General features: G+C 33.1%; 3 protein-coding genes and 1 long non-coding RNA gene across 9 annotated transcripts; 3 read left to right on the top strand and 1 right to left on the bottom strand.

The window, feature by feature from the left end:
• Nucleotides 1-23491: 23491 nt before the first annotated feature.
• On the top strand, nucleotides 23492-24247 carry LOC129921113 (uncharacterized). The gene has a single exon (XM_056002800.1). It carries the CDS (start codon nucleotides 23492-23494, stop codon nucleotides 24245-24247), a length of 756 nt encoding a protein of 251 aa, XP_055858775.1.
• Nucleotides 24248-36275: 12028 nt separating this feature from the next.
• LOC129916087 (integrin beta-nu) lies at nucleotides 36276-143909 on the top strand. 6 transcript variants are annotated; one of them, XM_055995912.1, is made up of 9 exons: nucleotides 36276-36364; nucleotides 36664-36699; nucleotides 36763-36842; nucleotides 36909-37098; nucleotides 115089-115839; nucleotides 116215-116410; nucleotides 116472-116644; nucleotides 142908-143461; nucleotides 143526-143909. In XM_055995912.1, exons 4-9 carry the CDS (start codon nucleotides 36918-36920, stop codon nucleotides 143876-143878), a joined length of 2208 nt encoding a protein of 735 aa, XP_055851887.1. In that variant the 5' UTR covers nucleotides 36276-36364; nucleotides 36664-36699; nucleotides 36763-36842; nucleotides 36909-36917; the 3' UTR covers nucleotides 143879-143909. The 6 variants fall into 6 exon arrangements, with proteins under 6 accessions (XP_055851887.1, XP_055851862.1, XP_055851847.1 ...); XM_055995887.1 differs by having other exon boundaries at nucleotides 36290-36364; nucleotides 36578-36699; XM_055995872.1 differs by lacking the exon at nucleotides 36276-36364 and adding an exon at nucleotides 36414-36520 and having other exon boundaries at nucleotides 36578-36699.
• Nucleotides 67967-69134, bottom strand: LOC129916151 (uncharacterized). The gene is made up of 2 exons (XR_008772413.1): nucleotides 68992-69134; nucleotides 67967-68083 (listed from the first exon to the last, which is right to left on the bottom strand). It is a non-coding gene; the product is annotated as an uncharacterized LOC129916151 (long non-coding RNA).
• LOC129916077 (uncharacterized) lies at nucleotides 109487-112287 on the top strand. The gene has a single exon (XM_055995860.1). The coding sequence runs from the start codon at nucleotides 109804-109806 to the stop codon at nucleotides 112213-112215; it is 2412 nt and encodes an 803-aa protein (XP_055851835.1). The 5' UTR covers nucleotides 109487-109803; the 3' UTR covers nucleotides 112216-112287.
• Nucleotides 143910-144179: the final 270 nt, after the last annotated feature.

The raw sequence follows: 144179 nt of genomic DNA, 5'->3' as shown, positions 1-144179 counted from the left end.
ATGTTCGAGAGCGTTTTCTTGAAGGTGAAATACAATTGGAACATATTCCAGGATCTGATCAACTAGCAGATTTGCTTACAAAACCTCTTGAGCGTGTTCGACTTCAGATGCTACGTAAGAAAATAGGTATTGACCAATAGTTTTTTATATTTTTTGTTTGGTGTTTTTGGAGGAAGTGTTAGAACGTTTTAAATCACCGAACAAATAAAACACTTTATCAATCTGTTAAATGATAAGGAATTTGTTTTTATCAAGCAAAATTTTATAAATTGTATTTATTATTATCAAATGAAAAACTGAACAATAAGGAACGTTTTGTTAAATAAATTTTTAAATTGCTTGATTAAAACGGTCTTTCATTTAAAGGACATTTGAACAAGGTAATCTTAACAATAACTTTCCCTACACTGCTTCAATTTTAATAATATAAATGGTTAATTTAACTATAAGAAATGGTTTTTAAATATAATGAAAGCATAAATAATTTAGTAATTCCTTAAAAATATCAAAATTAAAAATGTAATACCTTACCGGTTTTTTAGTTACCGACACCATTTTTTCAGTAGTGCACACCCGATTTTTTTAATAATGGACACCCATATCTAAGCTGCATTTACACTCTTGGTTTTATCGCCGGTGTGTAAGATGTCCGTTTTTGAATTGGAACCGAACAACAAGACGGTTTTACTACTGACATTCTCTCGTTGTACGGTGTTAGTTCAAGAAGGAACATCGTTCACCGGCGATAAAACTGAGAGTGTAAATGCAGCTAAGCATTCACCTACATTTAATGCACTTTGCAGATCTTCGTCTTTGTTTTGCTTATGTTTTGGCCTTTTTAAATAATAGCCTGAAATGTCGACGCCGACGAACACTCAAGTACTTGAAAATACTGTTTAAACCTAGCCTAAGTTCAAGGCATAACAAAACTCAATTTTCAATCAGTAAAAAAATTTAGGGACAGGTAGATTAAAAGCAAAAATGGAATTATAAAATAAAAGTCGAATGAAAACTCCGATGGTGAAAATTTTATCATTTCATTTTTTCGCAGAACCAGAATAAGGACCCAGACAAAATGTTACATGCCTTAAAATTAAAAAGAAAGATTTAGGAACACAAAGAAGATTTGACCTTAAACTTGAAGGTGGAAGTTTTCTTTGTAAATTAAAAGCTAGTATGTGTGAGCTTAAGGGAAATAAAAATAGGCAAACAAGGGCTAAGTTTTTAGCGTGTGCATGAAAATGATTGTCAAACAATACACACACCTTGCATAAATCGAATGAATCGTTTTCAGATTCCTTTCACACTTTTTTAAAGTAATTTTACACAGTCGAAAGGAAACCCACTTTATAAACATATTTAAAAGCGCTACGCGATGCTTTTAATCTTTTTTTTTTTACACGGTGAACTGTAAACTAGGCCTTAGGAGCAAACAAAAAGTGGTTTGAAAATAGTTGGGCCTATTCGGCGAGATCTTTTATACTGCTATTCTGCAGAAAAAGAACGGTGTCCATTACTAATATCATCAAAAGTGTCTAATTGCGCCAGTTATGGACACCAGTGTCGGTCACTGAATTTCGTTGAACATTATATTCTAGTTATGAACACCCCACGTAAAATTAAATTATGTTATTATTTTTGTAATAACTTAAATTGAAATAGATCTACAAAGCAATTCTCTAACAAAATATTCGATTTTAATTTTTGTACCATATACAGATATATTGTTTAAACAATGATTTGTACTTACGTCTTTCTTAAGAATTTCTCAAGTTTCATGCACTTCACAGAGGTTCGAAACTTGCCCCTTTTATTACAACAAAACCAATCACTACCAACTATGAAGTAAAGTGTTTTCTGATGGAATATACATGCCTGAACGCGTTAAAAATAGTTTTCGTACGCTACACCTTAACAAAACCTTAAGAAAACGGAAAAACTGTGCCAAGTGTCGGTAACTGGCAAGGGTGTCGGTCACTGGGTAGTTTACCCTAGATATCGATGTTACAACAATTTAAGTATCTTGGCATTACTCTTGTTGTAGAGACAAAAGGAAACTCCGGATAACACAGCCACACAAAAAAAAATAAAAGTTCTGACCTGGGGTTGCAACTAGGTTTTTCAAATAGTTTTTGGGTCACTGAAACCGAATCCGAGGTCCGTTTTGCTCCATAACGTCGGGTTTTCGAGATAACCTCAAAAAATGTCACAAAAAAAAAAATTTTGTTTCTTTCATCTGGATGTGCGAATATGTTAATCATATAGTTTTTGGATCGCTGAATCCAGATTCGAAGTCAATTTCGTCCTATCACGTCAGGTTTCTGAGGGGAGCGTATCGGAATCCCGCTTTTTAAAATCCCGTTTTTCGAAAGTCCCGAAAAAAAAAGTTTCAAAATCCCGTTTACTAAAATACCGCTTTTTTAAATCCCATTTTCTGAAATCCCGCATTTAAAAATCCCATCAAATCCCGAAAATCCCGATTATTTTACAAAATAGATGCTTAATTCACAAATAAAAAAATCATGAGAAATAGACAAAAAATTAGTAAAACTGATTTTTTGTGTTGTAAATCCCACACAATATGTACCTTCAACACATGAAAACGGTATTTCTATTATAAAAATATAAAATGACTAAAGCCTTAAATTGAGTTCACAAGTAAAAGAAATGTCATTTATTTAAATATCAAAATTGTTGAAATGCATCCAAATATAAGATGAAATATATTTAAATGAAATTTCTTTTGATTATGTAGTGTGTACTTAATTTAAGGTGTTGTGGTCATTTTATGTTATTATTAATCTATGGGATTATAACTATTTGATTGTTCTTCTTCTTCTGAAACTTTAAAGTAAATATTAGTTTTTTAATTGATTTCTTTTAAGTATCACATTCCTTACTTTTTCTTATTTTTTTTATATACCTATTATATTTTTTGTTAAAGGTTTTAATTAAATGCGTTTAGAACAATCTCTCATTTTTAATTGAATTAGTATCCCAATTTTGCAAGCAAAACTAGTTGTTTTATTTAAAAAAATCGCGCGATTTTTTAAAATAAAACAATTAGTTTTGCTTGCAAAATCGGGATGATAAAAATCGGGATTTTAAAAAGCCGGATTATAAAAAGCGGGATAATGAAAAACAGGATTTTAATAGCGGGATTAAAAAAAACGGGAATATAAAAAGCGGGATATCGAACCCAACCCGTTTCTGAGATATCCTCAAAAAAACAAAAGTTTTTATCTGGTTTTACTACTAGGCTTTTCATATAGTTTTTGGGTCGCTGAAACCGAATCTGAAGTCTATTTTGCAGTATCACGTCAGGGTTTTGAAATATCCTCAAAAAATTTCAAAACTAAAAAAAAAGTTTTTTTCTGACATTTTTTGAGGATATCTCAAAAACCTGACGTGATGGGGAAAAATGAACTTCAGATTCGGTTTAAGCGACCCAAAAATTATATGAAAAACTTAGTCGCAACCCCAGATAAGAACTTTTGTTTTTGACATTTTTTTGAGGATATCTCAGAAACCTGACGTGATAGGGTGAAATTGACTTCGAATCTGGATTCAGCGATCCAAAAACTATATGATTAACATATCGTTCGGAGAAATCGCTCGTGACATTTTTTGAGGTTATCTCAAAAACCTGACATGATGGAGCAAAACGCACTTTGGATTCGGTTTCAGCGACCCAAAAACTATTTAAAAAACCTAGTCGCCACCCCAGGTCAGAACTTTTATTTTTTTTTGTGTGGCTGTGTAATTGTTAGGATTTTTCAAAAATCTATACAGATAAAGTTGTTGTTATTTTAAATACGAACATTGATTAAATTTTAAATGTCTCGCTGTTGTTTTTTGTGCAAAATCTATTATAGAGAAAAACACACCTATTCTGCTAGAGGAGATAGAAAAGTGGAGTTATTGTACTAGATTTTTACTCACAAGTAAACTACCACCTCCAATGGAACGGGGAGGTGATAGTAAATATATACATGATATAAGTTTGAACGAAATTGATTTTATAATAAATGAAAAGCATAACAACAACTATAGCCCTGTTTCATTGGACGTGGTAGTCTACTAATAGTAGATGTTTTGGTTAATCTAGTACTATCATGTACTCATGCTCTTCTTACCCAGTAGGTAGATACGATTTTTATTGAATTCGTTGAAAGTGCGTTCCATTGAAAATCGCTAGTAAACTGCTAGAAGTAATTTGCCACCTTCCAAAGGAACAGGGCTATTAAGGGGGTGGGACCATCACATAAACGGCTAAACGTTTATAAATTAGTAGATAAATTTTGCATTTTAAAGATAATAATTGAATGAAATAAGTTTTATTATTTAGTTCATAAACAAGGCTTACAATATTCGCCCCCTCTTCTATTCAAGCACTCACACTCACACACTTGCAACTTTTAGAGATGGCGGTCATAAGCTTAAGCAGTCTAGCTTGATGATCCAATTAGCGCAGAATGCGCCGTTTTGATACCAAAACTTGTGAAACCTATGAGTTATAAATGGATTAATTGAAATAATGTGATTTCAATACAAACGAGTGTTTAGGCTGGCCTAAAACCACTTCGTTGCATTGAGGAATGAGATCAAGTCTTTGATCTTTAATTCTGAGATGTTATTTATATAGTTGACAAAATCACTGCCCAGAGAGAGCACTCTACTTCTAGCAAGGGCAGGACATTGGCATAGGAAGTGGAATACCGTTTCTTTTTCCTGCTGATTCAAACAACTGCGACAAAAGGTGTTGTAAGGAATACCTAGCTTTGCTGCGTGTTCTCCTATCGGCCAATGTCCCGTACATACCGCAACGATCCTGCTTTCTTTTCTGGGTCTAGAGATTAGATCATATGTTTTGGATTTATCATAGGTGGGAAAGATTTCACTTATTGTTAGCTTTTGTTAGGTATTTTAAGAAGATATCGCCCTTCATGACTCCCATAGGGATGCTAACTATTTTTGCTAGTGACTCATGAAGGGCCGATCCTTGCCTGGCCAGTTCATCTGCCTTTTCATTGCCTTCAAAACCACTGTGACCTGGGATCCAGATGAGAGTGATTGTGAGGCTTCCACTCAGCAATGAGAGCTCCTCACTGCACTGCTGAACTAATTTGGAGGATGTCGTGACCGAAGAAATTGCTTTTATAGCTGCCTGACTATCTGTTAGTATAGCTATGCTTTGGTTTTGATTTGGATATAGGCTAAGTAATTGGCAAGCTTCTTTAATTGCCAGCTGCTCCGCTTGGAATACACTGGCAAAGTTTGGTAGTCGAAAGGATTTTGAGATATTGAGGGATTCATAGACACCCGCACCGACCCCACACTCCATTTTTGAGCCATCAGTGAAAATGCAGGTGTCGAAGTCTCTCGTCACAATGCCCTCTTCCCAGTCTGATCTCGACGGGAAGCCGACCTTGCAATTCATTACAGTTTTCAAAATAGGAGTGCAGTAGTCCGTGGGTGTCAGAAGCATATCCGATGGTATTAAATTTGCTGTGTCACTGTGACCAAAAGGTTTTGCCTTCCAACAGCCTGTTTCTTTTAGCATTAAAACTCTACAAGAGACCTGGTATTTTATATGAAGGTCTATGGGTAAAAGGTGCAAGAGAACGTTTAGAGCCTTAGTAGGGCACGACCGGAGGGCTCCAGTCGTCCTACGCTTGCTGTTCTTTGGATTTTCTTAAGTTTGTTGATGTTATATGCTTTACTCAGTGCAGGCCACCAAACAATGGCGCCGTAAGTAAGAATGGTTCGTACCACCCGCTGTGTAAGTCCATAGAATCATTTTTGATTTAAGACCCCATTTTTACTTGCGATATAGGTACTATACAGGGTGTCCCAAAAGTTAACGTCGAAACGAAAACGGTAGATAGGGTAGGTGGTGACAGTTATCAGAAAAATAATTTAAAAAAATCGCAGCCATATATTTTGGGAGTTATGGGCATTTGAAAAAAAGTCGAAAAAATGCTCACCTTGTGACGGTTTTTCATGTGCCGTGACTACAAATCTTAATTTTTCTCATTTTTTTCTTATATTACGGAACCTTGAATAACCCTGCTATCAAATGCATTCAAAAATGCATCAGTTTTAAAAAAAAATATTACTTTTTTACCAAACTTAGTACTAAAAATTTTTACATGACTCTAACTCAATGAGCCGTAGTGTAAAAAAATGCACTACGATGTTTCGGCAAGTTGCCTTAAAAGTTGGTGAGTTCAATTCTCTTTTCAAAATGGTGTAACATTGTTGGGAATATTTCATAAATAAAACAGATAAAATTTTTTTTCTTAAGAAATCCGACTTTTTTTTAGGTAATTTTTCCATATTATTTAAGTTTTTGTATTCTGAAAGTTTCTGAAAGGGTACAAAACTTGAATGATATGGCAATGTAAGGGAGAATATAGAAGAAAAAGAAATTGTTATTGATAATTGTTGATGTTGGCGGTGCTCTTGTTGCTGGTGATGTTGTTGCTCCTAAAGATCGTATTGTTGCTGATGTTGATGTTGCTGCTAAGGATGTTGCTGTAGTTATTGATGTTGCTAATGTCGCTGCTTCGGCTACAAATACTACAGATGATGATGCTCTTGCTGCATTAAATAATAGAAATCAAATGCAAGATTCAAAACAACCTAAACTAGACCTAAAGGACTTAACGGCAGTAAGGGGCAATGCGAAAACCTCAAGGTAATACGCAAAGTAAAATGTTATCATCTATCTGGGTTTCATCCAAATACAACCGCCGCACAGTGTGAGAATTCGCTCATCTAGCGGAATTTAATTAAAAAAATGAGTAGCACAAATTGATGCGAAAACAGGTTTTACTTGCAGCTTAAACCTTCTAATAAGCGAATAAGAAAAATTTTTTATGTGGGAAGCATGTAAAATAAAAATAATTAGTCTTGAAGTTGCAGTTGGTGATAATTTCACTATCAATTGGCTTGCAAAAGTAGTTTTGGTATTTTTTTTCTTGTGAGTCCTGTGTATGTTTTTTATAAAAACTTTTGATTTGTGTTATTAAATACGATATCAGTGAACTGAAAAGTAAGTAAAATTTTTGTTTTATAGGGTGTTTACATTTTTATTTGGTGGTTGGGATAAAAAAAAATAGGCATTTTTAGTAAATTTTTGTATTCATGAGAGAAAAACTTTATGTATTTCGGGTTATTCGGTTTAGTTACTATATGTATTTGAAAGCCTGATATATTATCTATCATTTAAAGCTCTAAAGTGCTGCAGAAGAGGTGCGAAAATATTTTTTTTTCACATTTGAAGTGGTGTCAAAAAAAAAAAAAAATTTGGCTAAGTTGTGTTCTGACTTTAATATTAGTTTTGCTGTGTCCAATGTCTTCTTTTGTGGTACGTACAAGTCAATGTTTCACTTTTATGGTGCGTTTAGGCTTTTCACATATGGTTTTGTTTTTTGAAATTTTCAGAATGTCTATCGAAATCACAAAAACACAAATTTTTGGGGTTTGGATTTCCAAAATCAAAATAAAGCGTGTTGAAGCGGTGTTTTCATTTATTATGAGCTATTTTGATGGAATTCAATTTTCAGAGGATGCAATCAAAGCACTTAAGGCGACTGTTAGTCAGATTTCTTTTAAAATTAATGAGAGATGGGCCAAATGTGGTAGGAAACGGGACGTTTTCGAACGCATTAATTCTTCCTGGCTTAATGAAACCATAACTCTGCCACATAAATTTTTGGATGAAATTCCATCCACTTCAAATATTAAAAAAGTAGGAAGGCCAAAAAAAAATTTTGAAGAGTGCTGTGAAAAAATTAAAATGAAAAAAGTGCAAAGCCTCTTGGATTCATATAGCTTTGAAGAAATTGGAACGGCTTATGAAAAAAACTTGAGGAAAGTTGGAAAGAGAGATACTGCTGCTATAATTAAAAAATTGGCACTTAATTCCCCAAAAGAAGGTTTGTTTTCAATATTGTATCATAAACATTTATTTACTTTTGATTTAATTAAGGTACAAATTTAAAGAAATCCCTCAAAAAAGTGTCCTCTAACCGAATTTCTTTATCTGCTGATGAATCGCTAGCATTGATTGTGGATGCGCAGCTATCCACTCATCAATATGAGATTGTGCGTCAGAAACTCAACAAATTTGTTCCAAATTTAATACCCACATACGACAAAATTAAAGAATCCAAGAAGAAATGCTATCCTAATATGAACACTGTGTCAGAATCGGCTGCCACATGTGATCTTCAGAGCTGAAGAATGTTATGACGGAAACCTTTTCAGCGTGTCTATGGTTCCAATTCAAATGTTTTGTCAGGAAGATCGTGTCAAGACAATAATTTGGCAAAATCCTGCCCCCTCGTCAACAAGATACTGTCGCCCCATAAAACTTGTGTTTGCCAAGGAAACGACTGACTTGATAAAATTGGAAGTTGATCTGATAGCTGAGCAAATAAACGCATTAGCACCTATTGAAATCCATGAGGAAGAATTTCATGTTACAATTAAACCAGTATTTTTGTTAACAATGGTAGATGGCAAAGTATGCACTGCCTTATCACCTGTGACATCGTCATCACAAACATGTTACATATGCGGTGCAAAGCCATCAGAAATGAACAATGCCACTATTATTTCGAGAAAGTCTTTGGATGCGTTTTCAATGTCCTTTGGGTTAAGTCCACTCCATTCTTGGATTCGTTTTATGGAGTGTATCCTTCATATAGCATACAGGCTTGATGTTAAGGTTTGGCAAGTCAAAGAGAAGGAAAGCAAGGAAAAGGTTAAAGCCAGGAAATAACTCATACAAACAAGATTTAAAATGGAGACTGGCTTACGCATTGACATGCCAACTCAACAAGCTGGCAACTCGAACGATGGCAATACGGCAAGGCGATTCTTCCGAGACGAAAATAAAACGGCTGAAATAACAGGAATTGATATAGAGCTTCTAAAAGGGTTTCACATTATTTTAGAAGCCCTAGCTTCTGGATTTCCCATTAATTTGGATGCTTTTGAAGCATGTGCGACCAGGACTAGGACCTTATATCTTGAGAAGTATGGATGGTATTACATGCCAGTAAGCGTCCATAAAGTATTATTTCATGGCAGACAAGTGATTGCTTCTTGCATTCTTCCAATTTGCCAACTTTCGGAGGAAGCGCAAGAGGCAAGAAACAAAGAGAATAGGAAATATCGGGAACTATTAACCAGAAAAACATCGCGGTTGCACACGATGACAGATCTTTTCAATCGACTGTTGATAACTTCTGATCCTTTCATCGCAAGTCTCAGGTGCATTCCAAAAAGAAAGAAAAAAGTGATCGAGCATGAAGTCCTAGATCTTCTAAATGTCACAACTTAAGCTATCTTAAACTCTTTTAAAATATTTTTTTTCTTCTAAAGTGTGAATGATTGTGGTTTTAATTTATATTTTGTTTAAAGTCCCCTCAATAAAAAGTTAGTTGCTGTATAAATTATGTAGTCTAATTTCATTTTTGTGTATATTCATTACAAATTGGAATTAACAAATTGCTTTTTTGCGAAACTTAGAAAAGTCTACCAAAGTGCAAAAAACGTGCACCTTCACAACTCCGTAAATCACAAAATTTTCTTAATATGTAAGAAATAGTAGTTTTATTCTTTGTTGTATATATTCATCATGATTCTCGAACGAAAATATAACAAAAGACTTTTTTTTGTAACCGTAATTAATTTTTTTGAAATGGGTCTGAAAAAGGCAAGAAACTTGTACTTTTGGAGCTCTGTACATCAAAAATTTCATGAAATATAGTAATATAAAGTGATTTATCATAAGGGGACGACACACTGTGCGTCATAGTAAATGGGTCACTAAGCGCAATCCAGCAGCAACTATCAGCCAAGATACCAGGAATTGAAGAGGCTCAGGGGTTGTAGGAACGATGGCCTACTAAAAGCCAATGCTGGGAAGTAGAACAAATTTTAGGTTAGGTCAGCGCTAGTGTGAATATGCACCTACCTGAACATATATGTCTCGTATTTAACTCAGAATCATGTTACACACTCTATGAGAATGGAATGAGTAATCACCGACCCAACTTCTTTCCCTTTTACCTGCCTGGGCGGTGGATTTGACTCTTGGTCGGTCAGACCAAGCGCAGAAAAAAATCCGATTTTGTTCAGCTGCTTCTGGGGATAAGGGTTCTCAACAAAAAGAACAAACTCAACAAGGATGTGTATTTGTATGGTTTATAATAGATAACACGAAGAAAACGCACGAACTGAATCGAAATTGTAGAAAATAGATTTATACAACAAGCCCGCGAAAGAAAATCGAATTTATGATGAGAAAAAAAAAAAAAATTATGTTTGTCATAAACTTTGGCAGTTTTGAAAAGAGCCGCTGCAAAGAAAAGTTCTGTGTTATGCAATCTGATAAAAAAGGGGTTTGGATATTATTTAATATAAAATGCCTAAAAGTAGACTAGGGGGTAATAACACCTTGTAAACCATGAAATCAAGCGTCATATTCATCAGCGTATAAAACAAAGAAGAAATATTATTTTCTTTTGGTATTTGTTTAGTTTAATTGAGTATAATTGAGTATATTAATAGGTAACAGAATAGGCAAATGTTAAATTTTTTAATGATGTCAAATTTTTTAAATGGCGGTGTAGTTCAGCATGATAGTAAAATCCTGTGCTCCCATCGGGCGACCTACTAACTCCTACAGTTTTTAACCGATTGGGCTGAAATTTTGTGTGGAGCTTAAAAATACTATTCTCTAGTGAAGTACGTACGTATTTTTTTGAAATATTAATTTTTAAAGAAATGGCATTAGTTTGAAAAAATTATTTCATTCCAAAAACAAAGTTCATTGAAAAAAAGACCATAAAATCGTTAAATTTTAATATAAAAAAATCCTACGTACTTCACTAGAGAATAGTTATTGTAAGCTCCACACAAAATTTCAGCCCAATCGATTAAAAACTGTAGGAGTTAGTAGGTCGCCCGATGGGAGCACAGGATTTTACTATCATGCTGAACTACACCGCCATTTAAAAAATTTCACATCATTAAAAAATTTAACATTAGCCTATTCTGTTACCTATTAATATACTTAATTAAACTAAACAAACACCAAAAGAAAATAATATTTCTTCTTTGTTTTATACGCTGATGAATATGACGCTCGATTTCATGGTTTACAAGGTGTTATTACCCCTTAATAATTTTGATATCGAATTTGAATTTGAATTCAAATACAAATATGAATACCCCACTACCTACACATAGTACATAGGTACAACAACTACATCCGCAGTTAGAGAGCCGATTCTATTTGAAGGTAGGTGATATGGTATATGGTTAGTCGTGTAGGAGCAAGCAAAACGTGAACTTACTTTCAATAAGTGTATTAATAGTACAAAGAAAATGGGGCTTAGTACGGATGATCTATGCAGAGGCTGCGGCAATGAGTACAGGAAAAAAAAATTGTTACACTCATGAAACCTGGCAAAAAGTTTGCTTTTGGGATAAGAACCAAGTACAAAAAAAGCCTATAAAAAAAAGTTCGGTGGAAGGGTGTTTTTTCGCGGACAAGAGGGAGGGGGAAGGTCAAAAATATACTGAAAAAAATTATTTGTCGAAAATCATCATATGACACATGTTTTCAAGGTATTTTTTGATGTTGAATCTAATGACATAAAAATATTGTCAATACGATTGCTCTAAAAAAATTTATTGCCGACTAAAAACAAGGGTGCTTGTTTTTTGACGTCAACAAGTAAAATATAACCGAAACCCATGTGGAAAACATGCTACACTGATAAAATTCGGGATGAAGGTTTAAGATAAAGCAGGGACAAAGGATTCATTAAGTTCTTAAAATTATTTTTGGTGAAAGGGTGTTTTTTTTTTATGGGTTAAGTTGTGTGTGAGGAAGGTATCATAACAGCTGACTTAAATTTTATTAAATTTTAAAACTTAGTGTAAATGTTTTGGTTGATATAAGAATTAAGAATCTATAAAGTGTAAAAAATTATCTTGAGTGAAAGGGTGTTTTTTTTAAGAAATGATGAAATTCGGAATACTAATCCACAAAAACTATGAAAAATTTGTTACACCAATGAAAATGGGTAAAAATGTTTCATTTATTACAGAAACCAAGAACCCGAACAGTCTATACAAATATTTTAGGTTAGAGGGTGTTTTTTTGTGAAATAGGGAAAAATCCGCGATAAGTCCGATAAAATCAATGGTATAAATGGCACCCTTACGAGATTCATTTAATATGTTCTCTTTCCCATGGGAATTACGAAAAATGTAAGTCTATAAATTTTTTTTATGTGAAAGGGTGTTTTTTTTAGAAGTAAAGAAAATATGGTTATATTTGAAAAAGTGTGTAATACTTGAGTAATATTAGTGGTACCCTATTGAAATTTAGCAATTACACTGGTCAACAAGGTTTTTGTCACAAGAACCAAAATATACTTTTCTAGTAGTTGATGAATCAGAATCTGCAGTCAGAAAAAATTGATTGGCCTTCGTTTTAGAAATATTACCGTTAGAAAATGTCAAAAAACGTAATTTTGGCTGTTTTCGAGGTTATGTTTTTATGTGGAGTAATTAATTGTGAATACATTTGTAACGGTGCCTATAAGAGCTAGTTTTATTCTTTTAAAAAATGTTTAAATCTTTCCGATATCTCTTTTATTGCCCGAGATATTTAAAATTTAAGTAGCGGTCTTTGAATCAGAAACAACATTGGCCAACCAAATTACACTTTTTTTTGCCACAAGAATCAAAATATATTTTTCTGAAGGTTTTTGGGTTGCTGAACTTGAATCCACAATCAGAAAAATTCTATTAGTCTTCGTTCTTAAAATATTACCGTTATAAAATGCAAAAAAGGTTTTTTTTTATAACGGTTATATTTCAAGAACGGAGGCTAATAGAATTTTTCCGATTGCGGATTTGAGTTCAGCAACTCGAAAACCTTCAGAAAAGTATATTTTGGTTCTTGTGGCAAAAATTCTGTGACCAGTGACTTAAACTTTAGATTAAGTTTAGTTTCTCTTTGACTTATTAAATGAAACTTAAGATATCTCGAGCAATAAAAGAGATATCGGGAAAATTTAAAAAGTTTTTGAAAGAAGAATATTTGTTCTTAAAATAACCGTTACAAATTTGTTTACAATGAATTACCCAACATAAAAACAGAACCTCGAAAACAGCCAAAATTACGTTTTTTGACATTTTCTAACGGTAATATTTCAAAAACGAAGGCCAATCAAATTTTTCTGACTTCAGATTCGGATTCAGCACCCCAAAAACTATAAGAAAAGTATATTTTGGTTCTTGTGGCAAAAAAAAATTAAATTTTGTTGACCAGTGTTGTTACTTTTAAGATAAGAAACAAAGAATCTAAAGAGTCTATAAAAATATCATGGTGAAAAGGGTGTTTTTTTGAGTGAAAACAAAAAAGATGGGTCACCCTAATGAAATTTGGTAAAAACATTTATTTTGGGATAGAAAGCAAGAATAAAGAGTTTTCATAAGAAAAATTTTGGTGAAAGGGTGTTTTTTTCGAAGAGACAGTAAAATCTGTAATTGGTCACAAAAAGCCAATGATTCATTTTATTTATGGTTTTGATGACAAATTAAACATTTATAAATAAGTTCTTACACGTTTTAAACGAATCATTGGCTTTTTGGGACCAATTACAGATTTTACTGTCTCTTCGAAAAAAACACCCTTTCACCAAAATTTATAGACTTACATTATTCGTAATTCCCATGAGAAAGAGAACATATTTAATGAATTTCGTAAGGGTACTATTTATATCATTGATTTTATCGGACTTCCGATATTTGTGTAAGATCAACATGAATAAGGTGCATTACTTTCCAGGGATGATCAGATTGACTTGTTTGTGAGATTTGTTGGAATAAGTGTTAAAAAATATCTTAAATCATATCGTTTATGTTGGTATACCTTTAAAAATCTTAAGTTTTCTCATTAATTTTTTTAAATCTGCACCTAACTTAGTTTAACCTTGAAAATTAGGATTTGCGGACATGAGATTTTTTTTAGATTTTTGACATATGTTATAGAATATCCAAACAAAGATAGAAACCAAAAAAAAAATGGCCAACTAGCGACAATTCCCAGGCTGTACGAGGATGTTTTTTAGTGCATATTCTAAATTTTCCCCCTTAAAATACCATTTTTTCATAAATATATATCGTCCCGTTTCTGCTTGAACCTCGTAAGTACATTTTTTTAAAAGATTTTATTTTCTATCAAACATTGCTCTAAAACTTAGAGAATGAATAGGTTTAATTATAGAATCAATTGTAGAATCAACTCAATCAATATGTCTTAATCATAACCTGATTTCCTTTGTTCAATTCATACTTTAAATTTTGAGAAAAATGTATATTTATTTTAAGAACTGAACAAAATTTGCTTTGTAGATACGTGGTTCAGGCAGAAACGGGACGATATGTTTTTTTCATTGCATTGTTTTGATTCTTAATGATAATGGATATGAAAACCTTCATGCAAAATTTGGTTTCTCTACCATAACTTTTAAGGGTTTTTCGGGAGTAACTTTGCAACTGTTATAATAATATGGGTTGACAGATGAAAAACGGGTATAACTTTTTTGAGAGACGTCAGATTGCCTTAGTTTTAAATTTTTTGTGAATCAGCATTAAAAAATACCTTGAAATCATGTATCATATGTGCATACCATATGTGCATGTGACCTTGAAAATCGCGACTTGCGGACATTGATTTATCTAGACTTTTGAGGTAAGTTATAGAATGCGAAAACGAAGATATTGAGCAATTTCTATTAGCATTCATTCCGAGGTTAAACCATTGAATAATTTATATATAGAAGTGACACCGATAGTTTCTAGCGCCACTCGATTTTATTTTTTTCGGCAATTAGATGTACTAAAAAATCCCCAGAGAGAATGGAGCTTGTCCTAGAAAATTATGTTTCAAAAAATTTGCTTATAAAAAAGGAAATTTTACTAATACAAACATAAGGAAACAAATATCAAATAAAAATAAATCGTATCGACACGTCGAAAAAAAAAAATAAGCAAATTTTACTCATACATACAAAATTACACAAATATCAAACAAAAATATTAAAAAGTTAGTTGACATTATAAATTAATGTATCCATAGTAACTCGAAACTAAAAACAAGAAATTTATTTATTAACGACGAGAATTTGAACAAAATTAAATATTATTGTTGTATATCCGAGGCACGTTATAGCTTATAAGGCATGAAAGTTACCCTTATTTCAATAGCCCTATTAGCGTAGGTGACAAGGTGATTGCTTTTTAATTTTGCTCTTTGAGTTCTTATCCCCACAGAGATTGCTATTTTTTAATTTATGAATATTTTTTTTGCAATATATTATGAAATGCGTAACAATTTTAGAGCCGTTTTTTGCTGAATCGAAACTTAAGCATTTAATTACAACATAAATCCTAATGTGACAGTTTACGCCGAAGAAAATAGAGAATAAAAGTTTATGTTCAAAATAAATTATTAAATGTTCGTTTCAGCAAATGGCCCTTAAAGAGAAAAAAAAAGCGTTAAGAAAGAAAAACTCAACGTACCTAATATTGTAAATCAGGTAAGAGCTCAAACCAATAAGTCAATTTGGCTCAAACTTTTTGTTTATTTTTGATTCTACGGAGGGGAAATTGAAATTTTTAAACGGTACAAACTAGATATGCTGCGAATAATGATTCGACTAATTACCGATCATTCGACCACACTTATACATTTACTTACTATTAGGCTAACCTACACCTGATAACTTTACTTCATGATAAATACATTTGACAAAAATGGAAGTTATCGTTTGCACCAAAGAATTCTGATTAAGAAGTTTTATTCAGCAAAACTTATCATAAGTAAATTTTACTTTCTACGGGCCTTGCCAATAATCAAATCTAAGGCTCACTTAAATATTTAACTGAATTATACAATTTCACCCTACCAATAAACAATTTAATACTCAGTTACAAGGCTAACGCTCAATCAAATCAAATCTAAGGCTCACTTAAATATTTAACTGAATTATACAATTTCACCCTACCAATAAACAATTTAATACTCAGTTACAAGGCTAACGCTCGGTTAAATTTAATAGTTGAGTTTTATAACGAGCGTTAGCTTTTAACCTGAGTTGTTTTTATACACTAGCCCAAAAAGTTAATGAAACAAAGCAAAATTCGTGATAGCTCCAAAACAATCTTCTTGCCGTAAATAAAAACAGAAAAACAAAATCCTTTCAAATATACATAAGAATTAAACATTCAAAAATAAATGTTCAATTCATCATATTACAAAAATTAAAAATAAATTCAATTTGAATATTACAGAAACAAAAATAAACAAACACACTACTAACACAAAACAAAACTAATACAAATACACCAAATATAAATAATATTGTAGGTGTGGTTACTTAGTAACCAAAAGTCCTTTTCAGGAATTTTTCGGCCATCGAATACACAATCCTAAAACGATTGTGGCGCTACTCCTGTAACGATTGTGGCGCCCCCCCTAAAACAAAGCGGATGTTTTTTCCGGTGTCACTTCTATATATAATTATTCAATGGTTAAACCCTTATTTGACTGGATTAGTAGACAGTTTCCTAATTCACCTGAACTCGATACATAAAAAAGTTAAATTCACAATAGAAAAAGAAAATTGTTTGGCCTTTTTGGATGTAAAGTTGATAAAAAGATATGATGGTTCTATCGGACATACAGTATATAAAAAAAAACTCTTACAGACAGATATCTCCATGCTACGTCTCATCACCATCCTTCTAATTTCACCTCTGTAGTATCGGCACTAGTAAACCGTGCACACAAAATATGTGATCCTGATCACCTACAAGAGGAATTAGAGTATGTAGACATGACTTTAAAAAAGAATGGTTACAGTTCAAGACAAAGAGCAAGGAAGCCGAAATCAAATGTACCACAAAACACACCTTTCCAATTGGAAAAGCGAGCTTTTCTTCCCTACATTAAGGAGATTTCAGGTGGAACTGCAAGAATTTTAGGCAAATTTGGTATAAAAACCATATTTAAACCACCAGCCAAAGTTCGACAGTTCTTAAAAACACCAAAGGACACAATTCCCCTCCAAAATCCAGGAGTTTATTTGGTTCCTTGCAGCTGTGGTTCATCATATGTCAAATAAACAAAAAGAACGATCAAAACAAGATTAAATGAACACATAAAAGCTAATCAAAACAATGCAGTCACAAAATCTGCAATATGTGAACACATTGCTTATAACGATGAACATTTTATTAGGTTTGATAAAGCTAAATCGATTGCCGCAGAAAGGTTTTATGTACCCAGAATAGTAAGCTAAGCTATAGAAATAAAAAAACATAAGAATTTCACCCGCGATTCTAGCTTCAAACTACCGACAACATTGGACCCACTGATAAGCAAGCTTAAACCAACAAGAATGAACACAGAAGTAGCTGACGTCGGTCGTGAGCGTTGTGTGTACACAAGACTACATAAGTTCAATTCAAGAAGAACCAAACCCGTCATCACCCACTGCAATAGAAAATGCACCAACAACTACGCACAGGTACAACTTGCGTGTGCGATCGAGAACAAACAACAACATTTAACAATATCCATCAAACCCATTGTAATCCCGTGACCAGGGCTACCTTCGTAGATTTTCAAAAAGAGGCCAAAAAAGAGGATTTTGATAAAAAAAGAGGCCCCATTAAAAAAATATGAAAATAGAATAAGTTAAATACGATAGTCACACTGAATACCTCATTTGCGCCTTCCCCGAACAGCAAAATAAACCTTTTAACACAATTTTTCTTAAAATTAAAATTGTTTGATTATAATAAAAATAATACTTGTACCCAAACATTACTTGTTCATAATTTCTTCAAGAAACAACACAAAATTTATTAAAAATAACCTTATTAAAATCAAATCAGCGCCAAACAGAAGTAACGTATATTTTTTTTACACTTGAGTCGTTATAATTGAAAGTGGTATGAGCCAAATTTTTCATGATTTTCAAAAAAATTTCTATAATTAAAAAAAAAGAGGAAAAAGAGGAATCAATATATCAAAAAGAGGGATTTTTTGACAATTTTTAAAAAGTGGAGGGAAAGTGGATTGGGTGAAAAAAAGAGGAAAAACGTCTCTTTAGAGGCGCAAAGGTAGCCCTGCCCGTGACCACGAAGTTTGAAAGTTCTTCGAAACGTCGGGGCGAATAAATAATAAAATAAATATTTCCTATAAATACGCTGTGAATTTCGTAATACTTAATTAAACTTAAAAGCAATAAAATAGTAGATCAATACTCCTTAAATCACAAGAAAATAACATAATCAGCAAATCCAATATCCTGCGGGCGAAATCGAAGATTCGCCAGAAGAAGCAACTATATATATATATGTATATATTACTATTTTGGCGTGATAGTTTTTTTTTTGTTGTATTTCATATTTTCCCTGTTGTTTTTGTTTTTGTTATTAATATTTATTTTTGTTAATTTATTTTTCTATAATTTTACTTGTCTGAATTCGATACATACAAAAAAACGGTTGGCGTGCGTTTTTAAATTACAAGAGAGGTTTATCCTTAATTCGTTCCATCTGAGGTAGGGTTCCTCCACCGCTGTTTAAACCGAGTTTCCAAGGAAGTTTTACCATTTGGCGCTCCCCCCATACACAGAGCTCTATGTATAGGCAGGAAAACCCCGAAATTAGTTTAGTTTTTGCATTGGTGACAATTATAAACATTTTAAAGTGGTTTGGGGAATCCGTAAGGATTACAGGACGGACTTAGGAAGCCGCATCAAATTGACCGTTGCGCCAACGGTTTTCTACCTATAGTACTTATTTGTAAATCTTTTTTTTTTAAATCTTGTTCTTTTATCATATTTTAATTTTTACTGTTGAGGAAATACTACTTATTTATGAGCTTAAAACCGTTACTGAATTTTATTAGATTTGAGAATTAATAAGAAAACTAAATTGAAAACTAAAGAATAAAGCGAAATTTAAAACTAGATATTAAAGCTAAACTGAAATCTAAATATTAGAACCGTATTCAAAATTAAAGGCTAATTAAAAAATTGAACCTATAAAGTTAAAACTAAATAAAGTCAACGAAATATTAAAATTGAAAACAAAGCCATCTTTTTGCATGGCAGTGAGAGAGTCGTTGATGTATTACCTTTTTTTTGTTTAATAGAAATTATTTGTTGTGTTAGGTTTTAGATGTAAAAAAATAAAGATCTGTAAATCACGCCAAATTTAAAACGAAAAATGGTGTTTTTACTGGACTGTTACGGCAGCCCAATGGAATAATAATTTTCTGTTTCAGGGGGTGCAATTAGGTCGGCTGAAGGCCTTGGATGAAAAGTAAGTATGATCTGACAGCAACCATAGGTTCCAATTAGTGGGATTCCAAGAACCTGGTCAACGGAATCCCAGATGGTGAGGGACTAGACCCAGCTGCATTAACATCGGCAGCTCCTCAAAGTGTGTGTTTGTGTAATTTGTAGTGGTAGCTTTTCTATGAATTATGGCATGTTATTTTCTTTTTTTTAAACAGGTGAGGTACTGCTGCGGGGGCAAGACCCCCCCTATTCCGACGAGCTGAGCCGCGCATAGCAAGCATGCCACGGCCCTCGCAGCGTACATTCGAGTCATCCCCTTCTATTCCTTCTTCCTTTTTGCGTCATCTTGACCGTCATCGCCTGAAGGGACATCGATGTTTAAAGATACCGAATCCTTCCAAGGCACGAGTCGGTCGGATTCGTATCCTCTCTTCCTTCCCTCTGCCCTAAACCTCACCCCTATTGCCTCGTTTCATCATATTCCTCTGTTCCTAGCCAAGATATTGATCAACTAATTATTTGTGTTAATTTAGATGAATCTGAACTTTATGTTCTAGCAAGCTATATACTGTTGGAACTTGTATCAACCAGCGCTCTGGCAACACCCTGATTGTGACACCAACTATGAATCCAAATAATCTCATTTGGTAATACTGTAACTATTTGAATTCAACGACATTTTTTCTGTCAAACAATTTTGTTCACTTCTTACTTTTGATTTTCTGTGCTGCGCACAAATACTTTATATTATTCTTTGAACTGTTGTATTAAAATAATAAATTCTTTTATTAATATTTGTATTTGATTCTTCAGGTTATGGGCCCAGACCCAAACGTTTAGAATATTAATAAATAAAATTTAGAGTACAAAATGTCGATAAACATAAATTCAATCCGCCCGCTCGTAAGCAACAACTACGACACTTGGGTTATGCAGATCGAGGCTGTGATGGTGAGATCTGGAACGTGGAAGCACGTTAATGGTGGAGCACCAAAACCAACACTGGTGGAGGGTAACGAAGAGTCGAAGAAAAGTGTCCAGAAGTGGTTGGATGATGAAGCCAAGGCAAGGGCAGACCTGATCATTGCCATCGATCCGAGTTTTCTGCGTCTTGTTAAAGGACTGGACACGGCAACGTGTATCTGGGAGCGATTAATTTCTGAGTTCACTTCCACAGGACCAAACAAAAAGGCGACATTACACAAACGTGTGGCGACATATAAAATCCAGGAAGGTGACGATCTGCGAAAGAATTTAATGGAATTCTTCGATGCGGTGTCACAGCTCAAGTGTATGGATGTAGATATACACGAGGAGTTATTGTCGATACTTCTTTTGAATGGATTGCCACCAAGTTTCGAGCTCTTCAAGTATGCAATGGAGTCACACGACAGCCTTCCAAAACCCCATGTACTGAGGGAGAAAATTCTCGAAAACCATAAAGCAGCAAATCAACGTAAGGAGGACGACAGAACTGAAGCAATGTATGTTCGTCGTGGTGCTTATCAGAACAAGTCGAAATTCGAAAGAGAGGCGCAACACAAAAATTATGGCAATACGAGTGACGGTGACAAAGCATTTAAGTTCAGATGCTATAAATGTCATGAACTAGGTCACAAAGCGTCTGTGTGTACCAAAAACAAGAACCCGAAGAGCGCATCGAAATTTGAATCGTCAGTAAAAGCAGAATCTACATTCTACACGAAGGGGATGCAGAAGAGCGAGGTTGGAGGACGATGGTGTTTGGATAGTGGTTGCACGTCCCACATGTGCAATGATGAAAGTCCGCACTCTCATCGGCATCTGGAAAACTGATGTTGGCAAATGATTCGAGTACAAATGTTGATGCGAGGGGAACTGTTAGGATTGTCACCACAGACGGGATGTCTGTAAAGAATCTTAGAACTAACCTATTATCCGTTGCGAGGATAACTGACCACGACAACACCATCACGTTTGACAAAGAAAAGGCGGTCGTTCGAGGAAGTGACGGTGAGACAAAAGTTGTTGCGAGCCGAGTTGGACAACTGTACTATGTCCAGGGAAGTACAACACAAGCGTGCGCGGTTGAAGCAAGTGCAACCAAGCTTGACTTATGGCATCGCAGACTTGGTCACCTAAACGAACGAGACCTTTTTGATATGCACCGAAAGAATTTTTTAACTGGTCTTTCTTTGAACGACAAGCTTGGATCCTGTAGCGTATGTCTCAGTGCAAAAATGACGAGGTTGCCGTTTCCAAAAAGGTCAAACAGAAGCACAAACCTGTTGAATCTTGTGCACACTGATGTGTGAGGACCTTCTCGAGTTGATTCGATGGCAAAATCGAGATACTTTGTCACTTTCATTGACGATTGTAGCCGTTGGTGCGAAATAAGGTTTCTGAAGCAGAAGAACGATTTTTTCCGTGCCTTTAAAGTCTATATAGCTCAGGTTGGGACACAAACTGGTCGAAAAATAAAATGTTTGATGTCAGACAACGGAGGTGAGTTTTGTAATTATGAATTTGATGAGTTTCTGCGAATGAATGGGATAAGGCGACAACTTACAGCTCCACACACACCGCAGCAAAATGGTGTGGTGGATCGCAAAAATAGAACGCTTGCTGATATGGCAAGGTGCCTCCTGATACAATCTGATATTGGAAACGAGTTATGGGCAGAAGCGATAGCGGCGTCGAATTATTTGCGTAACAGGTGTCCCACATCCAGTTTAGACGGGCGCACACCCTTTGAAGCTTGGAACAAAAAGTTGCCAGACCTGAGACATCTAAAGGTGTTTGGCTCAAAGACTTTTGTTTTGGATAATTCACATGGCAAAGACAAGTTTGAAGCGCGTTCCTTTGAGGGCATCCTGGTGGGGTATCTGAAATATCCAAGGGCTACCGTGTATGGATTCCCGACAAGCAAAGGGTAGTCATAACGAGAGACGTCAAGGTCATAGAAGATGATTTAATTGCTGCGAAAAGTCAAGAAAAATATGTGTTGCTGCCAATTGGAGACACTGCAACTGAAACTGTACCAGCTTCATTGGAATTAGAAACACATGATGAGATTGATCCTGAACCACCGAAGGACAAGAAAAGTGTTCGAGTTGTCTATCAAATGAGGTCTGTTTCACGTTCAGCAAGGCAGAATCAAAAAGAACAAACTGCAGAGATCGAACAAACTGATGATGAAGGTGAAACAGATGATGACGTTTATACTGATGCTACAGATAAAGCTGAAATTGAGGTTGCGAACATTGGAGAGCTGTCCCTTGAAGATGCGATGGCTGGTTCAGAGGCACAAGATTGGCTGGTAGCAATCAAAGAAGAGATTCGAGCGCTTATCAAGAACAACACGTGGGACCTAATCGATCGTCCAGAGAACAGAGCTGTTGTGACAAGTAAGGTTGTTTTGCGAAATAAAATGAAAGCAGATGGCTCTTTGGATAGAAAGAAAGCTCGTGTTGTTGCTCGAGGTTTCACGCAGCGCAAAGGAATCGACTTTGAAGACACCTTCACTCCAGTAGCTCGCCTTGAATCGATCAGACTTTTGATGGCTCTGGCAGTCCGTGAAAACTTAAAAGTCTATCAAATGAACGTAGTGTCAGCCTATCTGAACGGTGAGTTGGAACAAGAAATCTTCATGGAAACTCCAAAATATCTCCAGCAGTCGTTAGAAATTCTTGTAAAAGAAGATGAAAGCATTGATGGCGTAAAAGATAAGGCCAAACAGATTTTGAAGAATTTCAAGAATAGCGATAAAGTTTGTCGACTGCGAAAGGCGTTGTATGGTCTGCGGCAGGCAGGGCGACAGTGGCACAAAAAGTTAGATGAAACACTTCGTAAACTTGACTTGAAACCGGCTGGTAATGATACATGCTTTTATTTTAAAGCAAGTAAAGAAGAATTTACTGTCGTTGCAGTATATGTAGACGATCAATAGACCAAAACACATTGAACCAGATTCGTGATGGGCTTACCTGTGCTTTTGAAGTAAACCACCTGTTTGGGCGTTGAAATAATTCAAAAAAGATGACTAAATAAAATTAAAGCAGAAAGCATACATCAAGGAAATACTAAAGAAATTTAATATGGACGAGTCGAGGCCAGTAAACACACCGAGCGACACTAACTCGAAATTACCTTCTGGTAAGGGTCACACTGAAGAACGTCAATTCGAAAAGCCCTATCGTCAACTCATAGGATCGCTTATGTATCTGGCGATTGCAACCCGGCTAGACTCATCATTCACCGTGAATCGTTTGGCGCAGTTCAACGAGAGTTATCAAGACGTACACTGGTCAGCTGCAAAGCGTGTTCTTCGTTACTTACGAGAAACAGAAAACTACGAACTCACCTACACCAAGGACAATTTGGGTCTTCGAGGGTACTCAGATGCAGATCATGCGAATGACGAGAGCGATAGAGTGTCATACACTGGGTACGTATTTATACTCAGCGGAGCTGCGATTACCTGGCGCTCGCAAAAACAAAGGTCGGTAGCTATTTCTAGTACCGAGGCGGAATATGTAGCTCTGTCTGAAACATCAAGAGAAGCTACATATCTTCTAAATCTAATGACGGAGATGAATTTGCCTGAACTAACCAAAATAAGTATAGGAACTGACAATCAAGGCGCAAAACATATAGCCGAGAATTCAGTGTGTCATTCGCGCACTAAACACATTGCGACTCGATACCATTTTGTGCGGCAGGTGTTGAAAGATGGAAAGGTAACTGTAATCTACACTCCAACAGATATGATGCCGGCGGATGTGTTCACCAAACCGCTTCCTGGACCAGCACACTACAGATGCATGAAGGACATCGGCGTAATAGTTTGCTAAGGCGCGCTGATTGAAGAAGGCGTGTTGGAACTTGTATCAACCAGCGCTCTGGCAACACCCTGATTGTGACACCAACTATGAATCCAAATAATCTCATATGCTAATACTGTAACTTTTTGATTTCAACGACATTTTTTCTGTCAAACAATTTTGTTCACTTCTTACTTTTGATTTTGCTGTGCTGTGCTGCGCACAAGTACTTTATATTATTCTTTGAACTGTTTTATTAAATTAATAAAGTCTTTTATTAATATTTGTATTTGATTCTTGATATACCGCCTAAGAGCTCATTAGAGTTTTATGATTTACATTTGCTCAATTCTAAAAAAAGCTTAGATAATTTAAATAACTCCCAGCATATTGTTTTCGCTGGTGATTTTAATATTGGAAATGTTAAATGGTTATTAGATTCCGAAGAAAAATATTTTATTCCTTTCGATGTTACAACCGAAATTGAATCATCTATTGTAGATTTCTTGAGTCAATACGATTTAATACAAATTAACTCTCTAGTCTCTACAAAATGATTTGAGTCGCATTCTTGATTAAATTTTTGTGCACAAAGAATTTAATTTTTGTATAGAAAAATCTGAATTTCCTGTAGTCAATAATTCGGTTCATCATTTTGCAATTGAAGGAGAGTTATTGTTTTATAAATATTTAAAAATCAAAAATACTAGTGATATAATTGTATACAATTATAAAAATGCTAACTTTGATGCAATGGTAGATTATTTGTCATGTATTTCATTGCAAAATGTTTTAATGTTAATGTTAAAATGATTACGCTATCTTTACATCAATTTTAAAAAACGCGATTGAAAAATATGTTCCAAAAAAAAACTTAAAGAAGAATTCTAATCCTATCTGGTTCAATAGAAGGTTAAGCAATTTGAAGAACCAAAAAAACAAAGCATATAAAGCTTACAAAAAAAAAAATAAAGAAAATCTAAGTCTAAGTCTTCGTGCAACTTATTTGAACTGCAAACGTAATTTTAATTACTTGAATAAATTTTTGTATCAAAACTATATACTTTGAGTTGAAACTGATCTTAAAAGTAACAGTAAGCGTTTCTGGAGTTTTTTAAATCTTAAACGAAAATCATATGGATTACCTAGTTGTATGAAGTACTTAAGCACTACATCTAGTGAAGTTTCAGATATTTGCATTTTATTTGCGAAAGATTTTCAATCAGTGTATTCTACAGAATCGCTGACAAATCAAGATTTGCCTAGGATTAGTCAATTTGCTGATATTGGATCACTTATATTTAGCAAAAATGAAGTAGAAGAAGCGTTATTAAGTCTAAATTTTAATAAAAGTGATGGGCTTGATGACATTCCTCCTATTCTTTTAAAATAATGTGCTTTAGCGATAGCTCAACCACTAGCATTGATATTTAATTTATCTTTGTCAAAAGGAATTTTTTTAGATGCTTGGAAAATGTCTTTCTTGTCTCCGATTTTTAAGTCTGGATCTAAGCAAAACATAACTAACTATAGACCAATTTATATATTTTATACCGAAAATATTTGAAAAAATTGTTTATAAAAGAATATTGGGAACAATTCAAGAAAAAATATCAGTTTACCAACATGGTTTTGTCGTGGGCAAATCAACTGCAACGAATTTAACGATTATGACGAATGCCATATTAACAAATATGGAAAAATGTTTTCAAACAGATAAAATTTTTACCGATTTTGCTAAAGCCTTTGACAGGGTAAATCATAAAATTCTTCTGTTTAAACTCAAATGCTTTGGCATTCACTCATCTTTGTTAATGTGGTTAGAGTCTTATCTCACTGAACGAGTGCAAGTTGTTAAAATTTTGAATTACCAATCCGATAATATATATGTTCCATCTGGTGTCCCACAAGGAAGTCACTTGGGACCATTGCTTTTCCTTATTTTCATTAATGACATCCCCAATTTTTTTCTTAATTAGCAGTGTCTGCTTTTTGCCGATGATCTGAAGCTTTATCGTAGAATTTTAAACAAAGATGATTGCAATCTTTTATTAGCTGACTTGGAATGTTTGGTCAATTGGTGCAAGACAAATTGCCTTGATCTCAATGTGGTCAAATGTCAAGTTTTATCGTGTTACAGAAACCGTAGTCCAATTACTTTTGAATATAATGTAAAAAACACTGAGCTAGAACACTGCAGAAAAAAAGATCTTGGAGTTATGTTTGATGTAAGTTTGTCATTTAACCCGCATTATGACTATATGGTCAATAAGGCAAACCAAATGCAAGGTTTTCTTAAAAGAAACACTAGGGAATTCAATGATACGTTTACATTGGTAACTTTATTCAATTCATTGGTGAAATCTGTGCTTGAGTACTGCTGTACAGTTTGGAATCCATATTATTCTAATACTTCGGTAAGAATCGAAAAAGTTCAAAGACATTTTACGAAACCAGATGCTTATTATTTGGAATCAAAACACTGGAAACAAGACGGAAATATTTTTCAGTCATGTTTGCTAGAGATATTTTAACCGGTCATATACAATGCCCTCCTTTAAAAAACCTATTTTTTGAAGGAAATGCACCATCAAGATTAACACGTGAACGTTTTCTAATATATGAACAGTATCATCGTAGGAATTATGGGCGCAATGAACCTATTCCCCGTTGCATCAGAGAGGCTAATACTATACGCTCGAGAGTAGATTTTTCTATGATTTGTACAAGAGATACTTTTAAATCAATTGTGTTATCTCCAATTTAATGTTATTTATATTAGCCTGTTTTATTTTTTTATTTTGTTATTTATATTCAATTTTAATTTGTATAAATTCCTATGTTTCTTTTTTGTTTAGATGCTTGTTACAAAAAATTGTTACATGTAGGGGAAGTGGGGGCAAGACCGCCCACTTAGTGTTTGACTGTCTTAAAAACCAATAAAAAACATCTTTTAAGTAGAATAAAGTTTTTATTCATTAAGTTAAATGTTTTTTGCAGAAACTCTCATTATTACAAAAAAAATAAAAAATACTGAACAAAAGATAATAAGTTTTGAAAAAACATCAAACAAAAAACCGTCTTGCCCCCACATAGGGGTAAGACCGCCCTATCAAATTTTGTTGGTAGAAAGACCGTTTCTATTGTTTTAAATGCAGCCTATTTGTAATAATAACACTATTATATTATATTTTCATTAGTTCTCACTCCAGCGCAAGCTTTTTGGTACCATTTGGTACACATTTTGCACTTAATCCAACAATAATTTGGATTGGATCAAGAAAACAGTTGCAGATATTTGGTACAAATACATCTTGCAAGGTCCTCTTCATCAGAATCATAAATTACAGTACATATTTTTTGGCGCATGTTACTTAGCTTTTTGGAAGATTTAACGGTGAACTTCTTTTTTCACTTTGTGCAAGCTACCAGAGCTTCCAATTTCGCCCATGCGCGATCTTTCCCTAGTCATATTTTATTCCGGGTTCACAATAAAACTTATTTAATTTACACTTATATTTCCGTTCAAATAAGAACACACTTTATTTCAACTCAATTTACTTTTATTATTCGCTCAAACAAACACACTTTTAAATCACTTTATTTACTACTAACAATTCACAACACTTAATTTCACTTTGTAATTTACTCTTTCACTTTCAAGATTAAACTGTATCCGGTCGGTGTCTACGCTGCCCTTTTATACCGGAATCTCGAGACTCGAGAACGTCCTCGAAGGCTCTCGTCCCTGTCTCTAGAAACTTCCTTTCCAGGAAGGGAAGGTAGTGTGTTCAGACTTTTATCTTAAAAGTAGTTCAGTAATTCATCGTTACATTGCCCCCCTCTTAGGATTGTTCGTCCCAAACAACTCCATTGCTTCTTTCACCATTATAACGATGTAAACGGTCACAATGAACTACCTTTAGTTTGCCTCTTACCCCTCTTTGTATACGGTAAACCACGTCGTTAATTCTGGTTATTACTGTGTAAGGGCCTTCCCAGTTTTGTTGTAGCTTCGGTGATAGTCCCTTTTGTCGGTGGGGATTGTAAAACCACACAAGTTCTCCTTCTTGAAACCCTGTTGCTGTCGCTCGTGCGTCATATCTTGTTTTCATCCTGTCACTAGACGCTTTTATATTTGTCCTTGTCCGTTGGTGAATGTCAGCCAGTGTTCCTTTCAGGTTATCTACGTACTCATCCATTTCATGTGGCTCGTTTGGAACACTTCCAAATTTTATCTCACTTGGCAGGCGTATTGTTTAGCCAAATAGGACTTCCGATGGTGTATGTCCAGTAGAACTATGTGTTGCACTTCTATAAGCCATCAAGAATAATGGAATATGTCGGTCCCAGTCTCGTTGATTATCATTGACTACTTTTGACAGGTGTTCCTTAAGTGTCCTGTTAAATCGCTCAACCATCCCATCAGGTTGTGGATGAAGCGGTGTTGTTCGCGTCTTCTTGATGCCAAGGAGTGAGCAAACCTCTTGAAAGATCTTAGATTCGAAGTTCCTTCCTTGGTCGGAATGAAGTTTCATGGGTACTCCGAACCTGCTCACCCAATGAAAGACAATCTTATCCACATCTGTTTTGGTTTCCTGGTTTGGAATGGAAAATGCCTCAGGCCATTTGCTGAAGTAGTCCATCACTACAAGGATGTATCGATTTCCGTTGTTGGTTTCGGGAAAAGGACCTGCTACGTCTATTGCAATTCTCTCAAAAGGTGAACCCACATTGTACTGCTGCATCTTGCTTTGGATTTTTCTAGCTGGTCCTTTGCTAGCGGCACAAGTATCACATTTTCGGCACCACTTTTCAACGTCTTCTCTCATACGTAACCAGTAGAATTGCTGTCGTAGCTTTTCCAGCGTCTTGTTGATGCCTAAATGGCCTCCAGAAATTCCACCGTGCATCTCTCGGAGAACATCATTTACCTTTGACTGAGGTACGACTAGCTGCATTACATAGGATTTACCATCTGCGGATTCCCACTTACGCCTGAGTAGCCCTTCTTGCACATGAAGTGAGTCCCATTGTGCCCAATATGCTTTTAGAGTGGGGCTTCGGTCGGAGATGTCGGCCCATTCTGGTTTCTCTTGATGTTCCTTCCATGCAAGGATGGGTTCGATGTCCGAATCTTCCTGTTGGGCCATTCTGAGTTCTTCATTACTCCAGCCGCAAATGGGATCAGCTCTCGTTCTTCTAAGAGCGACAACTTCCTTTTCTTCTAGTCGTGTGCAATGCTTGTAGTCTTGCTTGCACGGGCGCCGAGATAATGCGTCTGCATTTGAATGCAGCTTTCCTCTTCGATGTTGAATCTGACATTGATATATCTGAAGTATCTCGATCCATCTTGCTACTTGACCCTCTGGATTTTTGAAGTTCAAAAGCCAATTTAGCGCACCATGATCTGTGCGAAGAAGGAACTTCTGTCCATAGATGTACTTATGGAAGTGCTTTGTTGCCAATACTAGAGCTAGAAGTTCCCTTCTGGTCACGCAATAGTTTCTTTCTTGTTTCGAGAGTACCTTGCTGAAATAGGCAACGACCTTTTCTTCTCCGTCATGAACTTGCGATAAAACAGCACCAACTCCGACATTACTTGCATCTGCGTCAATGATGAATTGTTTGCCTGGAGTCGGATAGGCCAGCACAGGAGCTTCACATAACCTCAGCTTCAGTTCCTGAAAGCTTTTCTCACACTCACCTGACCATTTAAAGGGTTTACCCTTCTCCGTAAGTTGGTGCAAGCTTTTGGCTTGGAATTTTCGATCAGCCCATCTTTCTTCATTGTCGATATCATTTCTTCAACTTCACCTTGTTTGGCCAAGGGGAGACATCTTGCTGGTTGACGAATCGGCCTAGCATCTATTGTATCGATTCGATGCTGCACCAGTTGTGTTCGGCCGTACTGTCCGCTGGGTGAAGAGAAGATATCAGCATATTCGTGAAGAAGCCTTCCCGCAACATTAAGCTGATGTTGACTCAAGTTGTCTGATTTAAGAATTTGAGTCTTTAGTTTCTCCGAGTTCATAGTCATCTGTGTGTCCACCTCGTTGATCTTAGTTATTGCGGACACAGATTCGCATTGCCCAACAACTTCTCCTTTATTAAGCTTTATTGGGTACGGTTTGATGTTAAGTATCCGTACAGGTACCATGTTGTTCTTTGGTGCCACAAGAGTCTTCCCGATGATGACGTTTTGGGAACTTTGCTCAACTTCTGGCTCAACCATGAGGTATCGATGGCTTCCAATATTCCCCTTTAGTTTCGTCCACACAAAAACTTCTGAAGAAGGAGGCAGGCACATGTCTTCTTTGATGACAGTTCTAATAGTTGTTGAATTTTCGTTGCCGTAGACCATTGGGATCTCCAAATTTCTATATTCCTGTTTCCACAGTGTTCGCAAGCGGTTCTTCTTGGTGGCAATCTGCACTGCCGCTAGAGATGTCCTGTCTTGTTACAGTTCCAGCATCGAGCAGCTCCGTCTCGCTGGTTTCTTTGGAATGCGAGTTTTTGACATGAGCATTCCTCCACTGCAACTTCTCTTACCCGATGAACGCCTTGAGAAGCCTGTTCTGCTGCTTCCATAGTCAGTGCAAACGCTAATGCTTCAGGAAGGGAACGTTTTCCAGCTGTTCGAATTGCTCGCTGAAGATTTATATCAGATACAGCACGGACAAAGGCTTCTGTCGCAAACTGATTGATAATGTCGTCTCCTGCTGTCGTCGGATATAAGATCTATTTGGAGTTGTTGCAGAGTTTCTCCTCTTTTCTGGACTCTTGTATTGAGTTGGACGCGTAAGACTTCCTGCATATGGCCATCTCCAAAGCGTTTTTCAATGACCTGGACAAGAGCGTTAAAGTTACCATTCTTTTCTGGTGGTAAAGTTTGTAACAACTCAGCAGCAGGACCTCTAAGAGCAAGAGTCAGCGCTATACATTTGTCTTCGTCATCCCAGCCATTTGTTGTGGCAGCTGCCTCAAACTGTTTCTTGTAGATCGACCAAGAACTTTGTCCATCAAATGTTGGTGGATGCATTTCCTTCTTCTTTGGGTACTCACCAGAACTTTCTCGGATCTTAATTTTCCGAACCTTGTCAAGTTCCTCAGTAATACTTTGCATTTTAACTTCCATTTTTTCAAATTTGTCATCCACTTTTTCGAACTTTCCTTCTACTTTCTCGAGTGTTTCTTCAACTTTCTCGAACTTTTCTTGAGATTGCTTTTCAACGCATTTGATGGAAGCATCAATAGTAACGAACTGGTTCTCGATCGCGTCAAGCTTACCTTGGATAATGTTTTTCTGTTCATCTAATTTTTCGAGAAGATTCTGTTGTTCACTCTTTAGCTCTGTTCGTTGTTTTTCTAATTGTTCTCTCTGTTCCTTGCGTTGTGTCTCTATTTGTTCGAGAAGATTCTTCTGTTCATCCTTTTGTTCTTTACGTTGTTGTTCCATTTGATCTTTCTGTTCTTCAAATTTTGCAAGGAGAACAGCCATCATGGATGACATATCGGAACTAGTACTTACTCGTTCTTCTATCATTTCAAGCTCGAATTTAAATGTATCCAAATCTTCGTTTTTCTGGGTTAAATAATCCTGTAGACGAATAATGAGATCATTTTTCCATCCAGCAGTAGGAAGACCTCGCTTGGTTAATTCCGCCTTCAGCTCAGTCAAACTTAACTGATTTAGTGTTTTACCCATTTTAACTTTTCAAAACGCGAGCAGTTTTACTTATTTCAAACACTTTGTTTATTGTTAAAACACACGCGCACTTTTTATTCGCGAAATTATCTGATTCGCATAGATAAATAAATTGTATTCCACTTTTCTGACACCAATGTAACGTTTTATTCCGGGTTCACAATAAAACTTATTTAATTTACACTTATATTTCCGTTCAAATAAGAACACACTTTATTTCAACTCAATTTATTTTTATTATTCGCTCAAACAAACACACTTTTAAATCACTTTATTTACTACTAACAATTCGCAACAATTAATTTCACTTTGTAATGAGTCTGTTCACTGACGCTGTGCTGGACTGTTCTAGGCAGAAAAGTACAGCTTTTTGCTGTTCATTGAGATTTTTTCTGTGCTGAACTGTTCTAGTTTGATGTTCATTAAGTCTGTTCAGCGAGGATTTTTCTAGATCAGAACAGGACAGGACAGCACAGTTTCGTGAGAAACGTCAGATCAAGTTAGAACAGTCATTTAAACGTCAGTTGTCAAAATAAAAAAAAAAAAAAAAAATTGTAAATTATATGAATTTTTTGCTTATCGGTTCTCGTTAGTTTTATATATTTTTTGAGTTTTTACTACGGAAAATATAATTAAAAAATGTTTTTAGTTAGAAAAACCACGAGCACCCGAGAAATATTCGCACAATTAAATCAAAATAAAAACAAAAAATGACAGCTTTGCTTTTGACACTTCTCACGCATCTTTTCTAACCTGATCTGACTCAAAAGCAAGAACAGAAAATCCTGTTCTAAACTGTTCTAGTTTTGTCAATGAACAGGAAACTAGAACAGTTCAGCACAGAAAAAATCTCAATGAACAGCAAAAAGCTGTACTTTTCTGCCTAGAACAGTCCAGCACAGCGTCAGTGAACAGACTTATTGACAAAACTAGAACAGTTTAGAACAGGATTTTCTGTTCTTGCTTTTGAGTCAGATCAGGTTAGAACAGATGCGTGAGAAGTGTCAAAAGCAAAGCTGTCATTTTTTATTTTTGTTTTGATTTAATTGTGCGAATATTTCTCGGGTGCTCGTGGTTTTTCTAACTAAAAACAATTTTTCATTATATTTTCCGCAGTAAAAACTCAAAAAATAAATAAAACTAACGAGAACCGATAAGCAAAAAATTCATATAATTTACAATTTGTTTTTGTTTTTTTTTTTTATTTTGACAACTGACGTTTAAATGACTGTTCTAACTTGATCTGACGTTTCTCACGAAACTGTGCTGTCCTGTCCTGTCCTGTTCTGATCTAGAAAAAACCTCGCTGAACATACTTAATTTACTCTTTCACTTTCAAGATTAAACTGTATCCGGTCGGTGTCTACGCTGCCCTTTTATACCGGAATCTCGAGACTCTTTATGACTCCTTGTTTCGCAGAAAATACTCTTTAATATTCCCTTTCTATTATAAAAAGGAAAAGTTAAAAATTTTAATTATTTCAGTGTCAAAAATACTACTGACTTTTCACATGAACGATAGCAATTTGATGAAAAATCAAAAAATTTACCGTAACTCTTCGGGATCTCAACCGAAATTGCTAAAACTTACAGACGTGATCGATCGTACCAAAGGGTACTTATTTTATATTGCAAGTGTTGCCAATGTTGCTTTTTTTTTCATACAACATAGTACGAAAACCGTCATGCCCCCATAGGCGGTCTTGCCCCTATTTCCCCTAATTGTTAAATAACGAATAGAATTATTAATTTTATTTATAACCCACCTACTAAAATATTTGTTAATATGTATATATTAGTCTGTAAGAGTTTATATCTCTGATTGATGAAAATAAATAAATAAATAAATAATGAAAAATTTTTTTTTGAAAATCATTATTTCCGGTAGGTACCTGCCATAGAACCTTTTTTTTTCAAATCCGATTATCTCCGAAACTGCTTATTCGATTTCAACGAAACTTTTTGTGAAACCAAAATAAAATTTTCAAATAAATAATAATATTTGGGTTTTTAAAAAAATTTTGAATTTTTTTTTTTAAATTCAAATTTTCGAAAATGGGACAATGAATTTTTTTGAAATTTTGTTTTAAGATGCTGATTAGTGATTTCTACAAAATGGCATACCAATTTTATTTTAAAACTTTTTTTCCAAAAAAATATTTATAAAAAATTAGTTTTTTTAAAAAACGGCGTTAACGATTTTGAAATTTTTTTTTCTGAAAATGCATCTTAATATATCAATCAAAATTGCATACTTGTTTTGGAGGGCAATTTGATTTCAGATTTTATTTTATTTTTTTTTTTTATAACGATTTTTTTTTTTTTCAAATTTCCTACACTGCCTTACAAGTTGAAAATATTTTGAAACAGACGAACGATGGAAGGAGGCACACAAAAGAGAACGTCAATTTTCTGCGCCGAATATTTATAAAAATTTTAAATTTTTCATTCCCCTCGCTCTTCTGCAAATTACGTCCTTCACACCCTTACAAATCGCAGACAATGTTCTTATTTCTTCACCTGTGATCAGAAACAAGAATAATTTTATTCTTCTACAACTCGGGCAATCAGACAATTTGATCGACTTCGATTAATGTCGCTTTCTAGCTATTTGCCAGATTTGTGAATCTGCTGAAAATTTATCTTTTCAAGTCAATAGTGTCAAAAATTAACCGTCGCGTCGGCTTAAGATTTAACCCAATTCAGACACGGCCTTAATCATATATCTTGACCGCAACCTCAAGAAAAAAAAAACTAGCTGCACAATTTTTTGCACAAATGACCATGATATTTCAATCACAATGTGTAGACTTTTTTCTTGAGAAGATATCACTATGTATCTGCCTAATTTTTCACAATTAAAAACTGAATGTAATTACCCTTCAAGCAAACGAGTCCGACTTCGGTCCGAATCGGCTTCGAAGTGAGTCCGACCTCGACTACGAAACGGGTCCCACGGCGGCTCAAATTAGTATGATTAGCGATTTTCAATCGCGACTTGCAAACACTACATATTTCATTTTTCATAGTAATAGTAAATACATATTTTGTATTAAAAATTTGTATTATTATTTAATAAACAACAGCATTCAGTTGGCCTCAGAAACGGAACAATACAAAACCGGGAGGCTTGCCGCCGATTTCTGAGGTCAACCCGCGGCGAACCCCACAGGCGGATCACAACCGAACTAACACAACAGCTATTATAAATTGAAATCTTGCAGGTACTTCTTTTTATACAGCTTGCTTCAGAATTTAATTGCTTATAGAAGTTCGAACTTGTTTAACAACTTCTAATAAGTTGTTTAAATACTGTTAAAGAAACTTAACCGAAAAAAATCTTTTTTTCGGATAAGCTTGTTTAATGAATTTATAGAAGCTGTGCAGAAATTACCAATTTTTGTATTTGATTTTTGGTTTTGACATTGGATAATTTAGCTCAGAAATTTTTTTTGAAATTTTTTCTGCTACTTTAACTGATTAACCCTTCAAGCAAGAAAACTGAGTTCAGAAAAGACACTCCGACCTCAAAACGAGAAAAACGGGATGCACTCACACACTTGCAACTTTTTGTGTATGAACACAAAGTCGAAGGAGAAATCGTGGTGAAAAAACCAATACATATTTCAATACTAATTTGAGCCGCCATCGGACGCGTTTCGTAGTCCAGGTCGGACTCAGGCGGAGTGGATTCGGATCGAGGTCGGACTCGTTTGCTTGAAGCGAAGTTTTGATTTCATTAATAAATATACTAGGATGGCCGAGTGGGTAGAGTGGTGGACTGCCACCAAGTAGGTACGAAGTTCGATTCCTTGGTGTGGTAAAAAAATTATGTACTTTTAAAATTATTATCGATAGATATACTAAAAACTAATGGAATGTTGTATATAATTTCAGATTTAAAGATAAAATTCATGATTTAAAATCAAATCAAAACCAATTGAAAAAGAAAATTCTTTTTTGTTTTTGTAGTTGTTTTTTAATTTCGATAAGACATGTATTAAAGAGCTATACAAGCTGATCCGAAGCTATCTGTCAAATCTCAAAACTTCGGTAGAGTTCCGGTAAAGCTTCGTTTAAGTTTCTTATAGACCTTTACCTCGACATCGAGATCATAACAGCGCCGAGCAAAGGAAGAAGAAGAATTTTAAAAACAACTAACTATACAAGACACGGCACGAGACACTTCACAAATGGAATTACAAAATGAAGCGGTTTTTGTTTTGGTGGCCCTTGTCTTTCCTTTCTTTTTCGTTTGTCGTTTTCATTCTTTTTCACCACGCTTCTCCTTCGACTTTGTGTTCATACACAAAAAGTTGTCTATATGTGAGTAAAACGGCGTGTCCAAATGGCGAAATCAAACAGAACTCCGTTTTCTTGCTTGAAGGGTAAGGCTTTAGCCGTGATACAATAGACACGCACTGCACATTCAATTACCGGTATGTTTTTAACAAAAAATATTAAATATCTATAAATGATTAGATAGCCATGGGCATTTAAGCAACATTTGATAAGCTTACTAATGCTATGCTTTCTTTATCTTCCAACGAAAAGATAATATTTTTATAGTTTACCTACTTTAGTTGCATGTACAAGTACCTACCTACATATTCTGAAAAATTATTTATTTATTCATTTTTTTATTTTCATAGAAGAAATACAAGAAAAATTTAATTCAAATATAAGAATTAAATAATGTTTTGTTTGAAAATTCTTCTATTCATTCTTTTATTTACAGTGCAGATATTTGAAATAAAATCAACAAATTTAAATGGTATGTCAAATTAAAAAAAGTTATATCTAAAACTTTGGAATATATGTATAAGCTTTTCTCTAGGAGACAGACAATGTTACGTTCACGATACTTGTGAAGGATGTCTAGGTGAAAATTTCTATTGTGCCTGGTGCACCGACAAGGTATTAAACGAAAGTTCATTGTTTATGTACTTACCTTTTTAAACTTCTTATTGCTTTATTACACAGACGCACAAAATGCCTTATAGATGTTTAACCTACAGTGAACTTGTAAATAATAATTGTTCACCTGACAATATTTGGGTGAATAAGCAGGGAATTGACATCATAAGCGCAGACGAATTACGAGATTTTCAAAGTGACAGCAATCGTGCGACACAAGTCAAGCCTCAAAAGATTCATATCAAGCTCGTTAAGTGTAAGTAATGTGAGGGTGGTAACAATTGTAGTTGTTTAAGAGGAAATTATACGATCATTAAACTATGGCACGATATGACGTTCATCTTAAGAAGTTGCGATATTTTCCTTTTTTTCCGTGTACCCAATCACCAATTTTGTGTTCCGGTTTGGGCCCCCACAATTGGTCTATACATTATTAAATTCTTGCACTTGACTTTGGCTTTCACATAATACGCACATAATACAAGAACCTATTTCCTGTGGGCCACGTGAAGATATTCTCTCATTACAGGTATACATGAAAATGGATGACTTGTCTGTAATAAGATCATGAATACCAAGACAAAAGGTCCATATCTGACTTTTTTAGTACGCGGTTAAAAATTCTGGAGTAGGTATTTTTTAATACTTTTTGGGTAACATAAACATGGGTCTACACTAGGGTTTCCAGAACATCTCTTTCAAAGAGAACATGTCCTCTTTTTCAACTCTGATCTTTTTTACACTCTCTTTTTTCATAAAATTCTTTTTTTGTTCTCTATTTTTCAAATTTCCTCTTTTAAGTCTCTTTTTTTATTTACCTCCCCTAGTGAGGCGGCTTAGCATTAAAAAACAGCTCAATCGTACTCAATTTAAGATTTATTTTGAGATATTGAGCAACCTTATATTCCATCCGGAAGGTTAGATACAAGAGATTTTCTGTGTTGCACTCTATATGTTGCATATCATAGTATAGGTAATTAAACAGTTTTGTTAATATGATAAAAGATTTCGAAGTATTTTATAACGCCCAATCGATTAAAATCAATACCAAAATGTAACGACCATCATTTTATAAAACGTTATTGGACTCTTAATGAATAGTCTTTTACTTAAAGAATAAAAATCAGAATATTACCAATAAGTGGTAGGCTGATGAAATTTTGTATGGACGTTTCATAGAAAAAAATAATAAAATTTGTTCTTCAAAATATTTCAGGTAAAACGGTGTTTTTTTTTTTAGCGAGACAGAACACTTTTGAAATGGTACCATTGCATCACATGGAAAATGTGTGCATTTTTTTTAACTGCATATAAATGTCATACATAGTGTGAGAACCAAAAATAAACAAAAATTTTCCTATATTTACCATGGAATATTTAATTTTCATGAAAAACTAAGAGAGCTTCCTTTTATTTTTTATTGAATTTCCTTACAAATTAATTTTTTGAAGGAGTGAGGTGCATAAGTAAAAGTATGAAAAATAATTGTGCAGTTTTTGATAAAAGGGTCAAATTAATATGTAGTATTGTTAATACAATATATAAACCTCATTTAAAGATATTGGGCCACTTAATATTTTACCTAGAAGGATGTATATGGGCCTTTAAATTTTACATAAATTTATTTAATATGCTTTCTGTGCATCGTGTTCGTGTTAATAACCCTTCTAAAAAATGTAAAATGTTCTCTTTTTAGAAGGCTCCCAAATGGACACCCTAGTCTACACCAAAAATGTATTGAAATTTAATACATGGCAAATATTAAAATTTTTTAGTTAATACAAAATGCATTAAAACTTAATATAGTTCTATTAAAAAATAATTCGGTGTATATTAGAATTTAATACCAAATGTATTAAACGACCCCGCACATTTTGTATGGGAAGTGGCCCTCGGTGAAATTGTCTGAAATTTTAGTATGTTGTTCACTTGAAGGCCTTGATCAAAAGTTGATATGATCAGAAAGTCGAAAAATGTACAGTTTTTAAAATAACTGTTTTTTTCCGATGACTATCTTAAACCTTTTAAAAGGGATAGTTTTTAAAAGGTTTAAGATAGTCATCGGAAAAACCCGTTATTTTAAAAACTGTCCATTTTTCGACTTTCTGCCCATATCAACTTTTGATCAAGGGTTTCAAGAGAAAAAAATACCAAAATTTCAGACAATTTCACCGATGACCACTTCCCATACAAAATGTGCGGTGTCCTTTCAAGTATTGCATATTAAACTTTCATCATCGGAAAACCCATAGAAACCGTAGAATTTTCTATCGGTAGAAATGAGCTGTAAAAATTGTATGCGAAAAATATTCTGCAAATCATAGAATTTTATCTCACAAATTTGAATCAGAAGCCGTAGAAAAAAAAATCTGATAAACTTTGGGTGTGTTCAATCACCTATCGGATAGGCTATCTGGGATGCCCATATCTGAAATATCTTTTTGAACGCGATTTATGTCTTATTATTCAGATAACTACCAATAAAATATGTTAATATTGAAAAGAGAATATTATTTTATTTGAGGAAATTACATTTTTGTTATTATTGCATAATCTAGTATTTGCAAAATTAGCTTGACCTTATTTTTGTAACTGAACAAATTTTATAAGTTCAATTTGACGTTTAACAAACAGCTGTTTGTTTCCCTTGTTTACACAATTATTTTCTGCTGTGGTGTTCATTGGCTGCGTTCACGTACCGATCCAAGGGTATCCGGATACCTTTGTTTTGTTGTAATCCCATATAAAATCTCAGCTGTACCTTGGAAATTTATTAATAATTTCTTTTACGAGTACTGTGGCTTCAACACTCGTCTTATTATGAGGTGCAGATCCCCCGTATTTTTCTATCGAACATTTGTAGTTCCTTCATGAATCATGACTATCTTGTAGATGATATACTATACCGGAAAGTTGTACCTGTTGGCAATGACTAGTGGCAGAAGCTGCTTGTAAATCAAGAGTTTCTTTGTTCAGCTTAATACTGGGGCCGAATTACGGCACACGTTCGTCAAAACGTTAACGTATAATCGTTATAACACCTGTTTTTTATAGTTTCTCTTTGTTTCAATTACAGCAATTTGTCCATATTAATTTTATTGAACGCATTGAACTACCAAAAGTTTTTCAAAGTTATCAGGTAACAGCCTCCTACGATTATCTCTACTTGAGCAGCCAGTGCCGGTTTAAGCACTAAAGGCGCCCCTGGGCAAGATTGCAAGTGGCGCCTCTAAAAAAAAATTCATCTAAAAACAATTTTTTAAAATCACGAAAAAAGCAAAAGCAGATTATGTCTTACCTCTCATATACTTGTTAATGCATTTATTCAAAATGTGCAGTGTATTAACTTAAAAAGGTTAACTTAAAAAAAAATTAATTATTAATATCATTTAGGCTCAATTGACAAGACTACCTTTATCTCAGACTTTTTTTGTTTAAACACATTTAAAGATTAGGTACAGTTGGTTTTATTTGAACAATATTTTTTCAAAAACTTTTTCAACTAGGTACATTAATGTCGTTTTCGATTGGAATCACTCAATGATTCACTCATTCTGAAATCCAATAAAAAACTTTGAATCGCTTCCACCCAATTCTAAAATTTAATATCCGTATTGGTGAAAAATCAGATATTTTGTTTTTGTTTTTTCACTAGGAGAATAAAAAACTTGCAGCACGCTTTTTAATGATTCCAGGCGCTTCCGGACGGCCAATTGAAAACAACATACCTTTATAATTATAAGGTTTGTTCGTTGTAAGCTCTAGGGCACGCTGGGTCGCTCCGAATTCGTTGTCAAGCGTTTTTTGTAGCTCCTTTTTCAACCAGAGTTATTTCCTCTGTGTTCGATGTTCGCTGATGAAACTAAAACTCTGAGGTGTTCGATGTAAAATGAAAACCCGAGAAACTCTGATTTTTTTCACAGTTAATTGAAATGACTTAGAGTGCCCTGGAGGGGGGAACAACGAACAGACCTATTTTTTTATTCTCACACACAAACATAGTTTTTATGAGAAATGGAGAAGCTGTCAATTTTTGGCATTGATGGATTATGGGTTTTCGGGATTTTGGGATCGTGGGTTTTCGGGATTTTGTGTTTTCGGAATTTAGGGTTTTCTGGATTTTGGGCTTTCTGGATTTTTAATTTCGGGATTCTGTCCGTCTCCCTTCTCTTTCCTTATTCATCATTATAGGGGCACCTTTGCAAAAATTAAATTGGTAGGAGGAATATTAGGATTGCTTTAGTCTTTCAAAAGAAATTGGGGCGCCTTGTTCTTCAAAGATGAACGAAGATTTTGGACACCATTGTCCTTCCGGAAGCCAAATAAATTAACCCAAAATTGGGGGGCGCCTTCATTCTTCAAAAAGTTTAGGACAAACAATACGAGCGCCGTTGAAAATGTAAAATAGAAAAAAATTGGGGCGCCTTTGTGAATGTAAAAAAAATAAAACATCGATTGGAAAGACTTCGTTATTTATATAACTTTTGTAAAAGTTCGGGGCGCCTGCGGCACCCCTCAATTCTTGCTCCCCTGGGCGACGGCCCAGGCTGCCCCCCCTAAAACCGGCTCTGTGAGCAGCAACGAGTGGACCCGATTTGAAACTGTTATTCACTTCAATTTTTTCGAGAATTCCCCAGTAATTATAGAATTTATTAGTTGAACTATTTTTAGTCTCTGATTTGAGTTTAAAACAGTATTAAACTTTTTCAATAGTCCATTTTCGTTGATATTATTTAAAACGAGGAACACTTGCCCAATCGGTATCCCTTGGGAAAAATAAGATTAAAATAAAAGAACATATCATCCGTGTCGTGGAGCCCGATGAGAGGTCGAGCTCGGAATCACTTCGGAGCCGATTCGGACCCAGTTCGGACTCGTTTGCCTGAAGCGGTCTGTTGAGATGTGAGATTTGTACTATTTTTAAAATTTATTTTAATCTAGGATAATCAGCATTCAGTTCACCGAAAAGTTGATGTTCTTGTCGTTAGCCCATCTTTTTCTTTAATTTTGATCGGGGATATAGCTGTTTTCGACGCTCCCTTGAAGTGTTTTTCGCAGGAGGCACTGTTTTTAAAATAATTCCTCTCGAAATGGTCACTTCATCCTATTATTTTGGCAATGATGCTTATGGAAAAACTTTTGGAGTCCAACGCGTCATTTTTCGCTTATTCTTTCGCACTCAGAACTTTTTTTTTAACAGATTTTTAATGAAAATCACTAAAAAATAACTTCTTAATGCTTAATCTTCCAAATTTAATCAAATCAGCGCAAATTTAAGGTGTGCGTCTAAACATGTGAACCAAAATAAACTGCCCTTTTTATTACATCAGAGACAAGGAGGAGTAAAAAGTACCGTTAATCCACTCACCCACTATTTCTTTTTGTTTTTCTATTAGGTTAGGTTAGGTAAATAGGGTAGTGCACACTGCACAGCTAAGCTGCAGCATACACGGGGGCCTATTGGTCCATTGTGATTCCCTTTTATTTAAAAAATCGCATTGATGTTCCTAACTGTTCATCGGTTTACAAAAACTGGCTCATTTACGAACCATCCTGTACTTTCAATGAATTTTCTCATGTTAGCCATTGACACTTGCGCTAGATCGTCTAGTTCTCCTACGAACCTTTTCCGAAGTAACGGAGTCGGTTTGTTTGGAGGTTTGGACAATCGCAGAGCAGGTGTTTAATGGACTCTATTTCCTCTTCATCTTGACAGCTTCTGCAGAAATCAGGTGCAAATACACCCATTCTATTAGCCATTGTACCAATGGCACAATGACCCGTTAGTACACCTATCAAGATTCTAATGTTCTTTTTACTCAGGGATAAAATATACCGAGTTCCTTTTTCGTTGATTTTAGGCCATAAACTTCTAGAGATAATACAATCGTCCCTAGTTTTCAAGGTGTTATTGATTTTTTCTTTAGTCATTAGGTCTATTTTCTTTTTGAGCACACCGATAGGGATATCTGGTCCTCTTACTAATTGGGTGCTGCTATCCTCTTTTGACGCTGACCCTAACCTAGCTAGTTCATCCACTATTTCATTCCCTTCTATATTGCTATGCCCAGGAACCCAGCAGAGTTTTACTTGGTTAGTGTAGCAAATGCTATTGATTTTCTTTCTGCAGTTTAAAACCGCTTTGGATCTTATCGTCTCACTGGCTAAAGCTTTGATAGCAGCCTGACTGTCCACAAAGAATGTTATCTCCGAGGAGATTAGTTTTTCTTTGTGAACCAATTCTGCCGCTTTTTCTATAGCAAAGATTTCAGCTTGAAACACACTGCAATCGTCTGGGAGTCTATATGATTCTCTAATATTGAGAGGTTTACAGAACACCCCAGCTCCTGTTCCTGATTCCATTTTTGAACCGTCAGTGTAGAAGGGGAATCCCTGTTCGCTGATAAGCGAATTGGAATCCCACCCCTCTCTTTCTGGTATTAAAATGGAGAAATTTTTGTTGAAATCTACTAAAGGTGGAATGTAATCTGTAGTCTCATTCAAACCCGGATATGTGTCGTATCTTTGCATAATAGACCCATGACCATAAGTGTTTTGCCTCCAATAGCCCAATTCTTTTAATCGAAGTGCGCTTTTAGCTGCCGTGCATTTTATGAACTCGTCTAACCCCGGGATGTCTAAAATTATTTCCAACCCTGCTTGTGGTGTAGACCTTTGTGCCCCTGTAATCCCTATACACGCTAATCTCTGTACTTTGTTAAGGTTCTTGAGATAGCTTGATTTTTCAACAGCTTCCCACCATACGATAGAACCATAGGTAAGTATGGGGCGAATAATCGCCGTATACATCCATTGGATGACTTGAGGTCGCATACCCCATCGTGCACCAAAGGTTTTTTTGAATGTGCAGAAAGCGCATAGCGCTTTTTTCATTCTTTCCTCGGTGTTACGTTTCCATGTTAGCTTGGAATCAAGGATTACTCCAAGATATTTAGCTTCTTTGGAAAGAGTAAGAGGAATATCATCAAGTTTAGGAGGACTAAAATCCCCTAGATTCCTTTTCTTCGTGAACAGAACCAGTTCCGTTTTTGTGGAGTTAACCCCAAGACCATTACGGGCTGCCCATGAAGATATTTCTTTGAGTACGTGTTCCATAATATCTCCGACGGTGGTAAGAAACTTACCTGTTATCAGAACTACTATGTCATCAGCGTAAGCTACTATTTTAATACCTTGGTTTTTGAGTTTTGTGAGAATTTTGTTAACCACAAGGATCCAAAGGAGAGGCGAAAGAACCCCTCCTTGTAGCGTACCTCTTGTAACTGTTTTCTCTACCGTACTATTTCCCATTTGTGAGTTAATGATTCTGCCATTTAACATAGTATGAATCCAATCTACTATGACAGAATCTACTCCAATATCGACTAGACAGTATTTAATTGATTCTGTGTTAACGTTATTAAACGCTCCTTCGATATCTAAAAATGTTGCTAGTGTATGTTCTTTGTTTTCAAGACTTTTCTCATTATGCGAAACTACCTCATGCAGTGCAGTTTCCACTGACCTGCCTTTAAGGTAAGCGTGTTGGTAGTTGCACAAGTTGTTAGAATTGACAAGTTCCCTAATATGCAAATCAATGATTCTCTCCAGTGTTTTAAGGAGGAACGAGGAGAGACTTATTGGTCTATAATCTTTTGCGGTTGAGTGTGTCGGTTTTCCTGCTTTTGGAATAAAGACCACTTTAACCTTTCTCCAACTCATAGGGACGTATCTAAGTTTAATACAACTAATGAAGATAACCCTAAGCCATGGTGTTATTACATTTAAAGCGTGTTGAAGAAGAGCTGGGATTATCTCATCTGGTCCCGCAGATTTGTAGGGTTTGAACGAGTTGATTGCCCATATAGTCTTCTGCTCAGTAATAATCTGTTCTATGTTTGATTCTTGGTTTGTGGATTCAAGCAAGTTTGATTGCGTGAATCCAGATTTATCAGGATTTTTACAGCCAGGAAAGTGGGTTTCCATAAAGAGTTCAAGTGTTTCTTGGCTCGAGTTCGACCATGATCCGTCAAATGCTTAATGTAACCCGGTGTCGTGGGGTTAAGAGCAAGGACTTTACAAAGCCTAGCCGCCTCACTTGTGTTCTCAATGGATTCGCAGTGCCTAGCCCATGAATCTTTTTTAGCCTTCCTCAGTTCTTTGGTGTAAAGGTTAAGTTCGGCTCTGTATGAATTCATGTCTTTCTCTAATTTGCTCATTTTTGCTCTATTGAAAAGTTTTCTGACCTCTGTTCTACGTTTCTTTAGCTCACTATTCCACCATGGTGGGTAAGTGGGTTTTGTGCAACGGGATAGGGGACAGTGTTTTTCAAAAGAAGTTTTCATTTTACTAGTAAGGTTTTGGACAGTAGTATCGATGGCTGATGTATTTGAGAGCGTATTTTCTCTTGGTGGGTCGATACGCTCCTTCAGCCAATTTGTGTACTTTGTCCAATTTGTTCTAGTTGGGTTTCTGTAAGGTTTGATATCTATTAAATTCCTGTCTAGGGTGAAGAGTATCCTAAAGTGATCCGAGAAGGATTCCTCTGGTGATACTCTCCAATCTCCTATCGAAATTTGCTCATTTATGCTCATTATGGCGTTAAAATGAAGTTACCTTCCTTGGATTCAACGCTGATTGCCGCATTATCGTTGTTGCTGTACCTAGATAAAAAGAAAGCATTAATCGACTTTTTCGCTAAAATACAACTTCTTACTTTACCTACTTCAGACGTGGAATGAAAAAGGTTGTAGTATTTTGACCTCAATCCATTTACCTGGTTGTTACAGATCCATGGTTCTTGGATCAAGGCCACATCCACGTTCTTTTGAGACATGAAGAGCATTAGGTCGTGAGTCGCTGCTTTAGCGTGATGCAAGTTGACTTGCACCACCAGCAGCTTTTGGCTCCCTTTTGCTATCATGCCTTCTAACCTTTACGGTTCCAATACCGTACCTCAACACGTCTCCTTTCGTTTTTAGCAGGAGGTCAGATTTCTCGTCCACTGCGAACGAGAGGTCTTTCCCTACCTCGCTATGGCCCACCTTAGATTTGATGAGCTTCCACTCCCCTACGGGTATATCCGTGTTTTGTCCTTTTAGCAGTCTGATTATGTCCGCGTCCTCGTGAGTTGCAGGAGGTGGGATCCATACATTGATCTGCTGGCGAAGTGGTAGAGCTGTCACGGGAATGATTTCAAGAGACGCCCCTTCCCACAGTACGCCACATTTGGCGATTATGCTGGAAAGGAAGTCTCTTGATTTCTGATCACCGCAGCAGACTACTTTAACTCCTTTTCGCCATCCGGCGCCATTGAAGGTATTGTTCGCAGGACCATCGTTTTCGGGTAACGCCATCATCGCTTTAAGGATCTCGTTTTCTACAAGTAACCAATGTTCCGTCGAGATTTTCCCATCAGGGTTGTCCCGACTTATTATGGCCACTTGTTGAGAGGGGTCTACGGGTGTAGTGGCAATCTCTGCCTTACGTTCATAGGCCCTTATCTACTTTTTGTGCTTTTTAAGGAGAGCCTTATCTCTTGCACTAAGAGTAGAAGGATCCTTGCTTTCTGTGGCTCTCACGAATCTCTTCGAACATCTGAGGTGTTCAGCAGACTTTAGCTTGATGTCTTCTTGACTCGGATCTACCAGTAGCTCATCCTCGGTTTGACTACCTAGAAGGAGGTCCGTCCGAGTTATCCAGACCTGCGATCGTTAGCTGATCAAGGTCAGGAAGGAGGTCCACTGATAAAATGACAGCCTTTTGTCTTTTAAGCTCTTGCTTTTCGTTGTTTACATTTGTCACTGGCGACTTAGCTTCTTGCGAAGCCAAGCCCTCGCCGACAGCCGTGGCTTCTGCCGACACTTGAGTGTATATCCCCACTCGATTTTTATTATCCTGTAAACTTTTATTTTCCATGATTATTATTAGATAAACATCCCTGCGTTTTTTTTTTGGTTTTCTTGGTTGTAAGCCTCTGCAACTGGATTGCTGGAGAGTCAAACGTAAGCCCACCTGCCGCGACAAGGCGAAAACCTCGGGGGGTGTTTTTCTATTAAGAACTAAATAACCATTCTAATAAATACAATTTTTTTGGTTATTCTTGCACACAAACAAAAAAAAAATAAATTTATGTAAACGAAAATTGGTGCGTCTAACCATGTGAAACGCACTGTACCTACTTTTTTCTGTAAAATTGAAAAGAAGAAAGTTATACTTGAAAATAGATGTACATTTTCAAGAAAAATTCTTTGAATGACCATAACTTTTTTTTTTCTATAACTTTTATTGAAAAAACGCTTATGACAGTTTTTAAAGTTCATTTAATTTCCAACAATTTGATGTGATCAGTTTTGAAGATTTGGTTTATATAAAGCTTCTGCAATGGCTTCACAAAAAAAGTAACAATTTATTCTCGTACTTTTATATGTATACAATATACATATTTTACTTCAATACATGCTGATTTTGGTTAAGGCCCAACTATAATAGGCATATGCGCTCATGGGCTTATGTCAAAATCAAACGAACTGTTTCTGAAAGCATGAGTAATATGAAAAGCTCATATACGCATTATGGCTATCCCATAAGAGTTGTGTATGTGCGACAACTCGCTCATGCCATTTTGACATAAGCCCATGCGCGCGTATGCCTATAATCATTGAATAATTACAAATAGAAGTAGACACCCAGGGAAACTTCCGCTGTTTTCTCATTGTCTCTAGTATCGTACGTGTTTACTGTTTAGGTTTGTGAATTAAAAAATTAATAAAAGCAAATCCAACAATCCAAAAGCAAATCCAACAATCCAAAAGCAAATCCTAAACTGCTTATATAGATAAAAGTTTTCCCATTTCAAAAAGTGGAGATAGCCTAGCCTAGAGGATATGGTGAACGTCTCAGTCGATCTTGTACTGTGAAAAGTTGTGCTCGGAAATCGGCTTTCACAGTGTTTATAATTCGAATTCGGAAAGTGTAGAAGTAAATTAGAATCAAGTTAGCCAAAAAACTATCAACCCGGACCCGAAAGCTGAAGGAACGGCGTTCGATTCCCAGCTGGGCCAACGTATTTTTAAAAGTTTTTTTTTTAAACAAATAAATTATAAATAACATTCGCTCCGATCTAGTGGAATCGGATAATATAGCGGGGACAGAAGGGCATTTCGTTTCGGGTGACAACAACAAATTCACTGGTCTGTCATCGCCAGACCTGTCATCATACGGATGAAAAGGAGGTGCAGACCCTCCAAACCAAAATAAATGATAGTATGTTATTGTTTTTGTCTACATGTTGTAATATTTAAATATTCCTTCTTGGGATTCTTGCACGGAACCCCAGGCGCTCTATGATGAGCTCTGCCGCAAAGCGAGTGGTGATCTCGAGATCATCAGCGTCAAGCCATTCCAAACGGCTTTGTCCAGACGGGAAAAAGGAAACTGCCGATATTTTTAGTGCAGCTCTCACCCAACAGCAAACTGGATAGTTTGAGAAATATCACCGTCCTCAACTACCAGGTTGTCACTTGGGACAAATTAAAAAGGCGCGGTGGCATGCTTCAATGCGTGCGCTGCCAAAGGTTCGGCCATGCCACTTTACATACTGTGTAAAGTGTGGAGAGAACCACAATAAGGGGGAGAGCAAACTCGGGGAGGAACGGAAGCGCCTGCTAATTACACAGGTCAACACGAAATTTGTGCTTGGGTTGTGACTATGAAATTATGATAGATATATTGATACTCACCTGGAAACATTTTTTTTTTATTTGGTTTTGAAGTCAGCAGAGCAATTTCCAGTATTCAAGAATATCTGTCTTTTACAAAAATTGTCGTGCGTAATTTGGCAAAAACTCGAGAACGTCTTAACCGATTTGGCTGATTTTTGGTTTGTTTTCTTCATTTTAATGCAAAGAAAAATTAAATCGAAATTTTCGTTTTTTTCGAATTTTTGTCAAATGGGAGCATTAGGCATACAAACTAATTCATATTGAAATTCATTATATATTGAAAAATTAAATTAATTTGTTTGCATAGTATTTTTTTTATTTTGTTGCATATGGAGGGTGTCTAAAAAGTAATGGATCAAACGAAATGTGCTCTTAGGCCAACTTAAGATCTCTCAGAAATTGTTAACTTGTTCATCCCAAATCCTTACGATTTTCGATTAAATATGCAGTTCTTGTGATATTTCGAAAAATCCCTACTTTGCAACAGTATTTTGCTTCCTCTACCCATAATTGATTTTTGTTTTTTACGATTCTTTCACTAAAAGAACCCAACCCAAAATCAAATCCTAAACTGCTTATATAGATAAAAGTTTTCCCATTTCAAAAAGTGGAGATAGCCTAGCCTTGAGGATATGGTGAACGTCTCAGTCGATCTTGTTCTGTGAAAAGTTGTGCTCGGAAATCGGCTTTCACAGTGTTTATAAGTAAATTAGAATCAAGTTAGCCAAAAAACTATCAACCCGGACCCGAAAGCTGAAGGAACGGCGTTCGATTCCCAGCTGGGCCAACGTATTTTTAAAAGTTTTTTTTTTAAACAAATAAATTATAAATAACATTCGCTCCGATCTAGTGGAATCGGATAATATAGCGGGGACAGAAGGGCATTTCGTTTCGGGTGACAACAACAAATTCACTGGTCTGTCATCGCCAGACCTGTCATCATACGGATGAAAAGGAGGTGTGTTAAGTAATTGAAAATCAAGACGTTTTGAAGCCACTGGCACAGTTCTTTATTTAATGTTAATAGTTCAAGTGACAAAGAATGACTGACTTCTTAGAACCAACTTATTATCTAAATTAGCTTAAACAACTACAGAGGAAGGAGTAAGACATATGTATACAATACATACATTATGATATACATATAACATCTCTCTTTTGAAGTTTAACTTATAACTATTTTTTTTTTTTTTATTTTTATTTTTTTTTTTTTTTTTTATTTTTATTTTTAAGATATTATTTAAAACTAAAAAAAAGAAAAATAAATTACAGAACTTAACTAATAACTTCAAGTACCTAATAAAGAAAATCAAAATTCATTAATTGGAAAATAAAAACATATTTAAAGAAAAACTAAAAATGATTAATTAATAAAGAAAAATAGCTGATAATTATTTCAAGTCATATAAAAAAAATTAAAATTCATTAGATAAATATGATAGACCAAAATAAAAATTAACAGCAAATCAATTGTTTAATATGATCCTTGTCATATGTAAATTTCTCTGGAGGAGCTGTTTTCCTGCCAGATCTAGTTGTGTTTGAAGAAGAGGCATGATTTTTATCCGTAGGCAACGGTTTAATGTCTTGATTCACTTCTGAAGAAGTGGTATAATTTGTATCTTGTGGTGAAGTTTCAGTATCCTGAGTCAATTCAGATACTGGATCTACTGTTTTATCTGTGTGTGTATCAATTATGTGTTGTCTATTACGTCTATATGTACTGCCTTGTTTGTCTTCAATTATATACGACCTAGGTTCTTGACACTTTTCTGTAACTATTCCAGAAGTCCAATTTGACGTAGGATTTTTCTTATATAGAACTTTTTGTCCTTCTTTTAAAGGTTCAAGAGATTTCGACGATTTGTCGTAGTGAGCTTTCGATTTATTATTTTTTGATTTTAGTTCTTTTTCGACCATTTTATAGTTAATTTCTTTTGAATTATAGTTTTTAGACATGGATGGTATTTTTGTTCGAAGTTTTCGGGACATAAGAAGTTCTGAAGGCGATGGTATAGTACCTTTAGCTACTGTCCTATAGTGCAGTAATGACACATATGGATCAGAACCTGACTCTTTACACTTCATTAAAAGTTTCTTAATGGTTTGTACAGAACGTTCCGCTAAACCATTAGAACGTGGCAAGTATGGACTCGACGTTATATGCTCAATTTGCCAATCTTGGCAAAATAACTTAAAAACTTCGGAATTATATGGAGGTCCGTTGTCTGAAATCATGATTCGTGGAATCCCGTGACGAGCGAAAATAGACTTGAGTTTTTTCACGACAAACTGACTACTATAACCAGAGCTCAAGTGCTCAATTTCAATGTATTTTGACCAATAGTCAACAACAAGCAAATAAATTTGCTTGTTAAACTCAAACAAATCTGTACCCACCTTGTACCATGGAATTGAATAAATTTTATGCGGTTGTAAAGGTTCTCTAGGTTGTGATTTACGGTGGCGCATACAAATCTCGCAGTCAGTTACTATATTCTGAATATCATTGTTAATATTTGGCCAAAAAACTAAATCTTTAGCTAGACTTTGGCATCTTTGAATTCCTAAGTGTCCTTCGTGTATAAGTTTTAAAATATCGTGTCTCATAGAGGAAGGGATCACTATACGGTAAGATTTTAACAAAATATCATCAATCACATGCAACTCATTATTGACCTTAAAATATGGCATGCAATCTTTTGCGACAGACTTTTTATCTTTTGGCCACCCGATTTGTATGTATTTTTTAAACTTTTGACAAAACTTCGTCTTTATTAGTAGCGTCTTTGATTTCTTGTAACTTTTCTCGCGAAACAGCCAAAGTGGACACTAATAAGTTACAATGAAGTGTCAAGTCATTGTCAAACTCAGTTAAAGTCTCTTCTGATAATGGGGCTCTGGAAAGAGTATCGGCTGTATACATGTATTTGCCAGGTTTGTACAAAACCTGCAAATCATAAGACTGCAACCGAAGCATAAACCTTTGAAGTCGAGCAGGGACTTTGTATAATGCTTTATCAAACAAAGGGATAAGAGGCTTATGATCAGTCTCGACAACGACTCGTTTACCATATATATATTGATGGAATTTAATACATCCAAAGAGAATTGCAAATAGCTCTTTCTCTATTTGAGCGTAATTTTGCTGGCTTGATGTCAAAGTTGCGGATGCGTAAGCAATTGGGCTATTATTGTGCGAAATGACTGCACCTACTGCACCCTTTGATGCATCGACGGATAAAACAATAGTTTTGTTAGGGTCATAGAAAGTCAAAATGGGGGCGTTTGATATAAGTGTCTTTAACATGTTGAATTCTTTTTCATGGACATCATTCCAGTGCCATGCTACTTCTTTTTTCAAGAGTTGACGCAGATTACTATTCTGAACAGACAAATTTTTTACAAAGCTACCTAAATAGGTGACCATGCCCAAAAATCGCTGTAATTCGCTGACGGACGTAGGACGGGACATTTTACAAATTGCTTCGACTTTAGAGTCATCTGGTCGGACACCATGCTGATTAAAAATATAACCAACGAACTTGACTTCACTTAGACAAATTTTAGATTTTTCTTTATTGAATTTAAGACCAATCTGTCGAGCACGTTCTAAAACCTTTTTTAAAATCACATTATGTTTTTCCAATGTAGGGGCATGCAGAAAAAAATCGTCATTATAAATTTCGACACCATCGATATCACTAAAATGTTTAATCATTTCAGCATGAAATATCTCGGGTGCTGCGTTTATTCCAAAAGGCAGACGTAAGAAACGATATCTTCCAAATGGTGTGATAAATGTACACAATTTGGAAGACTCATCGTCTAATGGAATAACCCAGAAACCCGAATTCGCGTCTAAGGTCGTAAAAAATTTTGAACCGCTTAACTTTGATTTAATCTCGTCAATATTTGGAAAAACATAATGTGCTCGGAGAAGGGCTTTGTTTAAATTTCTTGGATCGAGACAAATTCTTAACTTTCCGTTTGCTTTTTTGACCAAAACTATCGAGTTGACCCATTCAGTTGGCTCTTCAACTTTTTTAATAACTTTCAAAGTTTCCATACGGTCTAACTCTTCTTTTAATAAATCTTTTAAAGCAAACGGAATTTTACGAGGACTATCAATGGAAGGAGATATATCCGCAGTAACCTTTAAATGGCATTTATTTTTCAATAACCCGAGGCCTTCAAACACGTCATTATAATTTTCTAAAATTGATTTGCTATTTTTAAAATTATTATTTGCACTTTTATCTACTGAATTTTTCACATCTTTATCTAGAAATTTATTAGAATTATTAGAAATCTTAGAACTAGTTTTATTTATGCATGCAAGTTTAATTTCATCTACCTTGTTTATTAGCTTAAGATTAATGCATGATGATAATCCAAGAACTGCATGACAATTTATATCCAAAATGTGAAATGGAATCCAATGCTGCTGATTATTGTATAGACACTCTAAAGTTGTGCAGCCGATGACAGGTAAAGGTTCTCCACTAAATGTCATTATTCGAGTAGACGATGATTTTAACTGTGTAGAAGAACTGCGTATTTGTTGAAACTGTATAAGCGACATGACGTTTGCTTGTGCTCCGGTATCAATTTGGCAATCGATGACGTGATCCATTGTCTTTAGCGAGATAACCCAACTGTTTTTGGTGTTGCTGTGCTTTGCTCCAAACAACCCAAAAACAATTCGTCGGCGTCATCATTGTCTTCATCAGCATCAACGTTGCGCACATATACATTTTTAGAATTTGTTTTATTAGAACGGCACATTTTAGAGAAGTGATTCTTTCTCTTGCATGTATTACAAGTTATACCAATTGCAGGGCATCGGTAGCGATGAATCTCTCCACAACGGGAACAATTTTTTTGTGACGATGACTGACTGTTAGACTTTTGATTGTATTGTGTGTTAGACTTTGATTTTTTTAAATTGTGGTTGTTGCTGGGCGAGTGGTTTGTCGGATTATAAGGTTGTTTTTTAGCGGGATAACGTTTCATGACATTGATTACGTTGCTGGAATCACTTTGTTGTAATTGTTTTGCATGATCTTTTGTGACTTCTATGGCCTTGGCAATATCAAGGGCTTTTTCAAGTTTGATAGCGCCTTCATTTAAGAGACGTTCCTTAACGTTAGACCAATTATTATTTAGTCCGCAGACAAAAATGTCTCTAACTAAATCTTCTCGAACAGTCTCAAAATCGCAGGAAAAACTTAGATTTTTAAGTGCTGTGACATACTCATCGATAGATTCTCCAACCTGTTGCGTCCTCGTGAAAAACTTGTGCCTCTCGATAGCAATGTTGACTTTTGGCAAGAAATAGGATTTTAACTTCTCTACAAGCTCAGTGAACTCAACTGCATCAATATCCAAATTAAATGAGTAAAAGACTTCCAGAGAATCTGGACCCATGTGGTGGAGGAGTAGAGCCACTTTTCGCTGATCTGATTGGGAATCTAGACTTGATGCACGAAGATAAATTTGAAATTGTGCATACCAATTTTTCCAGGCTAGAGCCATATTTGATGACTTAAGATCGAGTCGTGGAATTGGGGAATTGTAGGTTGGCGTCATCATTGTTGCAACATCCTTAACATCTTCTGTCTTCACTCCTGTACCATCTGGCATTTTAATAATTTTCATGGAATTATATTTCGGCTTTAAATTATTTAGACTTAAGTTTTTAAAACTTTTTTTTTTTTTTTTAACGTTTATAGACTTTTTTGATTTTTTTTTTTTTTTTTTAACTAATTAAGCACATCTGACACCATGTTAAGTAATTGAAAATCAAGACGTTTTGAAGCCACTGGCACAGTTCTTTATTTAATGTTAATAGTTCAAGTGACAAAGAATGACTGACTTCTTAGAACCAACTTATTATCTAAATTAGCTTAAACAACTACAGAGGAAGGAGTAAGACATATGTATACAATACATACATTATGATATACATATAACAAGGTGCAGACCCTCCAAACCAAAATAAATGATAGTATGTTATTGTTTTTGTCTACATGTTGTAATATTTAAATTATAAGAAATTAAAGAGTTAAATTTAAAATTAAACTTGTTTCTTTATTTGAATGTTCTAATTTTTTACAACAATAAATTTAAATAAATAAATAAAATAAAATATGAAGCGACGCGTTTCGGATGTTATTCCATCATCGGGCTTTTTAATGTTAATTTAAGCTAAATTTTTGTTGTTGTTGTTGCCACTGTTGCTGTGTCATTTGATGTGATTGTTGGTCCTTTTCTATCTTGTGTGTTTGTTGATGAAGTGCGGACCCAATAGCAGCAGCGAGGGAGAGGACACCAGCAGCAGCCACAGACAACTCGAAGCAAAAAAGAAAACCCATAAATGTGTACAAAATGGAGCTAGAGGACACCATAAAACTATGTTAGTCGGCCATTGGCGAACATTTTTATATTAAAAGACTAATTAGTAATAGACATGCGATCCACTGCAATACAGTGGAGGATCATAAAAAAATTAGAATTTTGTTAAAAGAAGACACCACTGAGTACTTCAGTTTTACCCCTAAGTTGGAGAAAATCCAAACGGTCCTTCTTGGGATTCTTGCACGGAACCCCAGGCGCTCTATGATGAGCTCTGCCGCAAAGCGAGTGGTGATCTCGAGATCATCAGCGTCAAGCCATTCCAAACGGCTTTGTCCAGACGGGAAAAAGGAAACTGCCGATATTTTTAGTGCAGCTCTCGCCCAACAGCAAACTGGATAGTTTGAGAAATATCACCGTCCTCAACTACCAGGTTGTCACTTGGGACAAATTAAAAAGGCGCGGTGGCATGCTTCAATGCGTGCGCTGCCAAAGGTTCGGCCATGCCACTTTACATACTGTGTAAAGTGTGGAGAGAACCACAATAAGGGGGAGAGCAAACTCGGGGAGGAACGGAAGCGCCTGCTAATTACACAGGTCAACACGAAATTTGTGCTTGGGTTGTGACTATGAAATTATGATAGATATATTGATACTCACCTGGAAACATTTTTTTTTTATTTGGTTTTGAAGTCAGCAGAGCAATTTCCAGTATTCAAGAATATCTGTCTTTTACAAAAATTGTCGTGCGTAATTTGGCAAAAACTCGAGAACGTCTTAACCGATTTGGCTGATTTTTGGTTTGTTTTCTTCATTTTAATGCAAAGAAAAATTAAATCGAAATTTTCGTTTTTTTCGAATTTTTGTCAAATGGGAGCATTAGGCATACAAACTAATTCATATTGAAATTCATTATATATTGAAAAATTAAATTAATTTGTTTGCATAGTATTTTTTTTATTTTGTTGCATATGGAGGGTGTCTAAAAAGTAATGGATCAAACGAAATGTGCTCTTAGGCCAACTTAAGATCTCTCAGAAATTGTTAACTTGTTCATCCCAAATCCTTACGATTTTCGATTAAATATGCAGTTCTTGTGATATTTCGAAAAATCCCTACTTTGCAACAGTATTTTGCTTCCTCTACCCATAATTGATTTTTGTTTTTTACGATTCTTTCACTAAAAGATTGCCTTACAATAAGAAACAATTAATTAATAAAAATATTTTTTATTTCATACCCCTATTTTCTGCAACTTAATTAACAGTTCCAAGTTTCATTAATACTCAGTTTCTTACTTTTATTTCAGAGCAAAAAGACGAAAAAAATAAGTATTCTGTGACTCTGGTTTATTATTTTAAAAAACTTTTCCCGGTATTGCAGTTTTTAAAAAAGTATAAAAGTTTCCAAAGTTGAAGTAGATAAAAAAATATTAAATATTGAGCTCAACAAAACAGGGTTTTTCAGAGCGAAAAACCCTTGTATTCATCATAACTTTTTTCTTATAATTTAAGTCGAATAAAGTGCTTTAGCAAAAATGTAGAACTTTAAATTATCTACACTTTATACCTTAACAGTTTTTTTTTGTACAATGCACGGTTCTTGCACTATAGCTCATAAAACTGGAGTTAGGGTCACAGGGTATGAAAATTGTATTATTGCTCCCAACACTACAAAAGCAAATCTTAGGAGGGGAAAGGGTGATCATCTACTTTGCTTTACCATGAACCCAAAAAGTGCAAATTAAACCCAAGCACAAAAAATATTTTTATTTTTGTCGACCTGTGTTATCGGGGCTGTCCGAGGTTTCAGCAAATGAAGCAGCAGAAAACGGCGAAGCAGGCTGTCGTTGAAAAACGTCCAGTAGGGGGTGCTCCGATTGTCAACCCAAGCATCTCTTTCGCCCAAATGGCGCAAAGAGCAATGCTAAAGGCGACACAGAAGCCACCAAAGGTTGCCCAACAGGCAACGGTGCCTAAAGCACCGGTGGCAGAATCAGAGGTTTTGACCAAGCAAGGTGGTACATCCTCTACCGAAAAAAGGAAAATCTGATTACTCGCATTACTATTTTTAATGAGGTTTTATACAAGAGAGCCAGCATAAATAGAATTGATAATTTAATGCTGAAGGTTGTTCGTGGCCACGTCTCAAGAGCGATGGCCTGTACAGGATAGATTGCTAGTTCCACTCATCTACCACGTCGGGCTAAGACCCATGGACAGGTGACTGCTGTATGGCGGGGACATCCTCGCACTAGGCGGAGAAGGGCGTCTTCGGTTCAGTAGGAATGAAAAAATTGCTTGCTGTGGCTGTTCTAGTAGTAGGAGAGCTAGTGGCACATTTGACTAAGGTAGCTCTTGTAAGGCTAAAAATTCTTAAAGTGGTAGTTTTTACCATGCTAAGTAAAATAAGAAAATATATTCGATATTTAATCAACGAATGTTAAAAGAACGTAAAATTTGTGGTCGTTATAATTTATTATAGAATAGAATTTTATTTCTTATTGACCGCAAAAAATCGATAACAAAATATAAAAACACAGATGAAATTTAGTTTTTAAATATTTATTATTTTATCGAATGCATTTCGAACCTTAAATTGAAAGTTCATCTTCAGCGCGAGTTTAATAAAACAAAATGAAACGAACAAAGCTGAAAATGACATTTAAAACAAAAACAACTCGCTTACACAAAATTAAATACATAGCTTACAAAAAATAGCTCTCTTACAAAAAGTAAATAAACAAACGAATTTTACATTAAAAAGAGTTAAAAAGAGATGACTCTATTGCACCAGCTTCTAAATTCATTAAATTATTTGTAGTTTGAATGAAAAAAGATTCGTAAGCATCTAACTTAGATGGATTATTTACTGTTTTTAAAATTTTTATGTTGTCAATAAAATTGGTGTAACAGAGTGAGACTCTGTGTTGTCGAAATTAAAGATGTGTGATGGTATCGCTTTTTGAATTTCCTTGTTGTCTATTGTTCTTTCGTGTTCACTTGCTCTTGTCTTCAAAGCCCTTCTCGTCTGTCCAATGTAAGAGGCATCGCAGTCTTTGCAGGTGATTTTATAAACACCACTTCGCTCAAGCATTGGTATAGAGTCTTTTGTAGTTCCAAGTGATAAACGAAGTTTGTTGTTGTTTGTGTGTACGATTTGTATGTTTGATTTCTCGTAATATTTATGTAATTTGTTTGTTAAATTCGGAACGAAAGCGATAGCAACTCGTCTTTGATCTCATTTATTTGAACAAACATTTTGCGCGAAAAGAGTTGAAAGATTTCTTTTTCGTACTTGGTTCGAGTGTTTTATAATTAAATTGTCGATTAAATGTTTGTTGTAACCATTAATTGTAGCCAAATGAAGTATATGTTCATACTCAGTTTTATAGTTCTGCAAGGAAAGTGGAAGGCGGCAGAGTCTATAAACCATAGAATGAAAAGCTGCAATTTTGTTTTGATGATTGCAGTAGGAATCAAATGTGATGAAGCGGTCAGTGGATGTCGACTTCCTATATACTGCAAATTGAACTTTACCATCATTGCGTGTTATTTTAAGATCCAAAAAAGGTAATGAATGGTCATCTTCTGATTCAAGTTCATATGTAAACTAAATACTTACATATCTGTTGTTCAAGGTATTTAAAAAAGATTCAACATTTGCTTTTTTAACAACCGCAAAAGTGTCATCAACGTAACGCCACCAAATGCGTGGTAGAAGGCCTTCCTTCTTTGGATCGGTTTCGAAGTTGGACATAAACGCCTCTGCCACCAAAGGAGATAAACTGTTTCCCATACTACAACCAAAATCATTGCTGTAAAACTGATTTCTAAATTGAAACGAATTATATGTCATGCATTTTTCAATTGCATTAATAAATGCGTTTATGTGTTCATTAGAAACTGCTTTATGAACAAGATGTTTTTTGATGACTTTTATTGCTATATTTATAGGTACGCTTAGGAAAAGAGCTGTGACGTCAAATGAAATAAGCGTCTCATCTTCTTCTATTTGAATATCTTTAATTTTATCTGCGAATTCAAAGCTATTTTTCACTGCGTAACCCTCAAATGGAAGATATTGTTTTAGTTCAGCTACTAACCATTTTGATATGTTGGCAAACGGAGAGTTTACACATGACACGATCTTACGCATTTTATTTCCAGGTTTATGAACCTTTGGTAAACCGTACATCAGAGGAACTTTTGGGTTTGACATACGCAGCCGAAACTTATTAACATTAAAAACTTGATTTAAATTGTCAATTACAGAACGGGCATCGTTAATCATTTTATTGTGTGGTGATCTCCTGGAAACCTTAAAATTGTCTTCTTGGATAGATGTGAGCATCCTTTCATCATATTCATTTTTATTCATGACAATGACCTGGTTACCTTTATCGGCTTTCATATAGAAAACATTTCGTTGTTTTAGTTTTGAGAGAGCATCGTTCCACTTCAATGTATCTTTGTCATTGTGTTTTATGTTTTGCTTCTGTTTTTTTTAATTTCAACAGAGGCAAAATCTCTAATTTCTTTTTTGATATCAAACGATTTAAACTGTAAAGATGATTCAATATCAGCTACAAGATCCACAAAAGGCGGGGCAAGTGGTTTAACAGAGAAGTTCAAACCTCTGTTTAAGAGTTCTAACTCCTTATCAGTGAAAACTTCATCTGACAAATTCACCACTAGATTGTCTACTTTTTCAATGTGAGGTTTCTGTAGAGGTGGAATTTCTTTTAATAAATTCCCAAGCGTACCTATAAATATAGCAATAAAAGTCATCAAAAAACATCTTGTTCATAAAGCAGTTTCTAATGAACACATAAACGCATTTATTAATGCAATTGAAAAATGCATGACATATAATTCGTTTCAATTAAGAAATCAGTTTTACAGCAATGATTTTGGTTGTAGTATGGGAAACAGTTTATCTCCTTTGGTGGCAGAGGCGTTTATGTCCAACTTCGAAACCGATCTAAAAAAGGAAGGCCTTCTACCACGCATTTGGTGGCGTTACGTTGATGACACTTTTGCGGTTGTTAAAAAAGCAAATGTTGAATCTATTTTAAATACCTTGAACAACAGATATGAAAGTATTAAGTTTACATATGAACTTGAATCAGAAGATGACCATTCATTATCTTTTTTGGATCTTAAAATAACACGCAATGATGGTAAAGTTCAATTTGCAGTATATAGGAAGTCGACATCCACTGACCGCTTCATCACATTTGATTCCTACTGCAATCATCAAAACAAAATTGCAGCTTTTCATTCTATGGTTTATAGACTCTGCCGCCTTCCACTTTCCTTGCAGAACTATAAAACTGGGTATGAACATATACTTCATTTGGCTACAATTAATGGTTACAACAAACATTTAATCGACAATTTAATTATAAAACACTCAAACAAAATACGAAAAAGAAATCTTTCAACTCTTTTCGCGCAAAATGTTTGTTCAAATAAATCAGATCAAAGACGAGTTGCTATCGCTTTCGTTCCGAATGTAACAAACAAATTACATAAATATTAGGAGAAATCAAACAAAAAAATCGTACACACAAACAACAACAAACTTCGTTTATCACTTGGAACTACAAAAGACTCTATACCAATGCTTGAGCGAAGTGGTGTTTATAAAATCACCTGCAAAGACTGCGATGCCTCTTACATTGGACAGACGAGAAGGGCTTTGAAGACAAGAGCAAGTGAACACGAAAGAACAATAGACAACAAGGAAATTCAAAAAGCGATACCATCACACATCTTTAATTTCGACAAGACAGAGTCTCACTCTGTTACACCAATTTTATTGACAACATAAAAATTTTAAAAACAGTAAATAATCCATCTAAGTAAGATGCTTACGAATCTTTTTTCATTCAAACTACAAATAATTTAATGAATTTAGAAGCTGGTGCAATAGAGTCATCTCTTTTTAACTCTTTTTAATGTAAAATTCGTTTGTTTATTTATGTCGTTTTCTATTGACGAATCTCAGAATGAAAATTGTGAATCTGACAGCTGAAAGGGGGGGTGAAGAGGGGAAATAGTGGTAAAATCTCAGATTTCATGATCTATTTGCGTCCTGAGATTCAAAAAAATGACAAAAAAATGAATCTGAGATTCAAGAATCTGATTCTGGATTTTTATCAAGATTCACGCATACAAACACACGCTCTTTCACACACACTCCTCTGTTTGACATTTGTCTGAACATTTGTTGTTGTTTTATTTTTTTTATACGCACAGATTTCGCACACAATTACAAAACTAGATTTCATATTCTATTTGCAGTGGAAAATCTCAGAATTTTACACAAAAATCTCAGAAGTCAATAGAAAACGACATTACTTTTTGTAAGAGAGCTATTTTTTGTAAGCTATATTTTTTGTAAGCTATGTATTTAATTTTGTGTAAGAGAGTTGTTTTTGTTTTAAATGTCATTTTCAGCTTTGTTCGTTTCATTTTGTTTTATTAAACTCGCGCTGAAGATGAAATTTCAATTTAAGGTTCGAAATGCATTCGATGAAATAATAAATATTTAAAAACTAAATTTCATCTGTGTTTTTATATTTTGTTATCGATTTTTTGCGGTCAATAAGAAATAAAATTCTATTCTATAATAAACTAAGTAAAATAATCTTGGTGTGGCAGGCATTAGCGGTGCACATCTGCACACCATATATATATATATATGTACATGACCTTGAAAGTGTAACTTTCAACTTTTTTTTCCCAAAATTTGACTTTAAATCGATTATTTAAAAAAAATATTGATTAAAATAACTTGATTTTAAAATTAAAATAAAGTGTAATATTCTACCTTTTGAAAAATGTATCATTCATAACTGTAGGTGTTGCCCTCGTTTTTAAATAGGTAAATTTTTTTATGTTGAGTTATTTTTTTTAGAGAATTGCGCCTCCCTCCTAAACGGGGGGAGATAGACACCCCCTCCCATAGTAAAAAATGCTTGTATTTAACTCCTCTACAAGAATCCGTTAGTAATTTTCCCCGCCTTAGTTATTGTACTATCCACAAAAAATATAAATATAAAAATAAAAATCTGAACCAAAAATGGTTTTCTAAGGCGGGGAAAATTAGGAACGGATTCTTGTAGAGGAGTTAAATACAAGCAGTTTTTATTACGGGAGGGGGTCTATCTCCTTCCGTTTAGGAGGGAGGGGCAATTTTCTAAAAAAATAACTCAACATAAAAAAAAATTATTTAAAAACGACGGCAACACTTTTAGTTATCAATTATACATTTTTCAAAAGGCAGAATATTACATTTTATTTTAATTTTTAAGTCAAGTTATTTTTATCAATATTTTTTGAAATAATCGATTTCAAAGTCAAATTTTGGGAATAAAAAGTTGAAAGCTACACTTTCAAGGTCATATATATATATGATGTGCACCGCTGAGGCCTCTCAGACCAAGATTATTTTCTTTAGCATGCTAAAAATTACCACTTTAAAGGTCCAACTATAATAGTCGGAAGGGTGCGTACGTTAACGTACGAAAATTCCCAAATACATGCAAATCAGATGCCACAGCCATAATAGCAGATTGCTCGGTTTCGTTCAGTTTTATTTTCGGACGTAAACTCACTTTCCTTTCTCAATTTACGTCCGCAAATTTGACATTTCTTAAAAAAGAAAAAACCTTAAATGAAAGTCAAGTAAATTCATTTTTGTGTTTCACAAAACATTTATAAGTTTTGTTATTTTATCAAATAAACTTATTTAAAATATTAAAAAAAAGATTTAGTGTGATAAATTTCTGCCCAACACCGCCAAGAATGTGAAATGGCTGGAAACGAAGCCCCTAAACAGGATTATGATTTTGTTTATCATTGCTCAATTCTCTGGTACACCAAAATAAATTATTAAACAAAATAAATCTTAATCAATTTAAAATGTGTTTTTCTATTTATTTTTACATAAAATTTTGTAAGTCTAAAAGAAAATGAAACATGGAATTCTCGAAACAAAAAACAAGTTGACATAATAATGCTTCCGTTCTCTTAAAACAATTCGTCGCCCTAGAATTGGGTTGCCGTATATACATAGGTTTTCAATAGCCTATACGGCAACCCAATACTAGGGCGACGAATTATGGATAAGCGGATGCAATTGACAGTTGGAAAGAAACGGTTCGTTCGGTTTTGAGAGTAGCTTCCGTTCCCTTCTGTTGGGCCTTAAGAATTTTAAGCCTTACAAGAGCTACCTTAGACTATTGTGTTTAAGTAGTAAAGTAGTTTTAATTAGTGTGTAAGTTTAAAAAATAAGAAAAAAATGATATGACATTAGCAATAAAATAAGTACCTGAACTACACTGTGATAATTTATGTTTGTCTTTTTAATTTCTTAGTCTCTTGTTTTTAATGTTAATTTATTAAATAGTTAAATAGTTTTTAATGTTAATTTACTAAATAGTTTAAATATTTTTCTTTGATTTTCATTTTCTTCATTCAAACGAAATAAAAATAAAATTTAAAAAACAAAACCAACCAAACAATGTAAAATACAACAACAAAAAAACAACATATCATAAAAAAACCCCTGAAGAAGTCGTGAGTAGCGACGAAATGTTGGGTAAAAGATGGAATAAAGTTTTTTTATTTGCATTTAAAATCAATTGACCAAAATAGCCCGCATAACCAAATATAAATCTACAGATATGATTCGAAGTTTTTTTAATTATTTCTAAGTGAAAAATAACAACCATTGAAATATTTGTATTAAAATAGTTATAAGGCCGAAAGGCTAGTTTTTATGAATTTTTGTCTAGCTTTAAGATAGTTTCAAGATGCTGAAAAATAAAAATTAATTTAAAATTGAAAAAAAAAAAAAAAATGGTGAATATTTTTAAATTTACCTGCCTAAATTCGAATCTGAAGGGAAATTGATGTATTTTTTTTTGCATTAGGTACCTATTAGAATAAAAATTAATTTTTGTCAAAAAAAATCTCATGATTGCGAAAAGCTTATTGAATTTAAAATGATGTTTTTAATTAAAATCGTTGCGAAAAACGTATGTGTTAGCTGACAGCTGACATAAATTTTGTTATTTTTTTCAAACTTAGTGAAAAAGTTTCGTTTGTTATAAGCACAGTACACATTAAAAGGTGATATCTTCCAAACTGACATTGGTCGCCAAATTGTCAAAACATGACAATTTGGCGACCAATGTCAGCTACCGTAATTCTTAATTGTTTTAAATTACCGACAAAAAAACGTACAAAAACCGAAAAACCAGGCCACCACTAATTTTTTAACAATATTATTGACCATTTTCCGCGAAGAAACAAGAAGAAAATTTGTTATTTTTTAGTTTATAGGTAATTTTTTCAAATGACATTTTATAAATTAAAACATAAACAAATTTCCTGTTTACTGCGATTGAAATACAGGGTGTCCCAAAAAGCAGTGCTCCGATGAAATAGCTAGTTGCATTCCTCCCCTGAAACAATTCAACCGTAATACTCGCGCTTCAAGGAATGCTCATCAGTTTACCCTAGAGCCCAACTTCGGACGTACCGTCAAATACAGAGATTCTTTCTTCAGCCGCACTACACGAATGTGGAACGCGTTACCCGCCTCTGTTTTCCCATCCCATTTCAAAACTCAGAACTTCAAAACTAATGTTCATCGGTATCTCCTTTCAAACCCCTCCCTATTTTCCTAATGCTCGTACTGTGTTCACCATATTAAGGGTACATTAATCCCTTTAGTGCGCGCTTATTATATAAAAAAAAAATGGATCAAACGAAATATGCTGATAGGCCAACTTAAGGGCTCTCAGAATTTGGTAACTTGTTCATCCCAAATCCTTACGGTTTTCGATTTAATGCAATTCTTGTGAAATTTTGAAAAATTTCTACTTTGCAACAGTATTTTGCTTTCTCCGCCTCCAATTGATTTTTGTTTTTTATTATTTTTTCACTAAAACATTGTCCAATAATAAGAAACAAAACAAAACAGGGTTTTTCAGAGCAAAAATACGAACAAAAATAGAGGCTTTTGTTCGAAGAGAAATAAACAAACAACAGTTCGAGAAAATGTTTTATTTTTGTTTGATTTTTCTCTGAAAAACCCTGTTTTGTTGAATTAAAATTGTAATATTTTTCGATCTAACTTCAACTTTGGAAACTTTTATACCTTTTTGAAAACTGCAATAATAGGACAAGTTTTTAAAACAATAAACCAGCGTCACACCATACAAATTTTTTTCAGTGTTTTGCTCTGAAATAAATGAAAGGATTTGAGTTTTGAAAAAAACTTGGAACTGTTAATTAATTTACAGCAAAATGTGATATAAAATAAAAAATATTTTGATCAATTAATTGTTTTTTATTATTGGACAATGTTTTAGTGAAAAAATAATAAAAAACAAAAATCAATTGGAGGCGGAGGAAGCAAAATACTGTTGCAAAGTAGGAATTTTTCAAAAGTTCACAAGAATTGCATTAAATCGAAAACCGTAAGGATTTGGGATGAACAAGTTTCAAAATTCTGAGAGCCCTTAAGTTGGCCTATCAGCATATTTCGTTTGATCCATTACTTTTGGGACACCCTCTATAAAAATTAAAGGTCGACCTGACAGATTGGTGCCCATTTTTGACAACGTTCGGAAGATATTACCTTATTATGTGCACTGTGTGTTATAAGAACTAAAAAATTATCCTGAGTGAAAGGGTTTTTTTTTTAAACAATCCAACATCTTCTCTTCTCATGTGCTGCCCTTTCCGGTAGACGTAAAAAATACTTGGAAAAATATTTCTTAGTAGATACAAGTGAACTAATTAATACTGACATCTTCAACCTTCACCGCTTCATTAAAAGCTCCAACTGGTTTAATTAGTGAGGATTTTCTTTCCAAATTCATGGTATCACAACGGACCACTATATTTTCAAATATTTTGATTGTTTGTTGCTTTGATTAAAAAAAATTTTATAAGAAAACCCCACCAAGCCGAAACAACTGAAATGTGAACATTTTGTTTCTATTTATCTAGTAATTTTTTTTAGTGAGGGAATAACCTCCTAATAGTAAGGGTCTGCATATTTTTAAATTACCTATATCAAAAAAGCACGAATAGAAGGTTTCACATTGACCAACTTACCGGACAGACCGAATGTCATTTGGCCTGATGGATGGCCGAATTATATTTTTCGTTCACACTCATCAGACAATTTTCATCAAAACCCATTTTTTAGCTTATTTTTAATTTATCTTTACCCTATTCTGCTCTCAAATTGGAGAGAATAGATTATCACTGTCTGCCAGACAGACATGTTGTTTTAATTGACTAACATGTCCGGCCGACCACCAAAAACTCAAAATTTTTTGAAAACCATCCGGCAAACCGGACAGGAAGTCGGATGAGTGTTCACTGTTCACATTATCAAAATACCATCAGATCAGACCAAATGGCAGCTGGTCTGTACGATAAGTTGGTCAATGTGAACCCCCATAATAGGTCGATTCTCTTAAGTTAGCAGAGCAAGGTCGGCAGAACATTATGTGTTGTTATTGGATCTTTTAGTGCTAATTAAGTGCTCCACTACTTTTGGAGAAAATTAATGTTCTGCTAACTTGATTTAAAGTTAGCAGAGCAATTACCTGAAAATGCCCTAAACTGCTAGTAGGAAAATCGGGTTTGGTATAATAGTTAGGTGCTAATTAAGTGCTCTACGAATCCAAAAAAATTTTTTTTTTCAAAAATATTTTTTTTTCTGTGATTTTCGAAAAAAAATTTTTTTTTCAAACTGTCTTAAATAATTAAGTGCTAAATTAATTTAAGTTAAGTACCCCATTTTCGGAAGAATTTTCCGGGATTTTCCTTAAAAAAAAATATTTTCATTATCCATACAAATTCATGTTCTGCTAGCTTGAAATTCGATTTTCTCAAGAAATTCAATTTTTTTCGACAAAATTCTTATGGAGTAATTTGTATGGAAAATGAAAATATTTTTTTTAATGGAAAATACCGGAAAATTCTTCCGAAAATGGGGTGCTGCGATTTTTTTTTACTATTTTTCTGATAACTGTCACCACCTACCCTATCTACCGTTTTCGTTTCGACGTTAACTTTTGGGACACCCTGTATATTTGAAAAGTAATTTCTTTGGCTGATTATTTTCAAATATTTTGATTGGTTGTTGCTTTGATTAAATACAATTTTATAAGAAAACCCCACCAAACCGAAACAACTGAAATTGAAATGTGAAAATTTTGTTGCTTTTTAGTTATTTTTTTTTAGTGAGGAACTAACGTCCTAACAGAAAGGGTCTGCATATTTTTAACTTACCTATAAAAAAATAGGTCACATGTTTTTGCTCTCAAAACAAATATTTGCTTAGTATTTTATGTAAAACATTTAAAAATAAATTAAAAACAAAAACACTTCAAATTTTTTATTTACTTTTTTTTTCAAGCGAAAAATCCATTCTTTATAGTCTGTTTTGACTTTTGCAATATTCGCAAAAGTCAAATGAAATAATGTATAGGTACTTAGGCCGTGTGTGAATTGGGTTAAATATTTAACTCTGTTAAACTATTAACACTATTGAGGTGAATACAAAAATTTTCAGGTTGAACAAAATTTTTTTAGCGTAAAAAAAAAGTTAATAGGCGTGTTTTTTTGGCAAAGCTATCCGCAGTAGGATTTCCCAAATATCAACATTGACCAAAAATTCACCAGAGGCGGAGCTGAGTCCGACTTCGGAACAGAAACTGGTCCGAAGGCGGCTCAAATTAGTATGGAAATTATAATCACCGCGAAGTCGATTGCATATGTATTGGTGTGGTGAAAATCTCCATTCCGAGAAAACGGAGCCGAAGTCGGAACGAATGACGTCCGGCATTTTGAAATCGATCGATACTCGAGTATCGAATATGTTTGACATTTCTAGCATAACAAAAAACTCTATTTATCAATTTTGTTCACTGAAATTGTTTTTTTTTTTTTATTTTAATGTTTTTTAGATCAAAAAATTACAATAAATACAATTTTAAAATAAATATTAAATAAAATAAATCTTTTTATTTGTTGTTGCTGCTGTTGTTTGTGTTTTGGATGTCTAGTATTCCCTCCTTTGTTGATTCCTTCCTTTGTTGATATCTCCTGCTGATTCGTTATTCTATAGAAAGATATTGATTAAACAATGATCAATCCCTTCAAGCAAACAGGTCCGACCTCGGTCCGAATCCGCTCCGCCTGAGGCGGAGCTGAGTCCGACTTCGGATCAGAAACTGGTCCGAAGGCGGCTCAAATTAGTATGGAAATTATAATCACCGCGAAGTCGATTGCATATGTATTGGTGTGGTGAAAATCTCCATTCCGAGAAAACGGAGCCGAAGGCGGACCTGAGCCGGAGCAGCGAAAACCTACCAGAAAGAGGAATAAGAAAGGGATGACATTTCGCATTTGCGACCAAAAAAAGAACAAGATTTATTTTTTTTTTTCACTGAAACTGTTTTATTTTTTATTTTATTTTGGCAAACGAAATTTTCACAATAAATACAATATAAAATACAATACATTTTTTTTCATTTGATGCTGCTGCTGTTGTTGGTGTTTTTTTAGATACCCAATCGCATGTTTCACCTTCTAGATTTTTCTTCATCATTAGAGATTACATCTACAACACAAGAAGAAACAACATTTTAACCCAAACACTTTGAGCGATATATAAAACATACCTTTTTTGTTTTCCATATTGTTTATAATTTAATAAAATTGTTTATAATTTAATAAAATTGTTTATAATTAATAAACTAACATTATACAAACAACGACACGAGACACGACGCGACCAAACACTTCAATCTTCAACAAAAAATAACAAAATGACGCTTTGGCTCTTGTTGGCCTTGTCTTTCTTTTCCTTTTCTCATTTTTCACCACGATTCTCGTTCGACTTTGTGTTCATACACAAAAAGTTGCAAGTGTGTGAGTGCAAGCCCGATTTTCGCGGTCTGAGGTCGGAGTTTCTTTGTTGAACTCAGTTTTCTTGCTTGAAGGGATGATATTAATGTTATTAAATACCTGCTGTCGATTCCCAGTCATTCGCATCACATCCGGATGCATTGGTGTACCTTCGGGTAAAGGGGTTGGTTTTTTTCCCAATGTGAATTGGGTTTGCATGTGGTGCACTCGGCCGGGTGGTTTTTGAGAATGTGCAGATTTTGATCTGTGATTTTCGAAAAAAAAAATTTTTTTCAAACTGTCTTAAATAATTAAGTGCTAAATTAATTTAAGTTAAGTACCCCATTTTCGGAAGAATTTTCCGGGATTTTCCTTAAAAAAAAATATTTTCATTATCCATACAAATTCATGTTCTGCTAGCTTGAAATTCGATTTTCTCAAGAAATTCAATTTTTTCGACAAAATTCTTATGGAGTAATTTGTATGGAAAATGAAAATATTTTTTTTAATGGAAAATATCGGAAAATATGTGAAAATTTTGTTTCTTTTTAGTTATTTTTTTTTAGTGAGGAACTAACGTCCTAACAGAAAGGGTCTGCATATTTTTAACTTACCCATAAAAAAATAGGTCACATGTTTTTGCTCTCAAAACAAATATTTGCTTAGTATTTTATGTAAAACATTTAAAAATAAATTAAAAACAAAAACACTTCAAATTTCTTATTTACTTTTTTTTCAAGCGAAAAATTCCATTCTTTATAGTCTGTTTTGACTTTTGCAATATTCGCAAAAGTCAAATGAAATAATGTATAGGTACTTAGGCCGTGTGTGAATTGGGTTAAATATTTAACCTCTGTTAAACTATTAACACTATTGAGGTGAATAAAAAAATTTTCAGGTTGAACAAATTTTTTTTAGCGTAAAAAAAATTTAATAGGCGTGTTTTTTTGGCAAAGCTATCCGCAGTAGGATTTCCCAAATATCAACATTGACCAAAAATTCATATGCACGCACCAAGAGAAGGTAAGGTTAGGTTATAACCTAACATAACCTATAGGCAGAAATGGCTGTCAGGAAAACAACTGACACACTTAGACCATTTATTGGTCCGTTGTGATACCATGATTTTGTAAGGAAATTCCTCACTAATTAAACCAGTTGGAGCTTTTAATGAAGCGGTGAAGGTTGAAGATGTCAGTATTGATTAGTTCACTAGTATCTTCTAAGAAATATTTTTCCAAGTATTTTTTACGTCTACTGGAAAGGGCAGGACATGAGCAGAGAAGATGTTGGATTATTTCTTCTTCTTCCTCATCAAGGCAACTTCTACAGAAGTCGTTAGAGATTACGCCAAGTCTTATGGCGTGTCTACCTATGAGACAGTGTCCTGTTAAGACACCTGTTACAGAGCTGATATGCAATCTGCTTAGAGACAATAAATTTTTTGAACGTTTTGGATCTAGCCTAGGCCAGATCTGCTTGGTCGTTTGGCAAGTTATAATGTTTGACCATCGTATGTTTGTTGCCTCTATAGCTTCTTGCTTCAGCATGAGTTTGCACGTTGCGATTGGTATACCAATATTTGCCTTATTGGGTGAAATTGGTATTAGAGTTCCATTTCTGGCGAGTTCGTCTGCTTCACAATTTCCCAGAATATCTCTGTGACCCGGCACCCAAAAGAGGTGAATGTTAAACTGTTCTGACATCTCCATGAGAGATGATCGACAGTCGCGGGTAGTTACGGAGTTTGTGGAAACCGAAGCTAACGATTTAAGGGCGGCCTGGCTATCAGAGAAGATGCGGATATCCGATGTAGGTATCACGTTTCTTTAAGCCAAGTCAATACTTCTTTAATCGCCATTATTTCCGCTTGGAACACGCTGCAGTGATTAGGGAGACGGAAGGAGAGACTAACATTAAGTCTATCTGAGTAAACCCCGCCACCCACTCCGTCATTGGTTTTAGATGCACCAAGAGAAAGGAAAACATAAATTTATACACTTCATCAAATTTCTATCCGCAGATTTGTTTAGCTTCTATTCCATTTGAATGCGTAACATCGTTACATTCGTATAATAGTCGCTCGTAACATTTGTTTGCGTATCATCATCATGATATAAAAAGAGAAGGTATGATCATTAGAAAAAACTCTGCATCGAGAACTGTCAAAACTTAAAAATGGCTGCTTAAGGTTTTGACAGCTGCCCATGGAAATTGTTGTTGTAAACAATTTTGTCTTGGAAATTGTTGTTGCTTCTGACTTTGCCAAATATTAAACGTCAAAACCTTACTACCCCATTTTGTAAGATGGCGGCTCTAATGATCATACCTTGTCTTTTTATACCATGATTCATACTAACTGCAAAAAAAATAAACTCTTTTTCGCGAGAAGATGTCGCTACTGTATGTGTGTAAAAACTTTTCACTTTTTGAAAATTCCAAACTGAAACATCAAAATTCAGCTGTGGAAATTTTCAGTTACTTTCGTTACTTTAGGTATATTTCGTATGTTTCGCATGTTTCGCATATTTCGCATGTTTCGTATGTTTCGTATGCTTCGTATGTTTCGTATATTTCGTATATTTCGTATGTTTCGTATATTTCGTATATTTCCTACATTTGGTATTTTTGTTATGTCTCACGATTTACGTTAAGAACTTATTATTTTGGTAGTTTTTTTTTTTAATATATATTGAAAGTAAAAACGACATTAAAAATTTAATAATGCAAGATTTTGAATGACAAGAAATCTTTTTTAAAATGGTATACAAATATTCTCTAGCTCAACTAGCTTAGCAAAGAGTAAAGTTTTCAAGAATCTGCTTTCAATATCAGATTTTCGATGTACCTACAAGTAATTTTTTTTTTAAGATATGAATGTGCCGATGCTGAATATAGTTTTTACCAGAAATAGTTAAATAGAATCATAACTGACATAATTATGAAACCAAACAATTCAAGATTCAAATAAGAATACAGGAAGATAATTCTGGAAGTGAAATTAAAAATGGCGATCGTAAATAAAAATCAAAAGTCCAAATTGAAACACAAAAATCGAAGTAATTTTTCTCTACTTCTCTAGTTTTACATACAAACCTACATATATAGATAGGTATCTAGAAAAAAAGGTGGAATTGGAACAACTTTTTGCAGTCAATGTTTGATTTTGATCTGTCGTTCCATTTACTGGTTTTGGTGTGAAAATGAAACTAATTGCTTTACCTTAGGCTTAGGTTACATTTTTATTTTTTTACACCAACAAAAACTCGCTTGGTCTCCAACAAGACATCAATAAATCGGAGAAAAAAAATCACTATGGAGTTTTAAAGAAAGTGAAATTGATAACAATACATAAATGAATGTAGATATTTACATATTTAGGTTGGTATGTACATATATGTATGTACTTACTAAAAAAATTTAAGTTTCACACTATAAATTGTCCGCGGAAATTTAATCCTGAAGAACGAAAGTATTCAATTTTGTTTTTTTTTTATTGTAAGACAACAGCGTATTTAATTTGGGGAAAAACTGACAAGTTCATTCAAACTTATTAATTTGTCATGTAGGTAAAAAATATCTTAAAAAAAATATAGTACAAAAATTCAAGGAAAACTCTTCATTAGAATAATTTATAAAAAATCAAGTGGAACTTGAGAATACGTTTAAAAACAAAAAGGAAACTAGAAAAAAGATAAAATCGATTGAAGAAATACTTTTTTTAATTTACTCAAAATTGGGTTTTATATAATATTTGAACATTTACATACATATATGTATGTATAAAATATTCTTGTTGTTTTGTGCTAATTTTTAAATCATGGAAATTCATTTAAAATTACATTATTATTTTCCAGTTGTTTTACTTTTTTTCTTGTCGATTCACTTATTCATATATATATTCTTTAAAACTACGAGTCAATTTATGTTAAATGAGCAGTTACAAAAATATTTCTTAATTTATGTCCATTGTTCAACGATTAAACACACGCTTTCACATATCTCACCACACACACACACACGTCCATAAAAACCGGTTACGAAAGAGAAAAAAACAGAATAGGTACTTATTTAACTCTTTTCATATACATACATACACAAAAAACAGAGCAAAAATGAAACTATTAAAATATACCTATGTACATTTCTTTGACCAAAAGTCGTTGAATAATACCTGCATTACTGATGAAGTGATGATACCGATATCGAACCGATACGAGATGCGATAAATGCTGTTCAATTCAGAATGTTCTACCGAGGGGAACCGCAAACGAATACGTAAAAAGCGTACTCAGTTTTAGGGAAAATTGCGGAACGCAAATTATCCTCATTCCCGAACACGCCCATGTTTCGTTTCCTCCCGGTCCAAACTTAAAAATTGTCATTGCAGCAAACCTAAAATAAAAAACCATTCAATCATTTCATTCAGTCACATTGATTCCATATTCTCATTCAAAGTTGTCGTCACTCATGTCAGACACCACTTCACCACACACAAGCAAGAAAGTAGTACCTACTCGAAATCAAAAGAAAAAAAAAAAAAAAAACTTAAAAGCACGAATAAAACCAAAATTGTAATTATTTGTTTGAATCAAACTAAAGAATAAAATAAATTAAACATATCAAACAAAGGAAAAGAAAAATTCTTTTTATTAATTACAAAAGGAGAAAACAGAATACAAGTACGGCTACGCCCCAACAGATGCAGTGTACCATTTTGTTTTTGTTTCACATTTCGTATACCTATCCAAATTGGTATTCTAATTGGAATGTATCTACACTACACTCAAACACACTTTCACATATCTCACTCCCACATGTCCATAAAAAACAGGTATGAAAGAGAAAGAAACAGAATTCTTATTTACCCCTTTTGATATACATTCACAAAAACAGAACAACAAAATCGTAAAATACATAAATGATGATACCGAACCGATACGAGATGCGAAATAATGCGCACACGACAAATGATGTGTACCATTTTGTTTTCGTTTCGGGTTTCGTATATCCAATCCAAATTGGTATTGGAATTGGAGTATCGTCGTTACTCGTTACTCGTTACTGAAGTGAATACCCGCATTTAAGTAACGAATACATACGGTTTCCTACAGGTCTACTTAATACAGAAATTTCAATACCTTTTGGTATTTTATTAGGGATGCCGTGAATATTCGACCACTATTCGGTATTCGCCCAATTTTTTTGATATTCGGTATGATAGTTATTGTAAACTATTCGGCCGAATACCGAATATCAAAAAGACAACATAAAGACATAAATTTATCTCACAAAAAATGTTTTTTTTTATACAAAACTTGTTATTTTAGCATTTAAAATTTACTAATGGTAAGTTGTGGCTAATAAAAACAACTTTTTTCAACATTCTGTGGAAGTTGATGATTACGTCTATCTTCGTTAACAAAACCAGGCTTCTGAAAATATTCTCTCACTCGCAAATTAAATCAAAAATACTTCTAATATTTTGGCGCACATGCAATAGAAAAAGACAGATCATAACATGACAAAATTCACGTAGGAGCAGCGGCGGCCTTACGAATTGCGAGGCTCCGGGCGGCAGGTCTTTGGGAGGCCCCTTGTCCTTCTTGATAAATATGTGATGCGAAAGTAGATCTGGCTGTTTGGTGTTGCTTTTTCGTGTTTGACATTTTAGTTTTAGAATATTTAAAATAGTTTATATTAAAAGATTGACAAAAGAAATTTCTGGTACAAAATTCCTCAGAGTGGAGAATTATGTTACTCTCTTAAGACTGGGTTCCCTTTTTCAGCGAAGCGAAGTCAGATCTCATGTAAAAACATTTGTGTGTATAAGTGAATGTGTTTCGCTCTCTCGCCATCGAATTCTCTGGTTTTTTCCTCTCAGGATGTTGGTTATGGTTTTCATTCATTTTCATTATTCATTGTCTCTTTGTGAGATCGCCATCGCACTCACGCGTTCGGGGCAGGGTTGAAAATCGTCTTTGAGCATTGTATCGAAAGTGAAATAAAAAGTGTATCGAATTGTACTTTTTGAATTGAAAAATTTATTTTAAATGAACGAAAAACTTTAAGATAAACCAAAAACTAAATTATTTTTTTTTTTAATTCAGAAAAACATTTGAGGCTATTTTTGATTTTGTTCTTTGTTACTGTGATAAGCAGGGATTGGATCTAAAACGTGGACCTAAAAACGTAAAAAAAGGCAAAATAAAACTCCGATAAAAAGGCATTTATTGAGAGAAAAAATGAAATATAAAATTAATTGTATTAATTTCTAACAACCATGAGTTTTTTTTTTTAATTTAAGGTAACAAACGCATTCGATTTTCTCTTAAGAGTGCTTTAAAGGAGCTAAAAGATGTCTCTACATCTGTAGACATCTGCAACATTCGCCTGGAGCTCTAGATTTGTGTCCCCATTCATTTTTCAATTTATTTGTTCAACTCTCTCGAGTCCCTTATTTGGCAAAAAAAAACTGATTTGCACTTCTCAACAACATCTTTTGCGACTGCCCCTTTCCCGGCTTCCAAATCTCTCTTGATTTTGTCCAAAATCTGGAGAACTTCTCCAATCGTATTTTCTTGATTAAAAAAAATTTTAAAATGTTGGATCTTTCTCGGTTCATTTGCATTTCCAAATATAATGACTGGACTTTAGGTAGATCTTTTCACTCGAATTTGTTAGTGTCAGTGTGGGGTAATTAGTGAATCCTTTATTGAGTTTGTAATATAGCTATATTGAGTAAGTTTCCTATTTGTTTGTATATTTGAGTGTTTTGTGTGTAGGCATTACTTTAAAGACGCTAAAAAGATAAAAAACATAGGAAAAGGCAAAAAAAGGCAATAACAAGAGAAAAGGCAAAAAAGACAATAACAAAAGAAAAAGCAAAAAGGCACGAGGGGGACGTGGAACGTTTTTGTTTTGAATCTATAATGTCGTACGATTAAGCAAGAAAAAAAAGGCAAATTCCACAACATCCTATCCCTGGCGATAAGGAATAGGTCATTTACAACTGCAAAACATTGATGTTTCATTACAACTTAAAACTTTGGTCTTATCAAATAGAACCTTTCGTGATTAAATATGTAAATTTGCAGAATTATTGCAGGTGTATTAACTTCAAAATATAGGCTTTAATCTATTCGTCAATGGCTATGAAAATTGAAGTAAATTTTCAAAAAAAAAAAAATTAAAAAACCTAACCTGTGCCAATTTTTTTAAAATAAATCTCACATGCAAACAAAAACTTAATGTTCTGAAAACCAAATTTTATTTCTTTGAAGGAAATTAAATAAAGACTTTTAATTCACCCTTGACCATTTAATGTTCTATTCAAATCAAAAGTGTATTTGACTAATATTGCAGTTTTAACAATATCTTAGAAGAATCGAAAAGAAAATATTGATCCAGAATACCTTTAACATTAATATAAGCGGAAGGACAAAATTGTATCGAATTTAGTAAAAGTGTATTTGTGTACTTTAGCCGAACCAAGTGTATCGAAAAAAGTACAATCGTATCGACTTTTGCAACCCAGGTTCGGGGTGGCATGCAAATGGATGTAGGTATACATAGATCTTTATATGGATATGGTGTTTGTGGACGAAAACTGGTTTGAAATTCAATATTTTCATGAAAGATTTATGGAGTGTACACCTATTTATTTTTGAAATGAAAAAGAAACTTGTTTCCATGTTGATGTTGTGGATAGCATTTGAGTTTTTTGTGTATCAGAGAAATTTTTTGCATTATAATAATAACACTGTGATAGTTCAAAAAACCGACAGAGGGCTCTCATGTCTACTAAAGATAATTCGAGTATGCTGAACACGATGGCGTACTCAGTTTTTCTGGATTAGGTCAAATAAGAAAGATTTTTGCGTTTGAAATTTTGTTTGCACATGCCAAAAATGAGGGTATAAAACACCATACATATATTTTCCAATTTTTGATTTTGTATCGATGTAAAATGATGTAAAATCTATTTTTTGGAAGGATTATACGTAAAAGAAGTTATTTGAAAAAAAAATCTGTCGAATGACATTTTAAATCATTATTTTATGGCAAAAGACGTCGACTTTTTTTTCACTTTTTCTTAAATTTTTTAACTATAAAGGTACAAATTTATACGAAAATTCAAAAATTTTTTTGTACACACCTTTTATGTGTTAGTACTCTGGAATATTATACATATGTAGATGTAGATATTTAATTACAAAATCAGGCATGGTATCAATATTTTTATTTAAATTTTTTTTTAAGTTCAAAAACTATTTTTTTTCTTAAGGTTCATACCTTTGAGATTCACTCTTTGACAAAAAAATACTCTTGAATATCCAACTTTCATTATAAAAAAGAATAAGTTAAAAACTTTAACTATCTCACTGTTAAAAGTGCAACTTACTTTTAACATAAACTGTAATGATTTGTTGAAAAATCACAAAAGTTGCCGTAACTTTTTCGGAGTTTCAAAAAAACTTGCTCATACTTTCAGACATGGCCGATCGTACCAAAAGCCCCTTTTTTCATATTGCAAGTTTTGCCAGTTTAATTTTTTTTTGTCATACAACATAGTAAAAAAACGATTTTGCCCCCCACTTCCCCTACATATGTATTGCATTTAAACATTTTGTAATTTTTTTGTTTTATAAACTAAAAATTTGAGAAAAAATATGGTTTTACTGCTACTTTTTCACTCTCAAGCCATATTCTATCCCGAAACACAAGATCAAATCGTTGCCACCGAGTGCTGCATTTTAATTTAAGTAAAACGAAAAATACCAGAAAATTTGAAGAAAAATCGACGTTTTTTTGCCATAAAATAATGATTTCAAATGACATTCGACAGATTTTTTTTCGATAACTTCTTTTACGAATAATACTTCTCAAAAAATAGATTCTCCGTCATTTTACATCGATAAAAAATTAAAAATTGGAAAGTATATGGTGTTTTATATCCTCATTTTTGGCATGTGCAAACAAAATTTCAAACACAAAACTCTTTCTTATTTGACCTAATCCAGAAAAACTGAGTACGCCATCGTGTTCAGCATACTCGAATTATCTTTAGTAGACGTGAGAGCCCTCTGTCGGAAAAATAAAGTTCCATTTTCGAACACAGTGTAATTATAGTTGTTCAGCGGAGAAGCAGGTAGAGGATGTGTTATGTGGGTGCATTGATATATGTAATGTACAGGGATAGGATCTTGTGGACCTAAAAACTTAAAAAAAGGCAAAATAAAACTCCCAAAAAGGCATTTATTGAGAAAAGAATGAAATACCTATAAAAATTAATTGCAGTAATTTTTAACAATCATGAGCTTTTTAAAATTTTCAGTTAACAAGCGCCTGCGATTGTCCCTTAAGAGTAGGGTTGCCAACTTTTTTAACAAGGAATAGAGTATATTTGCTTTCAGAGACGAAAAAAAAAGAGTACATTTGAAAAAAAAGAGTACCATTTATTTCAAGTCTTGAAAATGTACCTATTTTTTTTTGCTTCTTATAGTACATAACAATTTTTTTGTTGTTTTTAAAATATGTGTATGACGTTTATCAAATTCAAAATTCGAGTTGGGGTCAAAATTCTGCCGGGGTCAAAATTCTTTTGTCAAAATTCTGCTTTCAAAATTCTGCTTTCAAAATTCTGCTTTTCAAAATTCTGTTTTTCAAAATTCTGTTTTTTAAAATTTTGCTTTTCAAAATTCTGTTTTTCAAAATTCTGCAAAAAATTAAAAAATGGTTTGGAAAATGTTAAAAAGCGCGCGCTTTTTAACATTTTCCAAACCCTTTTTTAATTTTTTGCAAAATTCTGTAAAATCATCTTTTCTTGATAAATTGTCTGCTTATTTGATAACTTACCTACATAATTTGTCATTCTTTGAATGCATACTAATTTTTGTTTTAATACTAAACATTTCCGAAAATAATTCAAATTTTTTTTAATTTATCAAATAAAGATGAATAATTAAAAATTTGAATAAGAAAAGGAATATTTTGTATCAAACAACATCGGTTCCAATAAGTTATAGATTTTATTCGAAAGAAAGTCAGTCTATGCATTTTAAAAAATATTTCCGACACTTAAACAAAAAAAATTAGGAAAGTACCAATGTTGAATTACATTAATGAGGTGTATTTTTCTTTAGTCAGCACATATGCTATAAAAAAAAAAACAGAATTGGCAGAATTTTTTTGTTTAAGTATAATGCTGGCAGAATTTTGAAAAGCAGAATTTTAAAAAGCAGAATTTTGAAAAGCAGAATAGAAAAAAAGCAGAATTTTGAAAAACTGAATTTTCGTTAAAAAAGCAGAATTTTGAAAAGCAGAATTTTGAAGCCAGAATTTTGACCCGATCCCTCAAAATTCATATACATTAAGAGCTCATTTTTGATCAATTTCAACGAAGCCCTATTCCACTCCTCTCGCCACTTCATATTCAAGACCGAAAATACATTATCAGTGAATGCTGAAGTGGCAAGAACAGATGGCTTACAATATCGAAGTAAAAATATATAAGAAGGTTAACTCAATTTTAAATACCTTGATATTTTACAAGAAAAAAATCTAATATTTTGAAATCTTAAATAAAGCAAAGTAAAATAGAGAACAAAATTTGAATTAAAAAAAAAATTTTAATTTTAGTAAAAAATTAAATTTTAAGTTTGACTAAGAAACAAACACAAAACAAATAGGTCGTACTAAAACAACGACAAAAATTATAGTGTTTTGTACTCTCTAAATTACAATTGTTCAAATTTAGAAATTATAAGGTCGAATATTTTAAGCCTCATTCTTTTTTTCATTCAATCCTATCTTTAGAAATATGAAAGTTATCCACCAATTTGTAAACGTTAAAATGCTTATGTTTATGTGGTGGCACACTCAGCCCTAAGTAAAAAAAGAGTATTTTGACGTACTCTATCAGAGTTATAGATTATAGAGTACACATACGAGAAATAGAGTACAATACTCTTTTTTAGAGTACGGTTGGCAACCCTACTTAAGAGTGCTCTAAAGGAGCTAAAATATCTCTACATCTGTAGAGACGATTGGACCCCAATTAAAGAACTCGACATAGCCCACTTCAACATTTGCCGGGAGCTCTGAGGTCGAACTAGTGCACACATTCGTTAACGTTTTGACTATTGCTTTCTCTATTTAATTACAAGAAAATGATAGAGACATAAAGCGTCAATACGTTAACGTACGTATGCCATAGTTCGACCCCTGGATTTGTGTTCCAATGTATTACGCAATTTATTTGTTCAACTCTTTCGAGTCCCTTATTTGTCAAAAAAAAATTGATCTGTATTTCTCAAAAACATCTTTACTGCCCCTTTCGCAGCTTCCAAATCTTTCTTGATTATGTCCAAAATCTGGAGAACTTCTTCAAATCGAGTATTGTAAATTCAGTAAGTTAGCTTTTGAACTCTGATACGTGTCGGTTTTCGGCCGCGCAATAGAACGTAGAAGACAATAAATGGTAGCAATAGCAGACAATCAAGTTGCATAGGTAGATCTTTTCATTCGAATTTTGTTTGTGTGGGGTAATTTAAATAAGTTAGCTTTTTGTTTGTATATTTGAGTGTTTTGTGTGTAGGCATTACCTTTAAGACGCTTTAAAGATAAAAAAAACATAGGAAAAGACAAAAAAAGGCAATAACAAGAGAAAAGGCAAAAAAAGGCAATAACGAAAGAAAAGGCAAAAAAAAGGCAAAATAAATTACATATATTTGGCACGAGGGGGACGTGAAACGTGTTTGTTTTTAATCTATAATGTCGTACGATTAAGCAAGAAAAAAGGGCAAATTCCACAACATCCTATCCCTGGTAATATACTTGACAGTATCCTTTGTGTAGTGTGTATAAAAATATGAGTAGGTAGATGCGCAGAAGGATTGATTTTCAGGTTCTTGCTTACTTTTGAGTTTTGAGTTGTTCTTCGTTGAGAAAATTTTTGTCTAGCACTCACGCTGACATGAAAATGTATGTACATACAATATATATGTTTATGTATGTTGTTTGAGGATGGACTCGAGATAAATCTTGTATGACATTATGATCATGGAGAATGTCGCAAAAAGTGTCTCCTGAACTGATTTTTTGAAACTTAGGCCTCATGCTGATTGCACTAAATATTTAGCCGAGAATAAATTGATAGTTATGATTATGACTGTGTATAAAATTTAGCCTTGAATAAATATAGCTGTGTGAATTTGGATAGACCAAACAAACCAAGATTATTACCAAATTATTTTTATGCAAATTTGTAGGTATATCAATCCAATTTACTTTCAACACCTTTTTAATAAAGATTTTTTTTTAGAGTAACCAATGCAATGAACTCAGTTCGTAATTGAATCATTTATTTTCAAAACATGATAAGTCCATGATTTCAAATTTTTCAGGAGAAGAAAAAAACGTTCTATTTTCTTTTGTTAAGTGTAGCAAAATGTATAAAAAATATATTTTGTAGAACTTTTACCTAGCTACAGAATATCGTTTGGTATTTACTTTTTGGACCGATTGTTTAAAAGATAAAAAATAAAAACGATTTTGGACTTATCATACTTTGAAAATAAACGAATGTGAAATTAGTTTTAAAATGAATATACAATTTTTTTAAAGCCTCAGTCTATTCAACAATTGCATTTGGGAATAGAATATAATGTTTCGAGTAGTTATTTTACTTGAAAGACGCCTTCAACTCAAGATTTTGAGTCAGTAGTCAGCTTCTCTATGTGTAGTCAATTACTCATAAAAAAGTTGAAAAAAAAGATGATAAGTCCGGGACTTTTATAATGTTTTGACAATAAAATTTTGTTTCGCTTAGCTGTAAAATCGAATATAGACTGAGTAGATGCTCCATATTTTGAAGGCAGGTGTGGTTATCCCCCAAGAACATATTCAGTTAAAAAAACGAATTTTGAAAAAAAGTGGACTTATCATGTTTTGAAAATAAACGATTCAATTGAATCGATTTTGTTTTTTATTTACCTATACCTACATTATTAGGAAATAAAAATAAGGCAGCATTTATAACTTATGTTACTTTTTTTTTAAACCTTGAAATTAATTTTTCAATTAGGTATGTAATCAAAGTTTAGGGAAGTTTTCAAAAATAACTTTCATATAACCCTTTTACCCATTCCCCCGCGAAAATATAACTATGTATTATACCTAAAATGGCAAAAATTCTCTGTGGTAACCTACAAAAAAAAAAAACCGAATCCGCAACATATAAACAAAGACAATGAAAAACAAAAGGACATATTTATATTATATAACCCCGCACGCGCGAGTGTAGTATAATAAACAATAAAACCCAGAAATCAACCTAAATATGCAAATCATTGTGCACAAGCACATGTCAAATGTCAATACACATTTTTACACACCAACAAGTGAATACTTACCAATGTACCCACATATCTAATCTTTACCTATATCCCCGCACGAGCGATGTGAATATTACACAATGCAAAGAACACAAAAAACAAAAACAAAATATAACGAAAAAATGAGAGCGCAAGAGCAAGTTTTTTTCAATAAATAAAAAAGAACAGAAAGAAAGAGTTCAACAGCGCCAGCTTATGCGTGGCATTTTTTTGAACTAAATTTGTATGTGTGCGTGATTAATGGAATTTTCAAAGTAAAAAAGCTAAAATAGACACTTTTTCAACAATTTATATTAAAAATACTGTGAACAAAAACATACATTTTTTTTTGAAACTGATTTGAAATACATATAATGAAAAAAAAAATAAAATAAATTGTGGATGCTTTGACTGCCCCTTCCTCAAAAACAGAATGCAAATATTGGTTTATTAAAATCAAACTTTTAGTGGGTAAATAAAAAAAATATTTTTTTTGGCAAACTGGCTGCATGAAAAACTTTATTAGCTTCTTATTAAAAAAAACAAAAATATTTTAAAAAATAATCACGCTTTGCCCCACGACTAAAATGGTAAAAAAGTGCATTTTGACACTTTTCCTTCAAATTAACCGTTCAAACTAACTTCAAATTAAGTTATTTTGGATTCTCCTTTTTCCACTTTACAATTTTCTTTTTGTTTCATCTAAAAACACCAATAAATGGTAAAGTTATTCTAAGAAGAGTGAGTAAAAAAAACATGAAATTACAACATATTGACAAAGCTTTTTTTCTAATTAAAAAAAAAAATCTGTTGCGCCTACTGCATGAAAACACATTTGATCATTATAAAACAAAAACAAAAAAAATAAAAAGTTTATAAACAACGGTGCCCCAACCAAAATTCTGATTCAATATAAATTTGCAGGAAAAAAAAATCAATTTCGACTCTTATAAAAATCGCCAAAGAAATGTTTCTAAAATTTAATTTAAAATGATGCAAAAATGTGCATACGTTTATTGCCTTTTCAAAAAAGTACGTTTCATAAGATTATCTTATAAACTGCAAAAGTTATACAACAATTAGTCAACCATCTTCCATTAAAATGCTATGGAAACCCCCCCTTAAGCGCTCTCTTCTTCGAAAAATAGGACAGTTTTTGAAATTGGGAATAGAATCAGACCGAAAATAACTAAGAGCGGAATTCATAGTTGTTACTCGGGTAAGTTTCAAACTATCGTTCAAGGGAATGGAAAATAGGGCTGTCACTTGAGTTAAGAAAAATCTTTTCTTGAGGAAATTTTTTTTCTCAAACTCGAAAATTTGACTGATTTGAATTAACTGTCATCATTCATTTATTTTATTATAAAACACGTACAAATTGTAATTGTTAATTACAAAAAACAAACGCTCGCAAATCGCAATGCCACTTGCGTTTTAATTTCGACTGACTGAAAAAAACTAAAGCATTTCTTCAAGTAAAAAAGCCTCCTCAGACGTTCATTTGAGGAAAATTTCAACTCTAGTGATGACTATGAATAAGGATTCACTTGAGCGAATGCTTAAGATATTTCTCAACTTGAGTGACGACTATGAATATGATTAAATTCTCAAATTGCATGTAAATAGGCATATTGTGAAACTATCAAACGACCAATAATTTTGTTTGCAGAATAATTTTATTTTCATTATTAGCTACGTTTAGACCGGGCGGTCACTGCAGAAACGTTCAACTCATCGAGCTAAAGAAAATTTCAAATGGGAAGTGAAAGAAGTCTATTAATAGTTACGAAAACCACAGGTCTTCCCGTCCGCATCCTGGCACGATTGGCGTGGTAAAGTGCATAAGGAACTTTTTCAGATTTGATCCGACAGACTTCTAAATTTTGAAAGAATATTTTATACCCTTTATTTTGACATCACTGATTCTTTAATGTCTGTATTAACAAAATTTGCATCGCACCTTTTGTCTTATTATCCCTTATATTTTAATAATTTTAAAAATACTTTGTATGGATAAAATAAAAACTATCAACAAATTGCTTAAAAAACTTCTATGAAAGTGCTTAGTTTTACCTTTGATTTGATACCAACAAAACTCCTTAACTCGTCCATGAACACCACCAAAAACAGGACTTTAGCCAAATGCTCATGTTTAGCGCTTCTAACCTTTAAACGGGCTGAATGACAAAACTGCCAACCTTTCACCCGAAATAACAATAAATTTTTATAGCTGACAATAGCTTTAATTTGACACCAATATCGTCTTTTAACTCTGTGAGATGCACAATGCACTCTACGACGCCAATCGTGCCAGGAAGACCTGTGGTATTCGTAACTACTTATAGTCTTCTTTCACTTCCCATTTGAAATTTTCTTTAACTAAATGAGTTGAACATTTCTGCAGCTTCCCGCTCTAGTTGTTTTGGGAGCATTTATCTACATACAGTGGCGAGCAAAAAAATTGCAGCGATTTGAAAAATATTTTAAATAAAGCATTAAACATTAAAAAAGCTTTGATTTTGGAAATTTTTTGAAGTAAAACTCATTAAGTTTCATTAAAATTAAATTTTTAGTACAAATGGAATTTAATTTATTTCTATTAAGCTTAAAAATAATCCAAAGACAAAATGAGCCTCAAATTAAAGCCTCTATTAAATTTAAATAAAACAAGGGCGACAAAAGTTCAATTAAACGGTATTTTATTAAAGAAAAGGTAGTATTTGCTCCCATGACCGTTATTTTGAATTACCGCTTCGCAACGACCTTTCATGAAGTTGTAAAGTCCCTGAGATCTTTGAGGTGTTATAGATCACTAAACCTGCTCAGCAACGGTTAAGAACTCCCGTTATTTTAAGTTTTGGCTTTAGACACATCTCCCCTCAAAATTTCTAGAAGGGATTGAGGTCTGAAAGACTTAGCAGGTCACTTTATGACCCAAATTTTAGTATCTTGAAACCATTGCCTGGCTGCTCTGCTAATGTGATTTGGGAAGACTCATTTAAGCTTCATTTGGAAGACCCATTTAAGCTTCATTTGGTGTCGAAGTAATAGCAGCATAATGTTTTGCAAACTATTCAGGTGCCAGAGCTGGTTAATTACAGTTTTGATCCAATGTATTAGACCAAGTCCATAGTAGCAGAAGTATCCCCAAAACTTTATACTGGACCCTCCTAATTAATTAGTTTTTGTAATGTATCTAGTTTTGAATTTCGTTTTCCGTTGTCGTTACACAAATTGCCGAGACCCTTAATCACCATAAAGAACCAATTTTCTCTCATCAGTAGAGAGAATATTCAAGATAATATAGAGGGTTTAATATTAAGTTTTGGGTATACTTCTGTTACTATGGACTTGGCCTAATACATTGGATCAAAACTGTAATTAACCAGCTCTGGCACCTGAATAGTTTGCAAAACATTATGCTGCTATTACTTCGATTTTAAAAAATTGAAAAACTACACTTCAGATATTTGTGTCAGATCAACATGAATAAGGTGCATTACTTTTCAGGGATGGTCAGGTTGACTTGTTTGTGAGTTTTGTTGGAATAAGTGTTAAAAATACCTTTAAATCATGTCGCTTATGTTGGTATACATAAAAAAATTTAAACTTTTCTTATTAATTTTTTAAAATCTGCATCTTATTTTCAAACCAAGAAAATTAGGACTTGCGGACATGAGATTTTTTTAGATTTTTGAGGGTAGTTTAAGAATATCCAAACAAAGATTAAAATGAAAAAAATAGCCTATTAGCACTTATTCCTAAGATGAACAAGAATATTCTTTAGTGCATATCCTAAAATTTGCCCCTTCATCAAAAAATACCATTATTTCGTAGGTATATATATATTTTGTAATGGATTGTTTTGATTTTTAATAATGATGGATTCTAAAACCTTCATGCAAAATTTGGTTCATCTACCATAACTTATAAGGGTTTTTCGGCAGTAAGTTTGCAACTGTTAGGTATAATAATATGAGTTGACAGATGAAAAACAGGTATAACTTTTTCCAGAGACTTCAGATTTATTTGATTTTAGATTTTTTGGAATCAGCATTAAAAAATACCTTGAAATCATGTATCATATGTGTATATAATACCATAGCCTATTTTTGCTAATTTTGAAAATCTCCATTTCGCGATTTGACCTTGAAATCGCGACAAGCGGAAATGAGATTTTTCTAGACTTTTGAGATATGTTTTAGAATGGCAAAAGGAAGATATTGAGCAAAAAAAATTTCTACTAACATTCATTCCGAGGTTAAACCCTTAGTTGACTGGATTAATATACCTAATTCATTTTTAAACATTAATTTGATTTTAAACTGATACATTTTTTCAAATATTTGTAAAACTATACATTTTAAAACAATTTTCGTGGACTTCAGTTAAAACGGGATAAATGGAATGACTTTTAGTTTAGTTAAAACGGAATGACTTTTAGTTTAGTTAAAACAGAATGACTTTTAGTTTAGTTAAACGGAATGACTTTTAGTTTAGTTAAACAAAAATTATAATTTTAGTTAGGTAAGAGCTAAAAAGATACATTATTGCATAGGTAACTAGAAACTTTCGGTGATTACCCTTGTTCTATAAGCATAGGCCTTAACATAAAAGTTGAGAAGAAGCTGCCAGTCGAAACCATTCACATAAGCCTTTCCTCAATGAGTAGAACATTTTTACCAAAGTAGTGACGCCTTATTTCTTTGGAGACGGGGCAAACTTCAATAAAATGAAGGATGTCTTCTCTCTCTTGCAGATTACCTACATAAACTACAGTTACCCGCCGTTCGATGTGGTGTAAAATTTAATTTGATAAGTTCGCTTCTAATTTTGAAGATGATCCCAATGTTGTAGCACGAGAAACAGCTTTTAAAATAGTTATTTTCCGTTTCCTCGTGTCGTTCTATCCCCCAAACTTGAGCACCATAAAACATAATAGATTTGGCTGTAGCATTAAATACATTATATTTGGAATCAGCATTAAAAAATACCTTGAAATCATGTATCATATGTGTATATAATACCATAGCCTATTTTTGCTAATTTTGAAAATCTCCATTTCGCGATTTGACCTTGAAATCGCGACAAGCGGAAATGAGATTTTTCTAGACTTTTGAGATATGTTTTAGAATGGCAAAAGGAAGATATTGAGCAAAAAAAATGTCTACTAACATTTATTCCGAGGTTAAACCCTTAGTTGACTGGATTAATATACCTAATTCATTTTTAAACATTAATTTGATTTTAAACTGATACATTTTTTCAAATATTTGTAAAACTATACATTTTAAAACAATTTTCGTGGACTTCAGTTAAAACGGGATAAATGGAATGACTTTTAGTTTAGTTAAAACGGAATGACTTTTAGTTTAGTTAAAACAGAATGACTTTTAGTTTAGTTAAACGGAATGACTTTTAGTTTAGTTAAACAAAAATTATAATTTTAGTTAGGTAAGAGCTAAAAACATACATTATTGCATAGGTAACTAGAAACTTTCGGTGATTATCCTTGTTCTATAAGCATAGGCCTTAACATAAAAGTTGAGAAGAAGCTGCCAGTCGAAACCATTCACATAAGTCTTTCCTCAATGAGTAGAACATTTTTACCAAAGTAGTGACGCCTTATTTCTTTGAGCACGGGGCAAACTTCAATAAAATGAAGGATGTCTTCTCTCTCTTGCAGATTACCTACATCAACTACAGTTACCCGCCGTTCGATGTGGTGTAAAATTTAATTTGATAAGTTCGCCTCTAATTTTGAAGATGATCCCAATGTTGTAGCACGAGAAACAGCTTTTAAAATAGTTATTTTCCGTTTCCTCGTGTCGTTCTATCCCCCAAACTTGAGCACCATAAAACATAATAGATTTGGCTGTAGCATTAAATACATTATATTTGGAGGTTGGAGCTGACTATTATTAAATTGTTGCTGAAGATTTTTTTCCAATTTTGGCATATTACTGATTTCGCCTTATCAATTTTATATTTTAGATGTGTTCATATTTCATTTTAAATAATTTTTTGTAATGGGCAACAATAATCTTTTTGCTATTAATTATGTTCAAATTTCATTTAAATTCCATTTTTTGTAAAGTGCAACCATAATCTTTTTTTGTCATTAATTTATGCAAGCTCATACGCTTGCATAAATTAATGACAAAAAAAGATTATGGTTACAGCTAAAATTTTTGTCTTTCACGGATCTCATTTTCCGATTTGTATATTTTCGTTTTTTACCTGTTCCCACGCTTGTATATTATTGCATAGTTGCACTTTTAATTTCATTTGCACTTTTTTCAATCTATCATGTATTTCTTGTCTTTAAATAAAATTCAGTTTCTGTAAACCCTTTGAAGTTAATGCTCGTGATTTTTTTTTATTCTTCGTGATTTTGATTTGAAGTTTATTCTGTTTGAGAATAAAACATTGTGGCGATTTTGATTTGGAGTTTATTCTGTTTGAGAATTTAAACATTGGATTTTGATTTGAGTTTATTCTGTTTAAGAATTTATCATTGGCGACCGTGATAGGACACTACTTAAGAAAAGTTTTTAGTGGCCTGTATAGTGATTTAAAGAATAGTGATTTATAAAATAGTTATTGCAAGTAAAAAGTGGTTAAAGAAAAATACTAAAAATGGCTTCCAAGAATAATGACCTACTAAGTATTGAAAGCATCGCGGCTGCACAACAACAGATAGGTGGTTCTATTTGTTCAATTGTGCGCAATTACAATAAAGATGGTCCCACTAGGAAAACTTTCGACTATCTCATCAAGAAAAGGGATCAGTTAGAGGATTTGTGGCAGGAGTTTGACAAAAATGATACGATTTGTTGAACGCTTCAATAATAAAAGATTACTATTGACTGCACAACTAAACAAGCTATTGATGCAGTCAGCTACAACAGCTACAAGTTCAAGTTTAAGAAAACTACATGATAACACGAAGGAGTGCTTGCAAGTTATCTCCAACCTCAATGTCGACATCGAAAGTTGGGATCCGATTGTCGTTCATTGTCTGCTGCAAAAACTGGACAAAGAGAGCAGAGAAAAATTCGAGTTTACGATCAAGGATCCGAGAAGCAGTCCATCGATTGAAGAGTTTCTGAAGTTCGTTGAGGCCAGATTTCAGACTCTAGAGGCCATTAACCCAAAAGATGGAGGAAGGATGAAGTATCAAAGCCTGGAGGTCGCCAGCTGCGATACTGGGAAAAAGTCAACCATGGTCATTGCGCCCAAGAGCGATCAGGAACTAATTTGTCATTTCTGCAATTCAAGTAAGCATGGTATATACAATTGCAATAAATTTTTGTCTCTTTCAGGTACAGAACGAGGAAAAGCTGTTCATAAACTGATGTTGTGCAGAAATTGTCTCAAGAAAGGCCATTATTCCCAATCATGTATAGCTCGAAAATGCCAAAAATGCAACATGCTCCACAACACGTTACTTCATCAATATAAAACACAAAAATCTCAAGAAATAAGCAAGGGTCAGTGGGGTGATAAAGTATCTTCAAGCAACACTCCACACCAAGTAAACCAGGCAGTAAACCAGGCAGGAAACCAGGCAGTAAATCAGACAGGAAACCAGATAGTAAACCAGGCAGTAAATAACGCAGCAGCAGAAACTCGTGTCCAGAAACGCCACGTATACTTAGCAACAGCAGTGATCAATGTGATATCTTCGTATGGTGTACGCATCCCATGCAGAGCTCTTCTTGATTCCGGATCTCAGTTGAACTTTGTGACGACATCGTTCATTCAACCGTTGGGTATTAAGAAGTATCGTAAGGATACCCCTATCGGCGGAATAGGCGCACAAGAGTGTAGGTCCGAGTTTGTGGCATCAATTACATTTGAATCCAGAACCTCGGGGTATGAAGCGACCATTGAAGCGAACCTCATGGCCCGCATTAGTGACTACCAGGCTTGCCAAGAAATTGATGTTTCTTTGTGGAAAATTCCCAATCATATCCAACTTGCAGATCCTTCATTCTGCAAGGCTAACCAAATTGACATGCTGTTAGGAGCTGAACTTTTCTTTGACCTGTTCATATCTGCAGAATACAAGATTTCATCAGATCTTCTAACTTTAAGGAATACAAAGTTAGGTTGCGTTGTAGCAGGAGGCGTTTCAGCCTCAAATTCAAATACTCATTGCCATATTGTAACGAAGCCATCGTTGACATCATTGGACAAACTTGTTCGTTCATTCTGGGAAACAGAAAGCCATGACACTCCTATTGATGCTGAAACCGAAGAAGAACATCAGTGCAAAGAACATTTCAAGAAGAACACCACAATTAATTCCGAAGGTAAATTTGTTGTTACATTACCATTTAAACAGGATCCTATAATATCTTTAGGGGACTCCATGTCATCAGCAAGAAAAAGGTTCTTTTCATTAGAAAACAAGCTGAACAAGGATGAAGAACTCAAAACATCCTACATTAGCTTCATGCAAGAATATGAAGCATTAGGTCATATGACACCATTGAAAAATGGTATTATTCCAAAGGGGCACTACGTCATACCTCATCATTGCGTCATGAAACCCGAAAGTTCAACAACAAAACTTCGAGTAGTTTTTGATGCATCTGCTAAAACCACTTCTGGTCTCTCACTCAATGATATACACATGGTCGGGCCAACATTTCAACCAGATCTATTCCCAATTGTTCTAAAATTCAGAATGCACCGGTATGTATTTACTGCAGACATAACAAAGATGTATTGTCAGGTCTTACTACGAGAGGAAGATCATTGCAGCTTTATAAATTAAATACCGTCACCTATGGCACAGCCTCTGCTTCCTATTTAGCAACCAGATGTCTTGTGAAACTAGCTGATGACAAACAAGAGACATTTTATAGAGCTTCACAAGCTGTTAAAAACAATATTTACGTGGATGATTGTTTTGCCGGTGCAGACAACATTGATGACGCTCATGAGTTACTTAATGAGATTATCTGTCTACTCAAATCAGGTAACTTTCAATTAAAGAAGTTTTGTGCCAATAATCCCATGATCTTAAAAGATATACCTGAAGACGATAAAGAGAAATTAGTAACATTCCATCAATCTGAGATAATTAAAACTTTAGGATTAATATGGGATCCTTCACTAGATGTTTTCAAATTCAGCTTTAATGACGAAAAGGTTAGTAAAATAAACACACAGATAACAAAACGAACAGTGTTGGCAGATATTGCAAGACTTTTCGACCCTCTTGGTTTACTCGGACCAATAATCATAATTGGTAAGCTATTCTTACAAGAGTTGTGGAAATTAAATATGACTTGGGATAAAAAGCTTGAAACTGAAAAGGCTCAAAAGTGGATAAACTATATTGCCCAGTTTTCACACTTGAACATGTTAAATGTTCCACGATATGTCCTTATTCCCTCCACCAAAACAATCGAACTTCATGCCTTTTCGGATAGCAGTTTATTTGCATTCGGATCATGTGTGTACTTAAGATCAGTTGATGAAAATAACAAAAGCTTTTGCCAACTTATGTGCTCAAAATCAAAAGTAGTGCCACTGAAGACTATCAGCATAGCCCGCCTAGAACTACAAGCAGCTGTCCTAATGATGGAATTAGTGGATAGACTAATTCAAATTCTTCCGAAGAAAATTGACCTTGTCAATTATACAGATTCAACAACCGTTTTAGCTTGGCTTAAATCACCTTTTTACACCTGGGAGACGTTTGTTGCAAATAGGGTTGCGAAAATAAAATCACTTTCAGAGTTTCATCAATGGCAATTTATCAAGGGCCAACTCAATCCTGCAGATTTGGTGTCAAGAGGATCAAGATTAGAAGTACACAAATATGGTTTCAAGGTCCAGAATTCCTAAGAAATGGGGAAACAAGTCCCTTCAATGAATACGATTTTCCAGAGGTTATTCTAGAAAGTCGCAAGAACAAATCGGTTTTGTCAGCAGCAATTCAAAATGAGCTTAGCTTGATAGAAAACATCAATTACAGAAATTCATTTTTTACATTAAGAAAAATATTTGCATTTTGTTTTAGATTCTATTATAATTGTAGAAGACCAAAAGAATTACGAAATACAGGCCAACTAACGGTTAATGAGTTAAAATAAGGAACCCGGTGGATGATGGTTTACACTCAAAGAACCTCATTTCCAGAAGATTATCATGTCTTAGAAGGAAGAAGGCTTGTAAATAGAAATTCATCTATAGCATCGCTTACTCCCTATTTTGATGAAAAAACTAAATTAATTCGAGTCGGTGGAAGATTGGCTTATGCGAAGATCTCTCCAGATGCTAAGCATCAAATTCTAATTCCACAAAATAATGTAATAACTAAATTGATTTTGACAGATTTACATCGTAAACATATGCACGCTTCACATAGAGCGTTAATAGCCATCTCTAGACAACAATATTGGATATTAGGTGTTGGACATGCAGCTCGACAAGTTATTAAGCGATGCATCATTTGCTTTAGAGCGAAGCAAAGAGAAATATGCCTCCAGAAAGGGTGAATGTATCGAGACCTTTTTATCACTGCGGTGTTGATTTCTGCGGGCCCATTAAAACCCACTACAACGTCAGAGGCAAGAGTCCTACAAAATCATATTTGGCTATTTTTGTTTGTTTTTCGACTAAATCTGTACACATAGAAGTAGTTGGAGATTTATCCTCTCAATCATTCATATTCGCCTTAAAAAGATTTATAGGAAGGCGAGGACTTTGTCACACAATAAAATAAATAAAATGCGAGATCTGTGTACAAAAGAAATAGCTCATCAAATGTACTACATACCAACAATAGATACAATGCGAAGCAGGATCGCAGTTATAGAGCATAACAACGAATTGCTTAAAAATTACCATGTGCCAAAATATGAAAGAGCCAGAATAGCAAGATCACCCTTTGACATCGTGGGAACTTTGGCGCATAGTTTGTTTGGTATACATCCAAGTTCAAGAACAATTTAAGGCATTAAACGAACATTTTCAAGGTACAATGGCAATCTTCAGCAAGAAGGACAAGGTTAACGAAGTACGACAAAACCTTGGATCTTTGACGTCTTACTTAATTCTTGTTCTCACAAATTTCGAGCATATACAAGATCTACTATTATAGATGTTCTATTGGATTTAAATCATGGAAACATAAATCCACATTTTATAACCCCTCATCAATTAAGTGAGCAGTTGAAACTCGTAAGAAGCAATTTACCTTCTTATTTATCATTGCTTGAAGGTTCAGTCATTGACATGAACAAGATGTCAACTGTGAAAGGCCGTTTCTTAAATAATTCAATTGTTTTCGAAATGCTATTGCCACTAACTGATGCTGAAGAATTTCAACTTTTTAATCTTCTTAATGTTCCTATAATCCACAGAAACAACACGTTTATGGTAGAAACATCTGCGCAATATTTAGCTGTGTCATTGCCTAGAGATAGATATTTCCTAGTGAGCGATTTGGAGCTAGGGGCATGCAAATGGTTGGTGTCCAAGAAATATATGTGCAACCAAGTTCATCCAACCATTATTCAGCAAGGTAACTCCGAGATATGCGAATTGGCATTACTAAACCACAAGGAGGAGAGCTTTAAGAAATGCATCTTAAGGGCGACACCTCAACGAAATGTTTGGATGAGACTCAAATCATCTAATAGCTGGATTTTCTCTATCCCATCAAAAATGTCTGGACATTTGATTTGCGGTAATAAGAGCAACGCCGTTACTTTGTTTGGAAATGGGGTTCTGGAATTCAAAAAATCTTGTATTTTACAATTGCCCAACATTGTCATCAAAGGTAAAATTAATTTTGAAAGTATAATAACGTCATCTTTTATTCCTAGCGCTAATGCAAGCAGTTGGTTCATGAATCAAGAACCATCAACAATAAAACCAGCAACGAGGGTCGAAGAATATCACATTGACCTATCCGAACATAATGATTTGAAAAAAAATATCAAGGATATAATGGACCTAAGGAACTACCAGCCCCCACTGACATCGACGTTCATGATTAGCATCACTATGGAAGCAATCTTCTTTTATTCATATGCATGATTGGGATCATCTTCACTCTTTATTGGCGAAAAAGAAGGCCAACTCCTATGCCGAGAACGTTTGAGGTCAACGTATAGATTTAAGTTAAATACTTAAGTTAAATAGTTTGAATCTAATTTAGAGAGTTAAGAACCCTCAAAAGGGGGGAGTATGTTCATATTTCATTTTAACTAATTTTTTGTAAAGTGCAACAATAATCTTTTTGCTATTAATTATGTTCAAATTTCATTTAAATTCTATTTTTATAAAGTGTAACCATAATCTTTTTTTGTCATTAATTTATGCAAGCGTGTGAACAGCTAAAATTTTTGTCCTTCACGGATCTCATTTTCCGATTTGTATATTTTCGTTTTTTACCTGTTCCCACGCTTGTATATTATTGCATAGTTGCACTTTTAATTTCATTTGCACTTTTTTCAATCTATCATGTATTTCTTGTCTTTAAATAAAATTCAGTTTCTGTAAACCCTTTGAAGTTAATGCTCGTGATTTTTTTTTATTCTTCGTGATTTTGATTTGAAGTTTATTCTGTTTGAGAATAAAACATTGTGGCGATTTTGATTTGGAGTTTATTCTGTTTAAGAATTTATCAAGATGGTTTTCCATTTTTAAATTGAACGACATTTCCAATTTCCACAGCTTGAAATTCTTCCGGATCCTTTTTGGAAAATCATTGCCTTGGATTTTTCCACATTTACCTCCAGGCCCCATATCAAGCTACTGATAGAGCTTATTTATCATCAGTTGGAGCGAAGATGGTGATTCGGCAAGAATAACTATGTCATCCGCGTACATGATAACCTTAACATTTTTGTTGTCAATACTAACCCCCCTAAAGCCACTCCACCAGGTCATCGAGAAAGAGTGCGAACAGTAAGGGTCTGAGTTTGCAGCCTTGTTTGACACCTCGGTTTGCAATCAGTCTTTCCGATCGGTCTTTACCATTGCCTATATTTGCCTTTGTTTGCTGATAAAGTTTTACAAGTGCACGTACTTTGTAGATATTCCTAAATTGTACAGCTTGTAGAACATGGCATTTTGATTTATCATGTCGAAAGCAGCCCTAAAATCGACAAAGAAGGTATACAGCTTTCTATTTTGGTCTATTTTCATCTGCGCTAGTGAAGTTAATATGAAAATGTTATCGACAGTAACCATCTTCCATTAAAATGCTATGGAAACCCCCCTTTAACCAGAGCGGAAGCCAGTTTGATACTCGCTGAGTTTTTCGTTCACGGAAACCCACTTGTCGAGTCTTCTTTAGCGCTGAGTTCAACAAAGTGATCCCCATAAAACTTTTTTCGGGATTAATGTCTCAGTAGGGTGGGACATAATTCCCGAATTCGATTCGGGACTTATGAGCCAGTAAAGTGGGACGTTAGTCCCGAAAAAAAATTCGGGACTTATGTCCCGGAGACTTATTTCCCGGGGACTTATGTCCCTGCGCCTATGATGTTTAGTCCAAAAATTTATATTTAATTTTCATTATAAATATTAACACAGTAAACGTTTCTTTTAATGAGAGCACTAACTTTGTATAAGGAATGATTTTTACTTGCGATATAGGTACTATATATATCAAGTTATGCATTCGTACAAAAAAAAAAAGTTGAGATAACATTTTTCCATGACATTACGATGGTAGACAATGCCAAAAAAGTGGGTCCCGGAAGTCCGTCTGTCTGTCTGTCAGTCTGTCAGTCTGTCAGTCTGTCAGTCTGTCAGTCTGTCAGTCTGTCAGTCTGTCAGTCTGTCAGTCTGTCAGTCTGTCAGTCTGTCAGTCTGTCAGTCTGTCAGTCTGTCAGTCTGTCAGTCTGTCAGTCTGTCAGTCTGTCAGTCTGTCAGTCTGTCAGTCTGTCAGTCTGTCAGTCTGTCAGTCTGTCAGTCTGTCAGTCTGTCAGTCTGTCAGTCTGTCAGTCTGTCAGTCTATCAGTCTGTCAGTCTGTCAGTCTGTCAGTCTGTCTGTCAGTCTGTCTGTCTGTCTGTCTGTATAAGGAGCTACAGCCTAAACGGATGGACCGATTGATGTCAAACCTGGTATGCAGCGTTATTTGGCGACTCTCCAGAGGGGTTTTTGGAATTAATTTTTTTGAACCAAAAATAACGGTACTTGTCATATACCGATTTTAGTAAAATTGAAATATCTCGAAAACGGCTCTAACGATTTTGTTTAAAAAATTCAAGTGTTAGTTTCAAGTTAAGGTCTATCTTCTAATGAAAAATTTTTTTTTTGAAAATCATTATTAACGGTACCTGCCATAGAACCGTTTTTTTCAAATCCGATTATCTCCAAAACTGCTTAGTCGATTTCAACGAAACTTTTTGTGAAGAAGCATTTATATAATTTAAATATAAGCCAAAATTAAAATTTTGAAAAAAATAATTTTTGGATTTTTAAAAAAATTTTGAAAATTTTTTTTTGAAAAATCAAATTTTCGAAAACGGGACATTTAATTTTTTTGAAATTTTGTTTTTAGATGTTGATTAGTGATTTCTACAAAATGGCATACCAATTTTATTTTTAAACTTTTTTCCAAAAAATTATTTATAAAAAATTAGTTTTTTAAAAAACGGCTCTAACGATTTTGAAAATTTTTTTTCTAAAAATGCATGTTAATATATCAATCAAAACTGCATACTTGTTTTGGAGGGCAATTTAATTTCAGATTTTATTTTATTTTTTTTAAAAAACGAATTTTATTATTTTTTCCAAATTTCTATATAAAAAGTCTTAAAAATTTAAGCAACTTCAACTCTAAGAGCAAGTTCGTGCGACCCCAGTCGTGCATTTTATTTTTATTAAAATGTTGGTTTTCGGTCCCCAGTACATAGATTTTACATTGGATTCCCTGTACTGATTACATTGCTTTTTTCCTCAGTGTATAATTTGGTTTCTATGGAAAAATATTTCTCGTCAATATTAATGCCACTTACGGAAAAATCGACCTCAAAATCGGTATTTTGTTTTTTCAATTTTTCTCAATATTTTCGTAAACAAAAGTATAGTTTTTCTACATACTAAAAAGTTTTCATCTAAATAATTGCATTCCAAACTATTTCAATATTTTGGAGGTTATATAAAAAAATGGTTTGAGTAAGAGTTGTAGACCGTTTTGTTTTTATTATCTACAACTTTTGCATTTAACTTTTTTTCGACAGAAATCATAAAAAACACTTTTCCGCCATCGAACTCTAGATATGAAACAGACATGACATTACGATGATGCAGGGTTAAAAATTCTATCTTTGTTTTTAACACAACCTTTTGAATTAGGCTTTTTCCAAAACAAAAATTATTATTTTTTAATATTGCGATTTTATTACACTGTTTTTAAATATTTTTTTATTAATTTCAAATACAAAAAATTAAATTGTATTATGTAGGTTCAAATACAAAATATTAAAATGTAATCATTGAAATATTGAAATATAAGAAAATTTTAATTAAAAACAAATTCCTTTGCACCTAAATTATCTTTATCTGGTTAAGAATTGAAATTAAATACTCGTGTTTTTTTTATTAAAAGAAAATCAAATTTCAATCAAACTGTATTAAAAACGTAAAAAAAAAAATGGAAGCCATTTTAAAAAAGAAATAAATTTTCTGTTCCTTGAGTTTAGGGATATCTATAACTAAAAAAGTACCTACACGGTTAAAAATTCTGGAGTATTTTTTAATACAGCTCTTGTATTAAAGCAATTTTCAATACAAAACATATTACATTTTAATACTTCCAAAATATTAAAAATATTTGTAATCTTTTTTGTATTAAATTTCAATATTTAAGTATTAATTTTACTACTTGTAATATAAAAAATATTAGAAAATAACCTCCGTGGGTTAAAAATTCAACCCACTGGTATTAAATTCTAATCTTGTATTGAATTTTAATACCGCTCTACTAGATTTAAATGTATTTGTATTACATTTTAATATCATTTTATTAAATTTGAATACAATTGCATTAAAATATAATTCAAATTTATTAAAAACTAGCCCAATACTATTACAGTTCAATCCTTACATACAAAACAAAAAGAATAATAAGTTTTAATACAATTTGTATTGAATTTTAATACCGCTGTATTAGATTTTAATATTTTTGTATTACATTTTAATATAATTGTATTAAATTTTAATATAATTGTATTAAAATATAATTCATACTTATTAAAAGCTAACCCAATACTATTAAAGAACAAAGAACAAAGAACAGAACAAAGTCATTTCATAAAAGTCATCATGGAGGTCGGTCTTTTATATGGTACGTTTATCAAAGTGAGAAATTTTTACACAAAAAAAATTAGCTTTGTGGAAATAAAAAGAAAAACTGAAAACGAGAACGAGAACGAAAATAATGAAGTGGATGCAGTTGACCTGTTACTTTCAGGTAAGTTAAATATTATATATATACAAGATAGTTTTTTTAAGGTAGCTTAAATTTTTTTAGAATTTTTTAAAGCATTACTTTAAAAGAGCTTATATGCAGTTTTCTAAAATGATATTGGTCTTAATTAAGGGAAAACAATTTCTTTTACTTTTTTTTTCTTTTCATTTTCCAACTTTTTTAAGAATTAAGCCTATTGCGCAGCTGAAGTGAAACGAAATTTTCCATAAAAAATTTGTTTTGTTTTTGCTTTTAAACATATTTTCTGATGTTTTTTCTTTAACTTTTTTTATTTGTATTTTTATTTTTTTAACTTTGCTTCTAATACCCGATGGTATTTTTTTGTTAACATGTTCGCTGTTGACTTTGGAGACTTCAAAATTTGTCGTTTCGCTTCAGCTGCGTACTAGGCTTGCCCCTATTCTGGCAAACCTCACAGGTTCCAAAATCCTCACAAGGTGATAATTACTCGATTTTGTGAGGATTTACTTCTCACTAACTTCTTACTAGCAAAATTTCAACTCGGAGTTGTGACTTCCTTCGCAGCAGATCACAAATTCGAAAGATTATGTGACGCGAAAACCTCACAAAATCAAATTCAGCTCACCTTGTGAGGTTTGCAGGAATAGGGCTGTTAACTTCTTTATTTTGATAGATAGCTAGATGAATGAAATTTATACATAAGATTGATAGTAGGCAGGACTATATTTATACAAAATTTCAATCATTTAAATATTATAAAATGATTTTTATAAAACACATCGCTGGCTGAAAACTATAATGTTCTATGTCTTATGGAAACCCCTGCAGACATAGAACATTATAGTTCTCAGCCAGCGACATCTTAATGAAATAAATCAAATTCTATACTTCTTTCGAAGTGTTATTTGATTTAAGTTCTAATATGTTGTTTTTTTATATTGAAAAGCGAATTTTATGTTTTTTTTTCATAAACATACCAAAATGTATAAAAAACTTTTGTGTAGGTACTCATGTACCTTCACGCGTTAGAAGTTTTAAGTTCTTTAGACATTCTCTAAAATTTAGTCGACCTGAAATAAAAAATTTGTTTTTAATTTGAATACCTACATTTATTCTTACATAACATAGCGTTCGTTGATAAGTTTTACTTTTGATATATTTTCCATTACGCTCCTGATCGGTTTTTTTTCAGCCTTATTGACTAGTTTATTTTTATATTTTTAAAATAAAACTATCCCATCGTCCCATTATGGGATTTCGATGTTTTTTATGAAGACCAATGGTTTATTCGGTTTTCAATTTGGTTTCGGAAAAATGTTTAAAAACTGAAGAATTAACGAAAATAATGAAAGAAAGAAATCTGGCGGAATAGTTATAATATGATAGAAAATATATTCATAATGATTGTTTTGTTTTTGTTAAAAACAAAAGAAGAACCACTACGTATTTACATTTCAAACAAAAACTTAAAATGTCAAACTTCAAGTTCATAAGAGGGGTTCACATCGACAAACTTACCGGACAGACCGATTGTTGGATGGTTTTCAAAAAATTTTGATTTTTTGGTAGTCGGACGAACATGTTAGTCAATTGAACGACATGTCTGTCCGGCAAACAGTGATAATCCATTCTCTTTAATTTGAGAGCAGAATGGGGGAGAGATACATTAAAAATAAGCTGAAAAATAGCTTTTGATAAGAATTGTCTGATTAGTGTGAACGAAAAATATTCGGCCATCAGGCCAAATGACAACCGGTCTGTCCGGTAAGTTTGTCAATGTGAACCCCCCACTGGAGAGAAGGAAAACGACATCATTCAAAAACAACGCTTGTCAGTGTAAGAAAATAGTCAAAAGAAAACAGAAACAAATTACAGTTATAGCTGGGCTGGGGAAGACATATAAGCAAACAATAGAATGCGCGAATTGTGACTGAGTTTTGTGAATGACGTTTCTGATATCTACAACAGGGATGTGATGGAGTATATTTTATTTTATTATTTTTTTTTATCTGTTCAAAAATCTTATCAGAATCCATTTAAGACTTTTATCTAAAAAGTTTATTGCGTATATCTCGAAATGTTAACATTTCAATGCAACATGTCAAACAATTTTTAGATTATTTTTTTCTATGAGACCTTTTTTTAGACCTCATTTTCTTCGCTTTTTTTGTTAATATTTTTAGATATATCTGTATAAATTACTGACAACACAATAATTAAACTACCTTTGCACTACTGTTTTTATCGAGAGAAAGTAAAATCTGGATAATTATCTGGATTTTTCAAGTATCTATACATATATAGTTGTTGTTTTTAATACGTGAATTGTTTTCATTTCAAATATCTCCATGTCGTTTTTTTGTGCAAAATGTATATAGAGAAACAAAACAACACACGTTTTATTAAATCTAATAAAACAACCACATTATTTTTCTTTGAATTCATTTTCATTTGATGCAAACTTATAAAAGGCATGAGACCGCATAGGTTTATGTCAAAATCTAACGAACTGCTTCGTCATGTTTCTGAAAACATGAGGATGAGCCATTATGAATATACGCGACTATAGAGCTTTCTTTCGAAATTAATATTTTTACTTTCCATATTTTTTGTAAAAATAAACCTTGAATTATACAAAAAATATTTTAAAGACTGTTTTTATTAAATTTCCAATTCGCTAATCACATTTTATAAAGTGAAAATTAATATAATTTTTCCATCCCTCTTGCATCCATGTTGTTTTCATTCTTTTTTGAGAAATTTACTCAATATGCGGTACAGCGCACGGCATATGCTTTACGAAAGTTAAGGAATCGCGCATATGCGCATTATGGCTATCCCATAAAAATTGTGTATGTTCGACAACTCACTCATGCCATTTTGACATAGGCCCATGCGGCCTATTGTAAATGGGCCTTTAGTGCACCGGTTCACTTCAACCACAGTACACATAAAAAGGTAATATATTCCGGAATGACATTGGTCGCCAGATTGTCAAAACATGACACTTTGGCGACCAATGTCAGCTACCGAATTCTTAATTGTTTAAAATACCGACGAAAAACGCACAAAAACCGATAAACCACGCACACCACTAATTTTTAAACAATTATTTACCATTTCCCGCGATGAAACACGAAGAAAATTTGTTATTTTTCAATTTATACTATTTTTAAATGACATTTTTTTAATTAAAACAAAAAAACGACCTGACCGATTGGTGCCCATTTTTGACAAACAAATTTTGACAACGTTCGGAATATATTACCTTATTATGTGTACTGTGCACTTCAACTCCTATTTCCCGGATCAGAAATAGGCGGAAAAAGTACCCTTCAAGCAAGAAAACTGAGTTCAGAAAAGACACTCCGACCTGCGACCGAGAAAAACGGGGTTGCACTCAGCCACTTGCAACTTTTTGTGTATAAACACAAAGTTGTGGTGAAAAAACCAATACATATAAAATCGTATCCGCGGTGATTATAATTTCCATACTAATTTGACCCGCCGTCGGACCCGAAGTCGGACTCAGCCCCGCCTGAGGCGGAGCGGACTCGGACCGGGGTCGGACTCGTTTGCTTGAAGGGTAACCTCACCAAATACACTTCATCACATCCCTGTTGTAGCTGTCATTATAGTGATTCTGAAAAAAAAGAAAAAGAGACAAAAATTTTCATACGCATTGCGCTACTTAGTTACAGTTATAAAACCAACGCGGAGTTAAAACTTCGAAAAGTCTTACAAATTTTACTTAAAAATTTTAGCAGCTTGAAGTCTTTTGTAAATTATTGTGCTTTTGATTTTCAATCTCAAATAAAATATAGTTATCTTTATATTCTATTCATCAAGAGGTAAATGCAACGATGCTTGTTAAACTTTGAAGGGTGAGTGCAGCAATTCTCGAACAGTTAACGGGAATTCAAAAAAATCTTAATAGCACACGATTGTAAAAATGTATGGTGTCCGGAATAAGGCACCTAGTGTTCGCCTTCTGGTGGAAACGACCTTCCTTCGGTTTCTTTTTTATAATAAAACCTTTATACTCATTGACTTATTCTTATTTTTTATAATAAAGTATTTTTGCACCCTGAATGCAATGGTGTAGCTGTGGCTGTAGCTTGAGGGAAACAACAAAAAAAGTTGGCGGCAGCTGAACAAAAAGTTGAGAATTCTTCAACTTGCGCTACAAGCTACAGCCACAGCTACACCATTGCATTCAGGAGGTAAAAACGCTGTAAAAAATTATGTATTTAAATAATTGCTGTGTAATTATATTTTTTTGCTAATTTCTTGGTAAATACTAATTTGAAATCTTTGAACTTGCTTGGGCATGATGCACTTCATTAAATTTATGGTTTTTAATAAAAAAAAAAAAAAAAACAACAAAAAGCTTAAAAAGCAATATGGGCAATTCCATGGTAACTCACGTTACATTCACAAAAATTTCCAACACATAAATAATTTTTTTTTTTTTTCAATTTTAATGTAAATTGATACGAAATTACTATCCATGAATGGAGCATATCTATTACTTTCATAATTAACTAAAAAAATTGTCTTTATTTTTAACATTTGCTTGGGAAAAATAAAAGTTTGATGGTAACTCACGTTACAAAAATCGGACACGAATTTTAAGAGTCCGACAGTATGAAGTTTTTATGTGATAATTAAGAATCTTAATTTGTTTTCAATGAAGATTCCATACATACAAAATTACAAGCTTTTAATATGAGTGACAAAACCAAACATTTTTTCAATATTTCGAGGAAAAATTTTTAAATATTTAGGTAACTCACGTTACATTATTTTGGTAACTCATGTTGCCTGCGATTTGTAGTTCCAAAAGTAAAGAAAAGATGCATTTTCACTCAAGTTTTTTTTTAATCGAATAGTGTGTAACGAAGCTTGCTTAAATGTTAACTTATTTTAGCACTCATTAGGGGATATTGTCATCGTCACTATTAGACTCATCATATTTTCAGTTTGCTTTGTTTTCCGTCATTTTCATGTGAAATTCTTCTGTTGTCAAGCTTATGCTATAAAAATGCTTTAAGATTATTAAACTCCCTGAATTTTATGTCTATCCATAAGGGAATACAACAAAGAATATTTTTTTGCAACTTGCATAAAGAGTTGCCGTTTGTAAATAGTAATTTTCTAATAAAAAAAGTAAAAAAGACTGCATAATTTGTTCAAAATTCGTGTCCACTTTTTCATGGAATTACCCATATAATTACATACTCCAAAAATATTGTTTGTCTTGACTGTAAGTTGGTTATTTTCATATACCATACTCATTACTATAATGTTGTATGTCGAACATAGAACAAAAAAATCAACTCGAAATGCAAGGAAATCAAATAAATGTTCTATGTCAAAACAGAAAAACGTTAATTAAACAGATTTCCAGCATCAAAAAAGAAATTTTAGCATTTGAATTGATAGATTATCCAGCTACGGTAGTTAATTTTCTATTTTCATGCAAAAATACATAAACATAGAACATTATAGTTTTGAGGCAGCGATTTGTATAAATATTTATAAAAAATATATAAAAACGAAATTTATAGCAGTGGTGTTCGGGAAAATGAACTCATAAAATTTGGTTTCCTATATCATATTACCGAATAGTTTAAAATAGGAATAAATGAAAACAATTTTCAACAAAATTCAATAAAAACACCGCAAGTCGAAATCTTTGACATTTGAGTTGTTGATTGTTTCCCCCTATTTCGGACCTTAGAAATCGATTGGCATCATTAGTTTTTCGATTTTTCGGTACGACTTCGAACAAAATTTTTTTCGGAAGTTTTTTCAATAATTTTAAGCATTTTGCCCGGTTTAAAGTCATTTTTCGTGTTTATATTGCTATTTATTCTGCTCAAACGTTATTTACTGCCAGCATAAAACAAATAAACAATTTTATGCAATTTATTTAAAATTTTTTGAAAAAATTCAAATAAATTTGATTTTTTTGCATTGTTATCGTTTTATTATGTTTTAGTGGAGTAACTAAAGCAAATTACAGATCCAATTTTGATATTTTCTGTTCTCGTCGGTAATGAAAAAAACTTTAAATCTATGTGTTAAAAATTGTCGGTGTTGCCGTTTTGTTTTTTAAACTAATAATATATTTATTTTCAAAACTTTTTTTGAAGATGTATAAAGATTATTTACAGAAAAAAGTTATATGGGAGTGAAGGAGGAGGAGTCTTATCCTCGACTTCCGAATTCGGTTTTATTCACTCCGAGTTGACGTTTTGATTTTAAACTCGAGAGTTGATCAACTTCCTTTTTCTCAACTTCCCTAAAAAAGTAGAAGTTTGCCGACCAAACTAGAGAGTTTGCTTCAGATTTTTTTTTTATTTTTCTCTCAAAATTTTGTTGGCAGTTATTGTGTTAACAAATTAATATTCCAAAGCAAACGAAAATCGAAAAATTAAACACAAAATAGAATACAAATATGCTTCCGATGTGACAGATTCAAATTTTAATTTGAATAAATGACAGTTTTTGTTCCATATTTCAAAAATATCCCAGTGATAATTTTCAAACTTCAAGTTGGCCAACTTTAGGACTTCAGCTGGAGAGTTGAGAAAATAATAAGTGAATAAAAAGAAATTACAACTTGCGTTTCAACTCTCGAGTTATAGTCAACTCTCAAGTTTGCAAACTCGAGAGTTTGCTTCAAGCTGAGCAATAGTGAAAAAATGTCCCTATGTCGTTTAGGCGGTAGAAGCAATTTTCTCACAAATCACAAATACTAAAGGCCATTTTGTTCAATATTGCTCAACTTCAAGCAAACTCTCGAGTTGACGAACTTAAGAGTTGACTTCAACTCGAGAGTTAAAACAAAAGTTGGCCAACTTTCAGTTTATAAAATATCCCTGGGATATTTGTGACAGTAAAGACAAATAATGCCAGTTTATAATCATATTTTGAATGTTTTTTATGTGTTTTATTTTTGGTGTTCAAAATGTCGAAGATTTGTTATTTGTTATTAGCTTAAACTATATTTTCCTTCAAATAAACACTATTTCATGTGACCACTTTCAATTTTGTTTTATAAAAAGAATGTGATTATTTCACGCATCGAAACCTTCCAACAAACTGAAAGCTGTTTGAATAAGAAAATGTAAATTTATGAGCGAGATATCGCAAGGAGTGATTTAATATAGAATATGGATTCTAGTTAAACCGGATTTTTAATTCTAACAGGACAAAATATTTTGTTTTTACATATTTAAGTGAAAAGTGTTCGGCTACTGAAGCTGTTAGGAAATAGGTTCATCTACCCTTCCACATTGGCTTATAGCATTAGGGAGATTTTCGCAAAGACTATTCCGATAATTTTTATTTTTTTTATTAACACGTCTTTTTTTGGGACAGTCCTTTGTGCAGCACCAGTGGTCACAGGTGAATTCACCCTAACAGATCGTGACGGGGCGGAAATCCCAACAGAATTTTTAAAGGCTTTTGTGATGAAATACTCCAATTGCAATTATTTTTTGATTGAAATTGTTCCAATTGAGGAAGAAAATGTTCCTGATGTTGATATAGTTCCTGATATTCAAAATGCTCCTGATGTTGAAAATGTTCCTGATGTCAAAAAAGTTTCTGAGGTTCAAATTGTTTCTAATGTTCAAAATGTTCCTGATCATCAAAATGTTCCTGATTATCAAAATGTCACAAGACAAAATGCCTGTATGGGCTCACAAATGCTGCTCTATAAAGAGGTATCATTTTGAAATATTGGAAGCGTTAACAAGCCATACAAAAATACACCAACTAACTAATACACAAAACACAAACATAAAATTTAATTTTGGTAGATTGTAGTTAGTGTTTAAGCCTAGTATGCAGCTGAAGCGAAACGACAAATTTTGAAGTCTCCAAAGTCAACAGCGAACATGTTAAAAAAATACCATCGGTTATTAGAAGCAAAGTTAAAAAAATAAAAATACAAATAAAAAAAGTTAAAGAAAAAACATCAGAAAATATGCTTAAAAGCAAAAACAAAACAAATTTAATTTCTTTCAAGATTTCGTTTCGCTTCAGCTGCTTACTAGGCTTTACTAGAGAAGCTCTATCGCCCGCTTCGCAGAGCGTTTTTTTTTTCCTGAAAAAATGGTATTTTAAAATATTTTTTTAAAATAAACCTTCCCCTAACAAATTCTAAGAGCATGCAAAAAGAATAAAGAATAAATTTATTGAAAATAAGATGCTTAAAAATAGTTTTATCGGAATATACCAATCAGAATAACACATCTTTAAACGTTAGTGAAAAAAGCACTTTTGTGGAGCACTGTATATAGATTTATAGAAAATTTGCGCTGTAGTGTATACTTTGAAGTATAGTTAGCGATTGAATCTTATGATAGGTACAATAAGTAAAGTAATTAAAGCAAAGAAAATGCCAATATTAAGGAACCCGGCCGAACAGCTCTGGTTTTGATGATCTATTTTTTCAGAAGTCGGTAATTAAAAATACTTTAACCTCTATAGATTAAAAATTGCCGATTTTTTTTTTATTTTTAATAAAACCATTTCTTTTTGCTTACATTATATAAAATAAATGATACCAAAAGATTCTGTACGTAGGTAATTTAAGGAAAAAAAATATAGGGGGTAAAAGACAATCTTCCATCTTTTAAGCGATAAGTGCAATTTTCTCACAAATTGACTTCAAACACAAAAAAAAATATTTTGAACACAACGGCAACACCTACAATATTTGCATACACGTTTTAAAAAAGCCAGAATCTCATTTCTATCTGTAAAATTTAAATCCACTAAATTTAATCAAGATTTTTTGAAAGGAACTCAAAATTTTGGAAAAAAAACGTCATTGAAAATTTGTAAATGGCTTTTTTTTAAACTTTTCGTAGTAAAATATGAATTGACCATAAATATTATCAGTTGAATTCCGAAGAGGAAAAGGTAATATATTTTATAGTTTTGAAAAAAATTTAAATTACTTCAATTTCATAGGTTTTTTTTGATAAAAACTGAATTTTTACATTGAACTAATTTAAATTTCCTCAAAGACTTTGTCAAATAAGAAATTTAAAGTCTTGCTATTTAAATTTCAACAATAAAGGCTATTAACTGAACAAAAAATGACTATATTTAAATGTTGCACTTAAAAAAATTTTTATAATTTTTTTTATAATTTCAAATCATATTAAACGTGGCCAAAAAAATTTGAAAAATAAATGCATTTTATATAACGAAAAAGTTTTAAAAAAGACATGTTAAAATGTTTTCAATATTTTTTTTTTTCAAAAATCTGAGTTTGATTACCATTTTTTCAACAACCCTTTACTCAATTTACTTAATTTTAATTTTACAAATATGAATCAGCTTCTAACTTTTAAAAAAATATATATTTAAATATTTTATGTGTTGGCGTTGTGTTCAAATATTTATTTTGTGTTTGAAGTCAATTTGTTAGAAAATTGCATATATCGCCTAAAAGATGAAAGATTGTCCTCCACTCCTGTATAGTTTTTTTCCTTTAATTCTCTAGACAATCTCTTGGCATTATTTAATTTATGAAATTTAAGCAAAATTTTTGAAAACAAAATCAGAGCTGTTCGGCCGGGTTCCCTAATATTGGCATTTTCTTAGCTTTAATTACTCCACTCAATTATATTTTCCATTTTTCTTCTACTACAGGGTCTCGAAGCATATATTAAAAGTAGTGAAAACCACTTTCTTTTAAAAGAATATATAGAAACAGGAACACTTAAAGATTCTTCTCGAAGATCTTTAGTTAATTCTGCTGTTAATTACCTTCGGCAAAACTGTGGAAATTATCCGACAAAGGTGGAAAAGGTAGCCTGCGCAAAAGCCATCGTTGCGCTGTTTCCATCTTTCAAAATAAAAGATAGCAAACACGAAGGAATTGTAAGAACGAACGAATTCAATCTGTTACTTTCTTATTTATTTAACATAATTTAATTGCCTACCAGGATTTATTTTACAACCCAGAGTCAAACACAGGATATATTTTGAATAAATTAAAAAATATAAATATAAAACGACATAAATTGGACGGTTCTTATGGCAAAAAAAAAATTAGAAAAGTAAACGAAAACGTAACAGCATCTTCATCATCTTCATCTGATGCTGTAAATTTGGAAGAGGAAGATAGACAATTTTTTGCAAACTGCTTGGCAAAAGAGCAGGAACAAGCCATAAAAGATCGCCTAGTAAAGACCCTGAATATAAGAAAAACTTTGTTCCTCAACCCTATCGATATATACAATTCATTTCCTTTCTTTTTCTTCAATGCTAATTTGGTAGGTTTGCGAAATTCTTATTAAATTATTGTTTGTAATACGCAATTACTTACAGATACTTTTTGAATTTAATTTGAGATATCCCGAAAAAGAAAGCAAATTACTTGAGACTTGGGACAGCTATACAAGGCACATTAGAGATGTGTTTAAGGAAACATATGGGAATGATCAGAAAATAGAAGGTACTTTCATAATGTTTATTGTTACTTGTTAAAAAAATCAACGTTTATATCTTACAGATTGGAACTCTGAAGTGGAATTGGTCTTACTACTTCTTAAGCTCTTTCCCTCAACTGCTCAAGGGCCCAAATCGAAAGAAAAACGGAGGATGAATTTTAAAAACACAATAGAAAAATTAATTCAATTTCAACATATCAATACACCTAAATCGGATTATAATATCAATTCCGAACAACCATTTATAATCGCCGTGGGTGCCAACACCCAGGCAATTTCTCAATACTATATCATTGTAGATAACAAAATCTTACAGGTACCTCTAAATTTTAATTTCATTGAAACATTTGATTTATTATTTAAATTGCATTTCATTTTTAATATTCAATACCATCCTAGTCTTATAACTTTTTATAATTTTTTTGCGTATTCCATATATAAAATAGGAAATTTCAAGTCCAACAGAATAATTGAAATTTCTTCCAAATTCATCAACAAATTCAGTGTTCTAAATTGATAAATTTTTAAACTGTTCTTTTAAAAATTTGAATTTAAATTTTAATTTCAATCAAATCTTATCAAATTTACATGAACTAATATATTTAATTAAATTTACATGAACTAAGGTACATATTATTTAAGATGCATTATTTTTGCTTCGTGTGTACAAAAACATTTCCATCTATATCATTTGTTATATCGCACTTGCGTATTGATCATTTTTTCACGAATGAAGAAAATATTACTCTAAAATGCGTTGCCAACCAGGATTGTTGTAGAGAATTTAGTACATATAGTGGTCTTAGGCGACATGTAAAAAGTTGTGTAAATATTGTCCAAGACTCCACTCTCTCTCCTGAGATTGAAGCAGTTTCAAATGAAATTAGTGATTGCAATGAAATTAAAAATTCAAATACAGGAAACGACTTTAGTTCTCAAAATAATGATCTTATAAATTTTAGGCAAATAATTAACAATTTTTCAAACCAAGCATTAGCCATGGGAATAGCCCAATGTAATGTGACAAAACTACTTAAAAATGCCAGTGATATTGTTGACACGGCCCTAGCAAATGTTGAAATTCTTGTAGACCAGGCCAAATTGAAATCTGAAATTATAGATATTCAATCATTGTTGTCTACTTGCAAAGATTCTTGCATTAATGATTTTAAGCAGTTTGACTCATCCTATAAAAGACAGAAACAACTGACTTTTGAAAAAAAGTATGTAAGTTCGATTTCAAAAAGTATTGGTGGCAGATGGGAAAAAAAATTTGATTCTTTGAGCGGAACATACAAGGATATTTTTGTTCAATGTACTTTCCAGTACATTCCTATTCTTGAAACATTAAACTCTCTTTTTTTAAATGAATCCTTTCAAAGTGTCTATTTTTCAAAAGATCATAATTGTAATGATGAAGATTTAAATAATTTTTGCTGTGCAAAAGCATTTAAATCGAACTCTTTTTTCTTAGAAAACCCTAATGCCATACAATTACAGTTATTTTACGATGATTTTGAAGTAGTCAATCCATTAGGTAGTAAAACAACAATACACAAAATTGGGGCAGTATATTTTACTTTACTAAATTTAGGTTTCAACATAAATTCGCGAACAGAAAATATTCATCTAGTTTCACTTTTTTATGCAAATGATATCAAAAATGCTGGGTGCTCTTTTAACACCATTTTAAAACCAATCGTTGATGATATCATGATTCTCGAAAAAGATGGCATACGTATTGATAACAACATAACTCTAAGAGGCTCATTAGTAAGTCTGAGTCATGACAATTTAGGTGCAAATTGTGTTTTAGGTTTTGTAGAATCCTTCAGAGCAACATATTTTTGTCGTCTATGTTCTATGACTCGAACGGACACTCAGCTATCGTTTATTGAAAACCAAAGTCTTATTCGTTCGTCAGCAGATTATAGTGAAATGTTTAGTTTAAATAATAATCAAACATATACAGAGTATGGTGAATCTAAAGGTGTAAAAAGATATTGCCTTTTAAACAATATCCAATATTTTAACATCTTTAATAACCCTTCAGTTGACATCATGCACGATATCTTGGAAGGAACCGCACCTTTTATCATGCGAGCATTTTTAAAGAAGCTAGTTGAAAACGGTGTTGTTAAGGAAGACCAACTTAACATTAAAATTCAATCTTTTCGGTTTGGTTATTTGTTTAGGAAAAGTTTACCTTCGAATATTAGTTTAGAAAAAAGTCCTACCAACTTAGGCTTGACAGCAAGTCAAAACCACTGCTTAATTCTTCATTTTCCATTAATATTTCATGAGTATATTGACATATTTCCACATTTGTGGGAGGGAATTACATCGATGCTAAACATAATCAACATAGTTTTTGCGCCCCAAACCTCAATATTATTAGTAGAATCATTAAGAAACATGATTGAGAAGCACCTACGTTGCATAGTAGAACAATTTCAAATTAGTCTTTTGCCAAAACATCATTTTTTGACCCATTATTGTCGTGTTATACAAAATATGGGTCCTCTGATTAATATGTCTACCTGTAGATATGAAGCGAAACATCGTTATTTTACAAAATTGAATGCAAGCTTGAATAATTATATAAATATTTGCAAAACACTAGCTGTCAGACATCAGCAATACTTTTTTCATAACTGGCATGATAAAGTGTTTGATGAAAAACCAAATTATGGAACTCTTACACCATATCAAAATCTACCTGAAGATTTAGTTCACCTTCAGGATAAAACAGTTATTGAAACTAAATTTGTTGAATTTTCCAACGGTTTTCATTATAAAAAAGATTTTTTTCTTAAAAAAAACTCTACAGAATTCCTTAGAATCAAACATATTTTTTTAATTAATTCTGAAATATATTTTTATTGCCAAGAATATAACTATAGTAAATTTGACGATACGTTTAATTTGTGTTGTGTTGAAAACAAGACAACAAATACTCTAACAGCTTATAAAGATCTGATATACAAAAAGCCTTTTGAATGCTATTACTTAAAAGGAATGACATTTGTATTAGTTCCTTATATTATACAATAAAATATCCTTTAACAATCACTTTTTTTCATTGAACTATTTTTTTTTCTATCGATTTAGATGTGCATCAAATGATACTGGAAATGTTTTTTTTTAAGTTTATTTACAATAATTTAAAAAAATTAATAAAACTTTTTGTATTTATTAAATAAAAATACTACCTATGCCCTGTACCTATTTATTTATACTCACATGTGAGCATTAATAAAACTGTTAAATTGAAAAATGTTTGTGTTTTTAGTTTTGTTTTTACTTTAGAACATGGGAAAATTTCAGGAATTTTCGAAAACTGAAAAAAGCGATCAGTTGCCTTGCTTTCATGAGGTTTATTAGTAACCTTGGCATTTATAAAAAATTATAAATATAAGGTACTATGTATATGTATCTATTTTCTATAAACAATTAACTAAAATAATACTACAAATACAAAAATATATACATACATATTTCTGTATTACAATATTATAATATCCTTTAGCTATGTGTGTTTTCTTTAAATCCGTTTAATATTTTTGCATAAAACGTTTAATATTATTTATAATACTTTTCGTTATAATTGGCTATATAGTTTTACCCGTATTATTTTATTTATATTTTTTGTATTATAATAAGAATTACTTTCCCTTGTATTTTTCAATACAAATCTATTAAAAACCATGGAAACATCAGATATAACATTCAATATATAGTTCCAATTAAAAGGAAAACGGACTAGATTGAAATACTTTTGTATTACCTTTTAATACAATTGATTTTAGAAATTAATACTATATATGCGAATTTGAATACAAAAAGTATTAAATTGTAATATACAATAGTTGAAATATAATACATTTGCTATTAATTTTGTACTACCTTTAAATACAATATATATTAGAAATTAATACTACCTAAACGAATTTTAATATAAAAAGATTAAATTTTAATATGTAATACTTGAAATTTAATACATTTGGTATTAAATTCTAATATAAACTGTATTACTTTTTAATCCAATTATATTGAAAAGTAATTCAATTGTATTATAAAATATTCTTCAAATATATTAAATTTTAATACATTTTGTATTAACTAGAAAATTTTAATATTTGTCATGTATTAAATTTTAATACATTTCTGGTGTAGACCTATATGTAACCCCAAAAATATTAAAAAATACTCCAGAATTTTTAACCGTGTATATAAAACTATTTTAGTTCAGAAAAATGCATTTGGTAACCTTTTTTCTGATTCTGTCTGTCTTTCTGACCGTCTGTTGTCTGTATGTACCTCGAACAACGGCCTAAAATAGTAGAGTACTTTTCTTCAAACTTGGTTGTTAACAGTTTTTGGTGATTCCCTAGAGGGAAAATTAATTTTGTTTTAGGACAAAAACTAACGGTACGCGCCATATAACGGAAATAGAAAAGTAAATTTTTTTCAAAAATGGCTCCAACAATTTTGATGAAAATTTGTGTGTGTTGAAGAAAAAAATAATAAAAAAAAAATTGTATACAAAATAATACATTTTTATATAAAAAATTATTTTTTTTAACGGCTCTACCTAACAATTTAACTATTTTTTCAAATAATTTCTTTCAATAAAAGAAATCAGGTGGCAATCAGGCGCGGATCTAAAAATTTGGTTTGGGGGGGTCACAGGTTTAAAAAACCAAAATAATCAAAAAATGGTCAAGTGCTCAAAATATATGCTAAATTTTAGCTAACATACAAAATTCTATCCAAATTCTTAGATCAAATGTATTTTCGAGAGGATTTTGTTTCGGAGCTTAAATTAAGCTAAATTTTTGACAAAAAATTTTTTTTTTAAACATTTACGCTGCTCTGGGAGCCGGTTAAACTTTTATCTTCAGAGTATAAATTGTTTGCAGAAGGATTAATGTATTTTTTCTATTTATAATCAAAAACTGAAAATAAAGAAAAAAAAAGGGAAAGTAATGTCGAGTGTCGACTTTTCACGAGTCGATTTTAGCTGCACGATAGCTTACAATAAAATCATAATTTTGTTTAGTAAGTGTTTCGCAAATAAATACTATGATCTGATCTGGTTCACGAGAAAAATAAAACACAGCTTTTATTGATGATGAAAAAAAATTTTAAGTGAATGTAAACGCAAAAATAAAATTCACAGGTCAATCCTTGGTGGAAGTTTGTACATTGTTAATATTTATAAATGTTTTTTACACCATTCATTCCTTTGTTTTGCAACTAAGAAAGTATTTAGCGTGGAGCATCGTGGAGCTTTTTTTTATAGGCCGACAAAGTGTAAAAACTACTCGCTTTAGAGGTCTTCTTAAATAATATTCTGATTTTTCTGATTCAAAAGCAAATTTGACAAACGGTAAATGCACACTTAAGGAAAAATATACCATTAACAACACTACATAATTTTTTTAGTTTAAAAAAATCTCCATTCTTTAAAAAAAGCACGTCAAAAGTTGCAAAACAAGAACGAAATTTCGATAATTTTAAAGAATCTAGTTTGAGCTAAGTATACTCGGGAACCAGGCTATGCAAAAAATTAAAATTTATTGCATTCTATATTTAAACATATTTTCAATCGAAAAACCAAATCAAAAAAATTTAGAAAATTGTTTCACTTTTTTTGGTTTTTTACATCTGGGAACCCCTGTGCGGTGGTGCTTCGGTTGTGGTCCAACACCGACAGAATCAGAATTTTAATTGGGTAAATAGACTCATTGTAAACCTTAATCAAACGTTACAATGTGTACAATACATACATTATATGAATTTTGGTACCATGCTATAGCTTATCTGGCATTACAAGATAGATTTTACCCGCTTTTAGGTATTTTTGTTTTATTTCTTAAACAATTGAAATTAAATAAAATTTAAACAAACAAAAACCTTTTCAGCTCATACGCAACAGTTTAAGCTTACGTATCGGCCAGCTCTCAATAATCCACTTGACCTGTACTATCTGATGGACTTAACATGGACAATGAGAGATGATAGAAAAACTTTAGTGAGATTAGGTGCAAAACTATCAGAAGCATTAAAAAACTTGACGGCCAATCACCGCATTGGATTTGGCAGCTTTGCCGACAAACCAACTATGCCAATGATCATGCCACATTTAATAGATAACCCTTGTGCAGCCGAAGGTCACTCTTGCGAGCCAACGTATAGCTTCAGACATCATCTTCCACTAACAGATGATATTGATAAATTCGTGAAATCTGTCAAAAGAAGTCGAGTAACAGGAAACTTGGACAATTTAGAAGGTGGTATAGATGCTCTTATGCAAGTTATTGTTTGTACGGAACGAATAGGCTGGAAGAAAGAGGCTAGAAAAATTGTTGTGTTTGCAACAGACGGTTTTATGCATTTTGCTGGCGATGGGATTTTAGCTGGCGCTAGCATAAAAAATGATCGTAAATGCCACTTAGATGAGTCAGGAGAATATACGGAAAGTTTATTTTTTGACTATCCATCTTTAGAAGAAACTTATAGAGAACTTGTAAAACAAAAAATAAGTGTAGTATATGCGGTAACTGGAAATGTTTATCAGACATATCAAGAAATGGACCACCTTATGAATGGAACTAGTAATGTTGAAAAACTAAGCATGGACTCATCTAATATTTTAGAACTTATAAAAACTAGGTAAGTTTATTTTATATAGGTACATATATTGAAAAGTTATAGAAACCAAAAAAGTAAAGCCCGCTTAAGAAAAACCCCCTTAAGAGAAAAACCCGCTTATCTTAAACCATTCTTATTCCTTAATATTTTTTCAATTAAACGGGATTCGTTTAAGTGAGGAACTCACTTAAGTGAAAGAGGGACTGTGAGGGTTTTGGCGGATTTTACTACCTGACTACTGTTTAGAAAATTTAGTTTGATTCAACTGTTTTGTAATTTCTTTTAAACCGACAAATCAACAAAAAATGTCGGCTTTATTTTGTATAATATAAGTATTTATTATTCAAACCAATTCTTATCTTATAAACATCTGCTTTGGATAAATTCATATTTCAGCTATGAGACCTTTCTAAAACGTGTTAAATTTACTGACAACAGCCCACCGTTCATTCATCTAAATTATGAAACCAATTGTGGCAATCAATTTGAAAACTTAAGGCAACGAAATTATTGCAATGATTTGAAAATGGGTAAAGAAGTTGAGTTTTATATTAATATAACTCTCAAAGCCTTTCCTACCGATGGAATGTATGTAAGTTGATTTTCCATATAGTTCTTTTGTATACGAAGCATAATTTTTTTTACTAACGTAGCATAGAACAATTCTTATTGAAGATCCTGGTTTATCCGAACATTTAGAGTTGGACGTAGAAATTCAAGAGGCATGTCCATGTGATGAGAAAGGAGCCGTCGAGGAAAATGAGCGTGCGATGTGTAATGAACATGGAATTTTTCACTGTGGGAGGTGCAAATGTGATGACGGGTGGTAAGTTTTTTTTTTTTTTACACAAATCGTCGGCGGAAAGCAAAATTGTTCTAAGTCACAAAAAGGTAATTCTACCCACACCCCCAAATTTCCAAAATCTGAGTATGCAGTAATTTGTTGCTAATTAGTTGCTCCAATCTTGAATTTGTTGCTCTAAGATTTGACCTTGAAATGCACTTCAACAGTTTTCTAAAAAAAGCTAAATTCCCCAAAATTAAACGTACATCCATCTCCTTCATGCCCAAAATGCATTGTGGAACTTGTGGAACATATCAAAACGTCAAGATAGCACCCACACCAAGAAAAACCTAAAAATTTAAAAAAATAAGTATGCAATAATTTGTTGCTAATTTGTTGCTAATTAGTTGCTCTAATCTTGAATTTGTTGCTCCACCCCTTCCCCCTCAAAATTGATAGAAAGGGTGTGGGTGCTATCTTGACGTCAAGATAGCACCCACACCCCCTTATTTCCAAAATCTGAGTATGCAGGATTTTAGTGATAAGTTGTTGCTAATTAGTTGCTCTAATCTTGAATTTTTTACTCCATGATTTGACCATAAAATCGGCTGCAACAGATGCATTTTTTTGGAGGCTTTTTATCTATAATTTTTTTCAAAAAACTAAAAATGCCAAATTAAAAACATGATTTCATGCTCTGCAAAAAGTAGCATACAAATTTTCCATCACTTTCCATTCCAGTCTTATAGTCCAAAAACTAGTCATCTCTCGCCCTTAAAAACTATAAAAAACGGTGTGGGTGCCATCTTGACGTCAAGATAGCACCCACACCCCCTTATTTCCAAAATCTGAGTATGCAGGATTTTAGTGATAATTTGTTGCTAATTAGTTGCTCTAATCTTGAATTTGTTGCTCCATAATTTGACCATAAAATCGGCTTCAACAGATGCAGTTTTTTGAAGACTTTTAATCTATAATCTTTTTCAAAAAACTAAAAATGCCAAATAATAAATATGATGTGACACTCTGCAAAATGTTACATTAAAACTTAAAATCGCAATCCATTCCGGTCTTATAGGCCAAAAACTAGTCTTTGGTGACGTCACTTCGACAAAAGAAAAGTTAGCACCTCAACAAATAAGATTACCTACAATATCTGAGAATGCAGGAATTTGATGCTCATTTAATGCTTGATATAATAATGCTCTAATTAAGATACTAATTTTTTTCACTACGTAGCACAGTGTGGTAATTCGCCAATCTGACTGGACAAAATAGAAAAAAAAAAATTAGCCACATGATTTTAAATCATGAGTTGAGCTTCTCAATACAATGGGTAACTGTAATTCATGTTTGGTTTTTTGGTTTTCATCTCGGATTAGCGTAAGCTAAGCTTGAAAGTTGGTTCTTGTCAACAGTTGGATGGAGATAATACAAAGTATTCTATTTTTCGCTTGAGTTTGGTTGACGATTAAAAACGCTATGGTAGTTTTTTTGTTGTAATTGTTTTTTTTTAATTGTTAATCTACATTTGGAGGTAAAGTATTACAATTTTTATTTATTAATTACCATTGCAACTATTAAAAAAAAAAATTCTGTAAGGAGGCTAGGAAGTGCAAAAAAAATATCTTTGTTTTTCAATTAGAGGTAAAGTTAATTTTTCCGGTCTGAAATTAATTAATAAATGTATTGTGGAGTGTTGTCATTGAGATTAGCTATTTACATGTCTCGCGTTTTCTCGACCGCCATACAACTTTTTTCACTTTTCAAAATGAAGTCAAGATTTTCAAAAAAACAAATTTTCGAAAAATGTGTCAAAACTGCCAAATAAGATCGAAAAGACAGTTTTTTTGTATTTTTAATGAGCAGGTATCATCTTTGGAACATTTTTGACAATTAATAAAAATTAAAAACATATATAAAAGTTTTGTTCTTCAAGTTAAGCGAAAAAAAAAACAAAAAAGGTGGAAGACACTTTGGACCGCTCTTTAAACTGAATTTCATTTTGCTTGACCAATATTATGTGGTAACTAAATAAACAAAAACAGTAGATAACAAAGAAGAAAAGAATTTTTAAAAATTAAAAAAACGGGAAAAGTATAACAAACGGAAGTTTAAAAGTGCACCTATCCATTAGAAATAGTTTAAATCAGTAGAATCGCTCTCCGCAAAATTGAAAAAGCATATTCCAATAAAACCGTAAAGGATTTAACGAAATTTTGTTTTTTTTTGAGTGAAGGATCAAAATGTATAAAAGATTAAGTTCTGATTCTCTGGAACCACTAAACCACTGGAATTTTCAACTAATGAGGCATTATCATTGATGAATGATGCTTTTCTGTCGGAACACCTAAAACAAGTTAAATGCAAAAAGCAAGCAGGTGTAAAAGGCCAGAAATAGGGCCACGAAGAAATTTAGAGAATTATTAGCTTGAAAAACATCGAAGGTAATATAAACACAGCTGTTTTTAATAGGCCCTTAAGTTTCAAGTTTGCATCGCACGAAAAGGAGTTACTTTTTTAAATTATCTGCAGATATTTTTAAAGGTGATGCCATTTTTTATGATTGGGAAACATATTTAATTAAAATCATTGCTAAAATTTTAATTTAAAGCATGATATTGAGAAAATAAATCATATATGTCACCTGTCAAAAACGTGTGTAAAAGTTCTATTTCTTAATAAAAACTAATTATTCTGCCTCTCTTTTTTCGTGAATAGCAATAGGGTTTTTATTTATTGAGATTTTTCAAGCGTTTTTTTAAATAATTAAGTATATCCAATCATAGAATATGTTTACGGAAACATAAATTCAAAAATGCATTTTCTTCATCACGTCTTACGACGTCTAATTGATGTTATTTAATTACAATTCGTAACTTAGATTGATGCTCTTCAAAAAGCTACCTTTCAAATAGATATCTAATCTTAACTTTTTACTTTCACAAGCCTAACATTTTTCATTACCTACTTCACTTCATTGAAGAAAGAAAGTGTGATAAGGTCAAACTCAAAAATTCGCAAAAGTTCGTAGGTACCTACATACTTTACTTATGCAACAAGTTTATTCTTCTAAGGGTAAAGGTCTCAATCCCACATTAGACCCCTCTTATATTGGCGAACGTTTTCAAAATTGAAATTAAATTTTAAAAATTAAGCACTCAGTTTTTTCAAACATAGGAATATGATTATGATTATACAATAAGCATTATGGTAACAATTTCTTCAATCTCCTAGGAGAACCTTTAAGAACTCGTACAACTTGTATAGTGTATTGATATCCTAACATTTTGATGTTGTTTTTCCGTCGGCTAATTTAAACATCACAGTCTATCTCTTATATAGCCTTAATTTTGGAGAGATGCATTTCACATTAATTTAATTTCGTTTACTACCACTCTAACATTTCTTCATCCAATCAGGTCGCTACTTACTTTTTTTAAACAAACGAAATAAAAATGTATGTATCTATACTAACTAAAAAAAATCACACATATTAATTTTCATAAGAATAATCGCGTGTGTATCTTGTATTTTACAAAAAAATTAAACTTAGCCATTTTATAGCATAGTTTTTGAAAAATTAATTTTCAAAATCAAAATTTTGAACAAAATATTGAAAAATAAATTTTCAAACTAATTTTTTCAAAATTGTATGTACCTAAGTAGTAATTTAGTTTTTAAAATTCGATGCTCTTATTTGTTTTTAAACAAAATCAGAAAAGTGGATCCAAAAATATCTTTTCATTTTCGAAAAATTAACAAAAAACTTAAACTACTTTTTTCTAAGAAATATCTTTATTTTTTGTTTTTACGTGGCCCACCGCTCAAGGATTCTAGCTGAAACGGCCTTAGGCAACAATATTATTTTATTTGAACGAAAAACAATAAAATAATATTTTCGCAAGCTGTTTATAATAAATAAAGGACTTTTTAAATCATATTCTTTGATTTTTAAAGTTTTCTAGACAATGAAATGAACTTGTTATTTGGCCATAGGGGCTCTTTTGAATTAGGACGGCGCACAGTGGGACGACTCTATGGGAAAATCGGCATTTCTTATATCTTATGTTTAAGAGATTGAAACCACGCAAAGTCGCATTAAGACGTCTATTTACACCTAAATCTACATGAAAACCTAATCATTGAAAAAGTTTTAGCAAGGAAAATCATTTTCATTTAATTAAAAGAGCTGAGCAGCGAACTTTTTTTTGGGATTTTATTCTTATTATTATTTTTTCTCTTCTTTTAATTAATTTATATTTATGAAAAGTAGACCTAACAATAACATTGATATTAACATAATATGTAACATATAAAAACAAAAACAAAAAAAAATAACAAAATAAAGATACAAGCATTTTATTCGGTTTCCATTTCGGAGTTATAACTTAATTCGCCCGGGTTAAGTTCTGCTGTAAAACTAAGATCCGTATCATTGGTTACTAAATATTGGCATATATCTCGATCATAACTTGATATGTGTGGGTTTTTTGACCGGAAATGTGACAACTGCGGATCAGATGAAATCAGTAAATGATTAACTAAATCTGTCATAGTATGATTTCTCGGCGTTTTTCTGGTGTGATCTAATCTAGCTTTTCGTATTTCCTTATGGCTTGCTTCTAAGGCTTCTTCTGAAAGGACACCAATTGGTAGTTCGAAAAAACTTATTATATCCTTCCCATGAATCAGAAGTTTGTGCACGCTGCTGCTTGGCATGTAGTACCAATTGTATTTTCTTAAATAAATGCTCTTTGTTTCTTCAAGCAGCTTCACAAAATTTTGAATGTTTATTTGACGACCACATGCGATTGTTCGTAAAACAATTCCAAAATTGAAAATCAGGTCCTTGTCAACACCAGTAATTTCAGAGCTAAGCTCTGGATTTGCGAAAAATTTCCTCGCAGTATTCCCATCATTGGTAGTCCCATATCCTGGCTTAGGAATGTCGACAAGGAGCCCCATTCTTTCTCTAAAATTTTGTTGGATCTGTTTTTTCCTTTCCTCGAATATTATTTTATTCTCTTCTCCACGAACTGCCCAAACTTGGAGTGGTAGTCTATATGCGATGTGGAGCAAACATTCGAAGCACCTTATCCAGGAATGAAGAGATGACATGCCGTATTTGTAATTTTCGGCATTTGGTGTTCGTTCCGCAATGGTTAATAAATTCATTTGAGAAGGTTTCGCTCCACAAATGTAACAGTTTTGAGCTGCGTTCGCTCCACTTAATGCATTTATCGCACTCCCATCAAGCATTGTCAACAACATTCTATATGAAACCGAAATGTGTTTGCCATCAATTGAAGCTTCATAGCGTACAAGCTCTGAAATAGCCTTTTCCATTTTGCTTTGCTCAGATCTAATGAGCGCACTATTTTCTTTTGCAAAAATTAATTTTATCGGTCTGCAGAATAGGGTCGAACCTGGTCGAGAATTTACCCAAATTTCTTTTTCATTTACAGAATCCAACAGTTTAAGAGGCACTAGAGCTGTGACAAATAAGAAGCTGTCTGTATCGGTTCGACTATTCTCAAAAATTTGTTTATAGTTGCTGTGTCCAGAACTTCCATCAAAACCCCATTTACAAACTAAATTAAAGGTTTGGCTTTGGCTTGTTTTTTCCAATGCTCCTTCAGTTTCGTTTACTACGTTCAGTATACTTTTCGAAGTTTTATCAAGCAAGGATTGCAAATTAACGTCCGCCATAGTTTCTGAAACAACAGCAACTTCTGGCAATATGTCGGACTTATATTTTTGCAATTTATAGTAACTTGGAAAGAAATCCTTATGTATACTGTTAACCACAGACCGAAGTAAAGCATATTTTCTTTTTGACAAATCCAAGTCCAAGTAAAGTGCTAGGGTTTGCTGTAGTGACAAGGTTTTGTCATTTATACCTGAAGGACGACCAGTCATTTTTGCCGCATATTCCAACTCCTCTGGAATGTGTTGTGAAACAAGTTCTTGAACTCGGCGTTTTTTGGTGCGATCACTACACATTTCAAAGCTTTTATTTGGCCTTCCCTTGCTCGTACTTGGCATGTTTTGATTACACTATAATTTATAAATGTTTAAAAAAAATGTATGAATTTTTTTTATTTTTTTTATTTTTTGATTTATTTTAATCCAAGCATTTTTTATTAAAGTGGTTAAACTTCATAATTACTTTTACCATTTACACAGTCAACGTACATAAATGAACGAAGTACAGACACTTAACAGTACTGGAGCGATTGAGACTATTGGCTGTGACAACACAAGATACTGACACAAGAAAGACACTTAGAAACAAAGAAAGAACATATATTAAATTTTATAGATAATACGGGTTTGAGAAGTATTTCTTGTTTTAAACTGATGTTATCACTTACGCAATCAAGTATAGCCTTAGGTATATTAAGATAAGAATCCAGCCATGATTCGTTAGCACTCATGAACCGATTTAGTGTTCTGGAAGACTGTTCCCACTTCTGCTTTACCCTGAGGCAATAAAATTTAGCAACTTCCTTTATTTGCATTTCCAGCTCTCCTGTGGACTCTTCTAAACCAAGGAGTTGTTGTATTCTTAGGCAAACGTTATCAAATTTGCTTGTTCTGGCACTATCCAGCCAAGTTTCTAAAATTTGGCCATTTTTGATACAGGGGGTTGCACCTAAAAAACATGATTTTGAGTACTGGGGCAAAATGGGGCAAGTTTTTTTTTTTGATTCCGTTAGAGGACACTTTACTGAGTCTAAAACCATTAAAACCCCAGAAAGCCTTTTAGGTGTAAAAAAGAAAATCTAACTTAAAGTCAAAAAAATTTTTTATTTTTTTTTTTTTATCCACACTTGAAAAATCACGAATAAAAAAAAACACAACAAAACAAAAATATTCTTGTTATTAAATATTAATTAAAATACCTTGATAAGTGTTATTATCCATTATTAAATTAATTTTTTACCGCACACAAAATTTTAGGAGTTATAGAAAATACAATTAAAAACACCTGATTTTTTACCACGAAAAAAAAATTAAATTTGACAATGTTTGCCGCTCTATTACTTTTGCACTAATGAGTCAATGCAAATAATTTTGATGCAGTTAGAACCTAAATATATTTGGGATGACTTACCAATCACTCAAAAGTACCGCAATAACATTCGATTTTTTTATTTATTGCTATGGGTCGTCCCACTGTGCGGCGGCATTCTTGTCGAGGCTCAGCTAAGCTCGTCGGACGGGTGGGTTTTTGTCCTTTCCAATTCAATTCATAAAAATTACATGCCAGATCTATAAAAAAGGTTAAAAATAAAGCAAGAGAAAAGAAGAAAGCTACTCGAATAAATCAGACTATCAGCGGACGGACGGTTAGAGAGAAGAAGGAAACGAAGAGACATACTTACTCACCTATGCCATTACCTTGGTGAAAGAATGGATTATCAATAATCATCATCTTGACTTGGAAATAGATAATGCTTCTTATGATCAATAACTAATTCTAAACTAAACTAAACCTAATGATATAAACCCCCTCTTATTACTAATTGTTCCTAAATATAATTTTTCTTATCTTTATTTCCAAGCCGGATTATGCTCATTTTTAAATTCACCATCTCACCAAGATAACGGTTCGCTAGAACCATAAAGGTTTACCTGATGTTGTTGGCAAAGCTTGGCCATCCCTCCCATATGTTTGAAAACATATCCTACGCTATCTTCCTTGGCCCATATAATGGAAGATAGCCCCTAGTTTGCTTACCAGCTATGTAGCTTACGTCATGACTACGTCTTCTCTTATAGACGGCTTGTCGAAGATCCGTCACACACCATCATCGCCTCTCTTTAGCACTTCATCATCATGATTCTATGATCATTCTTTGAAACCAATTTCCAAAAAAATTATAAAACCCATGAATTTGATACTAAATCTAACAACTTTAATTCAATTATTTTAAAGTCAATAAAATTTATAAAATTCATTAAATATATTAATTGAAATTTCTTTAAAAATTAATAAAAATCATTTATAAGAAACATAAAAAAAAAAGAAAATTCTGCTCTTAGCGGTAATTTTTGATGCTCTAACTGGGATTTATCTTTTTTTTTACCCAGAAAGAAAGTATATATGTATATGTAAAAATAGGAACTCACGGTTTATTTTACACCTCCCTCGACGTCCTGCCGGCAGCACAGATCAGGAACATGTTTTATTGTTAAATTTCACTTATTATATTGTTACGCGGATTTACCTTAAGTGCAGATTTTATCTCTTTTTTTTTTCTATTCACACTTCTTTTTAAATTTTTAATTAGATACTAAATTCAAATTGTTTAATTCGATAATGAAATGATAGATTTCAATTAAATTAATTAAAGTTACGTTACGTTACTTTTCTTTTTTTTTTTATTAAATACTATTTTCTTTAGTTAGATTAAGTATCCTAACTTTAAAATATGTATATACAGGGTGTCCGGTAGAAAATGGATAAGCCTGAAATGGCTGATAGGTGCACTTTTGACTGTTTAGAAACCGAAAAGAAAAAGTTTCTATCGCAACCAGTTTAGAAAATATTAGCTTTTTTTCGTTTTCTTTAACCACAACAACGAATGAATAAATTTTTATAAATTTCTTATTTTTATAATTTTCTACAATAATTGGCTCACTACATTAGAAGTTAAAAGTTTTTGTTACTGTTGCATCTTTTCTTTAAAAAAAATTTGAAATTCGTTTTTCGATGCAAAATGTAAAAAAAAATATTTTATGAAAATTTTCAAACACCTGTGGTATAAAAAAAATCCATAGGAACGTAGGTGGCCAACTTTTTTAAAAATATGCGCGTCCAAAGGGGATTGCAGAATTGTAAAAGTTTTTATCAAATCTAGAGTTACTAGGAAGTTATTGGTACCAAAGTGCAAAAAAACCTATTAATTTAATACATTATTTTAACTGCAAAATCTTAAGTTTTTCACATTGCTGCCACAAATGCATGGATTCCATCAGTTTTTTTAATCAGTCATATTTTACAATAATTCTTCTTACACATAACTATTAAAAAAGTGTTATAACCGTTGAACAATAAGAAAAATAATTTAACTTTTTTTTTAATGCAAAGTAGAAAAAAAATATTTGTTTGCTCAGTCTAAGCATGGGCACACAATTGTGCATCGGGACAGCTTGTTTTGAGTTTTGACTTCTTAATTGAGATTTTCGGTCCCGTTGGCCCAATGCAACCTCATCAAAAATGTTGCAATGTTTTCGAATTTGTGTTCAATTCCCGATCTTATTGGGCTATGAAAAACATGCAATATTTGTTAGATGCAATTTATCTTGCAATTAATATTGTGAGCCACTTCTTATTTTATCGTTTAAACTGGTTATTTGCAAACAAATAATTTTTTTTCTACTTTGCATTAAAAAAAAAGTTTAATTATTTTTCTTATAGCCATTGTTCAACGGTTATAACACTTTTTTAATAGTTATGTGTAAGAAGAATTATTGTAAAATATGACTGATTAAAAAAACTGATGGAATCCATGCATTTGTGGCAGAAATGTGAAAAACTTAAGATTTTGCAGTTAAAATAATGTATTAAATTAATAAGTTCATTCGTTGTTGTGGTTAAAGAAAACGTAAGATGATGAAATTTAAAGTACACTGAACGAAAAAAAGCTAATATATTCTAAACTGCTTGCGATGGAAACTTTTTCTATTCGGTTTCAAAACAGTCAAAAGTGCACCTATCTGCCATTTTAGGCTTATCCATTTTCTACCGGACACCCTGTATATATTTTTATATATATATTTTTTTTATATCGTTTATATCGTTGACGCTTTTATGCTTTAAGAGTTCTTTTTCTTTAGTTCATTAATTCACTCAGAATTTATTTTGTTTAACACTTTATATGCACTTAGTTGTGCCTCCTTTATATATATGTATATATATGTTAATTCTTCCTCGAAGGTCAAGACTTCCCTATGTGTATGTATATTTCGGGATCTTATCTATCTTCTTTCTTGGATGATCTATAGATGATCACCTAATTCTCACTTGGTTCTGTTAATTCATTTATGGTTATGGGAACTTTGAGAGCAGGGCATCTATAGCCTTTTTATGTATATATGTATTATAAATTAGCAGAGGCACTTTCCATGTCCACTCTAATCTGTGAAACCCCGGGATGACCAGTTAGTACCTATACAACATTAAATTTGCTAGATTAGATCCCCACAGTCTGTACCTGGTTCAAACTACATACCTCTGCGTTTTTTTTTTCTCTATTTTCTTTGTAAAATAAATGTTAAGTTTGGTGGTATCTTCATGGATACTGAGGGGTTCGTCAGTACTCCAATAATCTCACTTTTGGTAACTATAAATTTAATTAGTTTTTAATTTAACGTATTTCTTTTTTTAATTCTGTATAACTACCTTTAGGATTGGTTTTTTTCTTTACTTTCACTCAACTTGAATTAACTTTCTTTAACACCACTTTGTTCGTGCTAACACTTTTCAAGTCAAACCTTTCACCAAAATTCACCAAACTAAACTAACTACTATTTCTAGGTCATATGACTATCTAACCCTTTATCTATCAAACAAAGACCCTTAATTTACTTTTGATCTCTTTGTTTTAAAAGTACATATTAAAGTAACCGCAAGGGTAGCTGGATATCGTTATTAGTATTGTTCTATCTCATTTACTCTTCTAATATTCATAGGTTGAGCCAGGGTATATAATACTCAATATGATTCACTAAAATTTACTAAGATTGTACTTTAAATATATTTCTATCTTAAAACTAATATCACAGTATCATTATTCTTCTTCTTCCTTTTTCTCGGCGCTGTTATGATCTCGATGTCGAGGGGATCATAACTATCCCACGTATCTGCTTCACACTAGTGATCCGCCTGTGGGGTTCGCCGGGTTGACCTCAGAAATCGGCGGCAAGCCTCCCGGTTTTGTATAGTTCCATTTCTAAGGCCAACTGAATGCTGGTGTTTTTGCATTTGCTTGTACCAGGAGTTTTTAGGCCTACCTTTCTTTTTATTTCGTGTTGGAACGTTGTATGATATTGCTTTTTTGACGGGGTTCTCAGGATCTCTCCTTTGAACAACCAACTGAGTCGGTCGTGTTCAATTTTTTGGGAGATGGTGTTTTTAACATGAAGGCTTCCTCGGATCTTCGTACTTCTAATTTTATCAAGCTTTGTTACTCCTGCTGTCATACGAAGCATCTTTATCTCAGCTGCCGTTAACTTACTCTCATACTTTTTGTACATTGTCCAACATTGTGAACCGTATGTGAGTGCTGGACGCACAACTGCGGTGAAGAGTCTTCCTTTCAGCTTAGGGGGCATTTTTCCATCACAGAAGATAGCAGAATTTTCCCGCCACTTCATCCACCCTACGCTTACGCGATGATTGATATCGTCATCACAAGTACCTTCGTTATTTATCATAGACCCCAGATATTTAAACATTTCACACTTGGGAAGCACTACACCATTCAAATAAATGTCAGGAATAGGCCTGTGTGGATCTGTCTTTTTCGCGCTTATGCGGTACCCACTACCTTCTAGAACACCCACCCATACATCAAGTGCTCGTTGCAGGGATATCGGGTCTTCACTTATGATGGCTCCATCGTCAGCAAAGAATAACTGATGCACTTTTGGGTCCGTCACTTTGCCTTCGAGCAGGTAATCAAGAACGGTAATAAAGAGCAGAGGACTCAAGATGCTTCCCTGGTGTACACCTACTGTGATTTCGAATTCTTCGGTGACTCCAGCTGCACATCTTACTTTAGTAACTGCTCCATCATACATATCCATAATTATCCGCACATAGGTTTCCGGAACTCCTCGTTGTCTGAGGGCCACCCATATCAAATCTCGTGGTTGTCGATCGAATGCTTTTTCAAAATCAACCAATACCACATGCAAATCCTCCAAGGAATATAGATGTTTTTCCATAATGATTCTAATACTCTGGATTGCATCTGTGGTTGATTTACCCGCAACAAACCCGCACTGGTCATCAGATAGCCTTATTATTTTTCGCAGTCGGCTACCCAAGACTCGCTCAACGATCTTCATGGTGTGTGACATCAGCTTAATCGAACGGTTATTATCACAGCTTCGAGTATCACCCTTCCCTTTGTATATTGGAAGAAGGTAACTTTCCCTCCATTGATTAGGCATTCGATCACCTCGTATAAGCTTGGAAACAAGAACCATGAGCCATCTAGACCCGATGTCTCCCATCTTTTTCCAAAACTCTGAGGGTATTTCATCTGGCCCAACAGCTTTTCCCTTTTTGGAGTATTTTACAGCCTCACTAACTTCTTCGACTGTGACATCGGATACTTCGCTTAAGTTAGGTGAAGCTATTGGAAAGTGTAGCCTTGGAAATTGTTCATTTAGAAGTTCATCACAATACTGTCGCCACCTGTGGAGGATTTCGTTGTTTTCCACAAGTAGTTGGCCTTGAGCATTGTTAATGAACTTTGGCGAACAGATCTCCTGAGCATTTCTTCTTCTTTGAGCGGCTATTTTGAAGATGGTTGCGCCCTTACTCACGTTTTGTCGTAGCTCTTGAATAGCACCAGCAGTCGGGGTAGAAATTTCATCTAGCTCCCGATATAGGTCTTCCGTATTCTTGGCTTGAATTTGGGCACATATCTTCTTCGCTTCTTTCTTGCAGTTTCTGTATTCCACTTCGAGGCGTGACTTTTATTCTGTATTATTAGAGGGGCACTTCGACCAAGCTTTGAAAGCCATTTTCTTTTACTTACAACTGCTTTAGCTTCATCATTCCACCACCATGTTTCTTTGCCTTGTTGGTTGTGTCCTTTTGAAACCCCTAACAGTGTTTTGGCTTTTTCCATGCAAGTTCGCTGTAGGAGGTCCCACATACTTTGTGCTGTACTCTCTTCTTTTCGAAATATATTGGTGTTGTTATACAGATTGTCTTGCATATTCGAAATAAAAGCCTCACCTTTTTCCTTATCCAGATTATACCATTTGATCTTCCCAAAATGTCTTTGTCTGTTTGTTGTCGTTCACTGTCTCCATAAAAAATTCTGTCAGTAGGAGACGGTGTTGGTGGGCGATCGTTTCTCCCAGTTTCACTTTACAATCCTTGACCCGAGGTTTCATGAAACTAGATACCAAATGGTAATCAATCTGGGTCTCATTTCCACCACTGCTGTAAGTGACCAGGTGTCGGCTTTGTTTGAAGAACATGGTATTTAGTACGATAAGACCATATGTTTTGCACGAGCTCAGGATGTCTTCACCAGTAGAATTCCTGATGCCGTATCCGAGGCCTCCATGGCAATCCTCATAGACTTCGTTTGTTTTCCCGACATGTCCATTTAAATCTCCGCCCACGAACAAAAACTCTTCCTTTGGAATGTCCTTAAGTAGGTTGTGAAAATCTAGCCAAAATGCATCTTTTTCCACCTGCTCATATCCAATTTGGGGAGCATATGCAGTGACAATATTCCACAACTTTCCTTTAACCACCAATTTAAGGGACATCAAACGGTCACTGGATTTCGAAATGGACAATATGCTGCTTAAGAGGTCTTTTGTAAGAATGATTCCGATTCCGTTCTTACCCTTTTCCGTTCCATAGAAGAACATCTTGTAATTTTTTGACCTTGTATCCAAGAAACGAGCTCTATTCCCCGTGTTACGCCATTTCGTTTCTTGGACACACAAGATGTCTACTCCCCTTCTTATCATCATCTCTTCCAGCTCGAAGCTTCGACCTGTCATACTCCCAACGTTCCAACTCGCAACTCTCAGATTTTGTCTAATCTGCGGCATTACTTTGCTAGCCCCCGGAATCCGTCTAGCTCTGACCCGAGGATTGCTGCTCGGTCCAGGATCAGTACCATTAATAATGGTAGTGCCTGGCGGGGTAGTGTCATTTCCTTGAACGAGTACTTCCATAATGCTTCAGTTCACAAAATCTTGCGAAACGTTGTTGTTGTTTTGTTTCGACGCGTGCATCACAGTATCATTATTGCACCCTTTTAATCCTAATATCATCCTAATATGAGTTTTATTGCACTTATTCTTTTTTTTTATCAATTTTAAAGCTTAACCGATACTTGCGATCCTACTTCCGGTTAATTTATTAGACTTTGCTATAAAAAATCTATTACCATAACTATGGAAGTTGCATTGGCAATACTTATTTTCTCTAACTTTCTTTAATTCGCCGTAAAAAAATGGCCGACTTAAAGAAATAAATACCTGCTTTAATCTTCACTCTCCTCTATAAATCGAGTTAGAGAGAGATAACTATTGTTTTCAATTAAAGTGTCAGAATATTTGGTAAAAAAAAATAAAATTAACTAAATCATGGAGCAGCATGGACCAGCTTAAGGTAAGAAAATTTTATTTTGTAATAATATTGTTATTATATAATGTTTAAAAATTATTTGTTTCTTATATTTATAGTTAAGGTTGTGCTGGATTGATGAACAATTATATTAAGATAATATAGATTGGGTAGATAAGAAGATGTAAACATAAAAGCAGACATCTTGGCCTTGAACATATTAGTTGGGGCTGAGGTGGAAGTTTACTCCTACTTATCTATCTATTCTATTCTAATAAAATAGATTTGTATTTGTATTTGTATTTGTATTTCAAAAAATCACATGATACAGTAAGATATAATCTTTAAGAAGTATCTAAGTTTGCTTACCAAGTTAAAAAATAAACTATACAGCAAAAAGTTCAATATATTAATTAAATTACAGTTACATAATTATAAAAGTTAACAATATTTATATTTTATAAACTATAAAAATAAAAAGAAAGCAATTAAAGAGAAGAGGAAAAATGTGAGAAAATCTTCTTTTTGAAGGAAGCTTGTGAGGAAGTTCTTTGAATATCAAAAGGAAGAGAGTTCCATGTCCTGACAACAGAAATAAAGAATGATCGTTCAGCAATGGTGTGTGTAAAGCGCGGCAAAATTAATATAAGACCTCTACGAGACCTAGCAAAATGGAGCATCTCCTCCAAGTACCCTGGACATCTTCCATGAATTATTTTATGTAGCAGTGAAACGTTTCGATACAAAATATAAACTCCTGCTCAAAATTAACGCACACTTTTTTTTTCTTTAGTTATACCCCTGCATCTTGTTTGAAATGGCTTTAAAATTATTTGTTGTATTTTTTTGTGTTTGGTTATTGTTTATCAAGTCAGAAAAATGCTAAATTGCAACAGTATTATTAACCAAAAAAAAGATAAACCAAATTTAGCAATTCAAGGTCTGAAAACTGATATTAAAATAATTTTTGTTTTTTAAGAAAAAAAATTTAAAAAAATGGAAACGCGTGACAGTTCTTTCCAATAATTTTTTTCAATACTTGGCATTGTCTCCTCTAGCGCATATGGTAATTTGGAGTCGTCTATTCATTCCACGAATTAAGTTTTGAAGGTTTTGTTGTAACTTTTCTTTCACTGCAGTTTTTTATTAATCAAGAATGCTTGGAGGTGGATTTCGGCCGCAAATGCATTTTTTTCAACATTTCCTAGACATGTTCTATTGAATTTACATCCGGATATCTGTGTGGTCAATTCAAAGGTGGCACATTTTAATCATGAAGATATTCTCAAACCACTCTAGCATGCATTATCGTGCATCAGACTGATTTGTGGACCAAATCTAGGGGTGATTGGAACCGCATGCTGTTCGAGAATATCAGCCAAGTATCTTTGGGTACTTAAATTAGGTCTAGGAGATCTCACTAACTCCGTAGGTGTTGTGAGGCAGAGTTTACTCCATGAAAATTTATGACTCATCTCTAAAAGGTTCGCGGGTTGACAGATAGACTTCAGCATACCTCTCCAAATCTTCCCCACAAACATTTTATTCCATACCTTCAATTTAAGCTAACTCCTGTCTTATTTGAGAAAATAACCACGATACTGTGAGATAAAGTAATAGTAGGACTTTTTTGTAAAATAAATATGATGTGCGTTAAATTTGAGCAGGAGTGTATTTATTTAAGTTGACTCCTAACAAAGAATCATGTAAAAATGAAACACTTTCATATCTGTTGATATTATGTATAAAGCGAAGGCAATCATTAAACGCAACATTAAGTTTATTTTTACAATCATAGTCAAGACAAGGGTAAACGGCACAGTTGAAAGTGAAATAAGGCATGATTAGACTTTTTACTAGTTGTTTTTTCAATTCCATATTCAAAAAATGAGAAGAGAATCTCAAGGAACGCAACCCACTGTAAATTCTACGTATGGTTTCGGAAATTGCATCACAACAGCTCAACTTGTTATTAATTTGAAACCCTAGGTACTTAACTTTACTAACATAGTCAATATTTTGAGCATTTAAAACAATATTCGGAAAGTCCATAAGATTAACTTCTCGTCTTGAACATACCATACTAAGTGTTTTCGTCGGATTAAGTTGCAGTTTATTTGAGTTAGCCCAACTTAAAATATTAGCTAAGTCTTCATTTATGCGAGCAAAGCAATCATCCATTAGACCTAAATCACTAAAAATATACAACACATCATCCGCATACATATGAATGTTACAATTTTGAACAACTGAAGGAAGATCATTAATAAAGAGGGAAAACAGAAGTGGTCCAAGAATCGATCCTTGTGGCACACCGCAGTTAACATTAAACGAGTTTGAAACACCTTGATTTGTTTTTATTGTTTGAGGTCTGTTTAATAGATAATTTTTCAAAAGCTTCAGAGCAGTGTAAGAAAAGTTGAAATTATTACAAAGCTTTAAGATTAATGTTTGATGATCAATGCAATCAAAAGCTTTTGAGAAATCTAAAAGTACCATAGTTCCAAGCTTATTACTATCAAGTGCAACACGAAAATCAGATGTTACTTTTACCACAGCAGATTCACAGCTGTGATTCTTGCGAAAACCAGACTGCCATTTGGAAATAATGTTATCAGATTGAAGAAAAACAAGAACTTGATTAGCCATCAACCGCTCAAAGACCTTTCCAAAGAAAGGTAGCAAACTTATTGGTCTGAAATGAGAAGGTTCACATGGAATAGGGATAACAATAGCCTCCTTCCATGCTTCAGGAAACTCACTTCTATAAAAACAAGCATTAACAATATGTTTCAATGGTGGAATAACAATAGGTAATATTAAGCGAATAAATTTAGGAGTAACTTTATCAGAACCAACAGCATTAGATTTCACAGTCTTTATTGCACAAAGAATATCATTTTCGTCCACACAGTTAAATGAAAATAGTCCAACGTCATCTGCAGGCAAGCTGATATGAGGATTCAAGTTGAGTAGAGGCGGAGCATAAAATGACCTCATTACCTCTGGGTTAAGAGCACACTCTGAAGCATTTTTATTGTTAACAACACCAATTTCTTTTAAGTTTTTCCACAGTTCTTTTGAATTCAAGGAAACGTCAAGTTTTTGCAAAAAGTAAGCTTTCTTCCGAGTGCGAATTAGTGACACAACTCTATTTCTTGCAAAAATATATTGACGCCGATTGAACTCAGAAGGACATTTTTTAATTTCTTGTAAAAACGTTCTCTTTCTTTGATTTGAGCTTCAATGTCAGTACTGTACCAAGGACATACTCTGGTTTTTTTAACTTTCTTACATACAATCGGAACATGAGCATCGAAAAGAACTTGTAACAAATTATTAAACAATATAACTTTATCATTTACATCAGCAGTGTATAAAATCTCGTTAAAGAAATTAGTTCCAACGGAGCATTGAACATCTTCAAAGTTGAAATTCCGATATGATCTGTAGCTAAACATTTCAGAGGAACGCAAGTTATTCTTTTCAAATTGAAAGCAACAGTAGACGAGATCATGTATGAAATCCGAAGTAAGCCTTATTTGGTCGTTACACAGAACTTTTTCTTTTGAAGTTGTAAGAAAAATGTCTATAAGTGATGGATTAAGTACTGACTGGAAACATGTGGGCCATAATGTATTCACAATAGATAAACAAAGTTTTTCACAAAAGTAGTTAAAATAGCGTGACGTTGAGTTATTTACAAGTATATTAACGTTAAAATCACCACCTACTACTATATGAGAATACCTTGAATTAAAAATGTGCAATGTGTTTTCAAGTTCATATACATTTTCCTCTTTGAAACAACAAGGAGGGCTATAAACAACCATCAAAAGACAAACTTCATTACAATTCGTAATCTCAACGCCTAAAAATTCCAACGGGGATTTCAAAGATGAACAAACAATTTTGGATCTTATATTATCTTTAACGTAAATGCAAACACCACCACCTCGAGAGCCGCGATCGTTCCTAAACAGTTTATACCCAGGGAAATTAATCAACTGAGATGAAATTGATTCATTTAACCATGATTCAGAAATCATTATAACGTCCATATTACTACTACTTAACATTTGGAAAAGGACAGTGTACTTAGAAGGAATACTACCTGCATTCAAATGACATATATTTAAGCCATTATATGCTTTACACAAAACATTACAGATTGATCTTATATTATCAGGATGTGAACCAGCGAACCTCATCTTCAATAGCAACTCAGGAAGAAATTCTCACAGATAAACAAGGGAAATTAATTTCTAATTGATAAACTTAAAAATGAAAGAAAGAAAATAAAGTTATTTGCATATAAAAATTGGCATTGATACAAAAAATTCAAATTTTAGATGAGTTAAGATTTAAATTGAAGCAAAATAACAATTTAAATAAAAGCAAAACAAATGTTAACATACTTGGTAAGCTTCAAAATAAAAAACATTTATAAGTTTTTAGTTTAAAACAGTCAACGGCAACACCTTATGAAGCAGAAGCAGCACCATCAGCAACAGCAGCAACAACACCGTGTGAAACATCCACACCTCCCTGCGTAATAACAATCTCCTTCTCCAGAACATCAATCAGATCATTCATCTTATCATCACCATCCATAGATAAGAAAGAATGTAAATGAGACATGGCTGTGATGCAAACAGGTTTTTTATCAGCACCCTCTCTGACGTAGACACGACCATACCTAGTGAACACAGAATGAAGGAGCTTGCTTCTGCGTAAATCGTTGGCTTTTTTGAAGAGTTCATGATTATGCTTAGTAAGACATTCATATGCTCTTACAAATTGGTTGCTGTTGTGAAAGCCAAGGTCATGTAAAGAGACTGCACGAGAGCTCGTTTTATAAAATTCACTCAGTTTCTTCAAAACAAAGTTTTTTTCGTTTTCGTGTGCAAGTCGGATGATGATCGGACTGGAAGTCTTATTGTTTTTAGGTTTTATTCGTAGCACGTAGTTAGGTCGTATCGACGTGAGACCAATTTTTGTGCAAAATTTGTGAAAAATCTCGTAAATATTTTCATTCTGACTAACAGGAATACCGTGAAGAACGAGATCGCCAGCAATATTTTTCCGGGTCAAAGCGTCGATCTGTGTTTTGAGTTGTGTATTGATGGTGTTGTCATTTTCCATTGATTGTATTTTTATAAATGAAAATTCTTCCAGCAGTGTGTTCATTTCTTGGTGGTGATTTTCGAAGCTTGCAAGCTTGGATTCACAACTAAAAATTAACTTGTTAAGAGAATCAAACCGCTCCCCAAAATCTTTTTCAAGTTTTTTAATTTGTGTTGTAAATTTAGTTTCAATTTCATCAAAGCGTAAATTAAAAGTTTGTGTAATTTCATTTAATTCATTCCTTAAAGTCGATAGAATGGAATCGGTCAGTGTTTTGGTCAATTTGTTTAAGCGACTCTCTATTTTTTCCCAGAGAATTGACGAAGAAGGTGCTCCTAAAGGAGAACTCAGAGGAGAGCCGCAGACTTCACCCAAATTGGAGCGCAAATTCCTCTTACTTGTTTTAAGGTTAGAATTAGGCATTATTTTATTTTTCACTTTTAATTAAAAACTGATGAATGTTTTTGCTAAACTTTTTTGATAAATTGAAAAACTGTGTTGTTTTAAGCACAATAAAAACAATTTTAACAATTAATTCTTATTTTAGATTGATGGTGTTAACATTTTATTTTTATTCCAGATACTTTTAATAGATCTACATTATGTTGCTAAAATTAATACATTCGAATATGTATGTAAAAAGTGCATTTGCAAGATCACTTGCAATGCAATGCAATGGAATTTATGTCGCCCATAATGATGATGTTTTTGTGGGTTGAAGGGGTGCGCAAGCTCACCTCTTCCCCAATAATATGATATGTATGGTAGTATGTTTGATATGGTAGTTACCTAGTTTTTTTTTTTTAATTTTAAGGTATTATAAGTATGCTTAATTATAAGGTAGATTAGATTATGCATGTTAGTTTTAAGTCATGTTTTTTTTTTTTAATGACAATGATTTGTTTTTTTTTGATGATAATGATTTTTTTTGATGATAATGATTTTTTTTGATGATAATGATTTTTTGATCTTTAATGACAAACTGGCTCACGCTACAACAATTATTTTTTCCTGGGTACCATTTGAATTCTCTTCCTTTGATTGATTTATCTTTGCAATGTACATTCTTATTGGCTGTTCATTTTTTCATTAAAAAAATTCGGTTTTATTGATTTACCGTCCTTACAGCAAGAATCCATGGGCGGCGGGCACTCCATAAATAAACAAAAATTCTCAGGTATGTATTCAGATGCTATCAATGAAAAATGTTGATCAATTCAGGTTTAATCCAATACTGTGTCACTTTGTTGTATCCTCATGTAAGTCTGAATGTTTGAAAAGTAATATGTAGACGAATGTTTAATGTTTCGGAAATTGATTTATCAACAAGTCCAGCCACGTAAAAACAAAAAATAAAAATGTTTCTTAGAAAAAAGTAGTTTAAGTTTTTTGTTAATTTTTCGAAAATGAAAAGATATTTTTGGATCCACTTTTCTGTTTTTGTTTAAAAACAAATAAGAGCATCGAATTTTAAAAACTAAATTAGTACCTACTTAGGTACATACAATTTTGAAAATAGTTTGAAAATTTATTTTTCAATATTTTGTTCAAAATTTTGATTTTGAAAATTAATTTTTCAAAAACTATGCTACAAAATGGCTAAGTTAAATTTTTATGTAAAATACAAGATTTTTGGCCTTACAAAAAACTATATCACGTTATTATAGGTGTAATCGTCAATTTTTAATAATTTATTTTCCAAATTAAGTCTTTTTTTTTTAAATTGCCCCTCCCCGCTAAACGAGGGGAAATAGGAACTCCCCTCCTGTACGATTTATTTTTATTATATATTATATCTACTATGTCTTCTGTATAGATATAAAACCTAAATTTTAGAATAATTTAACAACTCATGTTTCTAGCTCAAATGAACAGGCTCGTATAGATATACCTTTATTATAATATTTTTTACTCGAGAGAACGCACATCATACTTACCTGCGTAGAGGTCTGAAACCGACTAAAGAAAGAAACATTTCAATGTGAAGGTATTGCAGATTTGGATACTGGATAGTGTATTTTCATCAAAGTATGCTGTTGAGGGCGGAGTCAAAATTAAAATCAACGCATACAGACGCGATTATTCTTGTGAAAATTAATATAAGTCTTTTCAGCGAGGATTTTTCTAGATCAGAACAGGACAGGACAGCACAGTTTCGTGAGAAACGTCAGATCAAGTAAGAACAGTCATTTAAACAAATTGTAAATTATATGAATTTTTTGCTTATCGGTTCTCGTTATAGTTTTGTCTATTTTTTGAGTTTTTACTGCGGACAATATAATTAAAAATTGTTTTTAGTTAGAAAAACCACGAGCACCCGAGAAATATTCGCACAATTAAATCAAAACAAAAACAAAAAATGACAGCTTTACTTTTGACACTTCTCACGCATCTGTTCTAACCTGATCTGACTCAAAAGCAAGAACAGAAAATCCTGTTCTAAACTGTTCTAGTTTTGTCAATGAACAGGAAACTAGAACAGTTCAGCACAGAAAAAATCTCAATGAACAGCAAAAAGCTGTACTTTTCTGCCTAGAACAGTCCAGCACAGCGTCAGTGAACAGACTTTATGTGTGATTTTTTTTAGTTAGTATAGATACATACATTTTTATTTCGTTTGTTTAAAAAAAAGTAAGTAGCGACCTGATTGGATGAAGAGCGTTGAGGTCTTTAGAAATGTTAGAGTGGAAGTAAACGAAAATAAATGAATGTGAAATGCATCTCTCCAAAATTAAGGCTATACAAGAGATAGACTGTGATGTTTAAATTAGCCGACGGAAAAACAACATCAAAATGTTAGGATATCAATACACTATATACAATCTGTACAAGTTCTTAAAAGCTGAAACACAATCACGCTTTAGGGCGTCGCTTCGTTGCGTTACGTTGAGAAATCCTCAAAGCGCGCTTCTGTCACTTTGACTTTGAACAGCTGATTGCAACATAAAATCTACTGTCAAATAAAAAAAAACACAATCACTCACAAAATTATTGGGCCAAGTCTTTATCTTGATTTAATTGTGGAAAAATGAAAAAGGATATTAATGTGTTTAAAAAATGCATAGAAATTTTAATCCTATAGTTATAAAAACAAATCCAATCAAAATATATTGTTTTTAACAATAAAACTCAGTCTAAAACATCATTAATTTTTTTTTTGTTTTTAATACGTAAATTGTTTTGATTTAAAATATCTCGATGTCATTTTTTTGTGCAAAATCTATATAGAGAAATTAAAAAACACACATAGTTTTGCAATATTTATTTTTTTTTTTTTTCATTCACATTTGGCGCAATAATAATGTGGATGACTGTGACTATGTCTGTTAAATGTCAGAAAGCGAGCAAAAGTTCAGTCTGGTTGAACTTTTGCTCGCTTTCTTACGTTTCCTTACGTTTGTCAAAAAAAGCGTACGTAAGAAAAGCGTCATTGTGTGATCCATCACAGATTTCCTATAGTTGAACTTTTCGCAGTTGTCAAAATCGACGGCAAAGCGTGATTGTGTTTCAGCTTTAAAGGTTCTTCTAGGAGATTGAAGAAATTGTAACCATAATGCTTATTGTATAATCATAATCATATTCCTATGTTTGAAAAAACTGAGTGCTTAATTTTTAAAATTTAATTTCAATTTTGAAAACGTTCGCCAATATAAGAGGGGTCTAATGTGGGATTGAGACCTTTACCCTTAGAAGAATAAAGTTGTTGCATAAGTAAAGTATGTAGGTACCTACGAACTTTTGCGAATTTTTGAGTTTGACCTTATCACACTATCTTTCTTCAATGAAGTGAAGTAGGTAATGAAAAATGTTAGGCTTGTGAAAGTAAAAAGTTAAGATTAGATATCTATTTGAAAGGTAGCTTTTTGAAGAGCATCAATCTAAGTTACGAATTGTAATTAAATAACATCAATTAGACGTCAAATTTCCATTGAAGTTATATAGTTAAAGTATTAATATCATCTGTATAGGCAGGTACCTACTCAGATTTTGAAATTTATGTTGTGGTTTGTGGAGGTGACATATTTTTGTTAGTTAGGTACCTACGTAGTGAAAAAATTTAGTATCTTAATTAGAGCATTATTATATCAAGCATTAAATGAGCATCAAATTCCTGCATTCTCAGATATTGTAGGTAATCTAATTTGTTGAGGTGCTAACTTTTCTTTTGTCGAAGTGACGTCACCAAAGACTAGTTTTTGGCCTATAAGACCGGAATGGATTGCGATTTTAAGTTTTAATGTAACTTTTTGCAGAGTGTCACTACATATTTATTATTTTGCATTTTTAGTTTTTTGAAAAAGATTATAGATAAAAATTCTTCAAAAAACTGCATCTGTTGCAGCCGATTTTATGGTCAAATCATGGAGCAACAAATTCAAGATTAGAGCAACTAATTAGCAACAAATTATCAGTAAAATCCTGCATACTCAGATTTTGGAAATAAGGGGGTGTGGGTGCTATCTTGACGTCAAGATGGCACCCACACCGTTTTTTATAGTTTTTAGGGGCGAAAGATGACTAGTTTTTGGACTATAAGACTGGAATGGAAAGTGATGGAAAATTTGTATGTTACTTTTTGCAGAGCATGAAATCATGTTTTTAATTTGGCATTTTTAGTTATTTGAAAAAATTATAGATAAAAAGTCTCCAAAAAAATGCATCTGTTGCAGCCGATTTTATGGTCAAATCATGGAGCAACAAATTCAAGATTAGAGCAACTAATTGGCAACAACTTATCACTAAAATCCTGCATACTCAGATTTTGGAAATAAGGGGGTATGGGTGCTATCTTGACGTCAAGATAGCACCCACACCCTTTCTATCAATTTTAGCAACAAATTAGCAACAAATTATTGCATACTTATTTTTTTAAATTTTTAGGTTTTTCTTGGTGTGGGTGCTATCTTGACGTTTTGATATGTTCCACAAGTTCCACAATGCATTTTGGACATGAAGGAGATGGATGTGCGTTAAATTTTGGGGAATTTAGCTTTTTTTATAAAACTGTTGAAGTGCATTTCAAGGTCAAATCTTAGAGCAACTAATTAGCAACAAATTAGCAACAAATTACTGCGTACTCAGTTTTTTGAAATGTTGGGTTTTAAATGGGTGTGGGTGCTATCTTGACGTCAAGATAGCACCCACACCCTTTCCATCAATTTTGAGGGGGAAGGAGTGGAGCAACAAATTCGAGATTAGAACAACAAATTAGCAACAAATTACTGCATACTCAGATTTTGGAAATTTGGGGGTGTGGGTGCTATCTTGACGGACCTTTCAAATTGATTGAAAGTGATATTTTTTTGCTCTTCGGTAATTCAAGTTATGTTTTTACAAAGTTTGTTCTTTCCTTTTGAAGAAACCATACCAACTTTGTTCATAAGTACCTAAATACATACAATTTTTTAATATTTTTCGGAAAAATTCCTAATGGGCTGAATTTTTATAAATACGTGAAAAATCGACATTGATATCGTACCGGCTTAAAAAGTTATAAAAGTCGAAAGGTCATAAAAATCAGTTTTTCGCAATTATCTCGCGACCTATTGGTCAGCAGCGTTGCCACAAAGTGCCCGATCGGGCCATTTGGCCCCCCATTTTATATTTTGGTCCTTTCCCCGGGCCAATTAGAAATGGCCCTCGAATCCAAATCTTAGTAGATTTATCTTCATATCGTGCTTAGTCAGCTATTACACGATGCCTCAAGAGGCGCGCTTCTTTTCAAAACTAATGAGTGCAAAAGAGAAAGAAGATAAAACAAAAAATTATCCGACCGGAGAGTCGTTTTTTGGTTCTTTGTGCAATACAACAACAACAAATTTTAAATCAAAAAATAAATGTCAAATTTGAGTCTTTGACTGAAGAGGCATCGTGTAAAAGTACACGCCTCACAGAATGATTATCAAAAGAAAATTCGAAAAAAGGTACAAAAGGTTTTTGGGGGGGTAGGACGTACGAAAGTTTCCAGTCTTGGTATAGTTTGTCGATAGTTATAGTGTTTACCTAAGTATAAAAAGGTTCTTCTCCTTTCCCTGAGATAGTAGAATAGCCAATCATGAATGGAGAAAAACTCACTAGGAATTTTTCCGCAGATAAAACCAAAAATTACTAGGTATACTATTAAGTACCTATAGCCATTTACTTTTAAAATCAAATTTAATAAATTTTTTGAATCTTTTTTTTCAAATTTTTTTTTAATTCATTAACAAATTCATGCAACCAAAAATCTTCCTTTTGCATTCCTGATAGTTTTATTTTATAAATAAAAGCAGTAACACTTGAAATGTAAACAATAATTATGGCTACTTTTTTTTGCATTTTCCACCACTGTGCATCGCCAGGCTTCGTATGCTGTGCCCTTTTCAACTGTGTTCATAAGGTACATGATAATACTTGCTAAGTGGGTCGTGCTATATTTTATCAACGTCTGTATTTTGAACGTGAATTCTTCCTCGGATTTTCTTGCTTCTGGTCCATTTAGATTTATGAATTTATTTTTGTTCAATTTTGTTTCAGAAAAAACAATACTTAATTTCTAAACCTTAAAAGATTCAACCGCTGGGGTCTAATCACGGCACACGATTACAATCATACGTTAACGTTTTTACTATTTGTATCTCTATTTAATAAGTAGAAAAAGATAGGGACACATAGCAACCATACGTTGAGGAACGTATGACGTAATTCGACCCCAGACTGAGTTATTTATTATTATTATTCTCGAATCAATTGTGGCTCTGTTTTTATTTTATTGTGTTTTTTTTTTCATTAATATTATTCAAATATTTGTCAAATGTAAAATGCTATTATGGTTTTTTTCTGTTTATTTGTCCTCAGGGGAGGTGTATTTTGCGAATGCAATTTGAGCAATACTAATTCGACATTTACTATCCAAGAAGAATGTCGACAACCTTTTAAAAATCCTGCTCAGCTAGGTCCAATTTGTTCCGAAAGAGGAGAATGTGATTGTGGAAAATGTTATTGCTTTCCCGGTTATTCCGGAAAATATTGTGAATGTCCTGAGTGTATAGATTGTGACCTTGAAAAAGCAGATTGCTTTTGTGGTAAATGTGTTTGCAAATATGGTTGGTCTGGAAATCGTTGTAATTGCGAGGCAGAAGTGGATGACAGTTGCAAGACACCAAATGGTGAAATCTGCTCCGAACGTGGTGAGTGTCAATGTGGTGAATGTTTGTGCAAAGCTCCATTTGTTGGTCGATTTTGTGAAATTGGATGGGAAAATGAGAACAAACTTTGTCAATACTATGAGCCTTGCGTAAAATGCCTGATCCAGCAGAAGTTAGGATCACGCTTTTGCGAAAATATAAGTGATATATGCTCAAACACCGACAAAATAAATTTCCAATATTCATTTGTAACAGAAATTAATGGTAAGTATATAAAGATCAATACAAATTAGTAATTGTACTATTAGATTAACTATTTTCTTTAAAGGTGAAGAAGGCCGATGTGTGGTTCGTCTAATAAATCATAATGATAATAAATGTGATCATTTGTTCTCGTACGACAGGCCAGATTCTTCAAATAATTTTCTCACAATACAAGTCACGGATTGTAAACCCGTTAATCCTCTTGTTATGGGTGGATTCATATCTTTGTTTACTTTTCTTTTTGGATTCATAGTGCTAGTTATATATGTTTGCTGCACGCGAATAGCAGACGCCAGAGAATATGCTAAATTCGAAGAGCAAAAAAAGCATTCGACTTTGATGGAAAGCCCTCTTTATGAAAGTCCTATTCGAAAGTATCTAGTTCCCCAGTTGGAGGATGATAACATGACTATTTGATATGCTAAATAAAAAAATATATTGTTTTCAATTTTCAAAAAATTTCATTTTATACAAAATTATAAAAAAAAATTAAATGTGTACATGGTACATATGTACATATATGTATGTATAAAATTATGACTTAAAAAGCACCAGCTTGCAGCTTTAATATAGATATAGATTAACGATTGTAAATAACATGCATGATGCATACCTTCATATATGTCCGAAACCGACTATAGACATATAGCTATTGAGGGTGTGTAGCAGTGGCGAAGGGTTCATATAACTCGATTATTTCCGTCTTACCTTTTGGTAA

Source organism: Episyrphus balteatus, chromosome 1 (assembly GCF_945859705.1).
Source record: "Episyrphus balteatus chromosome 1, idEpiBalt1.1, whole genome shotgun sequence".
NCBI lineage: Eukaryota > Metazoa > Arthropoda > Insecta > Diptera > Syrphidae > Episyrphus > Episyrphus balteatus.
The sequence above is the reverse complement of the archived record's forward strand: the minus strand, read 5'-3'. Positions and strand labels throughout refer to the sequence as shown.

What these genes read in the sequence shown, in the direction of transcription:
- LOC129916077 (XM_055995860.1), top strand. Translation starts at nt 109,804, where the DNA reads ATGCATTATTTTTGCTTCGTGTGTACAAAAACATTTCCATCTATATCA.
- LOC129916087 (XM_055995887.1), top strand. Translation starts at nt 36,621, where the DNA reads ATGTTTTGTTTGAAAATTCTTCTATTCATTCTTTTATTTACAGTGCAG. An exon ending in AAAATCAACAAATTTAAATG is followed by an intron (nt 36,700 to 36,762) that starts GTATGTCAAATT and finishes GCTTTTCTCTAG; the next exon opens with GAGACAGACAATGTTACGTT. An exon ending in GTGCCTGGTGCACCGACAAG is followed by an intron (nt 36,843 to 36,908) that starts GTATTAAACGAA and finishes TTTATTACACAG; the next exon opens with ACGCACAAAATGCCTTATAG.
- LOC129921113 (XM_056002800.1), top strand. Translation starts at nt 23,492, where the DNA reads ATGGACGAGTCGAGGCCAGTAAACACACCGAGCGACACTAACTCGAAA.